Raw genomic sequence first — 118,362 nt, forward strand, 5'->3', positions numbered from 1 at the left:
CAATACACTACTTGTATTTTAAATTTTAAAAAATGAAGTAACTATTAGGATCAGGATGCATTGTTATATGAGATAAGGAACAAAATGCAGCCCAGAGTTGCTGTATCAATGAGATTAATCAATAAATAAAAATGGCAGACTTCATATATGGAAGTTACGAGATAGACAACTAAATCTTACTATGTATCAGTGGTGGGTTTCAAAAATTGTTCGAACCTACTCTGTGGGTGTTGCTTCCTTTGTGGGAGTGGCTTGCCGCCCATGTGACCGGATATGAAGATGCCGACGACACTTGTCAGAACCACTTTAAATTACCTCACACACAGCACTGGCATGCCTAAGAATATGATGTAAACTTGTTTTTTAAAAGGCATCTTTGGTTTGCATTAAAACAACTTCAACACACGCAATGTTCTGATTGCACCACAAACGCAGTAGTCATCCTAACCTTTCACAGAGGCACTGAGTTTTATAAATATGAGCATGATAGTGTAGAATAATCATATCCAAGGACCAGTGGTGGGTTTCAAAAAAATTTGGAACCTCTTCTGTAGGTGTGGCCTGCTTTCCGGGTCCACTGGTGGAACCTCTTCTAACCGGTTCAGTAGATTTGATGAACCGATTCTACCGAATATGTGCGAACTGGTAGGAACCCACCTCTGCTATGTACTGAGCAAGCTGAACAATGTGCTCCATCACAGTGAGGACAATAGTCTAACTAGAGACTATCAGGACTGATGTGACACAGAGCTGATCTTCTAATGCAGGGGTGTCAAACACAAGGCCCACAGGCTGAATCCGGTCTGCAATGTGGTTGGATCTGGCCCATGGAAAATGTAAGAGGCTGTCCCACATGGCTTCAGCCCGGTCTACCCAATGCGAAGAGGAAACATTGTGGCAGCGTGGCTTCAGCCCAGTCTACCCCATTCGAAGAGGAAACATGCCAGCAATTTGGGGAGTAGTGTCAAGCTGGCCACACCCACCTAGTTGGCCATACCCACACAGTTGGCCATGCCCACCCAGCCCCTAGAGGTCATCCACAACCCGGATGCAGCTCTCAATAAAATTGAGTTTGACACCCCTATTCTAATGCTTGTTGCAGTTTTCCTCATCCCACAGTATCTGCTATCTGAGCAGATACCATATTATGCTATATTTCAACAACTATCACTGAAAAATTGAAAGGAATCTAACAATCACTCCTTAACCATCTTAACCATCTGTTGTGACTCAGCAATAGTTTGCTGTGAGTTGAGTCGGGATGCAAGATTAACAATGAGGCTGGGGCTCGTTAGTGGCGTCTTTTGGTGATAAAAGGACAGATGGTGCCACACCCTGGTTGCAGGAGTCAATGTTCATTCATTCGTTCATTGATCCTCGGTTGTGGTTTATTTGTGAGAGACACTTGGAGAAGTGATTTGCCTTCTGTAACCCTGATTCGAAGAGACACTTGGAGAAGTGCTTTGCTTTTTTTTTGTACACCTTGTTTTGCCGTAAGAGAGATTTATTTTGCATTCCGTTATCTTCAGGCAGAGACTTTATTTAGGTTTACTTTGGGCTCGCAGCCAGTTTGATCTGAGGACTGATAAAGTGAGTTCCTTTTAAGTTTGTCTGCCTGTCGTCTATTAACGAGCGAAGGAGGGGGGACTGAACAACCATCCTAACTTTAAGTAGAAATTTTAATTCTGAGCTGGAATACTGGTCATTTTAATTGCTTGAATTGTTTTTATTGTTTACATATCATTTTAGACTGTTGCATATTTTGAGTTTCTGATGACTAGAAAGGATGGATATAAATGTTAATGAAAATAATTTTCTTCACTAGTCAGAGAAATTTCTAGAATTTCAGAAACAAGATAATTTTCTACATCTGTGTATTATTTCATGGTTTTCTCTTGTATCAACTCTAGTTTCATACATAAGACCATAAAAAACATATTCAGTGTTTTTTCTTATTCTTCTTTTTTATCCAGAAACTTAGGACATAACAGTGGCTTTAGAAAATCTAAACACCCCTGGCATTTGTTTGAGATGTAAAAAATTCAGACCAAGATAAATCACTTCAGAATTTTTCCATCTTTAAAAATGCATATAAGCTGTACAATTCCACTGAAAAATAAATTGAAACCTGGAATAAATTAAAAAATAGAATAATAATAAAGATAATAACTTGTATCTATAAATTGAACATAAACAGTTGTCTACAAGGTCACTTTGATGATAGTGTTGGAAAACATGTGTGTTCACTACCTAGCATCCTCTGGAGCAGTGGTGGGATATGACCAGTATGCCCCAGTACGGACATACTGGGAGCACCAGGTACCGTTCCAGTACGGTGCTCCAGAGGGCCCACCCGCCCGCTCTCCTTACCTCTGTTTGACCCAACCGGGGCATTTGCACATACACAAAGGGCGTACAGCACCTGTGTGATGCTCCACCGAGCAGCTGGAGCGTCGTAGGTGGTGGGTACGCATGCGCGTGCTGCACGCAGGCACATGGTGGATGCCCGACCCAGTTGCTATGGCAGCCAGAACCCACCACTGCTCTGGAGACATGGGTAGCCATATTGAAAGAATGAATGAGAGTGAATGAACCTCACACTGATCTTTTTGCAAATCTTATCAAGATAGCTTTTTCCAACTCATTCCTATTCTCCATTTCTTGTTTTTTAACCAATTGCCAGATTGCCTGAATCAGGACTTGAAGTCCATCAGTCCACCAGTCCATCAAGTTTATTAGGTTTATTAGGTATGGCTTGGCCTTGCCTGAAGTCAGTCAGGCAAACAACATTGCTTAACTAGATAAGTATCTATATTGTAAATCAGAATGAAGTCTCTTTGAACTATTAATTGCTCTCTGTCAGCATAATAGTGGAATTGTCTTCTTAGACCCACAACAGTTTTAAATCATTGCTGCTGCTTCCCCCTTCACTCATGGTTCAACAGACTGCTTGCTTTGTGCTTTGTGGCCTTGACACTGAGTTGTTGTTGACTATTGATATAACTCACAGCTCTACCTTAGAGTGAAGATTCTCAGCTTATCTCACCAATTGACAATTCATTCTAATAGCCAATTGTTTCCTTTTAGGGAGGCTCATTCTATGAGTTGCATTGTTTTTCTCTTTAATAATGGCTGCCAGACATCTGAGGACAGAAGAACAACCATAGCACAAGAGAAGAAAGCAGTCCGCAAAGCAAATGCTGCAACCAGTGGTGGGTTCCGGATCCCGTTGCAACCAATACGGTGCAAAGGGCTGGGCTGGGCATCCACCACATGCACACATGCATCATGTGCGCAGCATGCGCACAGCACACTCACAGCACACTCACAGCATGCGTACTTACTGCCTGCGACGCTCCAGCTGCTCGGCAGAGGATCACACAGGTGCCGTACGCTCTGTGCACATAAGTCCCGGTCAACTCAGGTAAGGAGGGGGGTTGGGCGGCTTGGCCCTCAGGAGCCTCCCAGCAGGCACCGGTACACCCGTACCGGGGTGTACCGGTCATATCCAACCACTGGCTGCAACAATGGTGTCCACATATGTTTGCCTGACATGTGGCAGAACATTTTGTGCCTGTATAAGCCTTACCAGCCACCTGTGGACTCATCGTGCCCAACCCACAACCTGTTAGATGTCAAGGTCTTCAAACACGATGGATGAACATCATCAATAATCATTCCCTCCATTTTATGATCTTAAGCAAAGAGCCAAGGTGGCGCAGTGGTTAAATGCAGCACTGCAGGCTACTGCTAGATCAGCAGGTCAGCGGTTCAAATCTCACCGGCTCAGGGTTGACTCAGCCTTCCATCCTTCCAAGGTGGGTAAAATGAGGACCCAGATTGTTGGGGGCAATATGCTGACTCTCTGTAAACCGCTTAGAGAGGCCTGAAGGCCTATGAAGCGGTATATAAGTCTACTGCTATTGCTATTGCTATTGCCCTGCTGTTTCTTTTATCATCCCTTTTGAAACCTAGATCCACATCATCATTCTTAGGAATAATTGCTGATGTACCGAGAAACTCCACATATTTGTAAAAAGATGAACAGTTTGACATTTGACATTTCAATTTCATAGGTTCTTTAAGAACCCATTATAGACAAGTTCTGGACATTTGAAATTATTTATTTTAAGTTGTCAATTTAGTTTGTAACCCTGTATCTCATTTATGTCTTTGTTTAATCTTCCTCAAACATGGACATGTATTCTCTCTATTCTCACTAGTGAATACAGAAGCAAAGGATTAATTCAGTTGCTCCATTATTTCTCTATCTTCCTCTACCACTCCAATCCTACAACATCCTGAAAGATCAGTTTTCAATTCCAAATATATATAAGACTTTTGTGTTGCTTGTCTTAATGTTCTTTGTCATGTGCTCCTTAAAATCATAGTTTTAAAAGATTTGTGCATGCTTATTTTGACTGTTTGGATTTCTTTTCTCAGAATGTCTATTGTATTTAGAATAGAATAACAGGGTTGGAAGGGACTTTGGAGGTCTTCTAGTCCAACCCCATTCTCAGGCAAGAAACCCTCTACCATTTCACACCAATGGTTGTCCAATCTCTTCTTAAAAACTTCCAGTGTTGGAGCATTCACAACTTCTGGAAGCAAGTCCACTAGTTAATTGTTCTAACTGTCAGGAAATTTCTCCTTAGTTCTAGGTTGCTTCTCTTCTTGATTAGTTTCCACCCACTGCTTCTTATTCTGGCCTCAGGTGCTTTGGAGAATAGTTTGGCTTCCTCTTCTTTGTGTCAGCCCCTGGAAAACTGCTATCATGTCTCCCTTAGTCCTTCTTTTCATTGAACTAGACATACCCAGTTCCTGCAACCATTCTTCATATGTTTCCGACTCCAGTCCCCTAAACATCTATTTCTTCTTCTTATTTTGACAAGATTTCTGGGTTTTGAAGAAACAAATATTTTTTTCTAATTTACAGCATACCTGACTTTTATCATTAACACCCTGCTGCCATTTTCGAATCTGTGATACTTTTTCTAATCCTATGTATATAGAAATTCTCACAGAGATATACTATACATGAAGAGAACTGACCTTGTTGCCTGTCCCTTTCAACTTTCTTTTCATTATTCTCCTCATGGTTCTCTTCCTCTTCAAATGTGGCTGTGTTGAACTTGTTCAAAAACAGGGATAAATCTCAATTCTGCCTAAACAACATTTTTCCTTTCCTTGTTCAGTAACAATCACTTCCAGCCTTTGAGAGAATGAAAGCAGAAGGACCATCTGGAGGAATGGGGTACAATGGAAAAAAGGCTGAAATCATTATCAGAGACTAACAGTAATGGCATAGAAAAGATGCGTTGAGCACAGCAAGCAACCATCTGTATTTCACTGTAACACCAGTTGCCACATCTGCTCAATGCAATGGGATTGTTTAACCACATTTCTAGACTTCTAGTACTAAATCATAATTTAGTACTATATTAAATATAGACATAATTTCCCCTAAAATTCCAGATGGTACTGTACAATACCATAAAGCCAAGTAGGCATGTTTTAATATTTCCTGAGCATTCAGTGGATATAAAGATACACAGCTTTGAAGTAGAAAAGACTGGAATGAAACTCTAAAGTTGAAGACATTATAATAAGATCAAAGTTCTGGAACTAGGAACTAACGGGTCATATATCAACGATGTCTCCCTGGCGTTCTAGGACATAGGAACAGTCAGATAAAGATCAAAGACATCCAGCCCTACGAAGATGCTAGTAATTTCAAAGGTGACCTGTCTCCTTGAAGGCAGATTATATGCTATAAATGCAAAGTAGTAGAATCAGAAGATTGTGCATGTGTTGGTGATAGTGAAGATTTCAGTCTAATAAATCAAAGTGTAGCTATTATGTCTTTTGTTGCTTCAAAATAGTCTTGTCTTAATCCTGGAGAATTGTATGACGTGGAAAAAAATTAATCTTGCAACATCATAATATCTGCACTTTTTTTTTTAACAATCTGATGCAAATTCTTCCCAAATTCCTGCAACTTTCCCATAGCTAATTGTAAGGAAACAATCATTCACTTTAAAAAGTGAAATGAAATGACCCAGTTCAACATTGGTATGGGATAACATTGGTATGTTATCAAAAGGAGTTTTGTAGAAACAGGAAGAGAGCATCATTTGCAATTATGTTGGGGACAGTTTTATAAACAACAGAACGAAATAAATCCTCTATAGAGGCTTATGAATGATTTATGTATCTGAGTGTGTGGGCACATATGTCTGTTTGGAAAATACTTGTTAATTTCTCTAGATGGCAGCATTCCTTAATATAACTAAACGTCGTAAGAGACAAGTGCTATCTTAAGATGAAGAATGGATAGTAAGTATATTTTTCGTCCATATTTTTGTCCACACTATTCTACTATACATTATTCTAAACTGAAAGAGCCACTTACTTATTCTTCATCATTATAACAGCAATAGTCTTCACCAATATGATTTTGACAAGTTATTCAACTATTTCACTTTCAAGTGATATAGAAACACCTACTTAGTCAAACCTTCTAATTTTCCACAACATTGTTACGTGAAAAGGAATAGGGAACGAAATATACAAATTCCTAATGTGATTTGCCACCCCCATCACCCAAATCTCTCAAAACTCTAAATGGTGTAGTGCGGTGATAGCGAACCTTTGACACACATGCCAGAAGTAGCATGCAGAGCCATCTCTCTGGGCACACTAGCTGTCACCCGTTGCTCTTCTGGGATCCGGCACAATATACGCACTGGTCTTCGTGCATGCAGGAACACCGGAAACTGGAAGAGCAGCTACCTGGTCCGCATTATCTGTGCACCGGCATGCACACCAGAAACCAGAAGACCATGTGAACTCCAGAAACCAGAAGCTTGCCTTCCTGGTGCATGCATGCCAAACAAGAAACTGCTATTCCGGTTTCTGGCATTCCCGTGCATGTGCACCAAGGAACTGCTCTTCCAGTTTCTGGTATTCCCCCATGCATGTCCGCGCTACTTTTTCGGGTATGTGAGTTGCAGGTGGTACGCCCCAGTATGGGCGTAACGGAGCCTGCCCAGAGCACCAGGTATCATTCCGGTACGGTGCTCTGGAGGGCCCACCAACCTGCTCCTTACCTATCTTTAAAGCCTTTGGTGCTTTAAAGCCTTTGGTGCTTGTGCGACGCTCTGCCAAGCAGCTGGAGCATCGCAGAGGCTTGCGGAGCCATCGCTGGAAGGTAAGACGCATGTATGCGCTGTGCACGTATGCGTGCACACTGCATGCATTCATTTGGAGGATGCGCACGTGCTGTGTGCATTCATGTGGAGGACGCCAGACCCATACCAGTGGTGGGATCTGGAACCCACCACTGGTATGTATGTATGTATGTATGTATGTATGTATGTATGTATGCATGTATGTATGTATATATTCAATTGCCAAAAGTTGTACAAGTAGTCCTTGACTTACCATAGTTCGTATAGTGATCATTCAAAGTTACAATGGCACTAAAAAAAGTGACTTATGACCATTTTTCACATTTACGACCTTTGCAGCATTCCCATGATCTTGTGATTAAAATTCAGATGCTTGGCAACTGGTTCATACTTGTGACCGCTGCTATGTCCCAGGGTTATGTGACCAGCTTTTGCAACCTTTTGACAAGCAGTCAATGGGGAAGCCAGATTCACTTAACAACCATGTTACTAACTTATCAACTGCAATGATTCACTTAACAACTACGACAAGAAAGTTTTAAAATGGGGCAAAACTCACTTAACAAATGTCTCACTTAACAGCATAAATTTTGGGCTGAATTGTGGTTGTAAGTCGAGGACTACTCAGCAACATTGATACAAGGTGGAGTTTAACCGGAGCTGTCATGTGTTAAATGCCTGAGAAGGGCTACATATTCACTTCTAAATTCCATCTTAATCCAAAAGGAAATAAGATGTTTAGAGATGTTGCATTAGATAAATCATGCACTTTAAAGAACACAAAGTAAGAAAATTGAGTTGAGAATAGGGATAAAAATAAATCTGTGTGAATTAAATCTATGAGACTCATATGATTGATTGATTGATTATATGCCATCAAGTCATTTATGATTCCTAGCAATTACACAGATAGCGTGCTTCATAGGGACATATATTATTCAATTTCATCAATTATTCAAAAAATCCATTGCAAAAAAAAATTACACATCTGTAGTTACATGGATTTGAAGGGGTTTTTTTTCTCAGTGAGAGCAGTTCTGTATTACTAACAAATTACACATTTTTCTTTTCAAGGAATCTATCATAGAATGTATTTCTTTTGTGAGTATTGTAATAACTGGACTTATCTTTCTCATTTTATCAAAGTGCACCTGTGAAAAGAAATGGGCTGTTCCAAAAACTGAGTTTTAACAATTCACCACTCCATAACATATCCTGAACAGAATATTAGTATTTTAAGACTGTGACACATGGATTCCAAACTGCTAATCTTTCAGTATGGCAAGTGGATTTCAGCAAAGGTGAATTTCACAAGGAAATTTTAGGAAAGAGTATTGAACAGAAGAAAATCATTTTCAAAAGTATTCTCCAGTTTCTAAATACCAATATGAACTTGTTGTAACTGTTGTAAGTTCCTCCAAAATCTACCTCTTTTAAAAGAAAGAATTCCATCAATATAGTTCTCTGAGACATTTCTTATCAAATTTTTTGGACCATCTGGTCCAAAATTTCCAATTTCTGCTCCCAGGTCTAATTCAAATGTACACACGCAACAACTGATGAACTTAGACTTAGAATAACTTTATTGTCACTTTGAATATACACTAATCAGCATACGTTAAAATGAAATTTTGTTGCATACAGCTCTCAAAGGGTTTCCACCTCTAATATACACTACATAAACATGACAAAACAAATAAATGAATAGATACAAAATTATGCAGATACCCACATATATTATATGACACAGAGAAACAACACAGAATAGTTTGGATGTATACATGTACATGGCAGGAGAAACAAATCTTGCGAGTTTACTAGACGGATAGCATAGGGAAGAAAGTTTTTATAGAGTCTGAAAGTCCTTTTAGAAATACTTTGGAACCTCCTCCCAGAGGGGAGAAATACAAACAGACTGTGAAGTGGGTGTTGTGGAGTCTCCAAAAATACTTTGAGCTCTAAGCACATAGCAGAGGTGGTTTTCAGCCAGTTTTCTGACAGATTCTGGAGAATCGGTAGCGGAAATTTTGAGTAGTTTGGAGAACCAGCAAATAGGCTGTCCTCACCCTTGCTGCCTCCCAGCCCCTCCGCTGATCTTTTTTGCTGCTGTTGTTGCCCTGAACAGGGGAACGGAGCTGGAAAGCAGATTAGTGCGGTGGGAACGGAATGGGGATTTTGCAGTATCCTTCCCCTGCCACGCCCACAAAGCCATGCCCACAAAGTCGCGTCCACAGAACTGGTATTAAAAAAAAATTGAATCCCACCACTAGCATACAGCACTTATGAGCAGTATCCTGGTGACAGGAATGAGCTTCCTATAATCTTCTCGGCTGCCCTTACTATTCTCTGAATGGACTTTCTCTCTGAGGCACTGCTGCTACCAAACCAAAAAGTGATGCCATTTGTTAAAATTCTCTCAATTGCGTCTCTGTAAAAAGTGGCTAGGATAGAAGGAGAAAAATGTTCTCTCCTCATCGAACTCAGGAAATGCAGACGCTGGTTTGCATGCTTCACTAAGGATGACGTGTGGAGAGACCAGTTCAGATTGTTAGTTATCTGCACCTCCAGATACTCAATACTGAACAAGAAAACAGGGAGGGAAGGTAGCTTATGCCATCTTGTAGTTTTAAATCTATAGTACCAATTAAAAGACAAACTGTCTCTCCCAGCATCCAGATAATTAGAGCTTGTGTTCTTATTTGTCAAGAGTCTAGTTTGATTAAAGGGCCAATCCACCTCAAAGCAAGGGCAGCTGTCCCACAGCTGATAAAGCTGCTGCTTCAGTTGTCTTCTGCTAGCTGTCAGCAAACAAGAGCATTACTATTCGAATGTTTTATTGGGTGGTGAGAACAGACTCTCACCGGATCACTGAATACATCTGGGCTGGACTAAGAGACATTATGAAAGGCCCACAAATGTTTTAAGCATGATTCACAGATACAAGGTCTTGTTTATTGACACACTATCTAGAATAAGTTCAATAAAATCACCTCAGGAGAAAAGGAAGAGTACATATATATTTTTTTTTAAAAAACTTCATACATACAAAGATATACATTATTTCAAGTGAATGGCCCCTTCTGAATCCAGGTTAGAAGACTGCCATCTCATTTTACACTTGCAAAGTCCTCAATACTTTATTTTCAATATTTAAATCAGTGACATTTTTTTTAATAAAGGAAGAGAATTCAACTTTCCTCCCTCTCTCATCTTATTTATCTTGGCAGGATACAGCTTTAGTTCTCTCATCCCCATGATGACAAATAGGCCTAAGTGAAAATAAAGAGAAACAGGCAAAAGGCAAAATTAATGTGATAAACTTTGGCCTGGTAATGTGAGGGTTAGCCTCATGTCATCATCCAGGATGTTGTGGAAAAATGAAGCATAACATCTCCCATTCACTCCCTTGGTGACTTTACATGTGTATTCTCACATGCTATGCTCTTATAAGATTAGCATTCAACAATGCATGACTTGGTCAGAACAATAGCTAATGAAAAACATAATACGTGATGCATCAGAAGAAATCAAGCTGCGGAATGACCCAACAAAAGCATAGATACTAAAAGGAGTTTGATTTAAATGTGGGAAATTTGTTTTTTATTATTATTTTATTTTACTGGACTAATGTCCAACTTATTTATGGAGATTCTCAATTACGCTCATGGTTGTCCTAAAGGTGCTTTTTCAAGAGGCAACTGGACTTTCTGGTTTTTCTTTGAAGACATTTCACTTCTCATCCAAGAAGTTTCTTCAGCTCTGACTGGATGGTGGGGAATGGAAGAAGTTATACTCCTTGCAGAAAGCTGGTCAATTGCATTTTTAAGTGAGTTGTTGAGGCATCCTGGAGGTTTATTTGTGTAGTCAGGAGTGATACAAATGGGCATGGAGCCTTGTTGGAACATAGGAGAACAAATCCATCAGGTCTAGATTCAGTAGTCCATCTGCATTTAAAAGACAAACGGCACACTTTTGAAGACAGCAAAGTCCATATTTTGGGCAGAGAGGGCCACTGGTTTGAAAGAGGGGTCAAAGAGGCCATCTGTGTCAAAACTGAACAACCCTCTTTCAACAGAGGGGGAGCGATATGACACCATCTATCTCCACTCTACAACACACATTTTTTCAACAATTCAAAGAAGGCTCCACACCCATTTGCAACACTTGGGTTACCCTGATGACACAGAAAAACCTCCAGGTGGCCTTTTGCTAAAAGAATGCAAATGACTAGTTATCTGCAAGGAGTATAAATCTTTCCATTCCCCACCATCCAGTCAGAGCTGAAGAAGATTCTTGGATGAGAAGCAAAATGTCTTCAAAGAAAAACCAGAAAGTCCAGTTGCCTCTTGAAAAAGCACCTTTGGGATAATGTTCCACTTCCGTCATACTTGATTTTGAGTGGTTTACTTATCCTTTTCCATAAATAACGCTACACAAAATACAAATCATATACAAATAAAAAAAACCCAAATTTCCCACATTTAAATCAAACTCCTTTTAACAAAATCAAACATGTTTTTGTTGGATCATTCTGCAGCTTGATTTCTTTTGATGCATCACATATTATGTTTTTCATTAGCTATTTTAAATTTACTATTTAAATAAAACTTCAAGCTACAAAATTCTATTTTGTAGAATCTATTGGAAAAAGCAAGTCTTAACAGCCATTTATTGGCCCCATACAGATATCAGGGGATGCTGTTCTATGAAAGGGAACCAGGATCTGAAAAGATCTAGCTCCAAAGTCCTTGCAGATGACCTTAGAGAGAGGAGCCAGAGGGAGGACATTCTATCTCATGTGTATCAAACTCACAGTGTCATGTTGCAGTCACGTGACATTTCGCATCATTTTTCCCATTCACAAAACTGGGTTGGGCATGGCCTGCGTGTGACACATCCAGCCCCCCAGGGTGCCAGTTTGATACCCCTGTTCTACCTGATAAGATCAGGTAGATAAGAAGAATTGATTGGAAGATGAAGACCAACGGTATTGTACCCAAAAGCAAAATGGTAACTGGGAACTAGTAATAGTTCCTTTAATTATTCCTTATCTTAGGACAGGTCATCTTCATTACTTCCTTCTTGTTTTCAAAATATTTGTAAAGCATAGTGTGCATTTCTGCTCTATAGCATGTGATATAATTAACTAATATTGCACAGTTGCATTTTAAAAAACGCTAAAATGAAAAGAAGCAATCATGTGAATATTTTAGAAGGAAACTAAATTCATCCAATTAACTAGACTTTCATTATGATAGTTTTGCAAAGACATGTTAAAGACATGATCCATTAAATCGGAATGTACCCAAAGATCATATTTTATATTAAAATGAATACATGTAGAATTAACACAGAAGTTATTTTAAAAACATCTTTTTTTCCAAAAATATATAATAAGATGAGTTCTTTAATCAGTCACTGTGATTACTCAAGTTAGAGAAAAGAATTTATGTGAACATACAAAAAACCTCCAGTTTTTCATGAGGTCTAGATAATTTTTTTTAAAAAAATGATTATTTTATTTTTGGCTTTTGGTTCAGTATCATACAGAGTTCCGGAATCATTTTATAGTTTTGGACAAGGACTAAGAAGTCAGTTCCAAGAGGGGAAACAGAGCACATCTTACAGAATTTTGGTATATTTGGAAAAGACCCAGTCAGTTATAAGTTGGGGAGAAAAATAATTTAAAAATAAGACCACAGTTTAGTCATATTTACTTTCCCCCCATTTTTATAATGTTTGTCTTACTGCTATGCCAAAATCTTTGCAGTTTTTCAGAAATATCCCTGCAAAAAGAAACTTCCTTAGTCCTCTGGAGACTGAAAAAATTATCTTTAAAGAATGTTTTAGTTTCTTTTACTATTGGAGATGATGCTTACTGATGTTTTTATTGTTTTTTTTTTAAATGCATCTTTGGTTATTTGAAGCTGCCTTGTTCATACACACTCTCTAATCTGAAAAAGGCAAGGGGAAGATTATGTCTATGATATGTTCCCTTGGGATTTAGCTAAAGCCAAGGAAACTAAGATTATTATACACTGAAAGATCTTTCTACCAAATAATACCTGTATATCATGCTGCCCTCATATCTGTGATTCTGCTCTCTGAAAGGAATTTCAGAAACAAATTCTCTTTTTCATGACAGCAGTATAAAAAGTACAGCAGTCAACTTCTTCATGGCACTGGGTTTTTCTAACATAGATTTCTTTTTAAATAATGAATTTTAATTTGTTAGGCTATCCCTGTCCCAATTTTATAGTGGCCAGTACAAAAGCATATTAAATAAACAGAGTACCGGTACAGCCTTTGCAGGCAGAAGATTTTATGTTTAATTTTTGGCTTTTCTAGTTAAGAAAACAAAGGATCAGGTAGTAAATTGTGACATGAAATATATTTTCTTCTGACCCTTGGCATTTGACACTCCTGGGCTGCATAGACAAAATAAGGCAGCTCTTTATGGTCTGAAAATTTTATTTGTCTGGATTATATAGCCTGGGGCAGGTGTGTAGGGACTGATGCAGAGAATAGTTAAATTGGTTTCTTGTCTTTTTTGGCGACATGCCTTAAACGATAATAATTTACAAAAACATAATCAGACAGGTGTGCTTTTACGATCTTCTGGCAATTTTTACCCTAAAAACATATTGCCACTAAATTGATATTATTCTATAAAGTTCTGTCACAGACACAAACCAAAACATAAAATTGTCAGTTAAAACTCTCATTCTCCTGTTCTGGCTTGTTCAAATATTATTTCCTTTCCTAAAATCTTCAGAGACATCGTGAATTTACGGTTTGTTTTCTTTCACTCCCTTTTCCCCTATCCCAGAAGATAGGAGCCTAGTGATTTTTTTAAAAAAAATTAATGATTCAATGAAGATAGAATAGCCTCCTAAGTATCCCCGATAATGATAAAGAGGGGAAGGGGCTGAGAGGAAGCACAATAACTTTAAAAACATGAAATAAACTGGCCCTACAGATTAGAATCTGCATCTCATATCCTATGTTTAATAGAAAGCTTCTCAAAAGATGACTGTGAGAAAATGGGAATCTTTGGGGGAGGGAGAATCAATTGACAATACTGCCTGTAAAATATACATTATGTCTTTATAAGTAATGAAGAAGCAGCTTTTATAGAAACTGCTAAGTTTATGGATTGCCGGAAGTAAATAATAAAACTGTAGGCTACAACCCCTAAACAGCTCTAATGTAACACCCAGCATGTTTTGTTGTCTTCAAACAGTTGTCTATCATTAAAGACTACAAATATTGGCTGCATTCCCCCACAGCCTGTTTAACTCCCATTGAGTTCAACTGAAGCTGTGGTATTCAGCAACATTGTGGTTCGGAACTTGTTCCCACAGAGTGGTAAGCATGATCTCATTCCAACCACAGTTAGGACATTCATTCAGTGAATAGGTTTCAGGCAGCTCCGCAAATGGAGCCAGACATCACTTTGTGGTCAATATCCCAGAAAATTTGATATTGGTTAGTTCTTCCTGTTATTTACTTATTTCACTCTCACAAAGCCCATGATGTCTGTCAAGACTGAAGCCATCACTTATGAAATAAGAAGAGTAGAAACAGCAGTGGGTTTCCTTCAACATATCTGCCTCTCAATTCCTACCCTTATTTTTGTAAGAATTCGGTAGGAAAAGTAAAGTAGCGAAGAGAAGGGGAAAATGCGCTGCCAAAAATTATGAATTTTCTCCCAATTTTTTGATAGAAAAATATTGGCATTCTGTAGAACACAAACTAGTATACAAAACATTCCTAGGAGTTACCTCACCTTCTTGTTTTTATCAAAGCAGGGATCATCCATTATGTTTACCTTTCATGATAGTGCTAATATATACTGTGACCTCCTATATCCTCTTGAAGACACCTGTAAGAAATCCCAGGAAACTGCTACAGGATCTAAGCACAGCTATTATTTTAAAATAATAACCATAACAATAAGTTGCCCACTGTATTGGATTACTACATGCTCACTGTATATTATTAGGCAGTTTCATAGTCTCCAAGCCAAGCTTGTGCCTTCATCTTGAGACTTGCTCTCCTAAGACCATGTCTAAGATGAAGATATTATGGAAGACAATGAGTTCTTTGTCTCTCCGCAATTCAGCTGGTTCCGTCTTAATGTATTTATTTAAAACCAACATAACAAGTATAGGCAAGTCAGAGGCCTGTGGTTTTCAAATGCTTTCCAAGCAGGCACTCCTTTCCAAAAGATGTGTTGTAATAATCCCTCTGTCCTGATGTCAGATCAGACAAAGTGCTTCTCTAACTGTTGCTGAACTGAGAGAGGATATATTTTGAAAGTGACAGAATTAAAGAGTTGTGGGGTCTTAAATCAAATTAGCAGACAGCTCCTGAGTGGGAGACTCTGTAAGATGAATGGGTTGACTTTAAAAGGGGAAAAAAGTAACAACAAGGTAATGAAGAAGTCTAGCATTAACCTAAATGGATGAATAGAGATAAACCCTCAGGGTGAAATTTAGGGCTCATTGAAATCTGCAGGGTAGTTGCCACTGATAACAACTAAGTGTTTCATATATACCAACCCCACAGATGGTTCTTTTAAAGCACATTTCTGGCAAAAATCTTAGCATGAAATACAATATGTCACAGTTGGGATTAAATTATTATTAACAAAGTCCCAGACAGCATTAAAAGAAATACGAAAGATTGAGTTTCCAGTGACAAAGTTCAAGCCTATAGAATTTTGGCTATGTAGATTGAAAAGTATGCATTCATGTCTGTTCGCTCTTTCTTGCAATGCAGATGTTCAATTCAGACCAGTGAGCCTAAAATTTATATGTAGGTATGCATTAACCAGATGTCTGTAAGTAAACAAACTTTAAAAGACAGGCTATAAAAATAAAATTTGGATGTTCTGGGATTAAGATAAGTAGGTTTATTAAAAATATAGCTAAAGGCCATTAAGCATAATTTACACACAGGAAGATACAAAGCAAGCAAGTTAATCTTCAAGTTAATATTACCCAGGATGGTCACCTTATTATGTGAAATAGTGTGTTTTAGAATCAACTGCCACAGCTCTTAGTAGTTGGCTTGTAAAATGTGAACTAATAACAAAATAAACCTTCACCCTAAAATGTTTCACATCAGACCAGATTAAGCGAAAGTATCTTGCAACTGGGCATACTTTGTTTTATTTACTACTTAGAACCACAGAATCAAAGTAGAATAACAGTTAAGGTCCTGAGCTGAGAACAGAAAATACTAGCTTCAAATCCCCATTTGAACCTTGACATTGCATGAGTGATTTTGATCAATTTATATATCTTGTGTCCCCACCTCCACCTCACAAGTCCTGCTGCACTGCCAGAGGTGGTATTCAGCAGGTTCTGGAGAACCAGTAGCAGACAGTAATAGTTCAGAGAACCGGTAGTTCAGAGAACCGGTAAATACCACGTCTGACTGGCCCTGCCCCATCTATTCTCTGCCTCCCAAGTCCCAGCTGTTCAGGAGGGAATGGGGATTTTGCAGTACCTTCCCCCTGGAGTGGGGTGGGAATGGAGATTTTATAGTATCCTTCCCTACTATGCCCACCAAGCCACCCCCACCAAGCCACACTGTTAGTCCTCGCGCGTACGACTAACAGCCAGCAACAGCCAGGCCGCGCCTAATTGGCTGAGGTGCAGCTGGCTGAGCGTGGGCTGTCAGACACGCGCCTATTGGCCTCCCTGCTTGACAGCTCTGTATAAATAGCTGTCAAGCAGGGCGGAGTCCTGATCTACCGCTAGCCTGTCTACTGTTTGGTTCGGTTTGAATAAATGCTCTTAGTTTACCTCAGGAGCCTCCTGCCTCATTCTTCCTCAGACCACTTCACTGGCGACTAGGATAGGATCCACAGGCCCTGATTAACAGCCTAGGACAGAGACAGAGAATTCGTTTTTTCTGTCTCTCTTGTGCTGCCAAGAAGACTTAGCCGCTCGAGCCATGGCTGCTATGCCTCCGTTCGCTCCTTTTGGAACCACCGGCGAGTCGTGGGCCAGGTTCCTGGAGCGCTTTGAGTGCTTCCTGATAGCGAACAACTGGCAGTGATACTCGCAGGCACGCAAGTGCAGTTTTTTTCTTAGTCCCTGCGGTCCCGAAATGTTCGGCACGGCCCGCACTTTTGCGGCTCTGAGGCCAGTTTACGAGCTTGGCTGGGACAAGATAATGGCCAGGCTGAAGAACTACTATGCCCCTACCCCTTCCAAGATCGCTCGCCACTATGCCTTTCGGCAGTGTGTTCAAAAAGAGACTGAATCCATTAGCCAATTCCTCCAGTCCCTCAGAACCATGGTGATTCAATGTGAATTTCCAGACCTAGATGACAACCTCATCGAGCAATTCGTGTGTGGAGTGCGGGACATCCAGCTTAAGTGGCGGCTCCTGGTGAAGGCTGACATCACCCTGCCGCAAGCCGTGGAGGAGGCAAGGGCAGCAGAGCTGTCCGAGCAATCTACTGCTGAAATGGCCAGATTCCTGCCTCCTCAGCCTGTGCACCGGGCTTGCCTTATTGATGAGCTGGTGCCACTGCCTGACCCTGATGAGGAAGACCAGGTCGACCACCTGAGGGCTATTATTAGACGGCAGCTGGAGGCTCTGCTGCAGCCACGGCTGCTTGTCTAGGTTATGTAGGCAACCATGCCCGGGCATGCTGCCGCTTTAAGGCGTCCGTGTGCCGCCGCTGTAACAGGAAGGGGCACCTAACGCAAGTCTGCCGGGCCACCCTGCCGCTACCTCTGCAGCCCGAAGTCCCCCAGATGTCCTATGGCCAACCTGCACCACCGCGGAGCCAGCAATCCCGCCGTCAGCAGCGCCGATGCGAAGACTGCTTCACCATTGACAAGAGCCTCCCTGCCACCCTGCAGAGTCGGTCAGCCAGGCGACAGCCAGCTCTAAAAAGATAACTCTGTCCCTCCTCATCGAGGGATCGCCTTGCACAATGGAGGTGGACTCAGGGTCCTCCCGTTCCCTCCTCTCATGGGCAACCTTTTCCCGGCTCTGCCCAGGCATCCCGAAGTCCCAGCTGTCTCCTCCACCAGACACTGTTCTACGGGACTACCAGGAGACTCAGATTCCTACCCTGGGTTGCTATGTGGTGCAGGTGAAGTACGGGAGTGGTGGTTTGCTGCCTGCCTGTTTTGGTGGTCCAGAAGCCGCTGCTGGCTCTGCTGGGCCTGGATTGGTTCTCCCCATTAGGCCTCTCTCTCTCTCTGGGGTGCACCTCATGGCGGAAACGCCCCCTGGCATCGAAGACGTCCTGGCGGATTATGCCAATGTTTTTGATGGTAAGCTGGGGGAGTACAAGGGGACCCCTATCTCCCTCAATCTAGACCCCCAGGTTGCTCCTATTAGGCTGAAGGCCCGCAGGGTGCCTTTTGCCTTGAGGCCCAAGGTGGATGCGGAACTTGGCAAGCTGTTGGTGCAGAGTGTCCTGGAACCCGTCAACCACTAACGATGGGAGACCCCAATAGTGGTCCCTGTCAAGGCCAATGGGTCCATCAGGATCTGCGCCGACTACAAGTCCACCATCAACCTTGGCCTCCAGGCAAACCCCTATCCAGTCCCTGTGGTGCAGCACTTGCTCCATTCTTTGGTGTGGGGCTGCACCTTTGCCAAACTGGACATGGCGCAGGCTTACCAGCAGCTCTTGGTGGATGAAGATGCGGAGGCCGCTCAGACCATCATCACCCACCGTTGGGCCTTCCATTGTCGCCACCTCCAATTCGGCGTTTCTGGGGATCTTTCAGAGCCTCATGGAGCAGTTGCTCCATGGGCTCCCTGGTGTTGTCCCCTACTTCGATGATGTCCTGATCGCTGCTACCAGCCGCTCAGGGCTCATCGAAGTACTTCGGAAGATCTTCGACCATTTTAGGGGCGCGGGTCTCAAATTGAAGCGTAGCAAATGCTCCTTTGCTGTGCCTAAGGTGGAATTCCTGGGCTTCATGATTGACGCCCAGGGAATCCCACCTACACCCGCTAAAGTCACTGCCATCAGAAATGCCCCTGCGCACACCTCCAGGGCGGAGCAGCAAGTGTTCCTTGGCCTTTTAAATTTTTATGCACCTTTCTTGCCGCACAAGGCTTCACTAGCCGAGCCGCTGCATCAGTTGCTTGACTGATCCGTGGCCTGGCGCTGGGGCAGCCGTGAAGCGCATGCGTTCGCAGCTGTCAAAGCCATGCTGACATCAGAGGCACTCTTAGTCCAATACAGTGACAAGATGCCACTGACTTTGGCATGTGACGCCTCCCCTGTCGGTCTTGGGGCTGTTCTGAGCCATGTCCTCTCAAATGGCTCAGAAGCCCCCGTGGCTTTTTATTCCCAGACGCTCTCCTCGGCTGAGAGGAACTACAGCCAGATTGACAAGGAGGCTCTGGCTGAGGTGTCCGGGATTAAAAAATTCCACAACTATCTTTACGGTTGGCACTTTACTCTCTACACTGACCACAAGCCTCTCCTTGGGCTTCTGGCTGGTGACAGACCAACCCCTCCCATCCTGTCTTCCAGGATGACCCGCTTGATGGAGTTTCTTACAGCGTATTCATATACACTGAGATACCGTCCTGGCAAGCAGCTGGGGTACGCCGATACCCTTAGCCGTTGCCCCCTTCCCTGCGCTGACCCGCAGCCGGTTCCTTGCCTCTCGGTCCTGTCCATTGCAGACTTGGACCTTCCTCTGTCAGCCACTGACGTGGCAGTCCACTCTGAAGCCGACCCTGTCCTCTCGCAAGTCATGGCATGGGTCCTGAGGGGCTGGCCTACAGGGGGTGTCTCTCAGGAGTTCCTCCCCTTTAAGACCCGTCAGTTGGAGCTGTCCCTGCACTGTGGGTGCCTGTTGTGGGGCGACAGAGTTATCATTCCTCCCTCCCTCCGCCACCAAGTTCTCTCTCATCTCCATGCGGAACACTCGGGGGTCGCGCGCATGAAGGTGCTCACCCGGAGTTATGTCTGATGGCCCTGCCTGGATGACAAGATTAAGAGTTGGGTGAGGAGGTGTGTGCCCTGCCAAGTGTCCTGTCCTGCTCTCCCTCCATCTCCCCCTGGGAGTGGGAGTTGCCCAGGGGGCCATGGTACTATCTTCACCTCGATTTTGAGAATCCCTTCCACAGCCAGATGTTCCTGGTGGTCGTGGTTGCGTACTCTCAATGGGTGGAGTTGGTACTCATGTCACCCACCACAGCCGAAAGTACGGTGTAGGCCTTGCCACATACGGCTTGCCGGACGTCATAGTGTCCGACAATGGCCCGCAATTCTCATCTACGACGTTCCAGGAATTCCTGGCTGCGCAAGGGATCCGCCACGCACCAGTCACCCCTTACCATCCGGCCAGCAATGGCCGGGCGGAGAGGGTGGTCCAGTTGGCCAAGGAGGCTTTAGGCCACATGGACCATGGCAACTGGCCGGCAAGAGTGGCTGCTTACCCTATGGGCCAGCATTCCACTCCTTGCCTCATCACGTGGAAGAGCCCTGTGGAGCTACTGATGGGCCGGTGCCTGCGGACTACCCTGGATAGATTGCACCCTCTCTATTCAGGGGATCAGCCTGGAAACCTGGGGGCCCCTTCCAGTTCCTTTGGGCTGGGGGATCTGGTCTGGGCCAGAAGCTACTCTGGGGATCCTCGGTGGGTGCCTGCCACTGTCACTGAAATATCTGGTCCCTGTTCCTACAGGGTGCACCTACCAGATGGCACTGAGTGGCGGCGCCATGTGGACCAACTAAGGCACCGCCACCCTCCAGAGGCCTCGACTCAATCCGACCTGCAGAGGCCAGCCACCATCGCCCAGCAGCCAGCCTCAGGCCCGCCACCGCTCGCAGCCTCCCTTCCACATAAGGCCTTCCCCAAGTCAGGCCTCTCCTACCCAGTTACCGTTTCCCGACAACCTCATGCACCACCTCAACCCAACCTTGCACTCCCCAGTTCACCCATCCTAGGCCTTCCACCACCAGGCTTTCCCAACCCATTCTCTGCATACCGGCAAGTTTGTATTACCCCACCTGTCCAGGCTGCGCCCCCGCCACCCGGCCTACCTCTTACTGGGATTCCGCCCTCCGGACTAGGCCTTCATGACGTCACCCGGAGCTCCACTCCCTCTGGGGAGAAGCTGCAACAGAGACGTCTTACCTCTCCAGCGCCGCCTCCTGAACTGAGGCGTTCGGGGCATGTCCACCGCCGTCACACCTATCTTCACGAGTATGCATGCGCCACGTTTTTGCATGCGCCCTCGCTAGGGAGGGAAGAAGTGTTAGTCCTCACGTGTACGACTGACAGCCATCAACAGCCAGGCCGCGCCTGATTGGCTGAGGCGCAGCTGGCTGAGCGCGGGCTGTCAGACGTGCACCTATTGGCTTCCCTGCTTGACAGCTCCATATAAATAGCTGTCAAGCAGGGCAGAGTCCTGATCTACCGCTAGCCTGTCTACTGTTCGGTTTGATTTGAATAAACGCTGTTAGTTTACCTCAGGAGCCTCCTGCCTCGTTCTTCTTCGGTCCACTTCACACCTCCACCAAGCCATGCCCACAGAACCAAAAAATTGAATCCCACCACTGTGCACTGCCATATTGTGGCGGGACAGCAGCTGTTCCTGGGAGGAACGGACAAAGAATGGTGAGAGTGTATGGCAAAAGCAGGTGTACCCAAAGTGTAAAGGTCATCCCAGCTATGCAATTAACTCAAGCAGGCATCTACATTGGGCAGTAGAGATATAGGAAACTGCTGGAAGCAGACAATCCATTTCATAACAATGGCAACAATGGCAAAGTTATGAGAGAGGCCAATGGAAAACCACTTCTGTATTTTTACCAAGAAAACCACATGGATAGAAAATATAAAACAATTGATAATACAGTCCCAGATAATAGGCCCCTCAGGTCAGGTGCCACTCAACATGCTACTGATGAAAAGCTGAGAATCTTTCAGAATGTTACTGATGTTTATGATGTGGCTAGATTAAAGCCTTCGGGCTATCTTGTTGCTGATGTGGTTATAAAGAAAATCTGAAGCTGCCAAAATAGAATTACAGTGGGAATATGGATTATAAGAAGTATGAGCATGGGAATGCTTAACACAGTGAAAGATGAAATGAAACAACTACATATTGACATTTTAAGCATTAGCGAATTGAGATGGCCTGGGATCAGTCATCTCCAGTCAAAAGGCCCCACTGTTCACTACTCAGGATATGTAAAATAAAGAAGGAGCAATGTTGCTTTCATAGTGTGACAAGAACATATTTGGCTACAGTGCAATCAATGACCAAACAATATCAAATAAACTTTGTGGACAAACCTTTACTATGACAACTATTCAGGCTTATGCTCCATCCACAGATGCAGGAGAAGATTGATATGTTTTATTATCAAGTTCAATCTAAAATTAACAGAACATACAAGGGTCGTTTGTAGTTGGAGACTAGAATGCTAAATTTGGAAACCTTAAAGATGAAAATGTGTGATTTTTCTCTTTTTGGTGCCTTCAAGTCAATGTTGATTCCAGGCAATTGCTAATTCCTGTAGTGTAAGATTTCAGAAGCGGTTGTCATTGTCCTCTTCCTAAGGCTGAGAACACATGACTGGCCTAAGGACACCCATCCACCTTTATATACTGTATAAGGGAGGATTAGAACTCAACAGTCTCCCGGTTCCTAGTCTGTTCTCTTTAACTACTACAACCAAACTGGCCTAGGAATCTGGACTAAAGCAGGAGAATGATTTGTAAATTTCTACTACTGCAATCATTTTTTAATTGCTAACTTTGCCTTCCAATAACCAAAATGAGGCCTGTATATATAGACATCAGCAGATGGAGTACATAGAAATCAAATTGAATATATTATTGCAAAAAGGAGATGGAGGAACTCAATTATGGCATCAAAGGCATAACCAGATGCTGACTGTGGAACAGATCATAAATTGCTCGTGTGTAAGTTCCAAGTTCCAGATGTTGAAGATGACTATTAAAAAGGCAGAGAACCATGAGATATTGTTGTTGATGTACACTGAATAATGGGGAGAACGCCAAAGCATACCAAAGAAAAAAGAAACCAATATGTGCTTCATTGATTACTGCAGCAAAAGGCCTTTGTTTTGATCATGACAGGCTGTGGGATATGCTTAGAAACATCTCATTTCTCCATGTGAAGCATATATTCAGGTCAAGAAGCTACAATACAAATACGTTAAAACAGAATTGTTCTCGGTTTACAAAAGAATGAAATAAGTTTATATGAACTTCACTTGTTTATTCATTTAATATGCCAAGTATACTTTAAGGAAAGCTACATTGGAAGAAGATTAGTGTGGTTTTAAAATTAAAGGAAGAAACATCAATAACTTGTGCTATGCTGATGACACTGCTTTGACAGCTGAAAAGGCAAAGAATCTGAAAACTCTAGTAGCAGAAGTCAAGGAGCACAGTGGAAACATGGGATTAAAATGTTCGTCAAAGTAGGTAAAATGGCTATGTGCAAGACTATAGTTCTCCTTTATTATATCCCTATCCCAAGTAGAGAAAGATAAATGAAATTTGTATTCAGTGGGAAAAGGTACTTACAAAGTATATAAAATATGAAACAAAAAGAAATAGGATCAATAATTAATGTGGGCTGAATACATACAGAATTGATCCAAAGTGAATGAACAGGACAAAACAAATACATTGAATGATTTGGACATACGGAGAAAATAAGTGAGTAAATTGCAAAGCAAATATATGAAGGAAAAGTGAACGAGTCAAGGGGAAGAGAAAGTTGTGGTTGGAAATCAGAAAATGAGAAAGATGAGAGCTTTAAAACAGAAAAGGCAATGTATAAAGTGACATATGGATATGGTGAAAACAAGGATGATTTGCAACCATAGAAAAGTGTGCAACAATATATATTGAATGGTGCTGATATAAATTATACTTAGCAGTAATTCTTTCGCTTTTAAAATGTTTTAATTTCTTTAGTTTCTTCTTCTTCTCGGCATAATATGATCCTTGCAGAAAGAACGCTGTGCGGTATTTTGCACTGATATTCTTTCATATTATGAAACCATTTGTCTAGCTCACTCTATGTCTATGCTGTTTCCATGGAATATTGTTTGCATACATTGTAAATAAAAAAAAGGGTAGTAACAAGTAGTCTGAAAGCTTGAATCAGTTTAAACAAGTTTATGAGTATCATTCCCATCTGGTCAGGCCTGTCAATGCTCTTGCTATAAACGTTGCTTTTTTAGCAATTTTTGATTTTATTGAATGGCACCTGGATGTAGTTTTAATTCTGTCTCCCTACCGAAATATATATATATATTTCCTGCTTTTCTGCATGCAAAAATGAGAATACAGACACAGCTTGCTCCAATCTCAAAGATAAACAGAGTATAATGTTTCATGCCCAGTGAGGCATATTTTAATCTTAACAAAGATCATTTTGTTAACAAGCTATGTGAAGGAAGCCACTTTTGTGTAAATCTGTAATTGTTTTCCTGATCTAACAATTAAAGGAGAAAGATTTACTGCAAGACCTTAGAGTATTTATCTTCTGAAATACCATAGCATGAAAACACCATTTATTCTTATGTCTGTGAGGAAGCAAAATGAACTATAGGTAATGCCAGATTTGCTTACATGATCAACAAGTTCACTTTTCATAGAAGTTGGTGATTAATATTTATCAAGAGCAAGTAACAGTTTAAGTGTGGCACTTAGAAATTAAACTAAAACAATACTTACTGACAGCTAAAGCAAACTCAGATTGTTGAGTGGTCAAGATAATATGACTTTTATTCCATTAATTATACGAACAGTTCAACTACAACATATTTGCAATATGAACAATTATGAACTGAGTAAAAATTATGGACACATTATTTTCTGGATAGGAAATTGATCAGTTCCTGATATATAAATTGAATTTGTGCATAAATATTAATGTATTGGATTCTCGTTCAAATTGGTTAATGAAGCATGCCTGTGATATTATATCATCCCTCATTTACCTTGGGCTGCCACTATTCACTGTCATCCTTGCAGATTCATTGGACTTAATACTTGTAGAATTTTCAATAAATCTAGCAACTAAAAGATACTTACTCTTAATTCAGCTATCTTCTCTTTGTTCTTTAGGAAAAGTACAAGTGGGGTAAGAATCATCGGGTTATTTACCAGGAAACCTGTAATATAAGACGTGAAATGAGATCAGTATTTATTTATTTATTTATTAAATTTATTTATTAAATCGATTTATAGGCCGCCCAATCCCTGAGGACTCCAATCCAGTAGTCTGACTCCAATCAAAAGAAAATGGCAAAACCATACCAGTATAACTGGAGACTGGCTCTGCTGTATCATTTTTTTTCTATTCAATCATGTCCAATTCTTGGGAATTGCCTGGATAAGTCCGTATTTTCTTGGCAAAGTTTTTCAGAAGTGGTTTGCCATTGCCTCCTTTGTAGGGCTGAGAGAAAGTAAGTGGACAAAAGTCATGCAGCTGCTTTCATCCCCAAGGTAGGACCAGAACTTACACTTTCTCAGTTTTGGCTGCCTATTGGTCTTCGGATACGCTTCAAGGCGCTAGTCGTCACTTATAAAGCCCTTCATGGTATTGGACCTGGGTACTTGAGAGACCGCCTGCTGCCAATTACCTCCAATAGACCAATTAGATCCCACAGATTAGGCCTCCTCCGAATTCCATCCGCCGGCCAATGCCGGCTGGCGACTACCCGGAGGAGAGCCTTCTCTGTGGCTGCTCCGACCCTCTGGAACGAGCTCCCCATGGAGATTCGAACCCTCACCACCCTCCAGGCCTTCCGCAAAGCCCTTAAAATCTGGCTGTTCCGACAGGCCTGGGGCTAAAGAGCTTTTGCCCCCCCCCCTCGAATGGTATGGTTGTTGTGTGCTTTTAAATTGTGTATTGTTTTGTTTGTCTTTTTTATCCCTTATCTGTATCCCCTTCCCTGACTTGGATTGTGAGCCGCCCTGAGTCCCCTTCGGGGAAAAGGGCGGCATATTAGTGCAATAAATTCTATTCAATTCAATTCCAGCCTGATGCCTTAACCAGTACATCAAACTGGCTCTGCATTTCCATGGTATCATTGCATCAATTTCAGCAGCAATTGGGATGTGCCAAACTAAGGCTGTCAGGGTTATAATAAACAACTTGTGTTTGAGAAAAGTTATTGCCATTGGAGCAGTCATATTATATTAAGTCATCATGTCATCCAAGCAGAGAGCTTGAGTTTTGAAGGAGCTACATGTTAACAGAATAAAAGTTGGAACAGACCTTGGAGGTCTTCGAATCCAACCGCTGCTCAGGCAGGAGCCTCTATAGCATTTTAGACAAGTTGTCCAATCTCTTCTTGAAAACCTCCAGTGATGGAGCATCCACAGCTACTGAAGCCAAGCGATTCCACTCATTAATTACTCTAACTGGCAGGAAATGTTTCAAGGTTGGTCCTCTCCTTAATTAGTTTCCATCCATTATTTCTTGTTCTGCCTTTAGGTGCTTTGGAAAATATGTTGACACCCCCTCCCTCTTCTTTGTGACAGCCCCTTAGATATTGGGACATTGCTATCATGTCATCCCAGCACAGGTGTTTTGCTTCCGGTTCGGCTGTGATCAGGCGAACCGGTAGCAGCAGCACTGGGAGGCTCCACCCACTCGCTGCGAGCATACGCACGATAGTAGTAAAAAAAATGGAAACCCACCACTACATCCCCGTCCTTCTTTTCATTAAACTTGATTGTATGCAATTAGAAACTATAAAGTTTTGTTTGATGGCCAGGAATACACCAATACAATTTAAACAACTTGAAATGAGTTTCAACCTTTCCAAACTTAATTTCAAAGCAGATAGCTGAAAGGCATTGATCAGTCTTCTCAGCCTGTAATACGTCTTTATTGGACAAACTATTAGCAAAAGACTACATTAGGAAGCACAGATGGATAAGTAGAAACATCAGAGAAAGAACTGGACCTTTTTCTTATATTGTAGAGATTGCTCCTGATGTGATACCAGTGGAAAAGAACAGAGGTACAGAAAGAAAAAGATGCAACAGATGTGACTAGAGGTTCTATTTCAAGAGGCAACTGGACTTTCTGGTTTTTCTTTGAAGATGTTTCACTTCACATCCAAGAAGCTTCTTCAGTTCTGACTAGATGGTGGGCAAATCCCAAAGTAACTTTGGGATTTACCCCTGAAGTAGACATACAAACAGTGGTTGCTCCACCCCCAGGAATACAATTGAACACACCACGTATTCTTATTTGTAATAACAAATGATATCCCATTCATAGAGAAAAAACATGACTATATTTGTAAATACAATAGAAGCTGTGTTTTGGTGGGCAGGGCTATGGTATATTATTTGGTGTCTAAGAACGAACAGAAGAAAATCAAGGAAATGCATAAATTCCAAGGCCTACAATTACTCAGTACAGACATATTGGTGGGATTCAAATTTTTTTACTACCAGTTCTGTGGCCATGGCTTGGTGGGCATGGCAGAGGAAGGATACTGTAAAATCTCCATTTCCTCCCCACTCCAGGGGAAGGTTACTGCAAAATCCCCATTCCCTCCTGATCAGCTGGGACTCAGGAGGCAGAGAATAGATGGGGGTGGGGCTAGTCAGAGGTGGTATTTACCCATTCTCCGAACTACTCAAAATTTCCGCTACCAGTTCCCCAGAACTGGTCAGAACCTGCTGAATACCACCTCTGGTAATGTTCAAGTGTACTACCCAATGCTTTCATCTTAGACATCCCATCATGTTTACTTGCTAATTGTTGCACAAGACATTATTAAGAACAAACAGACACCTATAAATCTTCAGTTTTACATTGCATGATAATTTTTGTTGAATAAGAATTGTCCTTGTGAATTGACATAACATTCCACTCCTCTTACATTAAAGGTGCAAGGTAACCAAATATAGAAAGATGTCGAAGGAATTATCACAGCCTTTACATACACCTTTTTTGACCAAATTAAAAGACACATTTTCACTCAGTGACTCAGTAGCATCCAATGACCTTGAGTGTGTGTGTGGGGGGGGAGCTAGAATGCATCTTCCACAGTAGCAGTAGCAGTCATACTGCCTTTCTACCGAGGAAATATAACCATGAAGAAATAATTGCAACTAAAATTGACATATGAAGAAATCTCTCTTTGCTTTCCTGACAGCCATTACTAGAACTGACAGCTGAATTTAATTAAATCCTGTACACACAGAAAGATACACCATTTCATTATTATGTTGTAGCCATTGCTGTCATTTATATTCATGTTTTCTAAGACTACAAAATTAGTTCATCTGTACTGATACTCTCACAACACTTCTTAATATTATTATTCTGCCTTGGATGCAATCTCTGGAGCACATCCAGAAGTTGTCTCTAAAACATAGCTTTAAAGAAGGGAAAGTGTTATATATGATATGGAAATATCCTTTGTTGCTGCTTTTAATTGAGTGCTGTAAAATGATAATTTAATAATTATCAGGGTAAATTAAATTCACCTGAGTTCCTAGCCCAGTCTATGATTTGCGATGTGATCTTCAGCATCCTATTGATAGGCCACATATTATTCCAGCATAAAAAAATGTGTTTTCCATTTCAGAACTTGATCAAAGTAAATGTGGATTATTATTTTTTTTAAAAATACAGGAATTTGCCTTTTTTCATTTACTTAATAATCATTTTTCTTATCCAAGTTCTACCCTTGTCATCCACATGCTGGGACTGAATTTCTATAAATTTTATCCAGGGATTATCAAATTTCTAAAAAGGGGGGGGGAGATATCTCAAATGGTAAAAAAAAGTTTCTTCTGGCCTCATTCAAACTCCAGTGACTCAAGAGCTGTGGAGTTACTGGGATGTGACCAAGTGTTGAGTGGCTGCCTAACTTTCTACAGGCTCATTTTCCATGAAACAGACTGAGATATCTGAATGGCATTGAGCAACGTCCTGCATCTTTGACTTCAGCAATTCATTGCAAAGAACTATAAAAGGACATGAAAGAGACATGAAGTCTAGGATTTTCTTTCCTAAGAATGTTGCCATTGTAAGAAAGGAATTCTGTTTAGCTATGAGTACTCTGCTAATTTGAAGTTTTTACTACTGATTTACTAATCTTTCATTGTCATAGCAGACTTAAACATGCTTTGCTGATTCACAAATACTCACGAAGAACAGTGGATTGGTGAAATATACAGGAAGTGATCTCTGGTTTTCCAAAAATTAAGATCCTTTCGCCCTTCATCAGACTTTCCCAGGATGGTTGCAAAATATGTCTGGTGCAGAAATAGATCTGATAGAATAAAATAACAATGTGAATCCTGAATAATAGGTAAGTACAATCGCATTAGTCAGAGGTCAGCAGGAAAAAAAAAACATGTTTTGGAATTCTGCCCGGAATATCAGAATATTCTGATTGAATATTTGAATTTCTTCTAGGTTAATGACTGCAGAATTTCCAGTTTAAATTGTTATGTCAATTTTTGACTTGGTGTTGTCATTGTCTTTTAGGTGTTCAACTACTGTACAGTTTGACGATATTATAGCTAGCAGATCTGGATTACAAAAATACCGGCTATTCCCAGATGGCAGCATACAGACACAGAAAGCTGTATTGTTTTGTTCACATAGTCAGATTTTTGCAGCCAAAATATGATAGCCCTAAAAATACAATTTTGGTCTTTATTTCACTGTTCTTTCCTAGGTCTGATTTTAATATTATTTCGGGGAGGGGGGGTTAAATTTAACAAAAGGCAAAAAAAAAAGTACATTATGCTTTTGCTAAGTTGATCGTAGGGGTGGAGAAAAATAAAAACTAGAAGTCATCCTACAGTTTGCCTGTGTTTGAAATTATGAAGTTACTCATCTTTATAGTCTAAATTTTACTCCCCAAAACACAAATAACTAAATGCCATTAAAGCCCTTCATAAAGCATACTTATAAAGATCCCAGCTCAGTATTTTATTCGTTTTTGAAAACTATACAACACAACAATCGTGTACAAACATATGTCATAAAAATAAATCATGGAGTTCAAGTTGGTTGTGACGACATGCTAAATGAGTACAACTCAAAGGGATTAGCAACATAATCCAAGCAAGCTCAAATATTTGAAACATATTGCTCTGAATCATACAAATGACCATATCTGGAAACACAGAGGAGACTATACACTGGGTGTAGAAAGGACACGATAGCTTGGTTATTTGAAACGGTGATTATGTCGTGATTCATGACAGTGTCTTAAATGAAAGAATAAGATTTCTTTTCATAACACTATAATTCATGTGCAATTTTATTTTCAAAGTATTACTTCCCCATTGTACAAACCTGATAGCTGTGTTGAGCTAAAATCTATATTTGGATTAAAAATATTTAATTGAAATATATTATTATCAAATCAAAGTACTCAATCTTCCCAGCAAACACTATTTAATTTTGCTTAAAATGTACAGTGTTTGAAATTGAGCATATTTTATAATTATTATAAAATTATTATATAATATAATTTTTGTCCTCCCTTTTAAAAAATGCATTATGTTTTCCTCTAAACTTTCAGACCCAATCTAGAATGAAGTGACCTATAAATCATTTAAATGAACGAATAAATGGATGGATGGATGAATATTTCTTAGCACTGGACCCTAAATTGTCTTTCAGTGTTTAGTGATTAGGATTGCATAAATTATTTAAAAAGATGCTTCATCCTCATAAGTGAAAGGTCTTTTGGATCTGTCCTTCAAACCAATAAAGAAACCACAAACAGACTGTGCAGAGTAGGAAATTGCAGTTTAATTATGTTTACTCAAAACTAAAGTCTTCTAATTTGAATGAGACACTTAGCACAATCCATTGCATGTTTCTTGGAAACAGATCACAATGGGTCATACAAAATGTACTTCACTGTATTTAATAAATAATTATAGCTTATTTATTAAAACATTGATTCAGTGCTTTCCCCACTGTTAAAATGCTTACAATTAAATTGTCAACAGTATACGAGTATAATTGCTTTTAAAAAATATTTTTAATCATTTTTTTTTTTTAGGAAAGAGCATTTTGGAGGTAGCTGGCTATATAACAGCCAGAGAATTAACGAATGATCTACTCTTTAATCCTTGGTGGCAATGCTCCACAGTAGAAATCCCTACAGTAATCTCAAATAAAAACATCCCATTGAAAGTGTAGATGTCATAATGTAAAATTTTGTGTAGCACACAAAACATCAGAAATTCCTGGCATGAGAAGCATGCTGGTCCTCTCCACAGATCACAAAGTCTCAATAGATTTGTATAGAAAAAATTACATTTTCTCAGAAAAAATTGTTCCATACTGCTTATAGCTTCATAAACCAAACACAATATCTTGAACATGGTTCAATAGCTAATTAGACATTACAGCATAGGTATTGTATTTGCATCACTGAACAATCCAAATGCTTCCTCTTTTGATAGCTATAGTATCTGAATTACTCTGTAAAGCAGCAGTGTTCAAATCATCTTATAGTTACCAGCCTTTAGGTTTCCAATACATAGATCACTCTGGAAAGGCAATCCCAATTTAAAATAATTGCTGTACCTATCCTAACCTGTTTTGGAAAATACTTTGACCCCCTCGACATTGTAGGAGCCCCTCAAATATTGGAACATGATAGCACAATTTGAATATTTGAGGGCTCCTATAAAGATGAGGGGGGTCAAACTATTTTCCAAAGTATCAACAAACAAGTCAAGAAAGAATGGAAATGAACCAAGGAGAGTAGCAACCTAGAACTAAGGAGATGGGGGATGAGGTGGCCCCCTGCGCCCCGTTTTTGGTCCCAGGAGGATTCAGGGAGGCCTGCTAACACTAAAACAGGAGTCCCACATGCACACATATGCACAGGGCAGGGCCTGCAGGGGGCATTACATTATGTGTGTTGGCATTTGCGCCTGATAGATCGCGCACACAAGCGTACTTTCGACACCCAAGGGAAAAAAAGGTTCGCCATCACTGTCCTAGGAGGCTGTTTTATAAATAGTCACACGCACATATATTTGTTATCAATGAAAAGACTTGTCATTTTGTTGGTTCTCAGAACAGGAAAAAAATACAAAGTAAGAAAATCTCTAATGAATGTTTGGCTATGTTGGCCATATGTTTGGAAATATTTCAATTGCTGTTATCCTTATAGTTTCAACCCTTTCTTCTTAATAAACTCAGAAAAAATTGTTTGTTCAAAAAGTTTAGATAAAGATTACTTAAGGAGTTTCATTCAACTCAAGAAGTTTAGGTAGAGATTAACACAACTGAAAGGAAATGAGATAGAAACCTTCAATTAATTATAATTATCTAAAGGGCTGTTACAAAGAAGAGTGGGATTCTTTTATTTTGCCCCAGAGGAGGATTGGAACCATTGGATTAAAACTATAAGAGCTACAGTGGCACAGTGGTTAGAGTACAATACTTCAGGCTACTTCTGCTGATCACCAGCTGCCAGCAGTTTGGCAGATCGAATCTCACCAGGCTCAAGGCTGACTCAGCCTTCTGTCCTTCAGAGGTGGGTAAAATGAGGACCCAGATTGTTGGGGGCAATAGACTGACTCTGTAAACTGCTTAGAGAAGGCTATAAAGCACTGTGAAGCAATATGTAAGTAAGTGCTATTGCTATAAGCAAAGAAGTTGACGCAGGGAGGAACTTCCTGGTTATATTAGCTGTCAGTCAATGGAATACACTGCCACGTGAAATAATACATTTCCCTTCACTGAGATCTTCAGAGAGAGGTTATATGTCAAAAATGATTAGTGAATCCTTCATTAAGCTGTGAGTTGGGCTAGATGACTTCTAAAATTCCTTCCAAACCTATGGGATTGGTTATTTTTTTTTAGATATCACATGCAGTCATCCCTTGCTCCAAATTAAGATTTGCTATCACAGTGATTAAAGATGATTCTGTCTCAAAGCTAAAGCACAAATGCCAAACTGAAATGGGTTTAATCGCCTGAGATCATTCACAGCTGTGCTGCTGCTACCCTTCCAAACTCCTTGTTATTAAAGGATAATACTAATACTGATGGTGTTAGCTAGTTTGGTTAATGAAATGTCTGCCAGAAAACAACCAAACACAGAGAGCATGAAGGATCCCTCCTATGTACACCCAATCTATAATTACTGTGAACTTATGAATGGAGGGAAACTCTGTTGTTGCCACCTTAATCCTCTCTTGGGGGGGGGGGGGCAACCAACATTACTGCATCCCATTTTCACAACTTTCTGGATTGATCAGGCTAGTTCCTCCCCAGGTCTAACTAAACCCTGCCAAAACATCCTGTGCCTTGCTAGTTTGCTGCTAGATCAGATAAAATAAAAATCATTTCCACAAAACTGAGTAAGACAATTTTGTATATACTTCATTAGAATCTATATCTCTTGGACTGTTTCCTAGAAACTTATTTCAAACAGGCTGAGGAACAAAATGCCACTTTTTATGAAGCTATTTAAACAAATGGAGGGGGGAGGAGCCAGGCCCAAAATTGGTCTCTTATGTTTTCCTCATCAACATGTGAAAGAAATTTGAGAACGACCAAGCCATGTATTAAAAAGAAAAAATAGTGTGGTTTGAGTTAGGGTTTTTCCTTAAAAACATTAATACATAGGCTAGAGATTAGGAAAATAAATTTGTTCTCCTGGATGGTGTCCCACCTTTAAAATTCTTAGAAAAATGTATTTTGACTTCTTTTTTCCACCAGAGATAATTGGGATGGGGAATTGTTTATTTAAACAAAAAAGAAACAAGTCAATTTGTGGTCTTGGTTACAACATTAAAATATCACTCAATGGAAGTTAATATAAATATCTACAGTTTCCTCTGACCTTCTATTTTAAGCTCACAACTGTACAAACTAATGATTTCAAAATCAGATATTTTTCCAATTCTTCCTCTGCTTTGTAATGTTCCAATCAATAATCTGGACAGCTTTACATGTTTGAATTCTGCCAATATAGACTCTAATGCAATAAGGTTGGCAACAGTTCTATTGGCCTCCCAGAAGATCCTTAAAACATGATTCTGTAACTGGTTTGAGGAACCCTTGATAGAATATAGCGGGCATGTAAAACTCAAGGCCCAGGGGCAGGATCCGGCCTTTGAGGTGGTTAGATCTGGCCCACGGGACCGCCCTGGAAACAGCAAAGGACCGGCACATGGCCCTCCCGAGCTCTATTTTCACTGGCAGAAGGCTGCAGGATGCTGTCACAGCCGAAAATAAAGCCTGGGAGAGCTCTGTGTGCCCCTCCCAAGCTCCATTTTTGCTGGCAGAGTGCTATCAAAACAAACTACTAGCAAAAGTAGCATTTGATAACACAAATGACATTGAGCTGGCCACACCCACCCTGGCCACACCCACACTGGCCCAAGGTCGAACACAACCCTGTGGCCTCAATGAAATCGAGTTTCACACCCAGGGAGTAGAGCCTACTAGATGGCTTTAGGATAGATAATTGAACACACTCTCTTGTATGTGTTCCTGCCATACAGTTTTTTAAATATTTTATTTTATATCAATGGCGCTTAGATTTATATATTGCTTCATAGTGCTTTACAGCCTGCTCTAAGCAGTTCACAGAGTCAGCATACAGGTCTTAACAATCTGGATCCTCCTTTTACTGAAAAAGCAACTTTTCTTGGGAAGAGGTAGCTGTAAAAGGACTCCAGGCCACCAAAGAACACAATGGCATGACATCATCAAAGCTGACAACAGCCAGAGCATAGAGAAACTCAAGCAGTGCAATTTCAAAAGATGTGGAGAGACCTGACCCATAAAATCGCCAAGAGGTGGACCTGATTGAATGGGTAACATCAAGATAGACAGACAGACAGATTTTTCTTATCATCCAAAGCTACTTGGGGGCAGGGAGATGTCTGAAAATATTTAAAAATGGCTGCTCTGCCTCTTCCTCTTTTTCAAGTTGAGACTTTATTTATTCTCAGCAAAAGCTATGAAGTTTGATTTCCAGTGATTTTCCTATCCCTTTTCAAAATCTTACATTAATCACTTAAATCAATTACAGTTTTGTTAAGTATACAGGCCGAGTAGCAAACGTCCATTACATTTTCTACCTACCAAATGCCTACTGTACTTTATCTCCCCAAGGGTTTGTATGTGGGTTTGAATTCAGAGTCTGGAGATGATTACGTATTCACAGCCTCTTTGCTTCTTTATCCAACACTTCCTGAGGTGATCCTGATTGCAGTCTGAAACTATTAGATCACTCAGCAAACCCTAATTTGAAAGTCTACTGTACTATCTCCTTTCAATTCTACTTTAAGAACTCTGATCATCAGTATCCACCTCATTTCCCATTCTTGGCTCATGGAAAGTTCTAGAAACTTTGAAAGCAGACTCCTCTTCATCCCCATTAGTGAACTGCACTAAATCTCTGTGGCAAATGATCCTGTAAATGTATTTATTAAACAGTTCTATAAATCCACTGTAACATCTTACACACTGTATAGATTTTGGTTTGCAAGCTGCATTTACCAATTTGTTTCTGGGTCAAATTCAAGGTGTTGGTATTGATGTTTAAATCCCTTCATGGCATGAGACAGATATTTGAAAGACTGTATTTCCCCAAATTCATCTGCTTGTCCCACCAGATCCAGCTAAGCAAGCATGATGCAAGTTCCATCTTAAGCAAATCCTACTGTAAGTGGCAGGCCTTCTCTGCAGTGGTTAAGTGGTGGAATCTCTTATCTATTATGGGTGCTACTTACCACCCATAAAGCCCTTCATGGTAGTGGATCTGCGTACTTGAGAGACCGCCTCCTGCCAATTACCTCCTTGTGACCTATTAGATCGCACAGATTAGGCCTCCTCCGAGTTCCATCTGCCAGTCAGTGTCGACTGGCAACTACACGGAGGAGAGCCTTTTCAGTAGTAGCTCCGACCCTTTGGAACGATCTCCCCGTGGAGATTCGTACCCTCACCACCGTCCAGACCTTCCGCACAGCCCTCAAGACCTGGCTATCCCGTCAGGCCTGGGGATAAAGATCGTAATCCGTCCCCACCCGAATGATGAATGTTGTGTACTATTTTTTACTTATGTATTGTTTTATGTCTTACTGTCTTGTACTCCCCTCCCTATATATTGTAAGCCGCCCTGAGTCCCCTCAGGGAAAAGGGCGGCCTATAAATAATAAAACCATAAACCATAAACCATCTATTGAGTGGAGGTTGGCTTTATCACTTCCAAGCTTGTGGAAGTCCCTCAAAACCTGGTTTTGTAGATAGACCTGGGTACCCCAGATGAAGTGGCTCTGCTATATTAACATAACTTCACCTTCTGTTTAGTATAGCTCAGTTTTTAATACAGTTAGTCCTCAACTTAACAGTTCATTTAGAAACCAGTTACAATGGGACTGAAAAAAGTGACTTATGACAGTTTTTCACACTTATGACCACTGCAGCATCCCCAGTCACATGATTAAAATTCAGATGCTTGGCAACTGGGTCATATTTTTGATGGTTGCAGTGTCCTGGAGTCATGTAAGCAGCTTTTGCAACCTTCTGACAAGCAAATTCAGTGGGGAAGCCAGATTCACTTAACAACTAAGTTGTTAATTTAACCACTGCAGAGATTCACTTAACAACTCTGGCAAGAAAAGTCATAAAATGGGACAAAGCTCGCTTAACAAATGTCTTCCTTAGCAACAGAAATGTGGGGCTCGATTGTAGCGGTAAATCAAGGACTACTTGTAGTTTTCGATGTTTTCATTGTTAAATGACTTTTAAGTATTAACTTGTAACTTTTAAGTATGAACTGTCTGTGAGATGGACAGCTGTTTAATAATTAGACACTTATTCTCAATATAAATTTATTAGTCTCCCCTTCCTCAGCTGTCCTAAATACAGGAATCATTACATAAAACCTAACCGCAACACAAGGAAATGTTATCTGAATGATAACTTCTATGCCAAATTCACTTGGCTGAAATATTTGAAAGTATTTATATTTTAGTCTAAATATTTTATCTGTAACCATGTACAGATTTACCAAATGAAAATCATGCCATGCACAGGATGAAATAGGATTTATAATCTGTACAGTATCCACAGTATGTCTTAATCCTTCAGGGGCCAAAGGGCCCCTTTCTATTTTTTGCTGCAACAGTCCAAGCATAGCAACACTTATGGCATAATTCCTGACCAAATATTTTAATGATTTCCCCAAATCATAGATCATCCTTACCCAAACAAGCTTTCTCCAGGCTGGTTCCTCCAGCTCTCACTTCTGGAATTTTTCTTTTCCTTTTGCATTTTATTTACCCAAAAAATATATGTTACCATGGCTTACAACTATTTTTGGATTAGATAAAACGTTTGATTAATGCAGTGACTTCATCAGTTCCGTCGAGATAGGAATTTATTTTTGGATTTAAAAAGCTAATAATATCGCTAGCTCCGCTCCGCCCCCAGCCCTGAATGAATGAACTCGGCTGCTTTAGCACAAAGTCTCCCGGCCTGCCTTGTGAAAGGCGAAATAGGGATGCGGGGACTTTCGGCCTCCGCGTTCAGACACCACGTGAAACAGATGTGGCAGACGCCTTCCCAGCTGGAACGCAGCACCCACCCCGCCCTTTGCTCAGCGTGGGTTTCAAAGCAAGCCTTAAGGACCTGAGGCGAATGATTCGCTTCTCATTGGCTGGAAAAGTTAGAGCCGCTCGCCCGATTGGCTGCGGCGCTGTAAGAGGGAGTTGTGGGCTCCAATTATAAAAGGGACTTCGCTCAGGCGGCCAGGAGATTAGCGCTCCGGATCAGAAAGTGGAATTCGTGGTACTTGCTGAATCCGAATTCCGCCTGACACCCCGCAACAGACAAGTCGCTTGTTAATCGCTGAAGCGAAGCGCTTTTGCTGGTGGCGGTCCGATTCAGCTGGAGGAACACGGAGGGAAGCAAGCAAGTGGGACCATGGATCTGAGTTCAGGGATTCAAAAAGTAGGTACTTTGCCCCGTTTCTTCTCCAGGGAGCCTTGGTTTCTCTTTCGTTCTCCCTCAAAGTTTTTAAAGCGGGACAGCTGCTTTTTTTCATATTTGCGAACCTGTTCATTTGCAGGAAAACCTCATTGCGCTCAATGGGCATTCTTTTTGAACCAGCCTCTGTAAAACGGCGCAGCTGGACCTTCCTTGAGGAGCTGCCGTTGTTATCTGAGAAGCGAGGTGCCCAAAGTGTCCTTTTTAGTAGCTAGCTTATAATGCACTGCCTTAGACTTTATCCGGGAGAGTCAACATAGGTAACCGCAGCAGCTTGTACGTACGCTGCCAGTCTTTTCTACGTGTTAAGTCTTTGAAGCAACTACCTGAGTTTGCTTATGTTATAAAACAGTAACCCATGAATAGATGGAAGCTGCTGGTCGTCTGTTTAGTTCTAGACTTTTGACCTGGTTCCTGGACTCCCGGAGTGCTTGTAGAATGTAGCCAAGGTTACAAAATGTATCATGCAAATTAGGCTTATTAAAACATCTTAGTCTGTTTTCCTTTAGAAATATGGGGAATAGAAAGCCATGAATTAAACATATGGCATTATAATATGCACCCATATATTCACTTTACTTTTCCCCTTTATGCAATAATCCTCGGTAAAGAAATTCTGCGGGAATGGGCTGCAATCCTGTACACCTTTTTAAATCTCAAACTTTTGGTCTTGCTATGTTTGTTAGGGCTTCATTTCCAGGAAATGTGAACAGAGGGTTTAAGTTTTACACAGGATTGTTTTGAAATTAATATATGAAAGGATCTACAGCTGTGTTGCTCTGCTTCCTACTTCCTTTTCCTGAGAAACTGTTCATTTAACACAACTGATATGAAGAGTGAAGGACATTGACCCCACTGTTCACTTTTTGTAACCACGCCCAAATGAAGCTGTATAAGAGGGATAGAAAAAAGTGTGGGAATGGGGGAAAGTGAAGGGATGGGTGATGAAATAAAATTTAGGTAGAATTGGAATTAGTGGTGTGACAGGTGTGAGGTCAGATCCAGTAGTTGAATCAAGTATGTGATGAGAGAAATATCAACTGGTGGTGAGAGATGTTATGTAATGATCAAACAATGGGAGTTTTACCCAACAACCCAAGCCAGTTCCCAAAGTAGACAATAGGCTAAGGTGTTTGAGCATACAGAAGTTGGCACTAAATAAACCAAAATCAGAATGAACTGTAATTTGATTTTCTCAAGCAGATTGTAAAAGCCAATTCAGCTAAACACTTTTCTCCTAGGAGTTAAAAAGTAACTGCAAAAAAGGAATTTACTTCCAAGTAAGTCTGCTTTCTAAAAACTTATTCCCAAAGCAGAGAGACTGGGGAGAAGCCTCCTAACTTTTACCATGGCTCCAATATAAAAAATAAAAATATAATTTAAGTAGAGTGAATTTAGTACTCAAAGGAGCTCCAACTTTGAAAGCCATTGCAAATAATTGTGCCGGGATCTCAGTCCAAAAATCTAGGGCTTGTACTCAAAGGGTAATAATGGAAATCCAAGGATGCAAAATTGTAAAGTTAAAGAAAAATGTAGTTAGGTTTAGGATTATAGTGATAGATGTGAATAAAGATAGAACTAGACAACAGAAACAAGTTTCCTTGCTAAACCCAAGACTCCTTTTTATATATTAAAACACTTTGCAGTGGAGCAAAATGCAATAAAATCTCTGTGATGTGTGCCAACTTGAGTTCTTACAAATAGTGTTAGTATTAGGCATAGGAATGTGCATGAAAAAAGCTGTTTCCCAGAGAAGTAGCATTTCCTTACTTTAGTTGAAAAAAATACAGAATAAAGATACCTAAAATAGTGAAATATAAGATGTCTAGACATTATTTACAATATTCTTATTGAAGAGTATCATTACAATAAAAACTAATACAAACTGAAAAATGAGAAAAAGGAGGAATAAAAGGTGGACAAAAGAGGAAAATGGAGAAATAGGAAAAATGTAATCTTCATACTCTTTATACAAATATAAACAATAAATTTTAGTAATTTATCACCTTTTAAAAAAATGTCTTCTTCCCATTTCTCTTATGTATAAACAATTCCATAAAGCATCATTTCAACAGCAGAGGTGTCAGCAAAAGTTCTTGTAAGAGTTACAAGAAATAACAGACATATTTTAACCTTGATCAAATAAACCAATGTTATATTCCTCCCTTTAACTGTTAATCTTAATTTTTACTCACTTCAAATAATGTTGTATAACTTGAGCTCTTTCCATTATTTCTTTGACTTAACATAATTCTTTAAAACTTTAACAAGCTGCATTTGTAAATACAATATGGGAAATTTACCCAGGCCACTCTTATGGTTCGTTATTTAAATTATCCCTTTTAATTGTTAAAACATCAGCCCATTTTCTTTTTTATGTCCAATATAACACCATTTTCCTTACTGTTCATGAGGCAAACCACTTGGTCCCAGTCTTGTGAGAAAGAATTTGTTTCTCTTCCATAATATCTTATAGACACAGGGTATCTATAATTGAAGGTATTTCTAAAATTAATTTCAGGATCCATTGATCAAAAATATCCTTTAATATGTCTAATATTCAAATACTTTACTTCATTCTGTAATTGTAAGTTGAATGCAATTGTTCTTTTTAATTGTAATCTTTCTAGTGATCTTATTCTAGTGATCTAATTGTTAAAATCTTATGGGTTTTTTTGTAAAAAAACATTTTCCCATAGGAATGATTCTTTGTAAGTAATTTCAAAATCTTATTTCAAATTTATTTGGACTCATAGTCAATTTGTAACTTTCTAAAATCAAGTGTTTTAATCACCATTTTATAAGTTCTAAGATACCCCATTAAAGACCACTGTTTTGCAGTTTCCTCACAAGCAGCTTTATGGAGCATTTATGGGCAATCTCAAGTTCTCTCCTTGTCCTGAGAAGGGTTATCAGAGAGCCAGTTTACTCTTTATTCTGCAATCATTGGCTCTTCTCTTCACAGAACTATGTTCATTCTGCTATTTTTTCCCAGAGGTCTGCAAGCTTAGATGCATTATTTATGATAATCAAAAGGATGGTTTCATCTTTTAACTGGATAAAATATACATGCATGGCCAGGGTAAGTCCCTGTTTGATCACCAGAAGGATGAAACTATGCATTAGTCTTTTTGCATTTGTTATCCATAGTTGTAAGGCAATGTGTGCCAAACACACATTGAAGGTTGCATCGTGGTTGTGGTTGACATCGGAAAGGGTGGGGAGTATGGCCAGAGTGTCAGTGACCAGCTCAACATCACTCATGTTGGGGGCACTTGTGGAGCCCTGAGCTCTTGGCCCTCCCAAGCACCATTTTCACTGGCAGAGGCACTGTGGGCTGGTCCTTTGCTATTTCCAGGGCAGCCCTGCAGGCTGGATGCGGCCCTTGGGCCTTGAGTTTGACACGCGTCTTGTAAGGGGTGAAGAAAATGAAACGCTACCATTATGAAAGAATAAAATATTAAATCCACAGCCATTGTATTTACAACTCTCGGGACCTAAGGAAAAAGTGGCTGAAGCCAGGTTAAGGCACTCAGAGAAGGTTGTAGAAGAACAGTTTATGCAAATATTGCCAGGTCCAATACATTTTTGTATGCATTAACATCACCCCAAAATGTCTACCAAAAATAGTTTCCAGTACAGTAGCTGAGAATTATATGAACAGAGCTATCCAAACACCCCAGGGATTTACTATAGTAATAAATACTGACTTCATAGCCTGCTGGAAGTTGCTAAGTGGAAAGAAACTCCTGTAATAAAATTAACTGAAATAATGACCAGAATAGCTGAAAAGAGGCAGGAAAAAGAAACAATAAGAGATGAGATACCCCCTCTATATTAAAAGGAATAAACTAATGAAGTGATTTCAGACAAGAATAGAATAACAGAGTTGGAAGAGACTTTGGAGGTCTTCTAGTCTAACCCCCTGCTTAGGCAGGAAACCCTACACCACTTCAGACAAATGGTTATCCAACATCTTCTTAAAAACTTCCAGTGTTGGGGCATTCACAACTTCTGGAGGCAAGCTGTTCCACTGATTATTCTCACAGTCAGGAAATTTCTCCTTAGTTCTAGGTTGCTTTTCTCCTTGATTAGTTTCCACCCATTGCTTCTTGTCCTGTTTTCAGATCCTTTGGAGAATAGCTTGACTCCTTCTTTTTCTGGCAACCCTTGAGATATTGGAACACTTTATTTTTAACTAGTAGTTTACAATTTTGAGCAAAAAACTTAGCACGAAATTTTTCATCATCAACATTTGCGAAGCCATGTATTAAAAACTTAAAATAGCTGGTTTGGTTTAAGGTTTTTCATATAAACATGATTAATGCATAAGCTAGAGAAAAGGAAAGATAGGGTCATTATCCTGATCTACTTTTAAATGTCTCGAAAAACATTTTAATTTCATTTTAAAAACAGCTTTGTTGTTTGAATTAATTTTTCTGTTTTCTCAGTGTGGTTTCATATTTGTTGCATCTTTTATTTATTTTACAAGCCTTATATGCCACTCCCATTGAAATTAACACAATGTTTTACATACAAATGTCTAAAAAGGATTAAACAATGAAAGAAAAAGAAAATTAAAAAAAACAATATAATCCTCTTGAACCAGGATATTATCAAATCATAAACTTTATAGCTATGTACATATTTTCTTAAGGCTTGTTGTTGAAAGCAAAAATGAACCATTTGGACTGTTATCCCTACAAAATCTGATCACTTTTCCTCCCATAGAAAGTTGGTAGGAAATTTATTTATAAAACAAAAGGAGAAAAAAATGGCTATTTAATATATACATGGGTATTTACCAAAATTTTTTAAAGGTTCATACATTGTATTTTCCTTAGTGTAATAATTGCTGATAATTTACTGAACTGTCTGTTGCAAGGTATGCAAATCCTTTGGTGACCAAAGGACCCTTTTTTATTTTTGGTACAACTGTCTAAGCATAATTATGTCCATTGCATAATTCTGGCCAAGTATTTTAATGATTTCCCCAAATGATCATCCTTAGTCAAACTAGGTTTACTCATGCTAGTTCCTCCTGTTCCCACCTCGTTCTTTTCTTCTCCTTTGGAGGAAACCAAACAAATGTTACCATGGCTTCATTTTTTATTACATAAAACATTTGATTAAAGCAATGACTTCATCTTTCCATCCAGATAGTAATTTATTTTTGGAATTAAAGATCTAATAATGTTTCCGGCTCCCCATCCATCCCTTTCCCCTTAGTCTTAATGAATAAACTTTGTTGTTTCAGTACATTTATCAACCAGCCAATGAAAGGTGAAATAGGGATGTGGGAGTTTCAACCTCCATGTCAGACACCATGTGAAAAAGATTTTCTTTATTAAATTTACATGCTACCCATTTCACCGATAAAATAGCTCTAGACAGCAGATATGGTAAATGTGTTCCTCATCTGGAACTTAGCATGACCCTGCCACCGGCTCAAAGGGTTAAAAGAAGCCTAAGGACCTGAGGGAATGATTTGCTTGTCATTGGCTGAAAAAGTTAGACCCACTCATCTGATTGGCTGTGGAGTTGTGAGATGGAGTTCTGGCCTCGAATTAAATGGGGTTATTTCAGACAGTGAAAAGGTCATTGGTCTGTATAAGAAAGGATTACATTGTAATACTTTCCCCCAGCACTCACAAGAAAGAAGCCGCTTCACATATTGGAAGTGACTGAACAAGAAAGGGAAACAGAAACATGGATCTAAGTTCAGGGATTCCAAATGTAGGTACCCTGTTCCATTTCTTCTTCTCCTCCCTTCCCAAGTTTCTCTTTCATTCTCCCTCAAAGCCTTCAAAACTAGTTTTCTCCTTGAAACCTGCCCTTTTATGCAGGAACACCGCTAATTATGATCACAACAGAACTTGGAATTTTGGTCATAAGTCCTTGTGGTTGTCACCAAATCACCATATGCCTGGACTCTATTCTACAGCCATTGTTAAAATGGTTTTTAAGTGAATCAGATAGTCGTCAATCTAAATCCAGTTCATCCAATGGGTATTTTTGCCAGCAAACAGCAAAATAGTCATAAAACATGGTCACATGATCTTCAGACACTGGATATTGTCATAAATGTAATCAGTTGTCAAGTATTCAAAAAGCAGTCACATGATCTTGAGAGTGATGATGTAACTTTCGAGGATAGGCTGTAACTTTTTTTTCAGTCATAACTTCAAATAATCATTATGCAACTGCTTTTGAGTCAGCATTGATGTTTGAACATTATATAACTTGGATAGCAAATTTACACAAAGATTATAAAAAGTGTTGATATTTGGAGATATGTAACTTAGAATGCATATTTATATAAAGACTATACAGGAAGAGTTTAAGTCCTTGGTTTTAACAATATAATTTCATTTTTCTTCCATTAATAGAGCTTTTTACATTTGTCTAGTACTGTTTTGGAAAGTGGGCATCTTACAGATCTGATATTTAGAGGGGGACAATACAAGGTCATCCGTGTGGAAAATTGAACTAATGTAACCAAAGTGGAAGCTAAGTTGGAATTTTGCTTCCAAAGAGAAGATGATGATGCCGTAAAATACTGTCTAGAATGTAAATGTAATAGGAGTGTGCAACCTTCTTTATCCAAATAAAATGAGAGGCATCCTAAACATCAAATGACTAGGTAAACAGTAATGGGAGTACTATTAGTGTTGGGTTAAAATAACCTGGACGCCACCATAATGGAATGAAGAGCAGGGTGAGAGTTGGCTTGAGAAACTTGTCATAGGGAGTTCTTAAAGCCTGTACTCTAATAGTCAGACTTGAAATGATTATGCCGTAAAATCAGCTCCACAGCTGGCTTTGTGTTGCATCTTGGCTTCATAAATTCAGGCTGTAGCTGGGTTTGTATAACACAGTAGGCTAAAGCAGCCAGTTTGTGACTCAGTGTGTTCTACAGATCCCTGCAATTTGAGTAATTCAGTGAACCAGGAATAGGTAACCCTGATTAGCCTGTTGTGCAAAGAGAATTTTGAACTCTGTTTATGAGCTTTAACTTGCAAACTGTAATACTTTCAAGGATAATGTGATGTGGTCTCTATGCAGCTAGCTTTTGGGATAGGCTAATTATGTGGCTGTTCTTCAAGTCAGCATAATTTCATGGGTACATTCAGTGCAAAAAAGGTTGGCCTACTCCAGCACAGGAGCATTAATATGTATGTCCTAGAGAAGAGAAATTTGATGCTCATCTTACCTCCCGATCCTTCCATTTTTATACTAATGCCAATTATTACACCACTATCAATTTGCCTCCCTGGGAATATTAAATAGCTTGCATCTTTAAATGGACCTCCAAGGTGCCTTCCAACTCTTATTCTGCTGTTCTGTTGTTCAGTAACGAGATTGGGGCTTCTTAAATTGTTACTGCAGGAATAGCCACAGAGGAATGCTATCAATGGCATCTTCCAGTGATATAGTCTGTTAAAGAAGGTACAGAAAGACATGCCAAATTTAATTTTCTGTATGAATCAAATGTAATAAAAGTTGGCTTTGCTGCAAAGGCCATGGAATAAAGTTCTATGGAGTGGTTAGTCTAATTGTCAAAATTGGGTTTTCATCTCATAATATGTATGTGATTATTAGCTGAGGAAATTCCAACCCTTTCCAGTGTTGGCTACACTGGAAAGTCAAATACACATTCTGGATGAAAACAGTGCAAACCACTTCATTAATACTTCTAAGAATATTGCATGATTTTTTTACTCCTCATTTGAAGGAGTCAAGCTTAACTTGAGAGTGTGTTTATCTTTTTTTAGAGATCTGAAGAACATTAAGCACTATAAGTAAGTTTTATATGAAAGGATAGAGTGAAATAATATAGACTTCAGCACAGTGAATGAGACACATAGATAGCACATAAAGTTGTTATGGGGTGTTCCATAGTCAATATGACATCTGTCATTTTAGTAGAGAAGGTTAAGAGAAATATATCTAAGAGCTGGATTATGAGAAGGAAGAAAAATAACAGATCTCTTCAGCCTTCAAGAGAGTTTTAACTTCTATCTGCTTCCTCCACTTCCATCAATACCATCCTATTTCTAGTCTTAGAACTTTTTTTGTTTTTGCTTACTATTCTTGGGAGGGAAGGTTCTTAAATTGAGGAAGGTGATATTCCTTTCAGGTAAATGTTCATCAAATATAATAGTTCTTGCATAGGTATACTGAGTACTGGAAGTTACAATGTTTCCCAGGGGTAGGTTGGGGATTCTGTTCCAACCGGTATGGTTGGAACGGGCTTGCCGGCATCCACATGGACGTGCATATGCATCTTGGCGTTTCTGTGAGCCTCCATGATACTCCAGCTGCTCAGTGGAGTGTCGCACAGTCCCTGTATGTGCTGTGCGCGTGCACAGAGGTGCTGAAGGTGTAAAAGGATAGTAAGCGAGGGCGGGCGGGTGGGCGGTATTTGGTGCTCCGGCCTGGCTCTGATACACCCGTCCTGGGGCGTACCGCCTGCAACCCACCACTGATGTTTTCCCCAAAATAAGACCTGGTTTTATATTACTTTTTGCTCCAAAAGATGTATTAGGCCTTATTTTCCAGTTAGGTATTATTTTGGGGAAAATACGGTTCTAAATGCATCTGTCTGTCTGACGATCTTAACTGGGGCTTATTTTTGGGGTAGAGCTTATACAGTATTACGAGCATCCTGAAAAATCATGCTAGGGCTTATTTTCCGACTGGGTTTTAATCTTGGGGAAACGATGTCATAGTTACCTTCAGGAATAAAGTTGGGGTTAGGTGTCATTTGAATAAACATGATGCCCAATTCCAGATTTGTTGATAAAACTGTATTATTTCAAAGACATTTGGGATCTCCTTTGTCTCCATTAGGTACTCATTGCTTCCCCCTCGCCATGTGGGCTGTAAAACAAATAAGCACAGGAGTTAAACGGGATTAAAACAAATAATCACAATTTGAAATTCACGGTAATGGCCCCTTTATCAAGTTATGTAGCAATGTTTAAATGTAGCTAATCTGTCAAGAGAAGACTGAAATACAAATGGAGGCAAAATATTTCACCTTACGTGTCTTAAACCTAGAAGCAAGTGGAGTTTGAATAGATGTTAGAGATGTGCACAGACCAAGAAGATATGATTTATTTCAATGCTCGTATAGGCTGAGCAATTTCCAGGTTTAGTACATTTCTAAGGATTTTGGTTTTTTTAAGTTTGTAAAAATATTTCTTAGTTTAGGTGAAGTTTATTCTTGTGTAATGCCCAAGTCAGCTGTGCTAAATAACTCCAAGATATTTTGCTGCGTTTTGTACTCTTGTCCCTCAGTTTTTAGAAGGCTTGAAGTGCTCTTATAGGAACCATTTATCACTTTGATTTCCTTAGTGCTTATGAGATTGCTGCCTGGCTACTTGAAAAACACCCACCTCCCTGAGAAAATTTTAAATTATCTGGTATATCTAATTTGAGCATTCAGTGAAAGTGAACAATTTCCAACCTTTGTATTACATTTGGAGAAGGGAAAATCCCCTTACTGGTTAACTTTGTTTAGTTTTAATTATGAAAATCCAATCCCTGATAAAAATCTGAGTGATTCTTTCAGTGCCTGCTATTAAAAAGAAGTCAGCTTTGAATTTTGACACCACTTCTCTTCTCCAAAAGAACAAGATCAAACAAGATCATAAACACACAATTCCCTTATGCTGCCAACTTCCCTGCTTGTTCATCTAGGAGTTGTCTGCTGCCACTAAAATGTATACAAGATAGAATCGTGTGCATTTATGCATATTTTGTTATAGACAAATTTACAGAGTAGAGGCCATATTAAAAAAAAAAACCACAGGACCAAAGAAATAAGGAACTCTACATCTGTTTCTCCCATAGAAATGCATCTATATATATATATCTATATATATATATCTATATATATATATATCTATATATATATATCTATATCTATATCTATCTATCTATCTATCTATCTATCTATCTATCTATCTATATACATATATACACACACACACACACACACACACACACACACACACACACACACACACACACACACACATATATATATATATATATATATATATATATATATATATATATATATATATATATATATATTATAATCTGCAGACTCTAGGCACATCTGGCCCATTTTTCAAGTCAATGTAACTCTCCTGTAATAAATGTTGTTCTCTTCAGTTTTCAAAGAGTTACATCCAGCCTAATGGACAAAGTGTACATTATTTCTTTCCAACATTCTGTTGGCTTGGAAGGAATAAAATAATTAATAGTTGTAACCACTGATTAAAATAAACTGCCTTGAAATTAAGACATTCTATTATAAAAGCATTTGATCTCTCCATATGGGTATATAAATACAACTGTTCTGTTTTACATAAGAGTACTGTCATACATAGGCAAAAATATGTGTATACCTAGAGGTTGTAAGAATCTGTATTCAGCAAGTGTGCACTTATATATACTTACTAGCTGATAACCTGGTATTGTCAGGGTATTTGTAGAGGGAAAATATCTGGACCAGAGGTGGCTTTCTGGCAGCATTACTGCTGGTTCGGTGAGTGTGAAATTTGCTCCATGCGCATGGACAGTTGCTTGTAAATACGTCTGTGCATGTGCAGAACATTAAAAATGTCCCAAAAAACCCATGCCGCAGCGACCGGTGAATCGGTTCAGGGGCGTGGCGAGCCCGCCGTCCCTACCAGTTTGGCAACCCAGTCACAATTTTCAAACCAGTGTGAACCCGTAGCAAGCCATCTCTGGGCCAGACTAAACATAATTTCTAATGTTGGATTTTCCCCCTTACCAGAGGGAGCCCCCTTGTAGAGTACTGTGAAGCCATTACCATGGCAACTCCATTGCACTGTACAATAGAATCCATTTTATGGCAGTACAGTAGAATCCATTTTAAGGCACAACAGGCTGTATCTTAACAAAAGACACACAAGTTTGGTTGAAATTGCTCGAGGTGTTCCAGAGTTGGAGGGGGGGAGAGAGAGAGAGAGAGATTTATATATCATTATTTGCAATTCCTGCCTGTTTGCTTCCTTTTAACTCCATCTTCCTATTAATCTAGTCTCAACAAATGAAAGACAACCTACTCCTTGTTCAATTTTGCAGGTAATAATTTTGGGGAAAAACGTAATCATCCTTCCTATTTAAAGTCAAAGATTATGTAGAGAATATACAGGACAATTTGCCGATCATCCTCTTCTCACATTGGTTTGTTTTGAAACCAAAGTTTGGGGGAAGGGAAGAATAGTGATGTGTGAAGCAAAGAGGGAGATAGTGGTATGATAATGTAATATTCCTATCTATTATTTCTGGCCAAAAATAAAGGTGTTTATGTGCGTGCATATGCATTCCAGAATAATAGATATAATCTGGTTTTTTTTTCTCTAACTATATTATGAAAGAAAATATCATTGAGACACAAGATCTGGTGCAAAATTCGGAAGTGGTTAGAAGAAATTACTAAGCGAAAAATAGAACTCAAACCAGAAGTATTCTTATTAGGACTACTGGATCAAAAAATGGACAAACAATCTCAATACATAATCATACACATAATCACTGCAGCCAGGATTGCCTTTGCACAAAACTGGAAAAAAATCAATACACCCTCAGATGAAACTACAATCAGGAAAATACTCGAATGCGCAGAAATGGATAAAATGACAATAGAACTAAAAGAAAGAGAAGAATCGGACTTCTATAAAGTATGAAATAAAAGGTACAAGTGCCTAGAAAACAGAAGCCAAGACAGAAAATAGAGAATACAAATATATGGAGATATAAATAATGAATACTATTATAAATGTTAATGCTATGTTTGTTACATTATAGAACAAGGTTATAGTGAGAGGAAGGCAATGCAGAAGGGAGAATTATAAAAGCTAAGATGGAAAGCTGATATAGAAAGCTGTAAAATTAGTGTATGTTGGTATGTATGTTCTGTGTTTTGTTTTGTCTTATTGTGTTTTTTTTAATTTGCTGTGTTTTTCCTATTGTTTTTAAAGATCAAAACATTTAATAAAAATTTTTTATTAAAAAGAAGTTTTTTGCACTCTGCAAACCTCCCCAAAATGACTTGCTTTTGAAAAAAATGGGCCTATTCCCCCCCCCCAAAAAAAGCATGAATAGCCTTTAGGGTGCTTGCAGATTGCTCCTCGGCGGTGAGGAGCCAAAAACGAGCAAAATGGCCCATTTTTCATAGAAATGGGCCCGTTTTTTCATAAAAAAGGGGCATGGATAGCCTTTACAAAGCTTATAGAGTGCTCCTGGGGGCTGGGGGTGGTGGTAAAATTGAGCAAAAAACTGGCTATTTTTGTTAAGGTGTGGGGTTTCAGGAGGCAAAAAAATGCTGTATTCAGTGTATAAGACGCACCCAGATTTTCAGCTTCTTTTTTGAGGGAAAAAGGTGTGTCTTATACTCATACTTATATGGTAAGTGGAAAAATTGGTATTTGTTACAGCAAATGTTGCTGAAAAACACAGAGCTTTTCTTTCTGCCTTTTAAAAAAAATGGGTTGGGCTAAGTTTTTAACCCTAAAAACTATCTATTAAGTGTTTGGACTTGTTTATCGCTTGAGATGATACCCTGTTTTCCCAAAAATAAGACCTCTCTGAATAATAACTTGTACTAAAATAAGCCCTCCCCGAAAATATGCCCTCCCTGAAAATATTGCAACACAGCAGCAGCCATGAGGTGACGACACTTACTGCCTCCTGCATCTCAAAAATAACACCTCCTGAAAATAAAGCCAAGTGCTTATTTTGGGGGTCAAAAGAAAATAAGATCCTATCTTATTTTCGGGGAAACACAGTAATACTTGTTATGTTTTTATTGAGGGATGGGTAATCACTCCAAATACTAGTTTCTGTGGAATAGAAAACTGAGGTTTCAGATAGGGTGTATAGGCTCCTTCATGGACCATTGTACTAAAATCGCCTGATGTTTTCCAGCTGTTCCGAAGATCAACTCTTAGAATTCCCAAGCATCATGCTCACTTGAAGTTCTGGAAGTTACAGATCTAATACATCTGGAAGCCATGTTGGTGAATGCTATATTGAACTTAATAGTTAAGAGTACAGCAAAACTTCTTCTTAAAAGATGTATTCAATAGCTAATTTTTTCATTATATGCTGGTGAGTTATTCAAAATTCAAGGAAAAGCAATTTGTTGAAGACTGAAGTGCAAATAATAATAATATCCTTCTCCAAACGTCTGGTATATATGTTGAACTTGTGAGAAAAAGCCTTCACAGTCAGTCTTTTACAATCATTTTATGGCATTTATTAGTTATACATTAGTTAGACATTGTTAAATAATCATTAGAGACAGAACTTGGTCCAATATGCATTCAAAGGAGAAAAAGTCAGAGATAAAATAATCTTGAGAAGGTAAAAGAGGTGTTGTGAGAAATCTGACTCTTTTACTATCTTATATCACAAGCCAGAACATACCTTCAAATTCCAAATGTGTCCCCTGGCCTGAAATATTACATACAGCAACAAAAGAAGTTATTAGTGTAGAATTTCCTAATACTAACTAATGCAATTACAGCTATCAACCAAGAAAAAGAAAGAATTAATTATGTCCAATTAGAATTCCTAAAAGTAACAATGCCCGCATCCCTGAAGTGTATTAAAAAAGCAAAAATGGAATGCAGCATGCATAGAAGTGTTCACAGAAAAACTGGAGAGTTTTTTTTTAAAAAAAAACATAAAACTTGAGAAATGAATCGCTACCAGCAAGTTGAAACATATCCTGCATTAACTTTCTCTTATCTGTTTAGTGCCTGGGATCCTTTTCCAAAATATCCATTTAAATCCAGTTACTGGAAAATTCTTCCAGCTCTATTTTTAAAAGCTGCTTTTCTCCCTTATCGTGAATTCACACATTGTAGTTGGAAAGGGCATCATGCCAAGTATTTGCACTTAGAAGAGTACAGACTCTTGCGTTGTTATGACTTTGTCACACAGGAGGACATTTGGCAGCTATCTGAGCTTTGGTTTTCTTGTGGTAGCAATGGCCAGAATTACTGGGGTGACCAAATTATAATTTGTTTTGCTTGTTAACCAATCAAATGCTCCTAAACAATATTTATGGCAGTACAGGTAGCCCTCGACTTACAGCAATTCATTTAGTGACGGTTCAGGGTTACAACAGCACTGAAAAAAGGTTATTTATGGCCATTTTTCACACTTGTGACCATTGCAGCAGCCCCATGGTCACGTGATTTACATTCAAATACTTGATGAGTGGTTCACATTTATGACGGTTGCAGTGTCCCGGAGTTATGTGATCCCCTTTTGCGCCCTTCTGACAAGCAAATCATTAGGGAAGCCAGGTTCACTTAACCGTGTTACAAATTTAAAAACTGCAGTGATTTGCTTAACAAATGTGGTGCAAAAAAATTGTAAAATGGGGCAAAATTCACTTAACAACATTTGGGCTCAATTGTCACAAGTTGAGGACTAACTGTAAACCGTATTTTGTATTTTTATCCACAATTGTTCCAGTTGGAGTGCCTGTTTTTGTATCCTGTAGCATTTGCTTGCAACATAGCTATCATATCAGAACATTACATTTATTCATCAGGAATAAATCAGTTATGAATTTAATTTACAGTTGTTCATGATGAGGAAGGTTAGTGCATAAACATTTATCTGGAAGATTAAAAATTAATCTGGACTAGAAGTGATTCTAAGCATTCATATATTCTCCACAAAATTATAGGAACTAATACTGAAAATTTACGATACTCATTTAAATGTTTAAGATTTACTGGAGTTTATCCATTATGCTCTCAGTTTTAAATACCTTTTGTGTGCAATGTGCAGTGTGCAGTTCTAAGAACAGCAAACATAGGCTGTGGAAGAAATTGCTATGATTTTGTACTTGTGCGGGTATTCACAGAGAAAAAGAAAGTGTTATATTTTAATTCTTGGGAATCAACTGCCTTATCAGCAATACATAAAAAATTATTGAGGATTGTACAGGGTAAATATTGCTATAACATACGAAACATAACATGCCAGAAGTTGGTTCATTTCACTTGTGTTGGCCTGTTTTACATCACATACTGTAGAGCCAAAATGTGATTTCATAAGTTTTGTCAAATTTTCTTTTAATATCCAGGGGTCAGAAGATTTGAATTTGCCTAAGTATATTTAACAGATCTCAATTTACCAATCTGTTCAATTTTGCAAGATATTTGATTAGTGCAGGTTGCAAGAATTTGACTATATTAAAAATAAAACATTTCTGGGGTCAAAATTAAAACATTTCTGGTAATGGGACTTTTAAGTATTATTAACAGAATGGAGAATATTAAAAAAAAATAGTTTAAAATAAGCACGGGTAATTCAATCAAATCACTTTTTTCCTTGGATAGGATTAGAAAAGATGGAGGGAAGTTTTACTGGCTTGAGATAATGAATGGTAGCTTTTCAAAGGACTGCAAAAAGAACTGTGATGAACCAAAATGTATTCAGCTGAGGCTCTAGGAATTAAATGTAATTTAATTTTTAAATGTTAATTAAGTTAATTTAATTTTAATTTAAAAATTGCTCACTCCCAGCATTGACAATACTTATGAAATACAGCTTATTGTGGACAAAAGAAGGTTCATTACTTTAAACGTTCTCTTAATTCTACCATGGAGTGATGAAAACCTAAAATATCATACCTGTAAACTTTATGCTGAGCAAACTAGGTATTTGATATTCAGAATAAGGCAACTACTTAATAAATATGTGCAGTTATTTTGTGAAATAACTTGGAAGAAGCGTCAGATAATTATTCAGCACAATGAGATTGATTTGTTATCTCATACACTGGAGAGGAAGTATCAACAATCAGTATCAATGGTGGGATTCAAAATTTTTTACTACCAGTTCTGTGGGTGTGGCTTTGTGGGTGTGGCATGGCTTGGTGGGTGTTGCGAGGAAGGATACAGTAAAATCTCTATTCCCTCCCCACTCTAGGGGAAGGTTACTGCAAAATCCCCATTTTCTCCCAATGAACAGGGACTCCGAAGGCAGAGAATAGATGGAGGTGGGGCCAGTCAGAGGTGGAATTTACCGGTTCTCTGAACTACTCAAAATTTCCACTACCAATTTTCCAGAACTGGTCAGAACCTGTTGAATACCACCTCTGATCAGTATGTCTATAAAATGCTACTTTTATAGATTACCAGCCCATTTTTACTATGCTGTCTTTTAGCATTTCTGTGGAGATTCTCAGTCATCCAGACCATGGTTGTCCCAAAGATGCTTTTTTCCAGAGGCAACTGGACTTTCTTGTTTTTCTTTGAAGGCGTTTCACTTCTCATCTAAGAGGCTTCTTCAGTTCTGACTGGATGGTAGCTCGAATCCTTCCATTCCCCACCATCCAGTCAGAGCTGAAGAAGCTTTTTGGATGAGAAGCAAAACATCTTGAAAGAAAAACAAGAAAGTCCAGTAGCCTCCTGAAAAAGCACCTTTGGGACTATCTTTTAGCATACGCTAATTCCAAACATTTGTCTGAGGATTGTCTTCCTCCCTTTCCCTCTGTCATCAGTACCATCTCCTGTGTATACCTATCAATGGGATGGGAAATTTTAGAATGGCATTTTAAAATTCTGTTTGCACATCTTTCTTCTGTGAAAACTCTACACATTTTTCTCCTGGGTTGAAAAAAGAGAGGAGGGTTAGACTAAGAGGGTTTATTTTTCCTCCAGTATTCCCACAACGTTTTACAGCCCTATTCACAATATTCTCTACAGTCTTCGCCAGAATGAAGCTCTAGGAGTGAATGAAATTATTGTATGTTGAAACTGTTTGTACCTCCAATATTTGCTCTGGTTTTGTCCCTCCCAGTGAGTGAAGCTTTGAGCAAGCTGTTAGCTTTTTATCCAGACTTGGTCTGCCATATTTTTCACCTTGGAATCAAAGTAAACTTTAGAACACTGTGCCCATGTGTATTCATTAATACAGGGAGAAGTTCAAGCAAGGATAGACACAAAGATCTCCTGTTAGTATAGGACAACAGATGTAGCTGTTTCGGGAATATCCTAACTTGCCATGGAGTCATTGAAAGTCTAGTAACTTTTCTTTTGCTTACGGGATTTGATTTTGTGAGCTTCCTAATCTTGCCAGCTCATCACTGATATTTTTTATGGTATAACTGAACTACTGAAATAGGCTGGATAGCACAGTTTAGTCTATAAAAAAGCCAACTGTAATCTATTGAAGCTTTGTTAATCAAGAAGCCTCTTTATTGACACGTAGCAAGTTGCTATAAAGAGCCCAACATTTGTTTTTATTTAATTGTATTTATTTACTAGTCCCCCCCCGCCTTTATTGCTTTATAAGTAACTCAAGGTGGTGAACATACCTCAGGCTTCCTCATTTTCCCCACAACAATCCTGTGAGGTGAGTTAGGCCAAAAGTCACTCAGCCAACTTTCAGGCCTAAGGCAGGAGTAGAATTCACAGTCCCCTGGTTTCTAGGATAGCACCTTCACCACTTCACCAAACTATGTTTTAATCCTTGCATTAACACCAAAATGTCAATAGATGCAGCATGAGCAGAAGCATTTCTGCTGCGGTTTATGTTGGATGGAAGATCCGCCTTTAAATGTAGTGTCTGTGGAGATTCTCAGTCATCTAGGTCATGGTTGTCCCAAAGGTGCTTTTTGAAAAGGCAATTGGACTTTGTTTTTCCTTGAAGATGCTTTGCTTCTCATCTGAGAAGCTTCTTCAGTTCTGACCAAATGGTGGAAGATGGAAGAATGGACACAAAATGTCTTCAAGGAAAAACAAGTCTAGTTGTCTTTTGAAAAAAGTACCTTTAAAGGTAAAGGATTCCCTGTCCAGTTGTGTCGCACTCTAGGGCATGGTGCTCCGTTTCTTGCCTGAGGGAGCCACATTGTCTGAAGACAGTTCCATGGTGATGTGGACAGCATAGGTATACACAAAATGCTACTGCCTTCCCACTGAAGTGGTATCTATTAATCTACTTTTATTTGCATGCTTTCGAACTGCTATCTGGGCAGAAGCTGGGACAAGGAACAGGAGTTCACCCTGTTGAACCTGGGCTATCAAGCTTTAACTGCTGACCTCCCCCAATCTTTAATTTATCTTTCTTTAATTTAATCCATTTAAGGTTCAGTAGAGAGCACCCAAAATGTGGAAGGTTGGGCATTGCTTCTATTATTACTTTTGGCATAGCTAGAGAAAGAGACTTTAAGTATATTCAAGTTTCAAATAGTGCTACACATAAAAATAAAATGGATTTTTTTTTTTAGTATTCTCTTGAAACAAATGTCCATGGTTCAATTGCCAAAGTGGGGGGGAGGACATGTTTCCAAGGCTTTCCTTGTGCTATGAAAAGCTACAGCAAGCAACCTTGTATGAATGATTGCCCTTTCCTTTTATTGCCCTTGTATTTTATGCCTGAGTTGCCTTAGTCTTTCAGCAGGATTTTGATGGACTTGCTCTGCGTAATGGTGAACATTGGAACAAATTCATCTGCCTGAGATACGTGCCTTGGGAATCCTTTCAGTCGAGAGGATTAGCGATTGAATATGGCAAGCCATTCATCAAAAGAAACTCACGACTGGATTTAGAGATTTTAGAAAATCATGATTACAATAACAACACTTTCTGAATCTGTTTCACATCAGTTGCTTCATGTTAGGAATAGTGTATTTTATTTATTCATTCAAACTATCACAAGGTTGGAGTAACTTTGTCTGTGGGGGGTCTTTGTTGGTTTCTGCTAATGTGTTCAGCAGTTGGGAGATGATAGAGTTCAGACCTCTCTGAAACTCTTTGAAAAACCTGGGGAAAAACCCCTTTTTTTCTGTAAAATCCTCTACTGTTACATTGCTTTTGACATTATGAGTCCAATTTGTTATGGTAACAATTAAGTTAAGGAATGGAAGTCCTAGCAGCTGCATGTCAATTTAGCAGCACAAACCAACATATTTGTTCATAGTCTGGAATCAAAATACTTACAAAAAACACACACACAAACACACAAGAAATTTGATTTTATTCTTTCTAAGATTGTTTTGAAAGCAATATTTAAATCAGCTTTTCCTCTCTTCTCTTGAATTTTTTTTAATTTGCAAATGAACTATTTAAATTGACTCGTGCAGTCTTATCTGTCTAATGTTATCCAGATATATTGAAAGGACTGTTCCAAGAATTCCTGGCCAGAATGGCATAAAATTCTGGGAGTTGCAGTCCTCAAACAATTCTAAAGTATATTGAGGATGTTTCTTCTATATTGCCAATCTGATGTACAATTAAATAAATTAAAAATAAGAAACAACTGCCAGTGGCCAATGAGATACATTTACAATGACCCTTGTTCATAAGTACTACATGAGGGCAATAGTTGTTTCTTGCTTGTGTTCCATCCCAGAAATATACAGCCATCTTGGCTAATAGCCACTGATAGCCTCATCCTTCATTAATTTCCCTCCTCCAGGACTTTGTCTGGTACATTTTTAAAAGCCAGCCAAGTTGGAACCACTAACAACACATTCCACATGTGTTGTGCGAAAATGCATTCCCTTTTTGTTCTGATTCTCCCACCATTCCGTTTCATTTGGGTGACTCTGGGTTCAAATATAATGAAGAAGGATTTTTTTTCCCTTTTCCATTTGGTTTGCATCATGCCTAGTTTGACATTTTTATAATGTCTTACTCATCTTCTTGTTCCCAACCAAAATCTTTTTTTTTTGTATTTATGAACTACAGATAAATGAACACTCCTGTTAAAAGCATTTTGTCTGGGTGCTGATTGCACTTTTAAGTTCTAGACAGATTAGAAAGCCAGCAAAACTGGTATGATTAGAAGCAACAGCGGCTGAAATTAGTAACTATTTGCTAAGGGGAAGCTGTATTATAGCAATACAGCCTACTACACTGGTGGTCTCTCTACACCAATGGTGTACTGGCAAATGTTTAATAATAGTTTATCAACATACCGCCAAAACCAAACCCCATATTGCAGTGCCTCCACATCTCACTATCACTGCTGACTCCATTATTCCCACCATGCTGTGCAGCTAGTATGATTAGCTGAACAACTGATTGGCATCCCAACAATGTGGCTCAGTTTTGCTCTAAAAAAAAAACCAGTGAAATTCCGGAAAATTTAACAGTTGACTCTTATGAGCCCGTACCAGCCATCTCTGCCACACCAATATCCCTCTAGCTAAGTATTGTCATTGATTTCACCTCTAGGGGTTCAAATTCCAACTGAGGTTCTTAACCTATATCTGAACGTCCATGTTTCATGTTCTATGCATACCACTGATGTGTACCACTAAGCTATGGCTGGTTCTGTTAAGTTCTAGAATGTGAACATTCAACATAGTCTGTAGTTTTAGCTAGGGTTGGCTTATATTTGTGCATCTGGTCACTACTATGTCAGAAATAGCACATGAAATATTGATTTGTAAAATAAGGAAAATACATGTTTCAATCTATTTGTCTTCCTCTCATCCTCCAGATATCTAAATTTATCTAAGAGATTATACGTTCCTGCAGGATTTTTCATTTTTAGTTTGTGTGTAAAACTGAACTTGATATTTCATTCAGTTAGACTTCAATGAATACTTTTACATTGGCAGAACTGGCAAAACTCAGGATAAGAATCTCCATTTCTTCTTTATTTGTCTTCTGAATTGTGTTTTCCCTGGGTCAAATTTATCTTTTCAGTTACTCCCTCATTTCCTTAAAGTTTGCCAACAACAATTATGAGACTTCAGAACACAATTTAGAGATCTGTATTTCTGCACAGCAGGTTTTTATAAAACACTCTAAATGTAGACAAGGCCTTGTTTGCAAAGAGAATATTTGGCAGATAGCATTGACAGCAGGGGTGGGTTTTAAATCCAGGTTTTGCTATCTTTGCCAACTCCTTAAACCATCCTCTATGCTGCATTTGGTGTGCAAGTATTCAATTAAAATAATATTTATCATCTGTGAAAAAACATTTTCTGAAATTCATATTCAAGATACTAAGCAAGAACATGTTTTGTCTATTATAGTGAGCCCTACCCTATGTCAAAAGAGATTTTGTTTTTGTTCAGTTGTCAAGACATGTTTGATTCTTCATGACCCCATGGACCACAGCTCCCCTGTCTTCCACTATGTCCCAGAACCTGCCCAAGCCCAAACCTACCGTGTTGATGACACTATTGAACCATTTCATCCATCCCCTTTTCCTTTTTCCTTCAATCTTTCCAAATATCAGGGTCTTTTAATAATGAGTCCTTGCTTCTCATTTGATGGCTAAAGTATTTGAGCTTCAGCTTCAATATCTCTCCTTCCAAAGATCAGTCAGGGTTGAGTTCCTTTAGGATTGACTAATTTGATCTCCTTTCAATCCAAGGGACTCTTAAGAGTCTTCTCCAAAACCACAATTCTAAAGCGTGAATTCTTTGCTGCTCAGTCTTCCTTATGGTCCAACTTTCACAGCTATATGTTACTACTGAGAAAATCATAGCTTTGACTATATAGACTTTTGTCAGCAGGGTGATGTCTCTTCTGTCAAAAGTTATAGCAAAGGAATATTTTTCTGAAAAGCAGTAGTGTCTACTTTACCTACATTGTACACATGTTACAGAAGGTCCATGTATATATCAGTAGAATGAACCATAATGAAGAATGAACCATATCCATAATCTGAAAGCAAAATAGGTTTGATCTTTAGTTTATCCAATCTTTATCAATTAGGTTACAAATGTTTAGGATTCTTCACTGTAAGCAGAAGAACATAGAATCATGAGGTTAGAAGGCACCTTAGAAGTCTTCTAGTCCAACTCCCTGTCCAGCCCAGGAATTCTCATCCTATGCCAGATAAATAGTTATCCTCACTTTGTGTGAAAACCTCCAATGATGGTGTACCCATGACTCCAAGAAGCTCCTCCACAATTTAATAAGCTCTCATGATCAGGAAATGTCTAGTTTAAAATAAGGAACAAGATGATTATTAGATTGACACTTATACTGAACTTTGTGTATATTAACATTCCTGTGGACTCTTCATTTTGGGAAATTAAAAACTAACGGAGCATTCAACTAAAGTTCATACAGTAATGAGAATTCCATTCAGTTCTGTTCTTCTGCTCAAATGTCATCAAAATATATATATAACTACCATCTCTGTATCCTTCCATTTAAGATTATTTCTTTTTAAGTTGGAAGATGGCAATTGCTTTGCCTATTCAGCATTTCACATCTGCTTCTGTTCCCCCATCTGTATCCATGATGCTTCTACCAAGATAGTTGAGTTGTTCTTCAGATTTTAAGGCCTGTCCTAATGTTAACAGAGTATTGTCTTGAATAATGCCAACTTGCATCTGCAAATAGATGGTTGCATTTGCTCTTTTTGTGCTTCATCAAAAGCACATAAAGAGTGTTATGCTCAACCACAATAGATGAACTAGGCTAACTGTGACTTATTTGACACACTGTTGTTAAATTAGCCTTGGCTTAGTTCTACACGCAAAATCATTTAGTTGTAAATCCTGGGCTGCATCTTCTGAGCACAACGTGAAAGGTCTGAAGAGAATGTGGTTATGGCAAGCAAACATTCTCCCTTGGGATTGTTGACATTGGTTGAGTCTCCACCACAGTGAGCTAGTATTACCCAAATGGGGGTTGAATATTTGGTGTGTGTGCTGACTGGTATGTATATTGGCAATCTGTACAGAAACATAAATGCATAATACTTATTTTGCTGGTTTTGTTTAAAAAAAACAGATACAACAAAAAATAAAGAAAGGAAGGAAATTAAAAAAAAACATCAAACTGGCACCTTTCTGGTTAGGATCTTGAACAAGCAGAGTTTCTTGCCAGATCTGAAGATCTGATCTTTAGATTTTTGGCCTCTACAAAAATTCCTTGGGCTAGGGAATAAGGTGATGACAAGGCTGATGATTATGGAATCATTCCATGCTATCCTTTTCTCTACAATGTTTCCTTTTGGTACAGCTTAACTTTTGGCTCTTCCAGTACATTTTTTCCCTTTCTTTGACTCCACTGTCACATTTAATCTGCAGAAAATGATCAAAGGCAAGAATACCTTCCAATTTAGAGACAATGGTCAAAACACTTGCTCCAAATAAACTCAAAGCAACCTCTGTTCTTCAACAAATTAAAATTAATTTCAACTCAAATTGCTTGTATAGGTTTCTTTATGGGACAAATCATCCATCATCCCATCAAGAAAAACCAGAACAATGTTATAAAACTAACTTTTGGGACATCTTAAACGATTGAGAATCAGGGTAGGGATGTGAACACTTGACATTTATCAAGTTTTTAACATTGCACTTGTTATATTGTGGATCTGTTAGGTGTGGTTTCCAAGGCTAGACACTGCTACTTTTATAACTCAAACTAATATAAATCATGGCATGGTTTTTGGATTTTCATTCATGTGCTTCAAACATTAAAAATGAAAACATTCCATAACCATTGATAGGACATTTAATATTTACGTTTGAGCTATCTGGTTTTTTCCAGATGCAATTTTATAAAATATATGGGATACTATATATTTTGCTATTTCCAGATACAACGAATGGGAATAATCAAGGGAGATTTAGATTTAGATTCTTGGATAGATCACTGAATTGCAAGAAATTCTGATCATTAGTTTAAAAAATAACAGCTACAGAACAATTGTTCCATTCAAATTACATTTCAGAAAAAGATATATATCTTTTTGGCATATACAAGAATAAAGATAGGGAGGGAACAGTGGTGGGTTCCAGGCGGAACAGTGTTTCGGTGGGCCCACCCGTGTTCCTTACCTCTTTTAGAGGGAAACAGGGCAATTGTGCATGCACGCACAGCACTTGCATGGCCTCACCAAGCAGCTGTGGTGGTGCATGGTGGTGGCATGTGCATGCATGTGCAGCACATGTGCCCGAGGTGGATGACCGGCCCCGTCACAGCGTACCAATTGCAACGGGATCCAGAGCCCACCACTGGGAGGGAATTCATTCAGATACTAGTACAACATCCCTTAGCCTGAACTTTTTTGAAAACCATTCCGTACTTGAACTATAAAAGTATAGGATGACTCATGCACCTGGAACTTGTTGATTTTGGATTTCAGGTACAAGGTGATATAAACCCAGCAACCCTAAAATATTCCTACTTTTTATTCAAAGCAACTATTTAGTTTTTCTACATTTTAATAAATCCTTCTGTGTGCTCAGTATGTATATGGCCCATTAGGAAATACATTTTCTTCCTGAAGAATTGGAAAGTTTCCTTGAACGAGCTTACTGAGTATCTTAGTAAATTACAGTGAAATTTCTATTTGGAAAGGGTGATGGAAATGATTAAGAGTAAACCTACATTAACTTGTCTCTCTTTAACTACAATTAATTTTTTTATGGATAAGCAGAGTATGCAAATCCACAACAATCTCCATTTCTAGCTAACAGTAAATGGAATTTTAAAATAAATCATGATCATGGTTCATGTTCACCAACGATGATATCCTCTTGGGTTCACACATTATGCTTAGGTATAGACATGCTATCCACCATGGTTAAGGAATCAAAAACTGCAAAGATAAAGTGGTGTTCAAGTTGACATTAAGCAGCCAAAGCAGCAAAATTTCACTGAAGCAGCAGGTTTCACTGAAGGAGAATATAGTATTTACAAGAGACTTGAATTCATCATTTACAGAGAATTTTGAAATAAGACGAAGGGGCGTGTATGGCCAAGTAGCAACAGTTTGTATACCTCTGATTAACTACGTTGAGTTAAACTTGCTCTTCTCTGAAACAGTTACAGCTGCTTTTTATCGTGTTTTTTAATATTGTGTATACTAGTAGTAATGTGTATCCATTAAGCCTAGTATAAGTGAATAAAAATAGATTTTAAAAAACTTTCTTCTCTTTAGGTCTCAATTACCCATCAACCATCAGGAAGAGGTGTGCCTTGTTTGAAATGCAGAGAAAAGTGTACTGGGTTTGAACCACATTCTTGGAGGTAAAAGTTTTACTATTCCTTTTGCTCTTATTTTCTGCTCAGATTTACTTTGTATTCAGGGCAATTGTAAAGAGCTATGGAGGCAGAGAAGTTAGAATGCAGCATTGCAGGCTAACTCTGCTCACTGCTAGAAGTTCGATTCTGACCGGCACAAGGTTGATTCAGCTTCCATCCATCTAAGGTCAGTAAAATGAGGATCCAGATTGTTGGGGGCAATATGCTGACTGTAAACCACTTAGAAAGGACTGTGAAGCGTTATATAAGTCTAAGTACTATTGCTAAATGAAGAAATATCAATTTGTCAGTCTAGTATGTTAAAAATCTTTTTCAACTAACACATTTTATTAAAAGGTTGTGCATCTGACACCATGTCTATAGTTAGATCATACATGCCCACATTCAAATCTAGTGGATTTCACTTCCATTAAGTCAAAACTAGAAAAATATACTGGATGCATACTAGCAATAAGTGCTTAGTGGAATCTCTAGCTTTTAAAAAATCTTATTAAAGATTAAAGTGTAGACAGTGTATGTTTAAACTTCCTTGTATAACTGGCAATAATCCACCATCTGTCTTTATTCTCAGTTGCTGAAACAGAATAAAAGCAGCCCCTATTCAAGATGCAAATTTGCCTTGAGATCTTTCATTTTCTCCGTTCAGATAATGGAAAGAAACTTATTAACTTTAATACACTGTAGACTAGACTGGAACTAGTATAGGGTTTTTTTATCCTTCAGAAAATTTGAACTCTAGATCAAGGTAGCAGGGCTGCAAAATTGCATTGTGCCCTTTGTCAATTTTCCAGATCAGTAGCATTATGCTGCTAATTTTTCATTCACTGCATTTGAATTGTTACGTTCTTTGTTAAAGGCCGGCTTATATACAGTAATTGTGTATCTCTGACTTCTGGCATTTCCAATAGTGGGTAGCAGCTCAGATAGTTCTGTCAAAGGATGCCAGGCTTTCAGCAATGATGTCATCTTTAAAAATGTCACATTCCCTGAAGCCTTCACTCCCACGGGAATAAGTTAGAAATATTCTATGGCTTGGTTGAATACAAATATTTGAACCTTTTGGTTATATTGATTCACTTACTTTATATGAATGCTGTTGGGCATGTTGGGATTTCAATCTGCTTTGGTTTCAGTGGAAAAACATTTTCAGAAGAGTAAGTCAAAATTCACATAAAGGTGCACCATTCCTACCTATATTTTAATCTTACACAATTGGCAATGGGATTTCTTCCACAATAATGATATCTTTGTAGCTTTCTCAACTGCTCGAATAATCCTTCCTCTGCATTTTATCGTCGTGATCTTTGTTAACGTACTGTTCTTGCTAAATGCCAGCTTCCTCCTACTTTCCATCTATTAACTGAGTCTTATGTTCTGACCACATATTTCTGCCTCAGACTAAAAAAAATGGAAGACTCTTCCCCCTCCCCATTAGGATACTTCCTCAAGATTTCTGGTAATGCTTGCCCCGAATTTCATGCCTCATTTTTAAGGCTTATCAGGTGTTTTTTTTAACTCTCTCTATATGTGAGTGGTGTGGTTATTCTTGTATTTCAGTTTCCAGGTATATTTCAAACATTTCAAAAAATGAATCTAGAGATCATTTGAAGAAAGAAGAAAGATTACAAAATTGATGTATTTTATCAAGATTAAAATAATGAATTGGTATTTCCATTGATTTTTTTTAAAAAAAATGGGGCTGGTTTTGGCTATTTGAAAAAAGGGGGGAAGCTCTTTAAACAGAAATGGAGATATAAATATTAAATATTAAAGGAAGGATTCAAATTGGGTGTGAATCTTTTTTTTTGGCAGTTTTTCTGTATTATGTAATTTTGTCACTTTTATCTGTCTAATGTAATCTTCAATAAAATTATTAGGGGGAAAAATCCAAATCATCCAATTTGAATCATGATTGTTTTATCAGTGAGAGTTATTTGGATACAGATTCCTCCAGATTTCAATTGTAATCAATAAGAAACGTGAAAAAAAATAGTGCCCTAAAATTTGGATTTCTTCCATGTGAGCCCATCATTGAAAAAATATGAGTTTCATTTCATATAAAATTATCCCCAATCTGTGGATGAGACAGAAATATGGTTTCAGTAAAGCTTCTAAGGAAACTAAAATCTAGATTAGAATCGTGGGACATGTTGATTCCATTTGAAGCTAGCTTATACTGCCAGTACATTATTTTTCCCACACATGTTCAGCAGCACAAATGTTATGTTTATAATGAACCCAAAATAATTTTGAATGATATTACCATCTGTTAATCAAACGAACTGCCAGGTATAAAATCTAACAAGTTATGTTCTTTTCTTTATGATTTTGCAGAAAATACAAAACATAGACTGTGTGGCTCCCAGTTTTCTGTAAATTTGCTGCTGCTTAAAATATTTTCCTCTCAAACACTTTATTTTGAGATATTCATAGCTCAAAGTAAAACATAATATTCAGCACCCAGATTTAGAGTCCGTCCTTCTTTCTAAAAGGATTTTGTCTGTCTTTCTATCTGTCTATCAATCTAATTTATTGGCCACTCATCTTGCTACAGGTAACTCTGGGTGGTCAATTATTATTATGGTATATATGATAATTGTATATGATAATTAGAGTTGCAAACAACTCTGTCTCAGACTTGAGAAAGAATAGCTCTTTGAATTAATAGCTTCTTAACTATTTGGGGTATGGTCTGTAGTCCTCAACTAGCTTTCCTGGAGAGCTATACTAGACAAAACAAGAACTAAAATGGGCAAATAGCCTTTCCATTCTAAAGAATATTCATTCATTCATTCATTCAATTTATGAATCCAGCTATACATCTGGGCAATGAACAATATTTAAAGTTAACACAGTTACAAATCACAAATACAACAAATAAAGGTACACAGCAGTTAAGGAAATACAGCAATCACTAACAACCAGGAAACTGTTATTGATATTTTTTGGATTAATGCATTCTGCTAATTTTTTTAAATTATAGTTTATTGAGTATGCTGTAATTGTCCAAGTTCCTGTGAAACAGTGGTGGGGTTCACACAGCACACCAAAGTAAACAAAATAAGATACTATTTCTTCTGGGTCTCAAAAATTAGAGGGGAAAACCAGATTATTTCAGAGTAGCCTAATTCCAGGATTACCTTTTTAACATGTCCTCTTTGGGATGTACTTCAAATCCATAGTTTATGTAAATTTAGTGGAATAGTGCCCAGAGGCGATGATTTTCTAGGGTGGCCCACACCTATGGAGTAGCTTCAACCCTAAAAATTTATCATCGTCATCATTGCTGATTTTCCAAAGATGGTTAAGACTAGAGTTGTTTGTTAGGTCTTTGAGAAACATTGCTGCTATTACGCTAAGTGTTTCTTCCCCACTTATTTTTATTTCTGCTGTAGGATTATTGGTAAATCACTAGTTGTTCATAGTTGTAAACATTTGGGAAGACATGCTGATTTAGCAATATATAAGCCAAATCAACAAATTAAGTATTCTGTGGATAAGTGTTTCTCAATTTCAGCAACTCTTGTATAGATCTATGAGATGTGTAAATTTCAGTTCCCAGAATTCCTCCAGCCAGGCTATTTAGTATCCAAGTTCAAACAGAAATCAGCCAGATGCTGCCACTTGCTGTAAAACATTTAACATGGATGTTCTCAAATTAGCCTTGTCTGTAGTGTGATATAGATCTAAATCTAGAACTATTTACAGCTGTGGAATCATTCCATACTTTAACAGTTCCATCATTCCCCTGGTTACACAAAGGATTAATAAAATGTTTGATGATAATAACTGTTCATGTAATGTGAAGTTGAAATAAAGTATTAATGAATGAAATCTTGGTTCTTTTAGAAGCATAACAATAGCACTTAGACTTAGGCTTTACAGCCCTCTCTAAGCAATTCACAGTTAGCATATTGCCTCCAACAATTTAGGGTCCTCATTTTACCCACCTTGGAAGGATGGAAGGCTGAGTCAACCTTGAGCCTGTGAGATTTGAACTGCCAAATTGCAAGCAGATGGCTGTCAGCAGAAGTAATCTGCAGTACTGCAATCTAACCACTGCGCCACCATGGCCCATAGACATCACATTGCTTTTTTCTGAGGCATTAACCATCTCTGACACTAAAAATTCAGGTTGAAAGCAGCAGATTTAATTATTGAGGAGTAAAAAACATGAAGAATTCAAGAGTTGGGGCTTGGCTTATACAAGTTAAATAAGGTTTATGTTTTAATTAATGCTTCTTGTTTTTCTCATTCCTAGGTAGGCATCCTATTTGTTGCATCACAAACTATTTTCCACATTGCACAATATTTTGTTTTGTTTGACTGTATATCTATTTCTTACCAGGACTAGTCTAGTCAAGATTTGTCAGACATTTTCTTTGAAGTTTGAGTTTTGATACAGGCAACCTTTTGCAGCTGCTGGCTATATTAAAAAAAAACTGATTTCTGACAACTGCAGAGGGTGTGGCAGTGAAATGCAAAGATGAAATTTAATTTGGGGGTGGGTGGTTAATGAAATAACATGTGATGAACCTAGCAGAGGTTCAGTGTACTTTCTTTCTTTCTTTCAATGAAAAAAATCAGTGCTGAATTACTATTTTGTATCCAAATTTTTAGCTGTAGCCCTGAGTGACCTTTCCTACTTTAGAACATAAATCAGCATTGGGCCCTTTTCTTTGGCTTAATTTAGGGTTTACCATTAACCTGTTAGGGTTTGGAAATCTTGCTCATACAGTTGAAAAATATAAACTCTGACAACTTGAGTGAATTTTTGCCAGGTATTCTTCTAAGCCAAAATAGATCCCAGAAATTACTGGGGCAATGCTTTGCAGCCAATTTTAGGGGCTAGGAATAGTGCCTTACTGTGGAAGTTACAGAAAACAAAAATACATATCCCGTTGCTTTATGATGGATATAATTCTATCCCTTTGTTATTTCTCATATTTCCATTTAGGATAAGGAATCGATTTGTACAATGTCATTGTGAAATGACACTGAAATGATTTCTTGGTCCTCAACAGTGTTTTCCTAAAAATCTCGTTATACTATTTTTCTTTTAACCTCATAAGTGAAATGTAATCACTTTGACTTGATGTACTTTGGAAGTGCACAGGAGAACTGAAAACCAAAAAAAGAAGTCCTTGCACTTCTTTTGTAATACTAGCACTCATTCTGGATTGAGGTTTGGCAAATATATATCTAGGTAGTGTTTTTTTTTTCTTTTGTCAAAGCACCTGGTGTGCCCAAATATGGGAGGGAACATATTGCTTCCCTTTCGCCTTTCAGCCCCACTCTAGGAACTGTGGCTCAGTGGTTAAGACGCTGAGCTTGTTGATCAGAAAGGTCGGTACTTTGGCGGTCGAATCCTTAGTGCCGCATAACGGAGTGAGCTTGTCCCAGCTTCTGCCAACCTAGCAGTTCAAAAGCATGTAAAAATGCAAGTAGAAAAATAGAAACTGCTATCTTCTTTGGTGAGAAGGTAACAGTGTTCTGTGCACCTTTGGCATTTAGTCATGCCAGCCACCTGGCCACAGAGACATCTTTGGACAGTGCTGGCTTTGAAACGGAGATGAGTTTTGCCCCCTAGAGTCAGGAACGACTAGCACATATGTGCGACCTTAGGAGCCTGTAGTTTCATTACAGCATTTTAATACTGGAATGTTCACTATGAACACTCCATTTAAGCCCTATTTGCCTTTATGAATGTTACCTGAAAGCATAGGCTTTCAGGTAACATTGTTTAGGCCGATGTTTATCAGCCTTAGCAATTTTAAGATGTGTGGACTTCAACTCCCAGAATTCCCCTGCTGCCATGATGTGGTGTAAACATTAAGACTTAAAAAGGGTCCATTTACACCAATCTATTTTTATAATTGGAAGCAGAACAAGAAACTCCCCGATTTTATTTAATTAGACTGCTACAAAATCTGCATTTCCATATTGCCTGTGTCCCACTGAGTGATTAATACAGATATTGAAGTTTAATCACTTGAATGTTTTCCATTATGTAAATCTCAGTCATTGAAGGCTTTTCCTCCAGGGTTTTGACAGTGAGGCTTTTTATAGTCTTATGTTCTACACCATTGCAAATTCTGTTAATCCTCGCTAGAGATTTTTCTCTCCGGATAGCATTTGACCAAAAAGATCTTTTGTTCTATGTCATAATCCACTTTGATTTATAACCTTGGCTGTTTATTCTAAGGTTCACCCTTGAGCCACCAAAAGAGCACATACCTATGAGGGCCCAAGCTTATATCAAAATATGACCTCATTTGTCTCCCACAGGAAAATATGCAAGTCATGCAAATGCAGCCAGGAAGATCACAGCCTGAGCTCTGATGCAGAAGATGATCGGAAAATTGGCCGCTTGCTGGCTGATTCAAAATATTCTTCACTCACTGCTCGGGTAAAAGGAGGCGATGGAATCCGCATCTATAAAAGGAACCGCATGATTATCACTAATCCTATAGTATCTCGGAAAGATCCAACTTTTGACACTGTTACGTATGAATGGGCTCCACCTGGATTGACTCAGAAACTGGTAAGGAAATGTGCCCAAGGGCTGGGAAGAGAATATGATGCCTTTCAGATGGAGTAATGGGTTAGCAGAGAACAAGGTTGTATAGCCATTAGGCAGTGCATACATTTCAAAGAGATGGTGCCAGAAGACAGGTAGGGAGTCACTGACCTCAAGAAGCCCATCCCTTCATTGCCATCAAGGCCTCCCTACATTTTTCTATTTCTCCACCAAATTTGGGAAGGCCACAAAAAAGAAAAGCTAACATTGCCTCTGCCTTTCCCCAACAAGCTAAATCAGTATGGTTGGTAAAGTTTCATTCACATGACATCCTTAACCAGCTAAACCAAAAGTTAATCAAATGCCTAGCAGCCACATTTTTGCTACAGGATAAACCTTAGTTCTTTTTGTTCTTTTTCCTTGGTTCCTTTTGCTTGGAATGTTAAGTGAATCCAGCTTGATTCGTTACGATCCAGTATATTATACAAGCCTAGGATTTGGGTTAATTCAATAACCAAGCTAAACTTGTTATGCAAACATAGCCATTTTGGAAGAAATGTGATATTTAGTATCATATAATTACGACTTTCAAAGACCCAAATATGTTTGCATTGAAATTAAATAGTTTTTCCAAAGGAATGCATTATTTAATATCGCTAAAACCAAGTAAAGCCAAACATATTTGAGTGTGGTAAATATTCCTATTCTTTGGGAAAGCTTCTTTAGACAATATAAACTTACAGTAAAATAAACTTTCTTGAAGAATAATGCTAAAAATAAAAAAGTAAAAATAGTTGGCAACATAGTTTTGCAAAGAAAAATGATTAATGCTGATTGTTCACCTATTTGAAAACACTTAATTAATCTATATTCTCTGTTTAGTAACAGAGATTATATTTATATGAAAACTGGAGTCGGTGGTCCTTTGCTTCATTCTGTTTATTTTCTTCACTCATCCAAACACAAGCACTAAAAGGTACAAAAACACTTTTTCCTTCACTGTCGCACAAATAAGTTTAACCATAGATTTTAAGATCTGATCCTAGTGTTGATGCAAATTAAGTCTGAATTTGATCTTACATCTTTCTAAAGTCTTCTTAAGGAACTGAAGTCTACTTAAGGAACTAAAAGAAGGGATTATATTACACATCATATTGTGCTGACTAGATTAAATACAGTAGTTCTACAATGGCAGTACTTGGCTTCTATTATTACAATGCCCATTGTGCTCACAGTACATAGCAATAGACTGGAACAAACCTACTGCAGGGATATCAAGTAACCAGTGCTTTGTAATTTGTAGAAAAAGAAAATGCTTAGTGTTGTGTTTATAGTCTGTAAATTAAATAGAACACTACAAGCCTGATCACCTCTCTTCAATGGATACAGAGGTCTGCAAAAAAAATTTTTTTTGGGTGCACTGAATCCGAAAATGATCTCCATTTTGTCATAGGACATCACATTTCCTGACAAATTTAGGTAACTATGTTAAATAAGGCAATACCTCAAAATAAATGGAAATAGACATAAAATTAAAGTTTTATTACAATATTTTCATGAAAATCCTTTTTTGAACTGAAATGAGCTCACCTACACACACTAAACTCGATTCTTCTTCCTTGTGAAGCTCTTCTTGGTGCATTTACGCTTGTGAGTAGCATCTAGAATTTCTCTCAGAAGCATCCAACAGTAGTCTGCCATCATTGTAATGCTCCATTTTCTCTGGTATCTCCTTTCTATCTCTTTAATGTCTTGGTGGAATCGTTCACTTTGTTCCTCACTCACAGCTCCCAAATTTTCAGGAAAGTAGTCAGGGTGGAACTGGAGGAAATGCACTTTCAAACTCATCAGGCAACCTAAAGCTTGAAATGATCTTTTTGTAGTGAGGATCTTTGTTGTTGCCTAAAAATTTCTGTACGACTTTTTTAAATGCAATCCACCCTTCTTTTTGAGGATCCGTCATGGTATTGACAAACTCTTGATCAACCTTCTAATGTCTGGTCCGACGAACACACTTTCCTTCAATTTTGCCTCTGACAGGCATGGAAACTTGGTGACCAAGTATTTGAAGCATTCTCCATCTCTTGGAAGTGATTTTATGAATTGCTTCATCAATCCCAATTTTATGTGGAGAGGTGGTAGAAGAACTTTATGGGAAGGTACCAAAGTTTCTTGGAGGACATTTTTTTCACCGACTGTTATCACCCTCGGCTGCCAACTCTTCTTGGTCCAGTGATTTTGTTGGTCTCGACTGTCCCATAGACACAGAAAACAAGGGTATTTGGTATACCAAGCTTGTTGCCCGAGCAGCATGCACAAGACCTTCAAGTCTCCACACACTTGCCAACCATGGTCTTTATATTTAAGTTTACAAAGAACCAATTCCAAGTTCTCCTAGGTTTCCTTCAAGTGTATGGTATGACCTACAGGTATGGAAGCATAAAAACCGTTGTGGAGTAAAACTGCTTTGAGACTTCTTTTTGAAGAATCTATAAAAAGACACCATTGCTCTGAATCATATTGGATTTTAAATTGACCCATCAGACCTTCGACATCGATGCAATAAACCAACTTGTCTTCCTGGGCGAAGTAAGGAATGAACTCCTTTTCATGATGTCTGAAACATGAAGATGACACTACTGGCAACAATAAATTCCTGCTTTTCAGCTTTGATCTGAGTAACTTAGCAGCACCTTTGGGAAGATTCAAGTCTCTTACCAAATCATTCATTTCCTCTTGAGAAAACAATTTTAGTCTTGTATCATCTTCAAAGTCAGAACTTGATTCGTCATCTGGTTCAGGTATGACTTCACCTTCATCAGAGCTAGGTATCTCTTCCAAGGTAGCAGGGGGCTTGGGTACTGGTATATCTGTGCCATGGGGGATAGGACGAATTGCTGAGTGAAGATTGGGGTATGAAATGGAGTGCTTCCATTTGGAATTAAACCCTTTCACATCACATGAACAAAAGTAACAGTCATCACTATGGTTCTTTTGCTCTCGCCATACCATAGGAATCCCATAACAGAAAGATTTTTTTCTTACCCTTGAACCAGTTTCAGAGGTCCTCAATACACCATTTGCACACTTTATGAGGAACCCAAACTTTATCTTGATCTCCAATTTTTAGTCCAAAGTATGCAAAGTATACTTTTTTCACAAAATCTGTAATATTCTGCTGTTGCTTCAACACTGTATATTCACCACAGATGAAACAGAAACCATCTGGCGAATTAATACACTTTTGTGGAGCCATAACATAATGGTTGAAGAATGACGAGCTAACATGAATTGCGATTAAAAAGTGTGAACAGACTAGAACCAAGAACCTGATGATGATTCGTGCACAAGTGTGGCATGCAGGAGAGAGCAGCTCTGTGTTTGTACATGAGACATCATGGTGCTGGCCATTCCCCCTGCACTGACCGGAGATGCTGCTATCTGCCCTTTGTCTCCCTCCCACTGGATTCTTCAGGAAAGATTAACCCCTTCTACCATTAGAAGCACAGACTTAAAACTTGCTTAGCTTATGTATATATTGCTGACCATCAGATTTTTTACATAACTCGGACAAACCCTTTAAGTTTTTTTTGGCATTTTATATCTTAAATGCACTTATGTGAATTAATTAATAGTAATTTGGACTTTAAATTTGGTTAAAAACCCATAATATAAAAAAATACCAAAAATTAAAAAAAATGATAAATTTGAAGACAATTTTGCATGTTGTAGCAAATCATGACGTCTAGGAGTATTTTCAATATTTTATTTGTTTTCAGCACACCAAAATACATGGAAATTAGATGAAAATAATCAAATAGCTTTTTAGTCGCAGACCTGTGAATTAAACCCACAAAATGTAAATTATGCTAAGGCTGATAACTTTTCTTCCAATTATTATTGTTGTTGTTGTTGTTGTTGTTGTTGTTATTATTATTATTATTATTATTATTATTATTATTATTATTATTAACAATTGTGTCACAGCGGCCAGTTGTTTCACCGGATTTGGCATTGGTTACTAGTCGGGCCCCACCCAGGGGCCTAGGACGTCGTAATGTATTTTCGTAATATGCGTGCAGATCCAAGCAGTGCGGCTTTTTGCATTTGACTGATGGTGATTTTGTCGATTTTTAACTGTTTTAAATGTAATTCCAGTGCTTTTGGAATAGTACCCAGTGTACCAATTACCACTGGAATTACCACTGCTGGTTTGTGCCATAGTCGTTGAATCTCGATTTTTAAGTCCTGGTATTTTGCAATTTTTTCATGTTTCTTCTCGGCGACCCTGCTATCACCTGGTATCGCGATGTCTATGATTGTAACCTTATTTTTCTCAACCAGTGTGATGTCTGGTGTATTATGCGCCAGTATTTTGTCCGTTTGTATACGGAAATCCCACAAGATCTTGACCATCTGATTTTTGGTGACTTTTTCAGGCTGATGTTCCCACCAGTTTGTTGCTGTTTTAATATTATAATTTTTGCACAAATTCCAATGGATCATTTGTGCTACTGAATTGTGCCGCAATTTATAATAGCAATAGCAATAGCAGTTAGACTTATATACCACTTCATAGGGCTTTCAGCCCTCTCTAAGCAGTTTACAGAGTCAGCATATTGCCCCCACAATCTGGGTCCTCATTTCACCCACCTCGGAAGGATGGAAGGTTGAGTCAACCTTGAGCTGGTGAGATTAGAACCGCTGAACTGCAGATAACCGTCAGCTGAAGTGGCCTGCAGTACTGCACCCTAACCACTGCGCCACCTCGACAATCAGTCTGCGCGATTTGTGATCAGCTGAGTATGTGATCAACAGTTTCATCAACTTCTTTGCAAAGTCTGCATTTGGCATCATCAGAGGATTTTTCGATTTTGGCCTTAATGGCATTTGTGCGGATAGCTTGTTCTTGTGCAGCCAGGATTAGTGACTCTGTTTCTTTCTTTAATGTACCTGTTGTCAACCATAACCAAGTTTGTTCACTGTCCACTTTATCTTTTATTTTTTCCAGAAATTGGCCATGCAGTGCTTTGTTCTGCCAACTCTCCATTCTTGATTTTATCACATCTTTTCTGTATTCTTGTTTCGTCTGTTGGGCCTTCAGTAGATTTTTGTTCTTTACTTCGATTAATAGATGTTCTTGACTTTCTTTTAAATAATCAGCCAGTGCATGTTTTTCTTCTTCAACTGTTTGCTTCACTTGTAATAATCCTCTGCCACCTGATTTTCGGGGCAGGTATAATCTATCAGTATCACCACATGGATGTAAACTGTAGTGCATTGTCATTAGTTTCCTGGTTGTTGTTGTTGTTGTTGTTGTTGTTGTTGTTGTTATTATTATTATTATTATGCAATACCAGCTATTTTAGCTATAGAACTATGTTTACTAAATCCCACAGCCTCTTTCCATAGTTCTCTAAAAAGTTGTACAGCATCTTTATATTATATTGACCACTATAAGTAGATACCCATGACTGATTCTTGTTTCCTGCAAGGGGAAACTGGTACACCCAGGTGAATACCTTTTCAAAGCAGGTCTATTGCACCATTCAGGAATCCTAATTCTAGATACCCAACTTAATGATGACCTTAAACCAATAAACTGAGTTTATCATCTTGGCAACATGTAACAATAGAACAACTGCTGATTATATTCTTAGAAATCATGAATGTGTGAACCATGGTATACATGAATCCTGAACTTAAATGAGAACTATATCAAACAGCTGCTTTAAACAATAAAAAAGTGAAGTCTAAAATTCAAATCTAGCAAACTACATGAATTGGCCAATTTTAAATGTATTTTGGATTTCAAAATGTCCTATCTTAAAGGATAAGGAGAAATGGGGTCTTAGCTTCCTTGGGTTGTTAAGACAGCTGTGATTTTTATGATTTTCATTTGAATGAACAATGTGATTTAGATATAAAGTTTGATATTTTGTTTAATCACCTATTTGGAAACAGTGACTTTTGCCTCTTGTAAATGAGCAGATTAGCCTATTGCAAACTTCTATTCTCTTATCTCTTCTTCCAAAGACTTCTCATTCCTTAATATACTCCTTCAAATGGGAGAGGCAAAATAATGGCCCATGAGCTGACAGAATCCTTCCTTCCCATTGGGATGAATGAAAGTGAAATTTGTCTTATAAAAAAGAAAAAAACACTCCAATTTCCCCTTAAGAACATGCAGGGCATAATACGTGATTGCACATTTATCATAGTTTCTGTGTCTATTAGATTGTTCTGCCATTTATTGAAAGCATTACCTTCCTTTTTGACTTTCTTCATTAATCATTAAAATGACTTTAAGAAAAACAGTTCCATCTGATGATTAAATTTATCATTTTATGTTAAGTCACACAATGGTAAAAATCATACATCTTCTGTTTCGTTGCTTTTAAAATTTGGAAGTTAATATAGGGTGGAGTTTTATAAACTTCTTTAGACCTAAGTTTTTAATCACTGCTCTTCCCTCATGTAATTTGTTCATACGTCAGTTTGAGGTCAGGGCACACAATACTTATCCATGACCAGTTTTCTTACATGGGTAATGTCAAGGGGCCGTAGTATCAATGTACAGAGATGGTGATCACTGAACAACACCTTATATAAGAAAGGTTATTCTAGAGTTGCTTTGGATGACCTTATAAAATTACAGTTCATCTCAACTCTGCCTGTTCATTGTCACTTGAAAGGAATGAAACTGGGATTCTTGAGATACCTGTCAGCCTCTGGTAGCATATCCTCATCCTTTCCACTACACTCGAGGGCAGGGAGGGGGAGATGGGATTGCATTGTGAAATTGGTCCAAGATTAAAGTAATATAATTCAGGGGCTCTGTGCTACATGAAATAGAGGACCCAGATTGTTGGGGGCAATATGCTGACTCTCTGTAAACCGCTTAGAGAGGCCTGAAAGGCCTATGAAGCGGTATATAAGTCTACTGCTATTGCTATTGCTATGTATGGATATTAAGTCATTCAACAATAGAACATTCGTAACTGTCCTGCTACCTAGTTAATACTATTGATCTTGTCTTTTTCACAGCACAGGTCATGAAACTACAGTATGTGTACAATGTTGATACAAAGCAACAGAAAACAGTTCTTTGTACCTGGAAGTAATGTTCTTAAATGTCCGTATATTTATTTGTGGGCATCCGATTTAAATAGAGTAGTGGTGATACAATTGGAGATAACCAGGAAATTTAGTGTAAGACTTCAGCTTTTGTTATCTACTTGGAATATTGACTGGCATAATTCTGGTGTGCATCTTCAGATCTGATTATATCTGTTTCCTAAAAAATGGTAAGACCTTGTGTCTGATTCAGAATGAAATTAAAAAGCAAAAAGTTGATGTCCAGCACAAAAGCTAATCTGTTTACATTAATGAGGATCATAACATTTAGCAACAAGGCTTCCTTTTGGAATTAAAATAGAGAGTTTAGAATTATTTGGAAACTGATCTATACGTACTATTGGAACCATCACTTTTTAAAATGCTACATTGGCTACTACAGTGTGCTAAAGCAGCATTACAGATCTGTTTTCGATTACTGCTTCGTTCCCTTCCTTCTTTCTGGTAGCAAGCAATTTTTTTTCCCAAAATCCTGTAGGTTGCTGCCTTTATATTTCTCGGTGTTCTCCTATCCATTTACTAACAAAGCCTGAACTCCTTAGTTTTTATTCTTCATTACCAAGCCTAAATTCAATCCCCCAGATTTCTGTCCACTTGGAACAGAGTATTCCCAGTAGCTATTGAAATGGCTTTTTAAAGACTTCTTGTTGTGATCCGCCAGCAGCCTGCAGAGCTAGCAGCAGAGTCAGACAGTAAGGAGGTTGGGGAGGAACATGGGCCAGTCCTGGAGTCTGGAGAACACTCGTATGAAGACTCTGTGTCAGAGGCAGAGAGGGGGCCAGGGCCATCTGGGAGTCATGTGCTGCCTCTGGAGCCACCAGAGTCTGACATCAGCGAGGCAGAAGAACAGGGGGAGCCTGTTCCCAGTGTGCGCATGCGCAGAGCTGCCAGAAGCCAAGAGCAGTTAAGACAAAAGGGGTGACTCGGGAATAAGGCTTGGAGATAATTGGCTCCTCCCATAAGACATAAAGGAGGAGCAAAGGCATGTGAGCCTTTGCAGGAAGCAACTTTGTTCTGGTTGGTTTAAACTCTGAAGCTCTGTTTTGAATCTGTGCTCACTATGACCTTGCAAAGCTAATTGGCAATTAGGTCTTTGGCAGCGTTTCAAGGGAGATAAAGGTGGGTGCTTATCAGCCTTATAGACTGTAGCAGACTTCTGTCGGACTCTTTACAAACTATTTGTGACTTATTACTGGCTGTGAATGAACTTAATTCACAGCTGTTGAAATAAATAGAGGGTTTGGGGTCTAACAGTGTGCTTTTCACTGTCTCAGGAAGCCTAAGTCAGAACACTTCCATAATGTTTCTGTGTCTCTAGAATGCATTTCCCTGCATCAGCATTTTGTGAGAATATTGTTTATTATAAACATTGTTCTCATATCTTTCTGCCCTTATAATAGGTAAATTGTTGAATAGAGTTATTTGGGGGGAGGTTAGTTTTTATGTTACGAATCTCATGTGAGCGAACAATCAAGTAACATCGCAGTTATATTCATTGATGAAACTTTTTAGTCTCAAGACTTTATTGAACTACAATAGCTATCGACAATATTTCATAAGAAAGAAGCACACAAGTAGTGTTGATTCTTAACAGAGCAAGAAATAACATTTTTATTCATGGCAATTCATGACAATGAAAAATGGAGAATACTCTTTTTCCCGGTATTCTCAACCTGGTGTCTTTCAGTTATTTTGGACTTTAATTCATGGCTTGGGACCTTGGGCATTAACATCTGACTCATTTGAAGACAATCAAGCTGGGGAAGCTCTTTGTCTTTCAAACAGGAACTTAAAAGGACAAGTATTCCGTTCCATATCATAAGTCAATTTACTGGAAATCCCTTTTTAGTGACTAAGGGAGAAGCTGCCTTCTGCGGAGTATTTTCCAGATGTGTTGGACCATGACTCTTATAAATTCTGTCTCATAGATATTCTGGCTAAGAAATATGAGAATATAGTCCAACATCTGGAAAGCACGAGGATGGGAAAGATTGTCCTAGGTAATAATTAATGTATGTCTAAGGAAGGCAGTATTGAGAATGTAAACATAAAATAAACAGGCATTTGGAAACAAATGTTGTATTTAGAAAATTACTGTCTAAATCAGGAATGCAGCCCACTACTGAGTCATGGCCTAATTACCACTGGGCTATGTGAATGACTGGCCAGTGCATGCCCGTCCCATACGGCTCCACTTGTGCAAGCATTGCAGGAAATTGTGGTTGTTTGCAGTCCCAATCGCACGAGCCTCATGGGTGCTTGTGGACTCAACTCACGTCACCATGAGCATTATGGGCAGTCGCTGCCCCACTCGTTGAAGCTTCATTGCGGGTGCTTTCAATCCCACTTGTGCAAGACTCGGCGATTGTGACCCCACTTGTGCAATCGTCTTTGTGAGCGGTCATGGCCCCACTCGCATGAGCCTCATTGCAGGCACTTGTGGCACCACTCGTGCACATGAACCTGCCCCTTCCACAAAATGCCCTCTTTCCACCATTCCCCCACTCCGGGCCACCAAACAAGAAAGATTGGAGAACTCTGGTCTAAATGACACGGACATTAAAACAAACAAAACAAAATAGTTTACTTTTCAGGTAAGTACTGAAAAGTACTTACTTTTTGCCTTTTTTGTCATTCTTTCCTATAATTTTTTTAGTGAAAGTTGTTGTGTAATGGCTGTCCCTTAATTTGAATTAGTATTGCATAGAAATTTATTTTTGGCATAGAATCATGTTATGGCCTGTAAAGTAGCTCTGAGTTTGAGTATCTAACAAAGCAGTGCAAGATGTGTATATTCAAAAGTAAGCCCTATATTTTATGGAGCACAAAGCCAACTAAATCTGTGTAGGAATTCAGCCTAGAGCAGATAGATTTAAAGGTAATAAATCAGTGTTAGAATACATTTGCAAATATATTTGCAAGTATAATACTTGGAAATAAATATCTGTACAAGATCTGTAATATATTGTACAGCCAAAATGAAAGCGACAGGAGTAGATAAACTGTAAGGTTTCTGTATGAACTGTGTTACAAGTCAAGTAATTGATATTCCAAGAGTAGCTGAACAAAAAATATGTTCAATAAAATAAAGAGAGAACTGTTTGTTCATGCATGAGGAAGCCAACATTTAAGAGGAAAAATATGTTTTATGTTCCATATTTTCAGTAGGATTCAAGTGCGAGGCAACTTAGTATAAAAATCAACAGACATCACATCCATCTTCCAAGTTGTAGCTACTGTACTTGGATCAAATAATTGGTCTTAGGAGTTATAATAATATGTTGTTTTTGTCATATAGCCCAGGGCTTTTCAAATCGTTTCATGGAATTCTGAGTACTGCAAGAACTTGACGGGATTCTGTGAGAAATGTAGGGCAAACGTTTAAAACATTTGCTCGAACCTTTCCAATTTTCAATTGCAAAAATTTTGTTTCTTGATGTGAGGTGATTCAGGAATTTTTTTTCTTTTCACTAAAAGATTCCATGGCTTGAAAAAAGTGTGAAAAATTCTGGCCTAGCCTATTTAACAATTGGTTACATAGAAATCTTACATGAATAAACTTCCCAAACAGCATTTTAGTGAACCATGTTTATGAGACTGAGCTAATCCAATTAAAATGTGTTTATTACATTTTTCAATCGTCAGAAAACAGACATTCACTATCCAATATGGATTACAGAATATTAAGTTTGACTAAATATTGACAAGAAAGACTAAATATTTTGTTTGGCATGTTGACTCCTTTCTCTACTGAAGGAAACAGATAAAGTATTTATTATCCCAGTGAGTGTTGATTCCTCATTTCTCATTGCTAAAAGTAGGAAACGGCATGATGGACCTGCTAAGAGTTATTTGTATTCGTCAGTGTTGGAATTTGATGGGAAGGTAGATCTTCAATGGAAATGGTGTGTGGATATTCATGTGTGTTTGCTTGCGTGCTGGTGAAAGACCCACTGTTTCACCCAACTAAAATGGCTAGACTATAATTTGTTGTAGTGAGTTTCATTCAGGAATGGTATGTTTGATGCACCAACATCTGTTTAAAACTTTCCTACTGATGCAATTAACAGCTAAAACAAATGTGATCAGTTATTTGTGGTCTTCCTAGTTTAGGGAAAACTGAAGAGATTTTATCCAAGTTGACTTGACTACTTTCTAATTATTCTGGAATATTCTGGGATATTGTCCCACTTGCATCAGCACAGTTCCTATGAAGCTACCAACCTCAGTGAACTTCACCACATCTCCCAAAACAGTAGGGCAGGGGTGAAAATATCCAGATGTTGCTAAACTACAGCACCCAACATCGCCGTGAGTGATGCTAACCATGCTAGCTAACAGGCAGTCACCTTTCTATCTTGCTGTAGTACACAATATAAAGCTACAGAGCTAGTAAGGGTCAAATATTCATTAAAAATAACTTTTCATGATTATAATCTTCTGATTAAACAAAAACTGAAAAGTTGCTACCGATGATCACTATCACACTATCACACTAAGCTCTAGCATGTAACTGATGTACAGAGCCTGCTGAGTCTGAATCATTGTTTATAAAGTATCATGGCTGGTCTTGCAAACCTTGCTAAGCTGAAAATAAGTCATCATGGTTTATATTTTCTGTGAACCCAGTCTAAATATATACCGTATTTTTCAGAGTATAAGATGCAGTTTTGTGGAGGAAAATAGGGGGGGGAAATCCTGCCTATCAGGTATTCATCTGGCTAGCGTCCTTAGTCTGGTCAGCTTCAGCACATAGGTTTTCTGGTTTTGAGCGTGCGGGCACTTTTTATCCACTGGTTGGAGATAAAAAAACAGCTTCTAAAGCACAGCTGATCGTTGGAGGAAGCAGCAATGAGAAAAGCAGGCAAAGTAAGGAAGGATTGTTTCACTGGTTAGCGCCTCATTAGGGTTGAAAAAAGCTTCAAAAAAGCTACATTCGGATTATGAGACACACCCAAATTTTCAGCCTTTTGGAGGGAGTGCATCTTATACTCTGAAAAATACAGTATGCTGTTTCTTAGAAATTTCGAAATTCTTAAACTAGATCTAATTCTTAAACTAAATACTACTAAATAGTATTTTTTTTACACTAGAGCCTTTATTTATAGGAGAATTATAGTGGAGTCAGGCATGTCCTTTTCATACTAAACTTCAAAAGTTTTGTTTCATACAATTCCAGGCAGAACCCAAAAAATATTGTAGTTGAAACTGCTAGAAGAACCACTCAGTGTTTATGCACAGGTAGTACTGAGCTGCATGAGAACATTTTTTAAACATTGTATCAAAAACTCTAAAAGTTGTGGTGTTTGCATTACAATATTGTTTTAAAGCTGAATAGCATGCCTCAACTAAGATACACAACTATGTGCATCATGCAGGCAGTGAATGGCACGCTGGTACTTTCTTGGATATAATCTCTGCAGCATGTCAGAAAAAGTGTATCTTCTGAGCTTGTGATAGATGCTGTGCCAAACAGGGACTTGTCCATCAATTTTATTGTCAGCATCAAGGTCAGACACCACAACTGGTGGGGGAGAGGGGAGGGAATCTTCCAAATTTGGCTTTCTTTCATCTCCATGCTGGCTGTGGTCCTGAAAGTGCTCCCTGTGCTCCTACTCTGAACAAGTATTTCTTACCAGAGGCCTCCAGGCATGCTTTAAGCTATTGTCTCTGTGTGTGGCCCCTTCCATTCAGTGTTGATTCCCGATGACTGCCTGGACCAGTTTCTGCAATTTCCTTAGCAATATTGTTGGGAATTGGCTTCCCATTGCTTCCATCCTTTAGGGCCGAGAGAGCGAGCGATTGTCTCAAAGTCACCCAGTTGGTTTTATACCTAAGGACTAGAACTCACAGTCTTCTTGTCCCAAAGTTGCTTTTTCAAGAGGAAACTGGAGTTTCTGGTTTTTCTTTGAAGACATTTCGCTTCTCATCTTCAACTCTGACTATCGGTAGATGGTGGGGAATGGAAGGATTTATATTCCTTGCAGACAGCTGGTGTACATATAAATCCTTCCATTCCCCACCATCCAGTCAGAGCTGAAGGTGTTCTTGCATGAGAAGCAAAATGTCTTCAAAGAAAAACCGGAAACTCCAATTGCCTCTTGAAAAAGAACCTTTGGGACAACCATGATCATGGATGACTGAGAATCTCCATAGACATTCACATTCTCCTTGTTTCCAGCCTGATGCCTTAACTTCTCTCTAAGCAAGACCTGGCCATATGTGACCCTTTGGCCCTACGTGTTTGGCTAATTGGAAATCGGAAATCCAATGCAAATAAGCTCACCCCAGGGGCAAGAGAAGAAGATAAATTAGACTCACCTCTGCACGGTTGCTGTACGCTCCTTCAGTCACCAGTGGCTGCAAGAAGGGGATGAGAAAAGGTGTTTTTCTGCACCTGCAGTGTTTGCCCCTCTCCTGGAGTTGAGGTCACAGAGTTTGAGGACATCAAATCAGGTTATATTGGTTCAGCTTTCTACAACAGTTCCAGTTTTTCACATGGCCCCTTAAGAAAATTAATTGCCCACCCCTATTCTAAGCTGGGTAGATTCAAGTTTTCTACATTGAAATCCATCTGGCTGCCTATTAACTCTTACCAGGCATAGTGAACAAAAATTGCTTTCTTATCCATATTGAACCCTTCCACAATTATTTTTGTTGATGCAGCTATACACTTTGCCTATTGTACTGATATTTGGGCAGCAGATCTCTGGTTTAAAGGCTTGAACTTCACATATAGTGAAACCTCAGGCAAGTATATATTAAAAATCTTTCTACAGTTCATTGACAATTTGCTGACCAAGATGGAAATAAATTGAATTAATACAGCTGGAAGCCTTTCTTCTAAAAACACTGGTTGGCCAACTGGCTGCCTCTAAAGAATTTTCACTGTAAAAACAGAAATGTCCTCGGGTTTTTTCAAACCTGATCCATCAGCTGTGCCAACAACAGCTTCTCCTAAATGTTAATTTAGAATTAATCACCCTGTTATCTCTGTGAATTAATCTGCAGGGTCATTCAATTGTTGCTACCGAATGCCAGGTCACACTATAATAAGGCTTCTCTCATCTGTAATTTCATCACAGATGAGGGCTGACTTGGCATGTATCACTGGGTTCAGAAGGGGATGTTCTCCTCTTATAAATGTATCCAGCTGGGTTTCAAGTGTGGCATCAATCAAGATTCCAGATTAGCAGTAGGGTTACCATCTGGGAATCTCTAATGGTTCTCAAGAGAAATTCCACAAGTCACCAGATGTGAGGCACAGTTTATTAAGCTGGACTCTAGGGATCAGTTGAGATTGGTCCTGGTAGCCTCCCTCCTGCATCTAGTGACTTCTCTGACTGAGCTCCTTGATGCAACTTCTGGGTTGCCAATAGAGTTTCTCAGGCTTATGGTTCTAGCAGACTTCAGTCTGGTTTCTGTTAGTCTAAAGCTACTTGGGAGTTCATGACCACCATGGATCATTGTTCTCCCCAAAAGCTAGGAGCGTCTTTCGGAGCGTCTTATACTCCGAAAAATATGGTAATCTAAATTAATGGTTGCAGGAACTGGGTATGTCTAGTGTAATGAAAAGAAGGACTAGAGGAGACATGATAGCAGTGTTCCAACATCTCAAGGGATGCCATAAAAAAGAGGGAGTCAAACTATTCTCCAAAGCACCTGTAGACAGGACAAGAAGCAATGGGTGGAAACTAATCAAGGAGAGAAGCAACTAAGGAGAAATTTCCTGACAGTTAGAACTATTAATCAGTGGAACAACTTGCCTCCAGAAGTTGTGAATGCTGCAACCCTGGAAGTTTTTAAGAAGATGTTGGGTACTCATTTGTTTGAAGTGATGTAAGGTTTTCTGCCTAAGCAGGGAGTTGGACTAGAAGATCTCCAAAGTCTCTTCCAATTCTGTTATTCTAAGTCTAAATGTTGCTGGCCCTCAGGAAGTCTCTTAATACTTGGAGATCCAGTAATGGTGTCAAGCCTGCTGGTTGGTTGCATTGTTAGTAATTTATTGTTTTAATTAACCGCTTTAATTGGTTTAAATGTGATTTACCCTGCTTTATTCCTAATTGTTGTTTTAATTATGTAAGCCACCCAAAATCACTTAAGATAAGATGGGTGGCAATATAAATAACCAACTAAATGAATCAAGTTTACTGATAAACTGTTCTTGTTATGATAGAAAAAGAGTATCCAAATAAAATATTAATGTTATCCTTTTTTCTTGTAGCATTTGACTGAATGCTTGAATTTTTCCCTCACCTCTCTGTAGTGAGGTGCAGTCTATATTTTTGGTAACCATCCTCCACTTCAGGTTTTTCCATTAATTTGCATTAAAAAAGGATGTTGTGCTGGTGAAAACAGCCTTTTCTAACTTAGCCCTCTTTAGATGTGCTGGGACTTCATTTCCCAGAATTATTAGACTTCAAGGGAGGCTGTTGGTATATATTGGCTCTTTTTCTATCCTGCCCATTGTAGAAGGCAGAACAAGAAGTATTTTAGACACTATACAACCCGATACTGTTTCTGTTTTGCCTTAAGTATTAAGTGAGATCCATTAATATCTCACCAGTATTATTTGTGCACCACAGGGAATTTATAAGGCATAGCAGCTGGTGATTAACTATTACAGCAAGCTTGCTTTTTAATGGCTTTTAGCCAACTAAATGTTGGCAACCACTTGAAAGTAATCTATCATAAATAGGAAGCATGTCCCCAGGCTCATAATTAATATTTGCTAGACACCAGAGATTTCCAAAAAAAGTAAAAGAGACTGAGATTTTTACTGATTCCCCCCCCCCCCTGCAATTTTTGTAGTGCTTGGGCTTTCAAAAATGTGTTGTGTTTCTAGAATGTTGTGCAAATTGAGACAAACAAGGCAGAGCCAAACTATTTGCATTTTCAACAATTGGCAAGAGAATGGTATGTTACCTTCAGATGGAGAATAGCAAGGGAAGTACCTTAAGTGATTGCGGTCCATGTTACTATTCTGTTCCAGAAAAATATCACACATGCAACTATATCACAAATGCAGGCTTTGGTTGTTTTTGGTAAACAGCCACTAAAAAGCTTATTACCATTTTAAATATTTGAATTTAATTATAAACAGGGGTGGGCTGCTACAGGTTCGCCTGGGTTCGGGAGAACCAGTAGCTAACGTTATGGCTGGTTCAGAGAACCTCCAAATCCAACCCCTGGCTGCCCCCCCCCCCTCCCAGAGTCTCCACACATCCCGTTTTGGATGTGAGGTAAGTGCAGAGCCCGTGTGGAGACTTGGGGCCAGTGAAAAACAGGCCTCCCAGAAGTTCTTTCAGAGCCCAGGGGAGGCAGTTTTCGCCCTCCCAGAGGCTTGAGAAAAGCCTCCCAAGCCTAAGGAAGGTGAAACATCACCACCCCGCCATGGTGCATGTTGCGTCCAGCCGGACGCAGCCGACAGCCGTAGTCAGAGCCGGAAGAAGATCCGATTGGCTCTGGTGCGGCTGCCGGCTGGTGGGAGAAATGCCGCCATCCGATTGGTTCCCTACCTGACAGCTGTCAGTATAAATAGCTGTCAGGCAGGTGCTGTTCTGTTCTTCTTCGCGTTCTGAAGTGTTCTGTAAAATAATAAAGCCTGTTGAAAGAACCCTCTCCTCAGTGCCTGAATACTTAAAAGCGCAGGAGTCCGAGTAGGCCACACCCACCATGGCAACGCCCACCCAGAAACCGGGCAAATAACGTGTTGCTGAAATTTTTGAAGCCCACCCCGATTATAAATATAACAATCATCCTCATGGAAGCATTTAGCTTAAGCTTTCTGGGTAGCCATAATTGGTTTCCCAAGTTCAGTGGTGCCTGCATTTGAATCCAACTCATTCCATGATTCCATCTCTGCTTTAGTGAAAAGAGGAAAGATCTTATTCAAATTTCCCTACCATGATCCTGTATCAAAGTATTTGGTTCCGTGTGATGAGGTAACCAAGGATATGCCAAGCCTTCCTTTATCTTCACTTTCCCGAATACTAAGACTCAATATGTAATATTCATATGACAGTTGCAATGTCCCAGGGTCACCGTAGGTGATCTTCTGACAACCGAAGTCAGTGGAGAAGCCGGATTCACTTAACAACTGTGATGCTAACTTAATAACTGCAGTGATTCATCTAGCAACTGTGGCAAAAAAAAGTTATAAAATGGAGCAAAATTCACTTCTTAACTGTCCTACTTAGCAATGAAAATTTCAGGCTCAATTTAGGACCAATTGTGGTCCTAAATCAAGGGCTACCTGTACTGTACTGTTGTTCCATGTTTTATTATGTATAAGGTAGATATTAGAATATTTATGCTGAAAGTATCAACTGCATAGTTAACACGGTTGAGTTCATTAAAAAAAAAACAATCCTGATATTGTTTCTGTTCTGAATAAGCATGAACAGAGTACTTATTGTTAGGGTAATGTCCTGTGGTTGGACAGCAGGGAAGAAACCCCACGTAGTTGAGCTGCTGAACAGAAAATGATGGCTCAAACCACAGCTTTTGCCCTCAACTTGAGTGGGTGAAGACTTGCTGTGCTTTTTCAAGGCTGTGACTGTGTGCCTCTTTATGCTGAATTTGTGTTTCTCCCAATTTCTCTAGGCGACCCAGTATATGAGTTTGATTTCAAAGGAAATGCAGCCTGTAGCTGGCACAGAAGGTGCTTATTACCGTCGTAGAAGGTTGATGAGACAACTTCCTCTATATGATCAGGACCCTTCCCAATGCCGGGGGCTTTCGGAGAATGAAATCAAGCTGATGGAAGAGTTTATAAAACAATATAAAGACAATGTTCTCGGAGTTGGAGAAGTTGCGCTGCTGGGTCAAGGGGGAGTCACCAAAGAGGAAGGAAAGTCATCTGATAAAAACACTCCAGCAAGTAAGGAAGCAGCTTCAACCAATGGCACATTGGGCCATGTATCAAAAGGGCAGGACTTGGTAAGTCCCCAACACAGTGTTTCAGATTGGGGGGAAATGCATGGTTTTTTTTAAAAAAAAGTATATAATGAATGAATGTAACGTGGATATTCAAATGTTAAATACACAAAATACTATCAAATCTTATTTGATTGAAGCGTCTCTCAATCGAATGAAAGATGAACAGGGAAAGATGAAAAGACTGCGAATAGCTTTAGGGAATATGGAAGGTGTATGGAGTCAGGTATGCTACAAAGCTGCTACCAAATTCTTTTAGACACATGTAATTGCACCCAAAGTTTAAGCCTAATAATTAGTTCACAAACATAATAGTCATGAACAATTAAGGCAATCATGCTGCCAATACAAATGGTAAAAATCCAGGAGCAGAAGTATTAGACATGAAGTGACTGCCAGAAGTGGTGCTGAAATAAACAAAGCAAAAATAATATAGAGGTCTGCCTTGGAAAGACATTCCCTTCTTGGCATGGAGCCAAGTTATTTGGAAGACTGCCTCTTCCTACTCACGTTTGGCAGAAAAGGAATGTTGGGGGTCCTTTTCTGCCCTGAACCCACCCTGTGGAACATAATCCCCCCCTCCTCCAGGGTGAGATTGGCCTCGTCACCGTTAAACTTCCTGTACTCACTCAAAATGTAAGGGTATGGTGAGATGATGATGAGTCTCCATTGTTCATAATATCTAATGCTTTCTCTTAGCCTTCTAATCAGTGGTGGGATTCAAATTTTTTTACTACCAGTTCTGTGGACATGGCTTGGTGAGTGTGGCATGGCTTGGTGAGCGTGGCAGGGGAAAGATACTGTAAAATCCCCATTTCCTCCAGATCAGCTGGGACTCAGGAGGTAGAGAATAGATGGGGGCGGGGCCAGTCAGAAGTGGTATTTACCGATTCTCCAAACTACTCAAAATTTATGCTACTGGTTCTCCAGAACTGGTCAGAACCTGCTGAATACCATTTTGCTTTTAATGCTAATATTTATGTTTTTGATCATACAGTAGATGTTTTATATTGCTATTTTATGATTGTCACATTTTGGGCAGCCGTATGGTTGCATGATAGATAGAAAGATAGAAAGAAAGGGAGGGAGGGAAAGAGAGAGAGAGAGAGAAACAATGATAGATAGATAGATAGATAGATAGATAGATAGATAGATAGATAGATAGATAGATAGATAGATAGATAGATAGATAGATAGATAGATAGATAGATAGATAGATAGATAGATAGATAGATAGATAGATAGATAGATAGATAGATAGATTATCGCCCTAAAGCACTTTGGTAGATGAAAATCATACAGGGATCATCTTAACTGCTTTTAAATCTTCAAAGTGTTGGTGTTAAAATTATAACTGGCAACCTGTATAAGTTAGCTACTACCATACTTTCAAAATAGCCAGTTCCAAAAACAGCAGCTTATAAGAGGATTCTTTTTTGCTTGTCCTTTAAATCAGTGCTTCAACCTAAGCAACTTTAAGATATGTGGACTTCATCTCCCAAAATTCTCCCAACACAATTTAAAAGCAGAGAGACTAATAGAAAAGTCGTTATTGTAATCTGCTGCATAGGTGTTGGCATTGCTTCTCCAGAGCACAAAGAGATGTTTTTGCTAACTTGTTTGTTGGTTTGGAGAAACATATTTTTCTTGGTCTACATAATTGTTGTTATAGCAGCAGCTCAGTCTAAGCAAGGCTGTGTCATCCCAGGAAATAAAAACTTACTTGTGTCAGAGGCTCTTATTAAAGGTGTTTGTGAATACCATCATGGCATAATGAAATAATTTTGACTACAAGATCATCCCTCAAGTAAATATGTGTTGTGGTGTTTACTTTCTAGGAGATTTAAAACTTTACTTACTATTCTGCAAACACCAGTGAAAAGCCTAACTTCATTTTAAAAATAATTATACAACTAAATCCTTCCATGAAGGGTTTTTGCATTCCAATAAAACAACATTAAGCATTTTGAGACTTGTCTCATGCATTCATTTAGACTTTCAAGGCTGCATGTATTTTTATTGACATTCATTTCATCTTCCTTACTTTATCAAAGTATATTCTGATTCATAATTTCCAGCACAAGGATTCTTATATTTTTGTAATTATTTAAATCTTTTGAGATTCTTAGTAGAAAACATCACAGTATTAAATTTTCCATTATTTTCTTAAACTTGTTTATACTTCTCTTTATCTATCAGAACAATGTTGGAATTTTGTGAAAGGTGCCAAAATTTTATAGCACAAAGTTCTGTTATTGCTGTACAGTTACTGTCTAAAGCTACAGACAGCATAGTTCTTGTTTTTGATGAAATGGGCTTTAAATTCCAAAAATAAAGTCCATGCTATCTTCTGGATTTTAACCCCAGAGCAGGACACCGCATAAATTCTGCACAGTGTCTCATTTTTTCTGATAGATGAGGAATTTCAAGGGTAACGCTTGAAGTAAGAGGTGAATCTCTAATTCATTCGTTTAAAACATTTTCATAGCCACCCATCTTAGAACCAACTCTGAGTGGTTCCTAGTCAAAATCTATAGGTTATATACTGTATTAAAAAAACAAATAATTATTGTTGCTGGAGGAGCAAAACAGATAGGCTTTCCAAAAGAGGGATGGTATCCTACTAATGCTTCAATTTTAAGCAACCCCAAATTCTTAGTTTTCTAGTTTGGCCAAGCAACTCTTTCTGTTTTGCTCCAATACAATAATGTGGATGATAAAAGTAAAGCCTCCTTCAATTTGAGCTCAACTCTTGATTACTTTATTAGTGTAACTTTCTTGGCAGCAATACAAAAGCATTTAGCTATTCTTGTTCCAAGATGTTTTTTCAACTCCCCAGTCTAGCCTACAAGTCTGGACTTGATAGTTGTTTGCCAATCTCCTCTACATTTCCAATAACTGAGCATAAGTTGAGGTAAAAGCTTGCTTCTAAGCTATATATTAAGGCTGTTTATTTATTTGTACATACATACATACATTCCAGGCATACTTAAAAAGATTTATATTCTGTCTGTCAAATGCTTTAAGGATTACTCGGGGCTGCTTTCCAGTATTTAAAATAATACCCAAATTTTGAAATGTGTAAAAGACCAAAACAAACAAAAAATACACCAATGCAAAAAATTCCTTATGCAAATGATAAAGCAGTCAGAAGCAGCATATTTGTATTTTCTAACAGTGGTGCTGCCTATGGAGGAAAGTCACTCATTGGCAGAAAAGTGATTGAGATGGTATAAACGTGGCCTCCTACTTCAGAGAGGTTCAGCTTTGAATGCCAACACTGAGAAGGCCATTCCAAGTGGGGACACTAAAATGCTCTTTCTCTTCTGCTAAACACACGATGAGCCCAAGAGAAGGATTTTCCGTCAATTCTTAGGGAGCAGGGAAGCTGATATAAGAGGAGACAGCCCCTGAACATAATCTGGACTACTTGGGATTGTGTGTTTGTTTGTTTGTTTGTTTGTTTGTTTGTTTGTTTGTTTATTAAATGTATATAGCCATCTAAGTCAAAGTGACTCCAAGCAACGTACAAGAATAAAATCCCAATACAAACCCCAATAAATTCCCATCTTCTGGATAACAATCAAAGCAATCACTTGCCTCCATATCACCCTGGGATCCTCAGGTCCATTGGCAAAACTATAGTATATTTTCAGAGTTTCGAAAGAGCTTAAAATGGGGTCCAATCTTATTTCCACAGGTGTGATGTTCCTCAGGGAGGGAGTCATTATGGAGAAGGTCCTTCTTGGTCCTATCAGAGGGACCTCCTTAAGAGAGGGAACTAATAACATACCTCTGGTGGGTCTGGTAGATATAACTTGAAAAAGATGCTCCTTCAAATAACCTGGCCCCAGGCCATTTTAAGGCTTCAAGGTGACTAACAGTTTCCATGTAGAGTGCATTGTGGGGTATGCCTGGAACCTTAAATCACTATAAATCAGTTGGACATTAAACTATCTTAATTCAGTTATTTGGCAAAAACATGAAAGTTTAATCATTATTGTCTTGAATAAACAGTATATTCAGTACTAAGGAACTAACTGGTGTTGCTTTCTACTCCAGTGCATTTTTGAAGCCAGCAGCCATGCAGTAAAAAGTAACTGTAAAAATGTCAGCACTTGCTTAACCACAATGTCTTAAGTTTTCCTGGCATTACAAAGTAAATACAAATCCTAATTCCAGGTCTTGAAATCATAGGTTGTACTTCTCTATGTGTCTCTTTAAAAAAAATGATAGTCTTCCATACTTTTTAAAATGGAAGCTTTGAAGTATTTCTTAGTCAATCAGGTTATGCCTATCTGATAACTTACAGTACCAACGTTCATGTATTTCCAATCTAAGGTGACAAAAAGGTAATTGAAGGGATCTCCAGAAATTGCCTACTTTTTAATAATTATGACCTGAAGTTATGTGCTCCAAATTTAAATTGCTTTGTGTCTATAATATTGTTTGTCTTCCTGCCTTCCTTCCTTCCTTCCTCCCTCCCTCCCTCTCTCTGTCTCTTTCTTTTTTCTGATTGTTCTGTTATTGTACTTTCCCCTTTTCTTGTATTCAGCATTAGAATTTAGTGGAAAATATTAGTTGGACTCTGGGGATAAAGCTCAGAGGTGAGCACATGGAGTCTGGGACCATAAGCCTCTACATGACTCCATTAATTTTCTTGGAATGTGGATCTTGATTTAACACTGCAAGGAGATAAAATGCCCAAATAACTTTTATATCTCTTGTCACCATCTGCTCACTGACTGGATAAATCTTTCTAATTTATTTTAAAGTTTTTCTTTCTGAAGTAGTAATGATACAAATCATTACTAGAAGCCTTGCTGTGGATTGCAGGCTTCTAATGGTGTAAAGGAAAGGCGTTTATTGGCCACCCTGATATTTTCCAGGAGAAATTTACTCTGGGCTTTAACAACAAAAAGAACAACAAATTGACCGAGACATTCCATCATGGGCCAAGTTTAACTTCCTATGAAAAAAAAATGTTGTGGGCAGAAGGTTTTTCTGAGGAAAATATTTTTATTTCCCCTGAAACAAAGTGAAAGACTTGTCAGTACTGACTAAGGGGTTGGCATGTGGAGAGAACAGTACAGCTTTCCTATACAATTTTGATCCAAGCTTACTTTGACTTGATTTTTTTGCATAGGAAGGAAGTATTTGTCCTTCACAATATCTGATGTAGCCCCTTCTTCTTTAGCAAAAGTGTTTAATTGTATGAAAAGGTTTAAAATATGTGATCTTTCTTGAGGCTTTTTGGGAAGTTTAGATTGGGCCTAGGTAAAAAATGTGAGTGGACAAGGAGTGGGCAATTTGTGGTCCTTGGTCTGATTTCATGCAGCTGTTCCCAAAAGCTGCTTCAACCAGTCCATTCAGACATTAGAGCAGAGGCAAGCATGAGAAGGCAATGTCAGAATGGAGAAGATGAGAAAAGGAGTAGGAGAAAGAAAATGGAAGAGCTATGAGGTGCTGCCGCTAAATTTGCCTGCCATAACTATTGTAAACTATGGTTGTGTTGCTCCCAAAGATGTATCTGTGCTGAAAGATGGCCTTGGTAAGAAAATCACCCTGTAGCTCAGGGTTTCTCAAACTTGTCAACTTTAAAGACTTGTGGACTTCAACTCAAGGTTCATGGTTCATTTTTGAACTCCCAGAATCCCCCACCATGGCTGGCTAGGGAAGTCTGGGAGTTGAAGTCAACACATTTTAAAGTTAAGAAACTGCAGAGAAAATTGGGGCACTGAACTTCAAATGCATCTCTAGGCTGTCATAGAGGAGTTATAGATGATCAAGACAAAGTGCCTGCAAAATGCACATATGAAGTAAAACTGTGGTGCATTGTATAAGCCCTGTCCAAAAAGAAATAAATCCACATAATCTTTCATTTCCATGTGATTCAATACAGGTAAATAATTTTGAATCATTTAATAGGAAGAAAGGTGGAACTCTTAGTAATAAATAGGGTGTTGTTGTTTTTAAAGAAATTTGACAGTGTCATGAATCATATTTTGATAGAACAGCAGATCTTTTACAATTTGTACAAGGAAATATGCATGCCTATGTGTATATGGATCTATATATTTATTTATGTAAGAAATTGGTATGTGGCTCACTTCGCTTAGTATCTGGCATGTATGGTTTACTGTGTTTAACAAAAATCCTAAATCTACGTATAGGACGCCAATAGAGTAAAATTATTGTTGCTTCTGGTATTGGAAGAAATGTGAACTTCTTGCTAACTGCCAGGTTTTTCTCAGGCTTTTTCTATAGTTACTGTATGTTTTAATACCATTCATTATGCTGCCCCAAAGTAGCCATCCATTTATATTTCTTTATTGCTAAATCCAATATTAACAGAGATGATTTCACGACTATTTTATTTTTAATTAGGAAATTCATTTTCATTTGAACATCAGAAGCATATGTTTTTGCAATGCATAACAGAATGCATGACTAAAGTTCATCTCACTGGATTATTTTGTTTCATTTGGGTCTAAAAGGCAAAAAGAACCAAAAAAACAACAGAGACCATTGACCATTGTTATCATGGGGCAGGCCAACATGCTGCCATCTACTATGGGAATAACTCAAAATATACTATGTATAACAGGAAGAATCTATAGCCCTTCAGATGCTGCTGAATTACCACTCTGAGCAGCGTCTGCCATTAGCCATGCCTGCTGAGGATTATATCAACATTGAAAATTTTCAAGTACAATGTCTGTACTATTGCTGATCACCTTTATTACCATTGAAAGCTAAATATGCCTAGCAACTGATGACAGGTTTACATATTAGCAGTGGAGTGGAATCCTCCACTCCACTCGTCGCAACAGAATACCTTTTGCCACCAGACTTGAAATTTTGGGCTTAGACAATTTAGAACTACGCCGGTCTGACCTAAGAGTAGTACATAAAATTATCTACTACAATGTTCTACCTGTCAATGACTACTTCAGCTTCCACCACAACAATACACTAGCACACAATAGATACAAACTTAAGGTAAACTGTACCAAAGTCAATTGCAGAAAATAGGATTTCAGCAACAAAGTGGTCAATGCCTGGAATGCATTACCTGACTCAGTGGATTCTTCCCCAACCCTCCTGTCTACTGTTGAGCTCACCCCATTCCTAAGAGGTTTGTAAGGGACATGCATAAGCGCAAGAGGCATGCCTTCCGTCCCTGTCCTAACAACCCCGTTTATTCGTATCCATTTCATGTATTCATAATCTTGTATATACTTACATCTATTATCTTATACACGTTTGACAAAGCAAATATATATATTAAACTGACATATTCAGCACATTTATATACTGAGGCTTGCTTGTGTATGTTCCACTTTGGGTGTCTTAATGTATTCAACTCTAAAAGTTAATTAGAAGAGAACATTTCCTGAGTGTATGGGACTAATTCAGCAAAGTTCCATTTTCATTTTCAATTATTCTATTTGCTTCACCATTTTTTATATTGGGCTATTTTTTAATGATATATGGCAGCGGTTCCCAAATTTGGCAACTTTAAGACTTGTGGACTTCAACTCCCAGAATTCTCTGGGAGCAGAGCTGGCTGGAGAATTCTGGGAGTTGAAGTCCACAAGTCTTAAAGTTGCCAAGTTTGGGAACCACTGATATATGGTATTTTTTTTAGTTAGGCAACCTTATGGTATACCCACACACACACACACACACCTCACTGGGAAATCCCTGGAGAAGAGCAAATGGTGGTGTGTTTGGTTGTAGGCTGATTGAAAGAAATTAATTATTATGTGACTTTGATTTCTTTCCCAGTGTTGTGACTTCTGCAAGCAGGTGTTACCTGCTGAGTTTCCGGTAGTGTATGCAGACCGAGCCGGCTACGATCACCAGTGGCATCCAACATGCTTTATGTGCTCTAAGTGCTCTGAACCACTTGTTGACTTGATCTACTTCTGGAACAATGGAGCCATCTGGTGTGGACGCCATTACTGTGACAGCATAAGGCCACGCTGCACAGCTTGTGATGAGGTGCGGTTAGTGTGAAAATGGGTATTCTTTTCTTGTCTGTGTCTGTGACCCCAATTGTGAGATGGTCTAAACAGCTGCAAGGAGTCAAGATGTTTATCCAACATCTTTCCGCTTTTTTTCCTTTTAAGCAGGACCCATGTTGACTTGCCAAAAAGGAATTCAAAATGTGCAGACTGCTTTTATGTATGGTGATCAATGGGATGATCTTTTGTTCATTCTGGGAATTTTTTTTAATTATATGTGAATTTTCCAGAGAACACTGCATATTTATTTTATACCATGATGTTAAGTGCATGTATTTTTGTTTGAACTTAAGCTTAAAAAAGATTCATTTTTACAAGGAGGGAGGGTGGAGAAACTCTAATCTGCTGCCATTCAGAAGTAAGCTATCCCTGGAGCTGCAGCAAAGTTAGAGGTAGCAAACAGACAACTCCATGCCATTTGACTTCTATTCCTTGTCTTATCCTATTTCTAAAAGAACTGCTCTAAGCTTGTGACAGAATTAGCTTACTTTCTCCTCCCCCATCCCCTTAAAACTAATATGTGCACATAGGCTATTTAGTTTGTATTGATCTTCCTAAAACCATTCCCGGGATAAATATTTTATTCCTTCCAAATTGGTCCCTTGAGCCTGATATTAAGTACATATACAGTTAAATGTTTTACAGCAATATATTTCCAATAAGCATTCTTGTACCTCTCAGATCTGTCATCATAAATGTTATTTAGCACATAAATGCATCCTTCAGAAAATGTCCCAGCTGAGTTTATAGTTTTTCCATCTCCGTGTTTCTTTTTTAAACCATTTATCAAAATCTAGGCTTGCAAATAGGGCTCGGTTTCTCATTCTTTGGAAACCTCTAAGGATTCCTGCTTTTCGATAAAGGAACAGCCATCCTGAATCCAAGCTTAATTTTTGCCAGAGCTCACAATCAGGGTGTACATTTTCAGAACCAGAATTATATGAAGAAAAGTGGGATATGGGAAATAAGCAAAAATAAACAAATGGAACATCTTTTGTATTACTCAATAAATGCTAAATTCAACAGGCTAGATTGTAGGGAATATTTTTTTTAAAAAAATCTAGTTACAAAAAGATACATTTGTATTAATTAAAATTACAATACAATATTACAATTTTAATATCCCAGTTTTTAATTTCCCCATTGACCCATTGTAGAATTGAAAGGATCTTGGAAATCAATCAAATATCTGCTCAATACAATAAGCAACCCTTGGCTATGTTTGTTCATTGTTGTTTTTTTCCCACTGATAGCAGCTGATAAGAAGTTTCCTTTTCCTTTGGACATAATTTCCTTTCTTGACACCTTTGTAGCATATATGCATGAGACTAGCCAATTTTTTTACATGTTAACCATTGTACTGTGATAGTTAGGGTTAGATAACATTTAGTGTTAACCATGATCAGAGAAATTTGGCTCTGTTTTTCCCATGCTATAAAGCTCACTAACAGCTTCAGCTCCTCCATAGGTTTCTATAGGAAGAACAATGTATAGCATACTGAGCTTACTGAATTATGGTATAGTACCATGATGGGGAACCTATGGCTCGTGTGCCAGAAGTGGCTCCCAAAACCATCTCTCCGGGCATGCCAGCCATCGTCTATTGCTCTTCTGGGTCTTCACATGCACAGGAGCGCCAGAAACTGGAAGAGCACTCCCTGGCATACACCTGTGTTCCAGAAACTGGAAGACCAGGATGCATGCTGGAAACCAGAAGCTCAACTTTCCAGCGCATGCATGAGCACCGGGGAGCTGCTCTTCCGGTTTCCGGTGCGCTCCCCTGTGTGCGCGCTCCCGTTCAGCACTTGGTGCTGAAAAGGTTCACCAACACTGGTATAGTAGCTACTATTTCAAGAAGGGAACTCTGTGTAATGAGCATGGACTACTGTAAAGAGAAAGAAATAGAATTTGGAGAAGGTATAAAATACATATGTGACGAGGTTTTCCTGGAACTTAAATTACTTAAGGAACTCCTGCTTCAGATACATAATGTATAAAGAACACAAGTATATTCCAGTATATTCAAAAAGTCTCCTAACCAAAGGTATTTTCCAAGCATTTGTTTTCAAACAATGCTTAGAAATAAATGTAAACTTCTTCTGCAGCTTGGTTGGACCAGAACTCTGTTCTTTATAGGAATGTGTAAATATTTATTTTCTGTGCAAAGCTAAGTAGCATGGATACACTCTTTATACTGTTGGCTTTTCAATAGCATTGTGTTTGTATCTCACTGTGTGATGTTTTCATAATGAAGACATTCAGGAAAGGAATGATAAATGGACTTGTTTACTTTCACAGATAATATTTTCTGATGACTACCTGCAAACTGAAGGCCTTACCTGGCACAAACAGCATTTCACCTGCCTGGAATGTGAGAGTTCACTGGCTGGCAAACCCTTTATCCTGGACGCAACCAGCTTGTGGTGTACCGCTTGCAGTAAAAGCAAGCTTTCTTAAAACCGGGTGTCATTTCAGTGCTGACGTTTTTGTGTGTTCTGACTTGGAACGGACTCATTGGTGGGGAGGTCTTAAGCCAAAAAAAAATTGCATCCTAAGGATTTAGATCACTAAGGTTATTTGCAATCAAGTAATTACAGGAAATAAGATGGGAAATGATAACGCAGTAGGAAAAGAATAGAGGAATGGAATGTTCTAGGCCTTTCAGGAAAGACTTTACACGCAACCAAATGTACTGAAAACTAGGCCCCATTATGTTAAATTATTTCAACTTTGGCATATTACAAAAACAACTACTCCAGGAGGTTTAGAAATATATACATACAATTATCATTGTGATGCTGGGTTTTGCTGCTTTTTTATTGGTAACCAAAGGGCTATATTTCTAAACTAAATATCACAATGCCATTGCCCACAAATGAGTAGTTTTAGAAATATACGTAGAATGATACAGTGGGGAAACGAAACCGCCAATATCTGCAAGAGAAGGGTTTCCCTTCCCCTATGTGTTATAACACATTGCCTCCAAGAAACAACATTATGGTTTGAAAAATAGATTACATTAAAAAAAAAAGTTTGACAGCTTAAAGAACCTGAAAGCAGAGTAGCTTGTGAAGGATCACTGGAAAAATACAGGTTACAATGGATGATTTTTCTTTTTAAAAATGCTATCTAGAAGTAGAATTAAAGCAAAATATGTTTGATGAGCTTTCTGGATTACACATGTATTCAACGTTTTGATGATTTTATTCTGCCCCATCTTTTTTTCGCATGGGGGGGGGGGAGCAGCAAACAGATGAAAATACTTTAGTGCATTTAGAAATCTATGCAGTGGTCTTTTTGCTAACAGCCACATGGAGGGAGTAAAGACTAATAAATCTCAGCACATTAGTGCTTGATCTCTGGAGGCGCTGCTTACACAATGTTGCTTTCATAGACTAGGAAGAAGTAATCACATAAAATCAGCTTAGATATTCTTGCCAACTTCTCCCTGTCCCAGTGTGGAACAGTCATGGCAATAGGATTAATTCACATAGGTGATCTTTAAACACATGAATACCAGCATGGTTTTGTGTAGCCCCGTGATGGCAAACCTATGGGACACATGCCAGAAGTGGCACAGAGAGCATCTCTCCAGGCATGCCAGCCATTGCCTGTTGCTCTTCCAGGTGCTCTTCCAGCTGGTCTTCGGGTGCGCAGGAGCGGGGGAAACCGGAAGAGCAGCTCCCTGGTGTGTCCGATTCTGACACACACATACATGCTGGCCAGCTGGTCTTTGCACGGACATGTGCGCCAGAAGACCAGGTGACCACACACTGGAAACTGGAAGCTCAGTATGTTCATGACATGCTCTTCTGGTTTCTGGTGCTCCCATGCCCATGTGCTCCCATTTTGGCACTCAGTGCCGAAAAGGTTCACCAACACTGGTATAGCCCCTAAAGAAGACTGCTTGATAGTGCTTGAAGCCTTCCTTATGGGATTGGATTTTGTTCTTGCCACCCCAGCCAGCTAATGGTCAACAAAGAGAGGAGTTGTGTTTGTATAAATGCATTACATCTGGAAGGAGAATTCAACATGTATATAGAGACTATTAATATTAAATTCTCAATTGCTGCATCCCGTCATAGATTTTAAAATGGGCAGTAAAACTCATTCTTCCTGACATTTATGATAGGGCTTTTTTGGCTTTAACAGTAAGAAATTTTAAGAAAACAAAATAGTAATGGGCTGTGTTTATAGCAAGTGAATGCATGCAAAAGGATATTGGTTTTCTTGGTAAGAGTACTTTGAAATTCTAAATGCTAGCCAATTAATTCTACTAGGATTAGCAACAAGGTTTATGTTGGCTAGATTTGCTGTTTCAACTAATACCAAGGCTCTTTACTATAAATAATGGATGCTTCGTTAGCAAACAGAAAAGCATTTGTTGTTAAATAACATTAGATTAGGTCAATTAGTAATGACAATTTATAGAAATCTTTAATGCGATAAAAGGAATCGTTTTAACAGAAACTGGAAAATATCTTTTTGCTTTTAGACGCAACATGTATTAAACATTTTTTGTGTGTTTGAAAACAAATTAGAACTTAGCCTTTTATGGGAATTAGAGATTTGTCCCATTTGTTCTATACTGTTCATCTAATACAAGCATCTCCAAATATCCAGTGCTGAAGACACCTCTTGCAGATACAAAATTGTTGTATCTTTCAACGTACACAGTATATACAACAAAACTCCATGGGCATTTATGAAGTGTGTCTTTCTTTAAGAAAGTGTGTTCAATTCAGTTACTTAGGCATCTCATACATGTTAACAGAAGTGCATCTCAATGTCTCTTAAGTTTGTATTTGACACTCGGGGCAGTAACTAGCTAACATGGGTATCAGTTTTGCAGGATCATCTACAAAAAGTTAACTTAAGTGTATTCCTGTAAGTTGAAATAGAGGGCCTATGATTAGTGTGCATTTGAAAGAACTTCCTGCAGAAGTCAATCCTTAGGTTAAAAAAAATCTGAATGCTTAATCAGTTAACCAGACGTAGCTTAGGCCAATTTGACCTTCATTTCCTACAAGGGAGGCAGTTGTTTAGGTACATACCATAGTTTTTGAGGTGCTGTTTATCATAGAGCATTATTAATAGTCATTGACCACCATTAATGGCTGGTAAAATGATTCTCAAGATACAGGAGACTCTGATTCTTCTTCTTTATTTCTTCTGTGTTTTACTTTAGGTAACTTTATGTATATGTAGTTGATATGCGGCTGTTCTACTTCTGATCATTGGTCATGTTGGTGATTTGTGAGAGTGGAGACCACAACAGGTTGCCTTCCTACATTCTGTAAGGATCTGCCAGGCTATCAATTCCCCTGGTTACACTGTTTGTAATTTATCTGTTCCAACCTAATGTCTCTGGAAGTACTAAAATTATAGTTCTCCTCATCTCCAACCAGCAAGGTCAATGGGGATAACAGGAATTAATAATATAATGGAATTGGAAAATATCACAGTTGAAAAGATTGCTATTAAACTTCATGGATTTTTTTAAATGTAATTGTCAGTGGGATGCTGGGATCTGCTTAATTCAATATGTGGCTTTTATTTTATTTTGGTAGAATACTAAATTCATTCTGGGCTGTGCCTAATAGCTTTTGTATGTTGATGAGACTTAAGTTCTAACATAAATTTTCAGAAGTTTTAAGTATTTGTGGCAATATTTACACACTTTGTAACTGTGTATGTTTTGGAGGAGTGAGTTTTTCTTCAATCTGTGATTAATTTCCAAAGGGAATTGAGTTAGTATAATATTCATTGGATTTCTACCATCCACCCAGCTGTTGGTTTCCACTGACAAGCTTCCTTCTTATGCCTATGCTATATTTTTCCAGTCATGGTTCCAGCGGTGGGTTTCACATTTTCTTACCACTGGTTCGGCCCCTGTGCACCCTCCACCAGTGCCCGCCCGCCTGCCAGTGCCTGCACTTTGCTCCATCAAGTGCCTTCCACGCGTGCACCTGGCCTCAAAAAAGTGCCTTAAAAAGACAGCATAGAGACAAGGCGGATGGGGACTCCCACCCACAATTTCCGCTACTGATTTGGGCGAACCAGTCCGAACTGGCTGAATACCATTTCTGCATGGTTCTCATTGATATATGGAAGTTCTACCAGTCCAAATACAAAGAATTTGCAAGCCTTTGTTTAGGTCTGAATCAGAACAAGGAAGCACGCAGGCATTCTCATCCGTGTAATGGCCAGCAGCTTGCAACGTTCATGCCAAGGAAACTTCATTAAGGTCATCGGCTAATCTTTTTTGCATAATTGCAGGTTTTAAAGGTAAATAAATGGTTTTTCTAATGTGAATCGAGACTGATCACAAAGGTTGCTCTGGCATCATGTTCTAGTACTCCATGATATTGTGCCTATATGCAAGAAATGTTAAATTCCATGATTCCAGAAACAACCTGATTATCCCTCTTTGATATCATTTCAGTTTTGATTATATGGGAGTTTAGATAGTCATGGAACTTTATCAGTAATGGAACACAGTGTGCTTTGCTTTGCTTCCCTACAACCCTTCCATTTTTTTCTTTCATTGGGAAATGCAGGTGGAATGAGAGTCAGGAGTTGGCTTGTTGCCCCTGCATTTATATATGGATATATATGTATATATACTTTATGTTGTTTAAATTGTAGAGCTTAATGTATCTAATAATTTTCTCAAGAGATTAACTGACAAGTCATGGAAATGTATCTAAATGCTTCAATATAAAATGTTCAATAAATAAAATATTAAAATGAAGTTTCTTTAAAATGTTGCCATTTAATTGATCAACAAACTTTTAAGTCATTCCTAAGAAAGCTCCAGTGGATAGGACAGAAGTCAATATAAGTAAATTATAATTAAGTAACTTCTTAATGAGTATGGTACTTTAAATTCCTCTTTACATTCTGACTTTGCTGTTAGATAACATTGTTACATGCTTTGTTCATATGAGTCACTCTCTTTTGTTTTCAACCCGGATTCATTCATCGTTTATTCATTCTTGAACCTTGATATTCATGTTTTACTCCACATACTTAAAACCCTATGTTCATTTCATTCAACTTAGCTTTATGTTTCCCCAGATGTATCCCTCATTTTCAACTAAAAAAACACTGTGCATTAGGTTCTCAACTTACAACCACAGTTATTGAATTTTATAAATCTGAGTACATACAATGAAGAAGATAACATGTACTTACCTTGCTACCTTACATATTCCCTTATATTGTAAAATGTGCTTGGTACCTGAACAGGGTGAATTCTCTCCCTTTTCCAAAAGTGGATGGAGAGTTAAAATATTTGAAAAACTGAACTGAAAAAGTAGCAAAATTCTGTTTCATCAACATATTCTCACTCTATTTGCAGCACGTTAAGAGTAACAGCATCTTACTTGTTGATTTGGATTGCACTTTGTGGTAAATCGAATTTTTTTAATTGGGATTTGAATAAGCTACATTTGGCTCAATATGATACTGTTAAGCCATAACAGAAGATGGGTTCACATAACATACTCTGAATGGTAGCGAAGCTATATTAAGACCTAATATAATGTATGGTTGAACTCATATTTGAGATGAAAGAAAACTACAATTGTTGAAGTTCTACACTGTCAACATTTCTCATATAAACCTGGTAGGCTGTCTGTATGATGATAGAAAATGGGATGAGAGTGTGAAGAAATGCTCTCTTGTTGATACCTCATCAAACAATTATTAGGGTGTTTTTCCCCATTCTACATTAAAAGCCTTGTGTGGCTTGGAAGACATTTAGTGTCAGAACACATCTTTTACTTAACAAAAAGTTCTAAGTTCAATTCTAAGGCTGGAAGAACCAGCCCCAAACTCTTGATTTGCCACTGCCAATCCATATTGACCTTAGTAAATAAAGATGCCTTAATAGAAAGCAATTTCCTATCTTCTTAAATCCATGACTTTTAGAGCTAGGCAGTGTCTTAAAAGCATGCCATCTGCTTGTAATTCAGTACACACAAGGTCAGCACAGCCCACTTATCACACTCTTGGGTTGTTTTAGCTGACGTTTGATAGTGCTCCTAGCCTCCTGAAATTTAATTCTTCACAGGATGGAAGGAAAACACAAAGTAAACAGTCTAATCCAACAACAGATTTATTCCATACAATGCAGCCTGCAGGGCAAATTGTACTTGGGTCAAATTAACTAATTGGCATAGCAGAATTCAATCAATAGCAAAGATATAAATACTACATCTGTTTCATATTGACCACTGAAGACTGAAGTTTCATTCCAAGCTACCTTTTGGAATATATATATATATACATATACGTATATGTATATGTACATTCATACATTCATACATACATCATACACACACACACACACACACACACACACACACACACACACACACACACACACACACACACACACACACATATATATATATATATATATATATATATATATATATATATATATATATATAAAATCTCAAACCGTGAAATTTGGTACATATGTTCCTCTTGGCTTCTAGGTGCTCGCTAAGAAAGGATTTTTCAAAATGACCATCAGATCATTATATTTCTTATATTATTATTAACACGCTCTGATGCTAAGGAGATTCTACTCCCCCTCCCAAACTGAAAAGAACTCTGTTCCAACTGCCACTTGGGCATGGCCAGTGCATGACTCATCTGGCCAGCCAGCTGTGAGTTTGGAGAGGAGCCTGAGGGAAAGAAGGGGGAAAGGAGAGGCCTCTGTGGGGCAAGCCTGAAGGAGAGAAGGGGATAAGATAGGAGAGGCTTTTGTGGGGCCAGCCTGAGGGAGAGGAGGGGAGAGGCTTCTGTGGCAAGCGTGAGGGAGAGAAGGAGGAGGAGAGGCTGACTGTAACTACTCATTAATTTTTGAGCTGTGTCAATTTATCAAGCCCGATCACATAGTTTCGTAGTGGAGCATGGGTATTCAGCTAGTTTGTAATAAGAACCATTGGTCCTGGTGAGGAAATGCCCATTCTCCCTTTGGACACGAGCATCTTGGACGAAGTAATCCCCTTGCAAAGCTGGGTAATCCTCAAAGTCAGGGATGCCTTATTTGTATTATCTAGAGCAGGGGTGTCAAACTCAAGGCCCGCAGGCCAGATATGGGCCATGGGGTGCTTAGATCTGGGGCCACCCTGGAAACAGTGAAGGATCAGCCCGCTGTGTCTTTCGCAGCAAAAAATGGAGCCTGGGTGGGCCTTGTGTGGCCTTCCCAAGCTTCGTTTTTGCAGGCAAAGTGTAGCAAAACAAACTACTAGCAAAAATGGCATTCGATCACACAAGTTACATTGAGCTGGCCATGGCCACCCCGAGATCAAAAACAACCCTGATGCGGTCCTCAATGAAATTGAGTTTGACACCCCTGATCTACAGAAATCTAATCTGATTAAAGATAAGAATAGGAGAAACTTTGACTAAACCAAAACTTGTAGCCCCATGTTGCCCTTGGACACACAACTCCCTCGCACTCAGAATTAAAGCTATTGTAATTGCACAAACATGGGATGACACAAGTAGCTCTCTTTGATCTTTTATCCCTAAATGTATTTGAGAGATTCTGACGCAGAGTGAGATAATTTGATTTCCCCCCTCCTTTTGTGTTCTAGGTTCATGTCTCATAAGTTTCCAATATATTTTACATATACTGTATATTGTATGTCTCCTTTGGATTTTGCATAGCAAAGATAGCAGATCAGTTTCTTAAAATAATATTTGCAGCAATGATATTACATTAAAATATGTGGATTGTCCTCTTGTGTCCGATAGATGAATATGCAAATATATCTTAATTCTCACTTGTTTCATTCTTTGAATTTATGATAAGTATTTCCAGATTTTCTTGCTACGAGTAGTCAGCCAAGAATGTCAATTTGCTCTGCAGATCATTTCGAGCAGAAACTACATATGCTACATGTTTTCATGTATGGTATGCAATCATCATTTCAAAAATACCAATTCTTTAATTGTGCCAATCAGGGTATTTTATTAGAAAAAGGAAAGTTTATGTTGCAACAAAGAATATTTGTGAAAAAATACAAAGAGGAAAATAAAACTTAAAAACTTCCTTATGTTCTCATAAAAGACAGGCAAGGTAGCTTATGGATTAGAATGAAATTATTCTATTATCTTTTATTGTCCAGCAGCTCTTGAACACCCTAAATATATTTTACAAAGCTCATTTTATAAGTAGCACCTTAATACAAAGTTTTCCAGAATCATTTTTCTAAATCCCATCACCTGGAATCATGTCTCTAGAGCAGATTCCAAAACAAAGATTCTGAAAAACAAATAATTAATTTGGGAAGGAAATATGTTTTAATGTTTTTTTTTAAAAAATATATTAATTAGGCATATTCACAGTTGTGATCTATTTAATTCAGCGGCTAGTAAAAAATATGGCTGCAATATTATTTCTGAAAGCATGAGAATTTTCACATGTACTAGCCAAATATATTTCTCCCACGCCATGCTCATGAGCTACTGCTAAAATTAAGAAGTGTTTGCATAATCAAATCCCAATGCTATTTTCTTTTATATATTCATGAAACAAGCTGGTGATCTTACTACTTACCTTCACACACCAAGATTGATTTTCTGTATTGGCTAAAGTTTTCTCTCCCAACTGAAAAGAACCCTTCAGAGTATTGTCCAGAGGTCCTACCCATCATACACTAATTGGGATTTGACCTGGACAACATATTTATATTATGACACACTGTGCAAAATCTAGCACTAACAATGGAGTAGCCACTTGGCTTATCCATTCAGGCCCATTTAAAACAGCAAAGTTCAACCAGCAGCAATTTTCTGCTTAAAAATAATCCTCATTTTTTGGCCAGTATTCCACCTACCTTTGATTAGGGTGGTCAACATTTTCTGATGTGTTTAGGGGGAAAAAAACATCTGATTGAGATCAGAACCATCGGTGAAGAAATGAACTCATGGTAGAGAGAGAGAGTGATGAAAAAAATGGAAGCAATAGTGATATTCTCCCTGGAGTGACTTCATTTTACAATCTCTAATGGTTCTGTCATTCTATAGCAGAAAAGGAGATTATCCCTACATTCAATATATCACTTTGTCTGCCCTTATACTTTGCTGATAACTAAAAGCTAGAAATAAATGTAAAAAGACAAGCACAATCTCTGAGGAATTCCCCCCTCACCCCGCTAGACATTTACAAATAACAAGGAGAAACTTGCATTTTATTTCATTTTTTTTTAAAGGAAAGAAACATGAACTCTAAAACCCGAAACCGGTGTTCATTTCATCAAGTGCCTTTTGCAACCAATATATAACTCTCGCTCTGTTTCACTTTCTATTTCAGATATTAAATACGTTGGGCATTGAAACCGGGGACATAAGTGTTTGGGATCTTTTTCATTGTTTTAAGTATCTCCAAATATGTTCATCAAAGGAATATTATGGATTGGGTTTTTGTAGCATCTTGAGGTCAAGCAAGATTTGATAACTAAAACATATCCAAAAAAAAAAAATCGCTTTAAAAAAATAGCAAGAGAGGTTAGATTTTCATTAGGATACTGATGACATTAGTTCTAGAAAAATGTTTCCCCAAATAGTCCGAACATATAGAGGCATAGAAGAGGCACTTTTCGCCGTGATTGGCGAAACAAAGATTTGAAGATTGATTTCATATATAGTGCTTTCTTTGAGAACTTGGAAACCCCACAACTATCATTCCTTTAATGATGTTCCAGTAAAGTATTTAGCCTCAAATCTAGTTATACTCTTAAAAGAGTTGGTTATTTCAAGCAGATAACCAACAGATATTCCTTTATAGATTTAAATAAAAATTAAACAGAATTGTATTGTTTCAAGCAGCATATGAAATGTAATGACTACATTCGTGATGGCAAAACTATGGCACGCATGCCAGAGGTAGCCCGCAGAGCCCTCCCAAGCCCCACCTCCCACTGGCCAGCTGGTCTTCGGGTCTCTGATGCACATATGCGCATGTCCGTGCATGCACACATGCACACCTTTCAGTTTGTGCATGCACGCATGCACTGTTTGGGCACTTGGTGTCTAAAAGGTTCAACATCACTGCACTAGATGTTTGGTGTTTTGGTATTAGTTTACAAAAATAATCTGTTAGAATATGGATGGAGTGGCTGTAAGAATGGGAAGCCATGTATTTGGTGGACTGCCCTACAAAAGGCCTTGTTGTCCCACAATCATAACTAGTTAAACTTGCAGCCCGCGGGCCAGATGCATCACTCATTGGCCATGCCCACACCTGGTTTAGCAAAGAGGGAGAAAGTCGCTATATGTCACGTGATGCTGCCATGATGACATATGTTTGACACCCTTGCAGTAGAGGTTGGGTAGAGGAGTATTGCAAAACTTCAGGCAACAGGCTGGAATCCCTTCCATTCCACAATTAGTAAAGTGGCTCTTTCTTTCATTAAGAAGCCCTTCCCTATGCTGCCAAATTGTTCCCCCTGGGACATCTTGAAAAAACTAAGTTGGCTAGTACTGAAATCTAAGATCACTTGGAAGTCCCAAGGCTCAGGCTAGACTTGAAGTTGAAAAACATTCCAGAAAAAAAAAACTGGCATGGAAGAGTTATCTAATCACCAGTTAAGCTTAACTTGAAGGGGATTTTATTTCCTGCACCCCCTGTTTAATACTTTATCCAGTTGAAGACAATAGCATTTGACCATTCACCACTCGTCTAAAGACATGTAGGGCTGTGATGGTAAACCTATGGCATGCATGCCAGAGGTGACACACAGAACCCTTTCTGCTGGCATGCACACCTTTGCCCCAGGTCAGATCTCCATGACATTTCTTTCATGAGCTGCAAACGACAAAACACAAACTCATCTTTCCTCTTGCCACGCTGTGGGTGTTGGGATGCCTCACCTCCTGCCAGCCAGCTGGTCTTAGGGTCTCTGCTGTGCATGCGCACATGTGCACGCACGCACCTTTCAGTTTGGGCATGCGTGCACATGCAATTTGGGCAATGTTCGCCATCACTGATGCAGGATGTAGCAGCAATGGAGAATTCTGAAGTTTAGGCATTATTTATTAATGATAAAACAGGGGATTCATTATTAACAAAAGCTTGATGAGCATTGATGGCTCTATATCTCTGAAACAGGTGACCCTCCTTATGCAACTATGGAATGAAATCACTTAGATTCCTTAAGTCTCATATTATGACAGTTCCCATGCATTACTTTTCATGCAGCACTTTCAGAGGCGGGCTCTCAAAATTATTGCCAGCTTTTATGGCAGTAGAAGAGACATCAGGCTAATGTTTGCGCTCTTCCGCTGGGATATTTCCTTTTAATTCATTCAAGTGCGGGGTGGAGGACATTAAATGACCCAGTGCACTTGCCTTCCTCGAGACATCTGGAGATTGTTATTGTACTGCTCTGAATTTAAAAGGAAAGGAGACAAGGGTTTTTGTTTTAAGAAAAGACATGGTGGTCCCAGTCAATCGGAATGGAGTATGTCCAAACAATCTGATACTTAATGGTGCGCACATGGAGACAGGCATGAGACAAAAAGTATTGACACATGTGTGTTGCCATAATATGCCAGCTGTTCCCAACCTTCCAGAGACAGAGGAGAGTCTGCCATTTAATACTACGACTAACTGTTGCTTTTAAGAAAATTAATGGTTGCTTTTAAGAAAATTGATCTGCCATATAATACAAGCAGAAACCATGCAAAAAAAAATGGTTTACATGTGAGTCTGCTGCTTTTCCCAGGCACAGCTGTGTTCATTTCACTATTCAGGGATCACTGGCTCAAACTAATGCAAGTTACATCAGTTAAATCATGATCTGTAATTTCTGCCAATATTGACCCCCTAAATGTATGCCCAGAAATAGCCAGTTGTCCCCTTGTCCTCATGGACCAAGAATGCTCACCTGCATTTACAGCACAAGCATTGTAGGCATTGTAGGGCTTTCTTCAGGTTTGGGGTTCAAGTATGGCTAATCTCCAAAGTGCTAATTTGCTTACAACTCAAAGATTAGGAATCCAATTAAATCCAAGAGTAACTACCAAACTGGAAAATGGCAGTGGGCAAAGCTTCCAAATAAAGGATTACCGCAAAGATACCACTCTTTGAGTCTCGTGCATAAGAGTTTCTTTCTTGATGATGAAGAAATCAAGAGCTGATTGGTCGCTACCTTCTGTGGGAAGAAGTGTCCTTTTCAATACTGGGCGAGAAACTTTCAGACTTGTGTATACCAGTGGTGGGATTCAACATTTTTTACTACTGGTTCTGTGGACGTAGTTTGGTGGACATGACATGGTGGGTGTGGCTTGGTGGGCGTAGCAGGGGAAGGATACTGCAAAATCTCCATTCCCTCCCGATCAACTGGGACTCGGGAGACAGAGAATAGATAGGGGCGGGGCCAGTCAGAGATGGTATTTAGCGGTTCTCCAAACTACTCAAAATTTCTACTACCGGTTCTCCAGAACTGGTCAGGACCTGCTGAATACCACCTCTGGTGTGTATCTCCACATCCTCTTCTCCTTTGTAACATTTCAGTGGATAGCTTAAACATCTATGTAGGCTAAGGCAGCCTTCACTTCCCAGGTGTTCCCCAAGGATTTCAACTTCCATGGTGTTTATCCTATACTGTAGTCAAGGGTGCTTGTGAGATAATGGCAGTTGACATATAATAAGGAGGAAAGAGGAAGGAGGAGACAGAATCTCAGAGATAAAGACAAAATAGCAAACCACAGCTGAGCCAATGGCACATCTGCAAATGTGGAGCATCTTCTCACAAAATATTGAGCTGAAGTTTAGAAAGGGATATTATTTCTTTTATTTGAGGGGACAGAAAGGCGTACTCTATGCAGTGCTATCATTCTCTGGATTAGCTCATAATCTATCTTGATTTCTTTTAATTTCTTGTCACAATATCTAAAAAAAAACACAAGACCTATAAAATAATTGATGATCCTAATATTGTACAAATCAATACAATTTTTTAAAATATTCCTTTTAAGAAAGATGAAGCCATCATCTCCCTTGGTCACCTTGTTCTCACGGAATCTAATACAAGGAACTCTAGTTTGAAGACATGTGATGGGCCTAACCTTCTAGTGTTTTAGATAAACATAGATATAGATTCTAGCTTCTTGTACTTTTGTTTCTTCTCCACAACATTTTCATCCTTCTATATTTCTCAGGGCCCATCCATTTCCTACCTCCTTTCATGTTTTCCTGATTTTTCCACCTTTTTTATTCTCTTTGTTCTGCTCAAAGTCCAACTTGGCTTGGGGGAATGGGGGAATGTTTATCTGCCCTCAGGCTTCTTCAGCACATTGCCAACAGTTGAAAAATATTAATAATGCAGAGATATATGCAACAATACCTACACAATTTCAGTACCACCTTTAAGTAGAATGCAATGATGCAATAAGTGCCTTCTTCTAGATTTTGCCTTTTTCACACCAGCAATATTTCATAACACTTGGTAAAACTACTCTTCTTCCATAATATCTCTTAACTCATAAGAGCCTAATTTTCATCTCACAATCAGGAGGCTGTGAGTTCGATCCTAGGTAGAGGCAGATATTTCTCTCTCTGGGCACAATGAGTATATTTCTGCTGAACAAAACTCCGCATTGGCTACAGGAAGAGCACCGGCCATTAAATGCTCTGTTAGCTCCATTCAGTTGCCCAGACTCTACCCTCCCCCCAAAGGGATTTTGGGAGCGTTAAATGGTAATGATAAGAGCCTAATTTCCACTAGTAACTTGTATCACAGAAAATGTTAACCATCCTAGGAAACAACAGAAAATTGGTAGAAATAAAATATGTTTAAAAAATGAATAAATAACATACGCAAATATGTTTATATATTTATTAAACTATCCAAAATATTTTTCCCTGCCTGCTTTGTCAAATCACATTTATTCCTGCCCTTTGAATCAGCAGATGAAATGAGAAGTGGTGGAGAATTTTTTTGATTTATCAGAACACCCTGAAGCTGCTGTCCTTTTTCTACAGATTTAGCTGGTTCCATACATAGAGGAATCTGTTTCAATTGAAAAAACTAAAACTAATATTTTGATAGCTGAGCTTGGTCTAAGGAGGTAAGGTTATAAACGCTGCCACCATAAATAAATGAAACTCAGGCCGTTTGATTTCATTACAATGAAGAATAGAGATTATTGAAGCATTCGTTGGGGAAATCTGGGGAGACGGTGGACCATTAAGATCAAATTCTACCACAGGGAAACAGGCATTAAGGCAACTGAGATGTGAAAGCAGAGACATTTGCTCATGATAACCTACCTGCCCCAAGCTCTAAGCAGCTAACAGCACAAAGTATTACCATACTGGCTTTAATGAGAAAACAATAATCCAATAAGATCAGAATCATGCAAGCCTTGGTTTTACCCCGTGGCATTCCATGGAAACAAAGCTGGACTTTGAAGAAGCAAGATAAGAGTATTAGCACTTTCAAACTTTGAGTCCTGAGAATACCATGGACAATAAATAAACTATTGAGCAAATCAACCCAGATTTTTCAATCAAGTACAAATGACCAGACTCAAATTAATTTATTTGGAGTCCTTGTGGACAACCATTTAAATATGAGTCAGCAGTGTGCAGCAGCTGCCAAAAAAGCCAACAAAGTTCTAGGCTGCATAAACAGAGGGATAGAATCAAGATCACGTGAAGTGTTAATACCACTTTATAATGCCTTGCTAAGGCCACAGTTGGAATACTGCATTCAGTTTTGGTTGCCACAATGTAAAAAAGATATGGAGATTCTAGAAAGAGTGCAGAGTTTAAGAGTTTAAGAGTTTAAGAGTTTATTGGGATTTATAGGCCGCCCTTTTCCCTGAGGGGACTCAGGGCGGCTTACAACCACAAGGGAGGGGGGTGCAGTGTCAAAACAAAACAGAATGTGAACAAAGAAAAAATAGTAAAAACACAACTTTCGTTCAGCAATCAAACACTCGGGCGGGTAAATTGGGAACCTATCCCCAGGCCTGCTGGGAGAGCCAGATCTTGAGGGCTGCGCGGAAGGTCTGGATAGTGGTGAGGGTACGGATCTCAACGGGGAGATCGTTCCACAGGGTCGGAGCTGCAACAGAAAAGGCTCTCCTCCGTGTGGTCGCCAGTCGGCATTGACTGGCAGATGGAATTCGGAGGAGGCCCAGTCTGTGCGATCTAATTGGTCGATTTAGGGAGGTGATCGGCAGAAGGCGGTCTCTCAAGTACCCAGATCCACTACCATGGAGTGCTTTAAAGATGGTAATCAGTACCCTGAAACGCACCCGGAGACCAACAGGTAGCCAGTGCAGCTCGCGGAGGACGGGTGTAACGTGGGCGAACCGCGGTGCGCCCACTATCACTCGCGCGGCTGCATTCTGGACTAGCTGTAGCCGCCGGATGCACTTCAAGGGTAACCCCATGTAGAGCCCATTGCAGTATTCCAGCCTAGAGATCACAAGGGCTCGAGTGACTGTTGTGAGAGCCTCCCGGTCTAGGTAGGGCCGCAACTGGCGGACCAGGCGAACCTGGGCAAATGCCCCCCTGGTCACAGCTGACAGCTGGTGGTCAAAAGTCAGCTGTGGGTCCAGGAGGACTCCTAAGTTGCGGACCCTATCTGAGGGGTATAAAATTTGACCCCCCAGCCTAAGCGTTGGTATATTAGCCAAATTATTGGGAGGGAAGCACAACAGCCACTCGGTCTTGTCCGGGTTGAGTACCAGTTTGTTAGCGCTCATCCAGTTCCTAACGGCCTCTAGACCCTGGTTCATCACGTCCACCGCTTCATTGAGTTGGCACGGGGCGGACAGATACAGTTGCGTATCGTCCGCATATTGGTGGTATTTTATCCCGTGCCTCCGAATGATCTCGCCCAGCGGTTTCATGTATATGTTAAATAGTAGGGGGGATAAGACCGAACCCTGCAGCACCCCACATGTTAGGGGCCTCAGGGACGATCTCTACCCCCCGACCAACACCGACTGCGACCTGTCCGAGAGGTAGGAGGAGAACCACCGTAAAACAGTGCCTCCCACTCCCACCTCCCGCAGTCGTCGCAGAAGGATACCATGGTCGATGGTATCGAAAGCCGCTGAGAGGTCAAGGAGAACCAGGATGGACGCATAGCCTCCATCTCTGGCCCTCCAGAGATCATCGGTCAATGCGACCAAAGCGGTTTCTGTGCTGTAACCAGGTCTGAAGCCGGACTGGAAGGGGTCAAGATAACAGAGAAGAGCAACAAAGATGATTAGGGGACTGGAGGCTAAAACATATGAAGAACCGTTGCAGGAACTGGGTATATCTAGTATAATGAAAAAAAGGACTAGGGGAGACATGATAGCAGTGTTCCAATATCTCAGGAGCTGCCACAAAGAAGAGGGAGTCAAACTATTCTCCAAAGCACCTGATGGTAGAACAAGAAGCAATGGATGGAAGGTAATCTGAGGAAGTGGACAAGGCCATGGGAGCAGTGAGTGACTCCACTTGTGTACTGGACCCGTGCCCCTCCTGGCTGGTTGTGAAGAGCAGGGAGGTGACACGGGGCTGAATTCAGATGATAGTTACTGCCTCTCTTCGGGAGGGGTTCTTCCTGCCCCCCCTAAAGGCAGCAGTGGTGAGACCCCTTCTGAAGAAGCCGTCTTTGGATCCAGCCATTCTAAGTAACTACCGTCCAGTCTCCAACCTTCCCTTTGTTGGGAAGGTTGTTGAGAAAGTGGTGGCCTCTCAGCTCCGGCGGTCCTTGGATGAAACCGATTATCTAGACTCCTTTCAGTCTGAATTCAGGCCTGGCTACAGCATGGAAACTGCTTTGGTCGCACTGACCAATGATCTCTGGTGAGCCAGGGATGGGAGTCATGCCTCTGTCCTAGTGCTCCTTGACCTCTCAGCGGCCTTTGATACTATCGACAATGGTATCCTTCTGCGACAGTTACGAGAGGTGGGGGTGGGAGGCACCGTTCTTTGGTGGTTCTCCTCCTACCTCTCGGACAGGTCGCAGTCAGTGTTGGTTGGCGGGCAGAGGTCAGCCCCCAGACCCCTTAAGTATGGGGTGCTGCAGGGTTCGGTCCTGTCCCCCCTTCTGTTTAACATCTACATGAAGCCACTGGGTGAGATCATTTGGCGGCACGGGATAAAATACCACCAATACGCGGACGATACACAGTTGTATCTGTCCGCCCCGTGCCAACTCAGTGAAGCGGTGGACGCAATGTGCCAGTGCCTGGAGGCTGTTAGGGTCTGGATGGGTGTAAACAAACTTGCACTCAATCCCGACAAGACCGAGTGGCTTGTGTTTTTCCCTCCCACTAATTGGCCTTGTTTTCCAATCAGGCTGGGGGGTGAAATTATACGCCCGTCAGACAGGGTTCGCAATTTGGGAGTCCTCCTGGATCCACAGCTGACTTTAGAACACCATTTGTCAGCTGTGACTAGGGGGACATTAGCCCAGGTTCGCCTGGTGCACCAATTGCGTCCCTACCTGAACCGGGAGGCTCTCAGAACAGTCACACCCTTGTGACCTCAAGACTGGACTACTGCAATGCGCTCTACATGGGGCAGCCCTTGAAGAGCATTCGGAGACTTCAGCTTGTCCAGAATGCAGCCGCTTGAGCGATTGTGGGTGCACCTCAGTTCAGCCACGTTACAGCTATCGTCCGCAAGCTGCACTGGCTGCCTATTGGTCTCCGGATGCGCTTCAAGGTTGTAGTCGTTACTTATAAAGCCCTACATGGTATCGGACCTGGGTACTTGAGAGACCGCCTCCTGCCAATTACCTCCCAAAGACCTATTAGATCCCACAGATTAGGCCTCCTCCGAATTCCATCCGCCGGCCAATGTCTCACAGAGCCTTCTCTGTGGCTGCTCCGGCCCTCTGGAACGACCTCCCCGTAGAGATTCAGACCCTCACCACCCTTCAGGCTTTCCACAAAGCCGTCAAGACCTGGCTGTTCCGGCAGGCCTGGGGCTGATGAGTTCCCAGCCCCACTCGAATTGTTGTGACTGTTGTGAGTTTTTTTTAAAACTGTTCTTTGTAATTTGTTTCTCGTTTTATTTGTTCTTGTATTGTTCCCTTCCCCTTGGTTTGTTAGCCGCCCTGAGTCCCTCTGGGAATAGGGCGGCATACATGTTTAGTAAACCCTTAAACCCTTAATCAAGGAGAGAAGCAACCTAGAACTAAGGAGAAATTTCCTGACTGTGAGAACAATTAATCAGTGGAACAACTTGCCTCCAGAAGTTGTGAATGCTCCAACACTGAAAGTCTTTAAGAAGAGTTGGATAGCCATTTTTCTGAAGTGGTATAGGTTTCCTGCAGGGGGTTGGACTAGAAGACCTCCAACTCTGTTATTCTATTCTATTCTACTTCAGACATATTACATAAAGAGCTCTCTCTCTGAAGAAAGGTGGAAGGAAAGAGGATGACTAGCAGCAAAATGGAGAGACTCAGTGGCAATGTATATATTATTGTAAGATCTGAAGGACCAGGTTAGGACAGGTTGTCATGTGATCAGTCTGTGATCGCTAAGTACAGGTAGTCCTTGACTTACAGCAGTTCATTGAGTGACCATTCAAAGTTACAAAAAGTGAAAAAAGTGATATGTCTATTTGTCACAGTCACAACCATTGCAGCATCGTCATGCTCATGTGATCAAAATTCAGATGCTTGGCAACTGGTTCATACTTATGACCGTTGAGGCATCCCGGGGTCATGTGATCTCCTTTTGCAAATGTCTGACAAGCAAAATCATTGGGGAAGCCAGATTCACTTAACAACCGGGTTACTAACTTATCAACTGCAGTGATTGACTTATGACAACTGTAGCAAGAAATGTCATAAAATGGGGCAAAACTCACTTAACAAATTCTCACTTAGCAACACACATTTTGGGCTCCATTGTGGTCGTAACTCAAGGGCTATCTCTATTGAAATCAATCTGATGTCACATAATCAAAATGATAAAATGCTACTGTCAGGCGTGCCTCCATCAATAACCAAGAAAGGAAACTTCTAACGCCATTGTTCATGGAATTAAAATGCTTTTACTGGTTATGAAAAGATAGCAATGAAAGCAAGATCTGAGCCAGAAAGGTGCAAACAAGTATATATCAAATGATAAACCAGTCCCCTCCCTCCAATGACCTCCAATGACCCCACCCCAGTTTCCAATCTGCAACTCCCTTAGGTGTCATGTGGATTGCATTTCCAAAAAGCATCATAATGTTGGTATGCAGGACAGTTGACCTTGGCCAGGTCCAAACACCGGCCACCAGCATGCACAGAAGATGGTGAGAAGAAAAGTCCCTTTCCCATATCATCTCCTGTACCATTTATTCCCATCCCAAATACCATGCCCCACCTCCCCATTTCTATGGCAGCTGATAGCAAGTAAGTGAAGCAGAGGCTGACAGCTACCAATAACAGCAGTTAACAGTTTAGTATATTGATTACATATGCATTCAAATGTGAACCTTCAGGTTTTTAGCCAAGTTGGGCACACTTTCATACATTGCTTCTGAAAATGTTGTTGATCAGGGAAACATAACCTAGAATGACTTGCACATGTAGCAATAGCTCTATAGCAATAATATTTAGACTTATATACCACTTTACACAGGGGTGAAATGCTACCAATTCAGGCCAGTTTACCCAAACCGAACTGGTAGTAAAAAGTGGGTGAGCCGGTATTTCCAACGATCAGCTGTGAAGTGTGATTTATATTAGGATTTCCTGCTTTCTAGCTAATATAAATTGTGTGGCACAGCGGATCCCCCCCCCCCAATCGCTGTTCTACTTACCTTTGCAGGCACGCTTGGTAGCAGGCTCCACCCACCACCTGGATGTCATCATGTCCATTTTTTAAAAAAAGTTTTTTTTTAATTTTAATTGAACAAAAACACAAAAAAAGAATCATCCTTCATTACATCTTGTAGAAAGCATGTCGATTGGTTACAGATAACTTTCGTGCATTTCTTCCACAATCATTATTTATAGTTCATATTAGATTATACACTTTAAATCAAAAATCTTTGTATATCTTACTTTGTATATCAATGTACCACAATATTCATTTGACTACAATTATTTAAATGTGCTTTTACCTCAAATCATTTATACTTAAAGACAACCACATAATGGCATTCATTAGCTATTTCAAAAATCCTCCAATAACATTGCACCTTTATGACATATTCTAAATAAAAGTCAATTAATAAAGTTTCTAAATCTTTTTCCCCCAACTCGCTGTTTAGAGTTTGTATCCAATTTGCTTTTGCCAATACCAGAGCATGTATATATTATTAAACAATATCCATTGACATTTCCTTGTTGTTATTATAATTGGCTAAAAATCATTTACTATTTATATCCCATCTCCTCTAGTCAGACTCAATTACACCTTTATGACAAGATCTAAATAAAAATTTGTTAATAAAATTTATAGGTCTTTTTCCCAGATCACAATTTGCAATTTATATCCAAATTTCT

The 118,362-nt window shown here is 39.1% G+C and overlaps 1 protein-coding gene and 1 long non-coding RNA gene across 2 annotated transcripts; one reads left to right on the top strand and one right to left on the bottom strand.

Moving 5' to 3' along the window:
* Nucleotides 1-10,167: 10,167 nt before the first annotated feature.
* Nucleotides 10,168-37,805, bottom strand: LOC148047977 (uncharacterized). The gene is made up of 4 exons (XR_015695773.1): nt 37,429-37,805; nt 29,370-29,493; nt 25,280-25,359; nt 10,168-10,459 (listed from the first exon to the last, which is right to left on the bottom strand). It is a non-coding gene; the product is annotated as an uncharacterized LOC148047977 (long non-coding RNA).
* A 179-nt stretch (nt 37,806-37,984) lies between these two features.
* LMCD1 (LIM and cysteine rich domains 1) lies at nt 37,985-102,641 on the top strand. Its single transcript, XM_014053765.2, has 6 exons — nt 37,985-38,174; nt 63,147-63,235; nt 69,539-69,794; nt 87,513-87,848; nt 95,637-95,852; nt 98,174-102,641. Exons 1-6 carry the CDS (start codon nt 38,148-38,150, stop codon nt 98,330-98,332), a joined length of 1,083 nt encoding a protein of 360 aa, XP_013909240.2. The 5' UTR covers nt 37,985-38,147; the 3' UTR covers nt 98,333-102,641.
* The last annotated feature ends 15,721 nt before the right edge of the window (nt 102,642-118,362 follow it).

This window comes from Thamnophis sirtalis, unplaced genomic scaffold (assembly GCF_051295495.1).
Source record: "Thamnophis sirtalis isolate CommonGarterSnake01/CBP01778 unplaced genomic scaffold, rThaSir2_p1.2 scaffold_3, whole genome shotgun sequence".
In the NCBI taxonomy this organism is placed as follows: domain Eukaryota; kingdom Metazoa; phylum Chordata; class Lepidosauria; order Squamata; family Natricidae; genus Thamnophis; species Thamnophis sirtalis.

Bases quoted from the DNA above. Each gene is read 5' to 3' on its own strand.
- LMCD1 (XM_014053765.2), top strand. From the start codon at position 38,148: ATGGATCTGAGTTCAGGGATTCAAAAA. The intron at 69,795-87,512 runs GTAAGGAAATGT...CAATTTCTCTAG, and splicing joins CTGGATTGACTCAGAAACTG to GCGACCCAGTATATGAGTTT. The intron at 95,853-98,173 runs GTGCGGTTAGTG...TTACTTTCACAG, and splicing joins GCTGCACAGCTTGTGATGAG to ATAATATTTTCTGATGACTA.